A 144,179-nucleotide genomic window follows, 5' to 3' on the forward strand; every position below is an offset into this window, starting at 1 on the left:
TGGTTGCCAATATTTTCCCAAACTTCTTTCAGTCCCAACATCATTGAATGTATTATATTTTATGGCTGACTTAACAGTGAGAACAGGGTAATGCAATTTCCTCAATGAGCAGGATACATCAAAAGCTTGAAGGCTTTACTTGAAGTTCTTGTGGCTATTTGACACTATCATGGTGACTGATGCAATCAGAGTGGATCACTGTGACCATAATTCCACAGAAGGTTAGTGCTGGTGACCTGCTGCAATATGATCCTGTTTATGGGTGGAATATTGCAGCAATATTACTCTCCAGGGTCTTATTAGATGGGCTGTGATTAAAAACAAAGCTTTGATATGTGCAAAGTGAGAGGCACAGCTTAGAATTCCAATTGCTGTTTTATGTGAATTTTATGCTGTATTTGATTTTTCTAACTATGGTGCCTCATAGATCATAGTTAATATTTAGCCTCATAGTAAGGCAGTGTGAGAGGCTTATATTAATTCAGAGCATAGCTTCTTTCTGGGATTATAGTATCAAAATATTAATAATGGCAGCAGAGAACATGCAGAGACAGATAGTCTGGGATTAAAACCCTCTGATCCTTCTAAATCCAAACTCTTCAGATGAGCGGGACCCCTCAGCTCAACAGCTTGATGTCCCGCAGGTTTTATAGGTTTTCTCAAAAATAGTGGCTATTGGAAAAAATCCAGGTTCCAGACCCTTGTGGATAGAGTCTTGCAACTGCAAATATGTAAGATTCCACATAAGGCAGCTTACAAACAAACATTTACATTTACATTTGCGGCATTTAGCAGACGCCCGTGTCCTGAACGACTTACAAAAGTGCTTTGAGTGTCTATCAAGAATAAATCTACACTGGTACGCTAGATTATAATTTAAGATAAATCAGCCTAAAACTTTAAGAGATTTTTTTTAACAAAGCAAACTTGGAAAGTGTAATTTTAAGTGTTTCAGGAAGAGGTAGGTCTTCACCCCTCGATTAAATATAGCCAGGGACTCCGCTGTACGGACATCTAGGGGAAGTTCATTAGATCACCTCGGTGCCAGAACAGAGAAGAGCCTTGAAGTATACGCACCTCTTATCATGAGAGAAGGTAGTACCGGTAGAGCAGGGCTAGAAGATCTCCAACAGAGTGATGCAGTGTAAGGTGTGATGAGGTCTCTGAGGTAAAAGTGTTCTGGTCCATTTTTGGCCTTGTAGACAAGCATCAGTGTTTTAATTCTGATACATGCAGCTACTGGAAACCAGTGAAGGGAGCACAGCAGTGGGGTGGTGTGGGAGAACTTAGGCAGGTTAAACACAAGTCATGCAGCAGCATTTTGGATCATTTGCAGTGGACGAATAGCATTCAGAAGAAGACCTGCCAGCAGAGAGCTGCAGTAGTCCATTCTCGAAATGACAAGAGACTAAACAAGCACCTGGGCAGCCTGTGTCAACAGAAATGGTTGAATCCTTCCAATGTTGTAGAGAAGAAATAGACAAGAACGAGCCACAATAGCAACATGTGAGGAGAATGATCCATAGTTACCCCAAGGTTGCGAGCAGTGGCTGAAACATGTCCATTAGAGCCTAAAAGTTTGTAGGTTAAATAAGTGCATTCTGTATGTACTTTTACAAGCAATTTTTAGCGGTCAGTTTGAACAAGGTTGCGATTAAAAGTACAATTGTACATTGGAATTACAGTAAAATTAAAAACCTTGAGTTTAGTAAATATGATAGTAAAATTCATGTATAAGTATGTTAGGCAATATGTTTCGGAAGACTATTGACTAAATTCATTGTTATTATTTTTTATTGGTTATGGTCGTGTCGAAAAATGTTCAGCTAAGTATGTATAGCTTTACATTTAATTAAGCTTTAATTCTTATACATAACTGCATTTGTTTGTATTTGTGTTCAGTTTGACAAAAGCCTGATGAATGGGGCTGGGAAAAATACACACATTCTTCAGAAGTACAAATTACCTATGTTTTAAAGGACTCTGGTAAAAGTTAAAGTACTGACTATACTTTTTTTTATTTAGGTCTTTTGATTAAAAGATTTAATCACGATTAATCACACGATTGTCATGAGTTAACTCGTGATGAATCGCAACTCAATCGCACATTTAATTGTATCTTCAAAATGTACCTTAAATTAAAACTTTTCAAGTTTTAAATATTATAATCAACATGTTCATAGACAAATATTGATGCTTTATGCAAATGAAGCATGAAGACAATATTCTTGTAAAAAATGTAAAAAATTATGGTGTAAATTATGTAAATCATCAGGACATTAAATGGAACTTTTGCTATGTTTCCACATGGGCGGTTAATGAGGTGATACCGGAGAAACTGTACCTCTTCTAATGTTCATAATCATTGATTACATAATCAGAGATAATTTTTTATCTATTACATTTTGAGCTTTCTATTCATATATTTATTATGTCTGTGAGGCAAGTATTCACTGAGATTCAGGTTGTTTTATTTATGTGTCTGTGAAAAGGGATGACAGAGACAGCAGACAGCGCCCCATGTCTGTTTTCTTAATTTTACAAAAACACAGCATTTTGTTGTTATAATGAGTGTATACAAATAGAAGTAGACCCTTTACAGATTTGAATGATGTATTGCTCTTATCTGTACGATCAAAAAAAGACAGATTCCTTTTTTTTGTTGTTTTTAAGTTTGTTTCCTAGTTATAAGTAAGGAAAAAAACGCATTTGTTAAATGTGTATGTTGTTGTGGGTTAAATGTGCGCATCATTATGGATTTTGGTGTTTGATTTGAGACTTGGCGCATCAGTAAAACAAATGTTTAGCAAACAAAAGTTATTTTTAGTGGAGTTTATTTATTCATTTTTTATATATATATATGAGTGAAGGACGTCGAGAATAGATTTGTGTTGTGTTGAAGGTTTTAGTCTTGCCTCTTTTATATTTATTTATTTATATTTTTAATAAAAATGGTCAATGAGAAATGTAAGCTGCATTAATTGCGCGTTGATAAAAATAGTGCTGCTAAAATGAATTTGCGTTAACACGTCATTAACGCGTTAATTTTGACAGCCTTAATTAATAGCTTAATACAAAAGGGAATTCAAATTTTGTTACCTAATGAATGTATCCATTCGCACAGTCCCTTGCTTGGGAGTGGAGCATGCTCAGTCGGCTCTCAAGGGAGCCAGCTGCTCACATTGCTGCCGCATGCTCATGTTCTCATAGGGTGCCTGTGCACCTTGTGGTTCTGGACTGGCATCCGACATGGTGAAGCGGCAACTGAGGTCATGGGGCTCGCAGTCGGATCTGACAAAGGGGTTTGAAGGTGAGTCTGTCCCTTTCTTCTGCCTCACCTGTTAGATCCAGTGCTTTCTCCCAGGGTTTGGGAAATCATGCTTTTCAGCTTTTTCTTCTCCCTGTAAGGAGATCGTCACGCTCCACCTCTTTTTCTCCAAGGAGGGGGAGGGTATGGACGCCAGCGATTCTGTTGGGGATATGCCCCCACAGCCAGTTCATCTCAAGGAGCTGTTGGAGGTAGTGACTTGGGCTGAAGCCAAGCCAAGCGGCTGCCTGCACACCATGGCTGTGTTAGAGGCTTATCAGGCTGGCCTGCTGCAAGAGCTGGATGAGGGAATGCCTACAGGCAGCGATGGGGTCTAAGATCTGTGTCGTTCAACAGACCTGGCTTTTGGGGCTGGTTTCTCCCTCGCTGCTCTGGGTCGCTGGGCAGGCGCAACCCTAACCCAGTGCCGTGCATCGTGAAATTCAGAGACAGAGTGTCGCTACTCACACTCCCCCAGAAACTAGGGACCCTGTGTGGCTCCCAAAATCCGAGGCCCTAGGAGCTGACGAATCTGAGGACTGTCATCTTCAATAGAAGACCTTCAGCCAAAAGATCCTGATAGCCAGGAGTTTTTGGGGTCTCCACCAGGGGGATCCTTCTGCCGAGTACCTGGAGGGGTCCCAGCATGGCGCCCTCAGGGGTGCCCTCAAGAGTGTTTCAGGGCACAGCCATCTCCAGTGTGTACTCCCCTCGGCTTCCTCCCAAGAACTTAGCGAAGGTGGGGCTTGCCGGCCCTAGAGCTGCTGCAGTGCATAGCTCTGACTCTAGGCAAACCAGGGGTCAATTTTCAAAAGAAGGATTTCCTTAAAAGACTATCTAGCAGTCTGGAAAAGAGAGGCTATACAATTAAGTTCGGGTCCTTAGACATGTGAAGAGATCCCGGGTTCCTGTTACAGGGCCCCGTTTTGGGGGCTTCTTGTCATCGCATACCATTAACAATGGATGCATCCCTCACGGGTTTCGGGGGCAGGCATGGCTCATCCTCTATGGTCCCGCGACCAGTCATGCTCCAAGCATTCTTTCCTCCTCCTTCTCAGGCCCCCAACCGGGAGAAGCTTTGCCGGGCGTCCACACGCAGTTCTGTAGCAGCAAGGCAGCAAACATTGCAGCAAACAGTAAATTCTTACTTTCTACTGAGAACATTTCATCGATAAATTAACATGATGACTCAATTTAATACTTGTTTGGCAAGAATATTGGTGAGTGTATTACATGGTGTTAATTAGTATGCAAATGTATTATTTTACGATCACCTTCTTCAAGCTTTGCTGCTATGGTCCGTATAAAAATAAATGTTTTCTGTCAACAAGCAGACCCTTAGTCTCCTTTCGGGGTCAGAGCACACTCCATGAGTATGAGTATGGCCTTGTTCTTTGGAGTATCTATTCAAGACATTTGCAACACTGCAGGCTGATCCACCTCGCTGACATTCGTCAGGTCTTACAGCCCTGACATTAGAGCCACTCCTGGAAGCATTCCCAAAGTGTTGTTGACACAGCGTCTCATTCCTTCAGGGAACCAGGGTTACATATGTAACCTAGAGAAATTGTCAGTAATGTTTAAATAGAATTCTTTTTGCCTTTTGCCATGCTCATTGTTAGCCTTGTGAACTAGCCTACATTTGTGGTGTTTGTGAAAGCCAGGAAATGATAAATCAGTGGTAGATTGAAAAAGCAGGAAACAGGTTGATAGGCTGAAAACAGCAAACAATGAGAAGAAAAAAATATAACATTTCACAAAATAGATTAAAACTAAAGTAACAAGCCTGTTTTGTAAATGTAAGACGAAGAAAGTACAGATATTTGTCTAACAAAAATTTAATGAGTGAAAGTATAAAGTTGTCTGAAGTTGTACTTGTACTTATAAATCTGAGGTACATGCAAATGAAGAGTTAAGAGTTTAAGTTTATTTTTTTTCATTACCTTTTGGTGAACAACTTGACTTCACTATAATTAGTTCTAATATATAATGAGATATCCTGCATCTGTATCAGAATTTGAAGAAATGGGACAGATGCTACTTATATATGCAACTGTCCCTTCTGTTGTTGAATTTGCTCTAATTGATAATGTCTACAGTGTACTGTTTAATATGTCTGTAGTAGCAAATATGTATGACATTAATAGGCAATGCATTTGAAATGAACAGAGTGCTATAAATTACTGCATATCTTTACACAGTAGACACAGGTTCAGTCTCTCTGTTACTTAGCAGATAAATAGAGAGATTAAACATAATGAAGAAGGTGATCGTAAAATAATACATTTGCATACTAATTAACACCATGTAATACACTCACCAATATTCTTGCCAAACAAGTATTAAATTGAGTCATCATGTTAATTTATCGATGAAATGTTCTCAGTAGAAAGTAAGAATTTAGGATTTAGTGAATATAAATGTTACATGTGCTTAGCTAAACACTTTTGGAAATGGAATGACAAGGAATTTAATAAAGAGTCCTCCAAACTTCGGAGAACTAGATTTTATAGCTGACTTAACGTCACAAGGTTACGTAGGTAACCTTAGTTTCCTGAGGGAATGACGTCTCACATTTGCAATGCCTCGCGTTGTTCATGTTTTGAATCTCATGTAAAATCTGGCCAATAGGCAGTCATGACATCATTGGTGGGCAACGTCGGGCAAACCAGGAAGCTACAAAATGGAAGCATGATGGGAGCGACATCAGCTTCTGGAAAGGAGAAGGTAAGCACTGCAGGGATCAGCTTAACAATGTTGAGAAGTGTGTTAGACAGTGGATGCTTGATAACTTCTTCTTCTGCTCAACTCAGATAAGTTGAGCTCAAACTTTCCGATTACGTAGCATCTCTGGACGGTGTTTCTGTTTCAGCATGTACGGCTGTCAAAGACCTTGGTGTTATTATTGACCCTAGTCTTTCCTTTGAGGCTCACATGAATAATATCACCAGGATCTTCTTTCACCTTAGAAATATTGCTAAAATTAGAAATATGTCATTACAGGATGCAGAAAAACTAGTTCATGCTTTTGTTACTTCTAGATTAGATTACTGTAACGCTTTACTGTCTGGGTGTGCAAACAAGTGCATAAATACCGCAGTATCTGAGTGAACTTCTGTACCAGTATGATCCTCCATGCCTACTTAGATCAAAAGGTGCTGGCTATCTGTTGGTTCCTCAAATAATGAAGACTACAGCAGGGGGCAGATCTTTCTCTTATAAAGCCCCACAGTTATGGAACAGCCTTCCAATCAGTGTTCGGGACTCAGACACAGTCTCAGTGTTCAAGTTGAGGTTGAAAACATATTTATTCAGTCAAGCCTTTGATCAGTAGATTTTTTTCTTAGGTAAAGACTCAGATCTGGAGGTGGATATAGAGTGTTTGGTGAACTGGGATATTTGTATGCTGTTGTCCCCTCACATTCACACGTTCACTCAGGTTTGTTGACGGTGGTGTGGTGGGTCGTCTCTTATCCCAGAGATCCCTCATGTCTGTATTACCTTCTGGTTCTCCCTTTTAGTTATGCTGTCATAGAGAGTCTTGCCGGAGTCCAAACTGCACAGTGACATTAACTTTCATACAACAATAAGGACACTTAATAATCCATATCCTTCTCTTCCTGTCACCCTCTTCTCTCTCTCTCTCTCTCTCTCTCTCTCTCTCTCTCTCTCTCGGTCGAGTTAAACTTGCTCCTGAGGCTCCAGTGACAATTGTTCCTGCCCCTCTCCCCTCCTTGGGGTCTTCCCACTTCGTCCAGGCCTGCCTCTGGATAGTGTTATCTTTGACTGGGGGCCACTCTGTGCAGCTTGGGACGGTTTCTCATCAACGCCTTGGGTGGTTCCATGAAATTCCGGAGTAAGAACGGGCGCTTTGAGGATGGATTGGACTGTAGTTAATGTCAACAGTCTTCTACACTGACTCAGGACTACAGTTTGCTTCTGATCATCATCACTGTACCCCGCAACATTGTATATCTGCTTCAAATGGACATTCGGTGCAACCCAGATCAGGATGTGTTCCCTCTTGAGTCTGGCTCTTCTCAAGGTTTCTTCCTTATGCCATCTCGGGGAGTTTTTCCTTGCCACAGTTGCTCATCAGGGACAAACTTATTTACATATTTACTTTTAATCACCACATTATCTGTGTAAAGCTGCTTTAAGACAATGAAGGGATGCAGGGAGTATGGCACGTTGACGCAGCTCTCGTTCCCTCAGGGAACTAGGGTTACCTACATAACCTAGAGACATTTCCTTTCAGGAACTTGAGCTGCATTGAAAATGCTTTGGGAACGAGTGTCCAATCACGCCATACTGACCAGTCCCTGCCTAGTGTGTCTGAGCACAACCTGTATGCAGGACAGAGTGGGAGTGGCTCTGATGTCAAGGTCGTAGAACCTGACAAAGGTCAGCGGGGTGGACCAACCTGCAGCATTACAAATGTCCTGGAGGGACACTCCTGTGCACAGTTGATTTAGCTTTTTCTGGTTAGGGGCTAGGAAAGGAGCAGGGCAGAATGCCTGCAAAATGACAGGTCGCGAGGGAGCCACAGGCACCTTAGGAACATACCCCAGTTTGGGGTATTGAATAGCACTGGCTGCGCCCACCTAGCAGCCCCAAAAAAACCCTGTCTCTGTCAGGAATTTCTGGCTACTAAGGCTGACATGGAGCGATCGATGGGCAGCACCATTTCCTTGGTGGCTCTAAGGGTTAGGTCAACAGCCCCAGAGTTAAATCCCTCGTCCAAATCATAGGTTGGAGAGGACTCATCTGTCTCCATGCCTTCTGCTAGGTTGGCCTGCGAGCCCCACTACCTTTGGTGCCGCTTCGCCTCGGCGAGAGCGGGGCCTGAGCTGCAAGGGAGATAATGGTCCTCAAAGAGTGATCTCCAGGAGCGGAGCATGCGAATAACCATACGGCTACAGCACAGACTATCGTCTTTCTCAAGAGCCGATTAAGCATGTTCCACTCCCAAACAAACAACACAAAGCTCATGTGTGTGTCCCGTAATGAAACGGGGGCAAGGAGGGACACGCATGTGATAGTTTTTTGATTCTTAGCCATGCTGCACAGATTCACACAAAAAGTGCTTACCTGAACAACAGAAGCTGATGTCGCTTCCATCGCGATCCGATTTTGCCTGCCTGCCAATGACGCCATGACTGCCTATTGGACAGATTTTACACATGATACAGAACATGAACAACACGAGGCATTCCCAAAGCGTTTTCGACACAGCTCAAGTTCCTGAAAGGGAACTGGATAAGTTGACATTTTGCTTTTGTCTATAATTCCAAACAAAGTTTTAATCCCAACCTTGATTCAATTGAGCAGTGATAACTGCATGGCAAACCAGTGGTGTGCTGTGCATTTCACATCTAGGCTGTGCATTTCACATCTAGGCTCTTGCAGTACTTAAATCTATACACCTCTTAATATCAAAATGATGCCACAGCTATAGAAACCATCAAAATTATACAGAAACTCAGTATAACAGAGCACTGCATCACAGACAATTAACAATTATCACAATTCAACAAGTCTCCTTTCCCCACAGTCACAGCTACGCTGCCCACATACATCATCTCCAGCACAAGCATCAATATTAACCTCATAAAATGACCCCAGGTTTTCCATGCATTTTTTCTGTGCATTACAGTTTTCCAGAGAATTTGCAATTAAGGCAAATTGTGTGTTTTTGTAAAAATATTACAGTAAATGCAAAAGTATAAATGTTCTTGAAAAAGCTTAAGAATTGTTTTGAACTGTTTTGTCTGACCTTTCTTCACTATGTCTAGCTATTTGTTTTTTTAAAGTCTTATTAGAAAATGACCTTGTAAGGATAAGATAAGATAAGATAAGATAAGATAAGATAAGATAAGATAAGATAAGATAAGATAAGATAAGATAAATACAGTACGGTATATAAATACGAAAGTAAATACACACAATATAGTAGTTGCACTATCAAACAATGTAATACAGCATAGTTTAAAATGTTGTGTCACAGTTGTTTTTGCACAAACAGTTAAAAAAATAATATTAACAATGTGTATTATGGTGACTGGTTCACTCAGGGCAGCTCTGATTATAAAGTCTAATAGCAGCAGGAAGAAAAGACCTTTGGACTCGCTCCTTCAGACAGTTTTTTTTCACTAAAGGAGCTGCTCAGAGATTTACCGGTTTCAAACAGGGGGTGAGAGTCATTTTCCAGCAATGATGAAAGCTTAGCTACTATCTTCCTTTCTCCCACCTCCTGTACAGTGTCCAGGGGCATCCCCTTGACTGAGCTGGCTTTCCTGATCAACTTGTCCAGTCTCTTCCTGTCTGCAGTAGAGATGCGGCTGCACCAGCAAAAACATTAGAAAGTTTTGAGTTTTGCTTGAAAAATTAATTTGTCTATAATATTCTCTACTTACTAACACATTCTTCTTGTGCCCAATGAATGAATTTGAGAGCAATGCATATTTCACTTTTATTTTCTCCTAATACGATTTGTCATTAAAGCTTAGAAATAAGGGTTTTCTTTTTCTGTAACAGATGCGTCTGTCTTAAGCAACCTTTAAAATCTTCTCTGATCTTCTCTAAAGAATACATCTGCTCTGGCCCTCAGTCTCTCTCTCTCTCTTTCTCTCTCTCTCTCTCTCTCTCTCTCTCTCTCTCTCTCTCTCTCTCTCTGCAGTAATATGTCTGCACTAGCACCCTCCTCGCACCACAAGGTTAAACCTCACCACAGCAATATGTAATTAAATGCAAGGACCATATTTTTAATCCTAAAAGCTATTAGAGTTTCACTGGGGGGTGGAGGGGGTGACGCATTGTCTGAGCCTACAATAGCATTAAAAAAACCCTGGTGCTTATGTGAGAACTGTAACCCATATATGTCCTTAAATGGACCGATAAAGCATAAATATGGAAGCACTTGCACAATTGACTAATCCCTGTTTTTTTGGGGGTTTAAAAATGTGGGTTATCTCTGATCACTCATTCCTAATACGAGGCATCAATTTCTATCATGAAAAATTACTTAATATATGAACCATGTTACAAGGAACAATAATAGAGGAATGAAACTATAATTACACTGCATTCATTTTGTACCCCTGATGTATTAAAGTGCCGAAAATGTTTAATTATTCGATTTAAGTTTTCTACCTTTGAGTAGAGCTGATTAAACCTGAACTATCCCTCAGACATAATGCTTTGAAATTCTGCAAATACTCAACTTAATTGGTACTTGTATCTTAAGCCCCCATTGTTCTAATGCCCTGGGTGTGTGTAGACTAAGAGCAAGGACATGACACACACTCTGACAGAAAGAATGCTTTTTTTTTATAGTATCGTGCTAAGCAGTTGGACACGTTGTCCTTCTCTGTCACACCACAAGCAGGACAATCATCTGGGTCTGGACTCAATGTTAATGCATTCTCCCTTATTTGACTTTTTAATAGGCTTTCACCTAATTATCATCACATGGATCAGAACAAGGGCCGAGCGAGTGCAGAAACAAAAGGAGGTCATCTTGCGTTTTTGCTGGCAAGCGGCCTGCTCTTGAGCACCCACCGTCCCACCATCCTGTGCTAAATTTTTTCCCCTTGAACACGATGTCAATATGTTGATGTGCCTGCCTTTATTAAGACACCATCCAACTGATAACAAGTCCTGCTGTGTGTTACCAACATAAATAATTAGTGCGGAGACCAAGGAACGGCAGGTGGCTTTTGGCACAAAGAAATAATCATACTTGATGTGGAAAATAAAGTAAAAGGAGCCATCTGTTCCCGGCAGGGAGACAGGATGGGAAAAAAACACGTTAGCATATTGTCACTAACGTTATGAAATACACAGTTAATAATTTAGTCATGGCTTCAGACTCTGGCCACTTATTTAACAGAGAGAAAGTGAGCGATGGCGGCCATGTTGATGCTTAAATTAACTTCACCGTGTATCGCTTCTGCTGCCTCTACTGGTGATTTTTTAAGCAGCGTGCCAATATTTGCTTAAAAGGTGGGGAAAAAGAGACTCTTATTAGGTTAGAATGCACATATACATCATATGTAATTTGTTATCAGCTACTGGCTAAATCCAAAGTTACAGTAGAGGAGGTGAACCATCTGTAATAAAAAAAAATACAATATGTATTGGGGATGCACCTCTGGTTTGCAATTTTGCACAATATTGATAGAACCTACAGGAAACTGGTTAGATATTGCTGTCAACACATTCTCAAATTACTCGACTCTCATCCACATTCGTATTTAACTGTAGCACAATATTTTTATATATTGTAAAAATTTCTCGCATGATCCAGTCAAAGTGTTAAGACAAAAATATTGGGACCCCTGAGTAAACCTGACTTTCAGCCATATGTGAATTGTCCCCAATCTGTTACAACAAAGTTAGAGACACAAAATTGAATAAGATGTCTTTGGAAAATGTAGCATTAAACTTGAACTTTATTTGAACTAGGAGACCCAAACCTGTTCCAGCATAAAAATGCCCCTGTGCACAATGCAAGCTCCATGAAGATATAGTCTACATGCGTTAGAGTGGAAGATCTTGAGTGGCCTGCTAAAGCACACTGACCTTAACCCTATTAAACACATTTAAGATGAATTAGAACGCTGACTGCATGCCAGGCCTCAAAATCAGTACCTGAATTTACCTGAAAGCTCTTATGGCTAAATAAGCATGAATTTAGTGGAGAATCTTCCAAGAAGAGTGGAGGTCATTTTGACAGAAAATGGGGACTAAATGAGGAATGGGATGTTTGAAATACATATATGAATCTGGTCATATTCCCAGAAATTTCTGTCTATATAGTGTACATCAAAAGTTTAATGTACCTAAGTCATTGTTTTAGCTTTAAGTGGCTGATATTAAGCAAAATGGGCTTACGTTGCTAAAGATCCAGGGACAGGGTTTATACTCTTTGCTCTGTGCAGTCCTTTAATTAAATATCTGAATAGTGGTTTCCTAAATAATATGCATTACAGTGTTCCCTGGAATTTATGGTGAGTCTTGGAATGTTGAATTTTGGACGATCCCCCACAGACTCTATGGTACCTTGGTGAATTCATCTAGACATTAAGTCACTTTAATACAATAATGCATTTAAATTTTTTTTAATGAAATTTGTTAGTGAACACAGTTTAAATTTTTATTCCTAACGTTCCTGAACATTCGGTCCCGCTGCGGATTCCCACACATTTTTTAATAATCCACAACTTGCTGTTAGTTAGGTTCTAACTGATAACCCGCAAATTTTTTGAGCTGCGAGTTGCAAACCTTGAATTATCGGGGGCTGACTGTACATGCTTATGCCAGGCTTTATAGGGCAACGAGAACGCTATCATGTTTTTTATTTGCATACACTGTACATCACAGTGCTGTTCAATTCCCAAATATGACTGATGAGAAGATGTTATTAAATGTTTTGTAACAGTCGCTCAAATAGAAGTTCCAGCTTTTAGACGAATGACAGATTTTTAGGTATTAACGCTTACAGTATGATACACGAAATCCATACATTTTTTAAAAGGAAAACCTACAAAGAGACTTGTATAGCAGACATTCATCAGATTTTAAGCTTAATAATCAGATTAATTTAGATAAAAAAAAGGTTGCTGTTATGGTTAAAATTTTATATTTATAGAAGGGGTCAGGGGTAAAGTCATTTCTTTCCTTTTTTTTTTTTTATATCTAAAAATGAAAGGCTTTGTGGCTTCTCTCTGTTTTTTTGTCATAATAACGAAAAATTGTCTTGCTTTAATGCTCCAAAACATTTAATGTAACTAGAAATGGATAAAAACAACCACAGCTGCAAATCCCTGGTAGAAGACTTCATTCTGCAACAAAGCTTTAACAAATACTGTAGGTCCTTGGAGGCTTTCAAGAGGAAACACTCGTTTGCCCAGAAGCAAAGAAGCCATTACAGCCTGTAGTGGAAGATTTAATAGGTGTCATAATTTATCATGTAAACCCAAAAAGTGTTTCTTAATTAAGTGCGTGTGCTAATGAATTTTTTAATTTGATCCCTGTAAGTACTTGGCTATGCTAATTGCAATATTCCACACATTAGTTATCAGCTATTGCCCTTGGCTATTTGCTGCACTTGGAGAGAGACTTTTTTTTTTTTTTTACTCCACAGCTAATCTAAAGTTCATTAACTCATCAAAATCCAGTATTTGAAATTTAAGGACTAGGGTGTCTTTCAGAAGTTTTTTTTTATTAAGTTCAGTTTCCATTTTGACTCTTGGAACGCCTAAAGAAATGAGAAAGTGATATAATAACTCTAATTTATTTTACCTGCCACTAATATGATTTGCTAACACTTTCATTCTTAATAGTGTTAATAGTCAATAGGTCCAAAACATTTCATAGGTTAGTACTCTGAAGATGCACATATTTATGATAATTCAACCATATTAACTATCATTTAAAGAAGCATATTTCTACATTAATTTAAGTGCACTCCACAGTTCTGTTCAAATAAAGCATTGGTTACAAATCCATGAATCAGTGACTTTACATAAAATACATGTTTTAAAACCTAATTGTTTTTAAATTCTTAATAAATATCTAAGTTTTATACTTATTTATAGCTTATAATCAATTATAACATTTAAGTGCAGTAGACCACATGCAGTTAAAGTGAACAGTGAAACTTATGTTACAATATTCAATACAGTACCTCAGGCTCCATCAGGGATGATACAAATAACTAAGCAAATGATAACTAAGTGAACTTAACTAAACTTGATATATGCTTTAAACATTACAACAAACTCTAATAATTTATAAAGTTATATATTTACATTTAGTTCCTATTTATATTTTCAATAAATTCCCACTCTTCTGGGAAGATGTTCCACTAGAGGTTGGAGTGTAGTTGTGAACATTTTACTCATTTTGCCCCTACAAAGTCAACTACTCATTTAAGACGAGGAGGCCTGGGGTGCAGTCAGTGTTCCAATTCATCCTAAAGGTCAGTGATGTATAGCAGGCTATTTAAGGTCTTCCACTTCAACCCATGCAAATCATTTGCCTGGAGCTGTGCACAGGGGCATTGTTGTGCTGGGAAAAAAAATGGGGCTCCTAGAGTAAAGTGAAGGAAAAATTCAATGCTACCACATCTAATGACATCCTATACTATTGTGTACTTCCAACTTTGTGGGAACAGTTTGGGCAAGAACCACATATGGCTGGAAAAGACAGGTGTACCAATACTTTTGTCCATACAGAGTACCTCATTTTGGAAAAATAAATGTTTACCTTGTAATGGTGCTGACAACATTGTTGGCCACACATGATGCATATAGACAATGTTCTCAGCAGGATGAAATGTAATTCCATTGCAGAATATAATCCCCTGACAGCAGGTTAGCATTACTGGTTTTAACTATTCTTTACTTAATGGTACCATAATGCTCAGTTTTTGGAATTACACTTAATCTTTTGTTAAGCTCAAAGCAGAAGGTACAGTACACTTCAGAGCTTACAACCTCTTCGGCTGCTGTCACTTTGAATAGACATAATATGCAGATGAGGTATTTATTTATTTGTTTTTACTTACTCACTAACTTCTGTACTTAGCTTTTAATACTTATGCGAAGTTCTGGAGTCAGAAGAGAACCGGGGGAAATTCAAATAACCTCTGATATGATTGAAATGCAAGAATAAACGCGTTTACAAACCAGAATTTAGAAGTACACTTTTGGTGCGTGAGAATCAATAGACAAAAGGTTTTGGGAATGTGTGAGATTGAGTCTGATCAATGCTGCAGCCATTCACAGCCAGGAATCCAAAGGAGCAAAAAAAAACAAACAAAACCAAGATAATCCAAAATAAAAAGATGCATAATATATTGTGATGCATTTCAGAAATTTCTTATACTTTATTAATGATAGCAAATATAATAATTATTGTTATCATTCTAAGTTAAACTTTCTTTTGGCTTCTCCCGTTAGGGGTCGCCACAGGGGATCCTCCGCATGTTTGATTTGGCACATGTTTTTAGGCTGGATGCCCTTCCTAACGCAACCCTCCCCATTTATCCGGGCTTGGGACCGGCACTAAGAGTGGCTGGGGATGGTTCCGTATTAGCACGTATAATCACTCAAAAAATATCCTCAATAGTTTAATAATGAGATTATGCCCTAAACCAAGTACCATTTATGATTGTATTGTCTACAGTACATTATAAACTACACCCCATTGCTCTTAGGAAAAATGAGCTTACTAACATAATTCTTTTATGATCTGTGACACATCGGATTGCTGAGATTGACTGATATGACTGAGATAGAATGGTCTTTATATTTATTAGCATATGTTTTTCTATTCTTTTAGTAAGTAAAGTGATAATTTGTATTCATGGTATTTGTCATTCTTGATGAACAGTGGTGTGTTAGTTTAAATACATTTCATTACTGATAAAGCATTACTGCTTGAATGCAAAATCAGAACTGCTGAATAAAACTATAGCTAAATCTAGATATTTGAGGATAACGTATGCTATCAACGATTCTCTCGTGGTCCATCCAGTGACCTCATGTAGTCATGTTTTCATACAAAAAGCAGCTCTCAGCAAGCCTGGTGTGCCTGATCAAGCTGTTCAAACAACTGGAAGACATCACAAGTTAAACACTCATTATTTTAATTTGATGCTAATCATGTGTTAATGAGACTAATCCTTGCAATGATTCAGGTAATTTGCTTAATGGCTGCCCAGAGTACAGATTACAGCAATCAGTCACGTTTGATAAGACGTCTGTTGTGCTGTTGGGGAAGATAGAAAGGGGTTTCTTAGGTAGTAAAGGAAGAGAAGCAGAACGTAAAGGGAACAGGATCTTTTTTGTGTATTTTTAAGACTTGCCATTTGTCCTTTCTTTCCAGTCAACTGTAGTACTGTATACTATTAATTAGCAACCCTGTCACTGTTTTCTTTAAATTTCTTAGCATTTCAGATAGATAATTTTTATCAAACAAATACGCTTATATACACTTTAATTGACCTGTATGGGTTTATTTTTTTTTGTTTGTTTGTTTTTTTTTACAGAAACTGATATAAATGTTTGGATATATTGTAGTTATAGGTATTCGGTTGGAATAAGGCTGTGCATTTTTTAAAAGTCATGAACTTGATAGTTTATCTGTCAGAAAATCTGACTACAATGCTGACTTCTAGCAGTTTAAGTTACGTATACAATGATATATTAACTACTAAGAAGAACTCAAAAAGCTGATGGAAAGCCAGTGTCATGATCTTCAACTTCTGAAAAGCCGGGAAGAAAATGATTTTGTGTTGACAAATGACTGTAGGATAATTACCCATATGCACTAACAAATACAAATGGGTTTTGCTTACAGTTAAGCACCATCTAAACAAATGCCCATTAGTGTATTATGAGGAATAGTTTGAATAATGCATACATCTTGATTAACTCATCACAAAAGGAAATTGATCACAATAAATATTTCCTTGATGCTTTGTTTTCCTCTTCATTTTTGACTTTCAGCATTGGCTTACAACTTAATAATGCACAAGACAACAAAGTGCACTCGTTCACCAAGGACATATGCAAATTTTTTGGCAAATAATCTGAAACAGACCTTGCATCAGTGTTGGTGTGAAGAGAAATAAAAAGAAGACGTCTATTGTGAAAAAGGGAGACTGCAGGGCTTATCACGGGATAACCTATATTTCCCGCTCTTAATCTTGTCCGAAACATGTAAAATACCCATGCAGGGTTTAAGGCATCCTCTTTAAATGGATATCCGTTTTTAATTCTCATGCATTGTGCTGGGCTTATTCTTGTTTAGCATGCTGAGTGACAATGGACTTATGTGGCTTTTCTATCTGCCAAAGGAGCTTTGGCACCACAGATTGCCACCCAGCTTTCAGCTTGCATATCTCACCCAGTCCAATCTGCTTTAACACTGCTCTGTTCAGGGCTAAATCATCCATTTTATAAAGTCATATTTATGGCATACTGATTATGCTCTGGTCAGTTTGTCCTTGAGGTGTTAAAAAAGACATCATCCAAGACAAAAAAGGTGATTTTAGTCCCTGTCAAATCACCTCAAATTAGCTTTTTCTTCCTATGTGTGCATGTAGACCCTGAGATAGGGTCAGGTGGTTCCTCTCTTATACTATATTAGATATTTTTCTATTTAATTATTCATGAACAGACTTACATGACTTTTTTTCCAGCCAATCTATGTAACACACATGACATATTACACAGCATAAGGTGTCTTCAGAAATCTCTTTAGGAAGCTATGACTCTTCAAATTCTGCGGGAACTCTTTTTTCCTCCCTAGGAGGCTAAGGGGGAGTGGTAGCTCAGTGGTTAAGGTGCTGGGTTACTGATTGTAGGTCGGGGGTTCAAGCCCATGTATCACTAAGCTGCCACTCCTAGGCCCCTGAGCATGGCCCTTACCACTCCTTGCTCCAGAGGCACTGTATGACTGACCCTGCGCTCTGTCTCCAGACTATGAGCAAGTGGGATATGTGAAGAACAAATTTCACTGTGCTGTAATGTATGTGTGACAAATAAAGACTGTTCTATCATCAGCCTATTGGAGACATATCCAGCAAATTACATTTGGATAGCCATGTGACCCCTAATGACTTCTCACTGAAAAATAGACAAACCATTTACACTCATAAGAATAGAGATTATAAATGTGATGCAATCTTAGTTTTAATTTACATTATTTTGCAATGACAGAATCACTATTTACTGGATTACACTGAGGCTATGTCCATTTGATTAGTGACTGCAATTTGGAATATTAAAGATTTCAGAGAAAAGCTGGAGGCAGTGAGCTCCATCTAAATATATAAGATTACATTATAAGCCACAGGACGCAAGTTAAAATACATGTAGTTAAAATATACAGCCTTGAATCTAAGTATAAATTGACTATTCCAACTAATGTGTTTTATTTTTGTATTTAGAATGATCAGAAATACATTTCTATTGTGGTATAGAGGCATGTTTTCAGCAATCCCAAGGATTTTAAATCAAACTGTAATTGAAACAAAATACAACATATGAACAAAAGTGGACAACTGATTATCACACCCATATGTGGTTCTTGCAAAGTTGGAATCCTACAATTGTACAGAATGTCTTTGGATATTGAAGCATTATAAGTTACTTACACTGGTACTAACAAAATTTTAGCAACATCAACAATGCAAGGCCCATAAAGACATGGTTTGCTGAGGTCAGTGTGAACAACTCAAGTGATATACACAGAGAAATAAGGATGAACAGCATCAGAATGAACTGGAACACCAACTGCAATCCAGGCCCTCTATGACTTACTAACATCAATAATGCTCTTATGGCAGAATGAACACAAATCCAAACAGCTATACACCAACATCTAGAGGAAAACCTTTCCAAAAGAGAGTAAAGGTTAGTACAAGAGTATATGGGGGACTTAATCTGGAATGGTATGCTCAATACCCACAAATTAGTGGTATGGTCGGGTGTCTGCATATTTTATGGCTATAATAAAACATGATTATTGCCTAATCTTAAACATAAATAGAAGAAAACCTGTCTCCAATATATGTAAGGTACAGTATCTCACAAAAGTAAATACACTTTGTGAGATGGCCTAAGTTATAGAAAGATTTGTAGCACCCTGAAACTGAGTTACAGTACAGTGGCCAGGGACATACAGAGCTTTACCAAGACAGTTTACACTTGAAACATGCCTCATGAGGGTCGATCAAAGTAGTTGAGCCCCTGTGCTGTGCATCAGATGCAGAAGATGGCTTAAAAAACAGAACATGTGTGCGGCCAGCGTTGCTTTAGAGGGTACCGACGTGGAAGTTTTGCTTATCAGTGCTCAGACCATACGGCGCACACTGCAACAAGTCGGTTTACTTCTGAAACTGGCTCACAAAAAACCTGCAAACAGTTTGCTGAAGACAACCTGTTCAAGAGCATGAATTACTGGAAGGTGGTCTGATGAGACAAACTTAAACAAGATAAACTTGATTGGCTCAGATGGTGTCCAGCATGTGTGTTGACACCCTGGTGAAGAGTACCAAGAAAATTGTGTCTTGCTTACAATTAAACATGGTGGTGGTAGCATCATAGTCTGTGGCTGCATGAGTGCTTCTGGTACCGGGGAGCTGCGGAAACATGTAGTGCGGCATTCTAGAGCAGAACATGTTGCCCTTCTTTCAGAAACTGGGCCAAACAGCAGTTTTCCAACATAATACAGTATGGTGATGAAGTGGCCAAGTATGTCTCCACATCTGAACCCTGTTGAGCACCTGTGGGGCATCCTCGAGTGAAATAAGAAGTGCCATGTGTCAAACATCCAGCTGCTCCGTGATCTCATTATGGAGGATCACAGCAACAACCTGTGCAGCTCTGGTGAATTCCATTCCCAGAAGGATTAAGGCAGTGCTTGATAGCAATGGTGCTCAAACAAAATATTGAAACTTTGGACACAGGTTTGACATGTTCACTTAGGGTGTACTCACTTTTGTTGTGTTATTAAGACAATAATAGCTGTAGTTATTTTCAGAGGACAGTAACTCTGTACTGATATACAAGCTGCACACTGACTACATTAATATATATCCAAGTATTATTTCTATAGTATTGTCTCTCGAGAAAATATACTAAAATGGTTGCTGAAATGTGAGGGGTGCACTTACTTTTGTGAGATCTTGTAAATAACGTTTAGAATTCCAGCAAGAACGGAGTTATATGCTACTACACTTAATACTAAATACCCTAGTTTTATCCAGCCATTCAGAGATTGTTTGAGTATAGACAGGTTCTGCTCAATTATGAATGGCACCTAAGCCTAAGCAATTTTTTTTATACAAGACCCATTCCTTAGTAAATCATGCCAATCACATTGATGTTTAAATGTTCAGCTGAAAAAACCTGGATAATTTTCTGCTGGTTTTTTTTAATCTACATATTATGTTCAAATATTTGTCTGGTATATACAACCATTTAAAATAGATGGATATGCATATCGATCACCGATACAATACAAGTTGTGTTTGAGTGAAAAGTACTGCCTGGGATCACTGCCAAGATGAGTCTGAGTCAGACTTTACTTGAATTGATTTGGTATTATTTAGTTACTGCATACTATTTTAACAAGTAACTGCTGTAAAACAAAAAGGTTTAGAGTTGTTTGAATGGGAAAGGTAAGTCTAAAACTTCTTACTGGTCATTAGAGTTGAACTCATTAATGAAGGCTGATTCAGGGATATAAATAGAGCATGCATAAGACCATACACAACGAAGGTGACAGGATATAGATTTATCGTGCATATTATGTGCCAATGTGGATATTAAAGCAAGACTTAGGAAATGGATTACTATTCAATTCGTTTTTTTTTATTTATCTGGTATAATATAAAGATGTTTTAACATAATCAAAAGCAAATTGGGTTTGGTTGAATTTAAACAAACAATGTCAAAAAAAGCTTAAGGTAACAATTTATACTTAGAGCTATGTTAATAATATACATCTTTTTTTTTTTTTTTTTGGCAGTGTTTCCAATGTCATTATTTATAAGCCAGTAATTTTTGGGCACGAACCCAAAACAGCACATGCTGCAACTTTTCATTCTAGCATGAAACCATGAATGCATAAATGGCTCATGTCTGATATCTAGCAGCTGTTTCTGCCTCAAACAGCACCCAGAAGGTGAAAGAGCCCTCTACTGGTTGGAGTCAATATTTTCTGGCTCACACTTAAGACAGCAGAACAGGATCTCATATTTGTCCAATCAATCCGTTACTTATAGTGATAAAAGCAGCAGGTTTGTTAAATCAGCAACATATGGCAAAAAAGTCACAAATTTGAAGAGACATCCTTAAAGCTGCTTGCATACTGCAGTTGTGCAAGTACTATATTGAGGTAAGGAAGCAATGACAGTATATGAACTATAAGTGTCACTAAGTATCTGAAATAGTACAAAATAACTGTGGAGAATATATGATTTGAAAGCTACATATTTACAAGCGATTAAACTCTGCCATGTTTTATTATATACTTATCTTAAATTTGGGGGAACTATTATCTTAAATTTGGAGGAACACACTTGTATAGGATGTTTCTGGATGTGGTAGCATTAAATTGTCCCTTTTCTTGAACTAGGAGACCCAAACATGTTCCAGGTTGCCAGTGCCTCTGTGCACAAAGCAAGCTTGATGAAGATGTGCTTTACATGGACTGGAGTAGTAGGTCTTGAGTGGCCTGCTATAGAGCTCTGACCTCAACCTATTAGAAACTTTGGGTTGAATTGGACCACTGACTTCACTCCATTTCCACAACCACATATAAAATTCTTGTGGAATTTCTTCCCAGACGAGTGGTGGTTAATATAACAGCAAATGAAAACTAAATGTGGAATGAGATTTTCAAAAATTACATACAAATCTTATGGTCAGGTGTCCACAAACTTGTCAATATAAAATATATACACAGTATATTTATGAATTTTATTCTAGTGATATAAATACGTGATTTTCTTCTTCATTCTATTATCTATTGCTTGTTGACTACTAAGTTTCCCCTCATGATCATTTCAAACATGATAAATATTAAAGCTAAAGAACTATTTAAATGTTTTAAATGAGCAATCTTTTAAGCATAGTGAATGAGCTCAATGACAGCACATGGAAACTCTAATACACAGAGCATGATTTATTCACTGCATTTCCAGACAAAGGGTTGTGCAGTTAACCTGCGATAGATAGGGACTTTTAGGTGTAGCATGCAGAGGAAACCCTGATTGAATATGAATGTGTCAAAGAAGAAATTGGAAACTGTATTTGTTAACAAAACCCTGGAGCATCAGCAGATGCTGAAGTGCTACATATATGTAACAAAAATCCCAATGATCACAGTGCAACACCTGACTGATTTAAATGAACACTTCTGCATGTTGTAATGTATCTTTTATGCCCTAGTTGGTGTTCCCAAGATCATTTATTTCTGTTGGTTAAGACTGTAGCCCATCAGAAATGGGATGTGCATAGAGAAAAAGCCTCAGGGAAAAATTGGAGTCTGTTTGTCAGATAAAGTACCAGAGCTTCAACCTGCGTCACTTTACATTCCTGCACAATCCACATGATCCTCCCTGGTCCTGACTAGCCTAGAGACAAAATCGTGCAATAGCACTGACAATGATTGATTCCTTCCTAATTCTTTCAAATAAGATGTGCAGAGATGAAGCAGGGCAGAGAGAATGGGCTGAAGAGGAGAGTGATTAACTGTGCCACCCAGGATCAGGTAAAGTCTCGCTTTGGAGGTTAACAGGGCATGTCAGTGTGGTTTTACTCTCAGTTTAGGACTGTGGTGTTTAAAATAAAGCGCACTCATCATCAATCGCAAACGAGTACAATATATTAGCATTTTATTTTATGTTATCTGAAAAAAAGGATCAATAAAAAAGAGAAGTGTTGGGTGAGATCTTTATATATATATATATATATATATATATATATATATATATATATATATATATATATATATATATATATATATATATTTAGATCACTTTTGCAGTGTGATTAATTTCCAATAAGATACAAAACAACAAATATGGTTAACAAACACAAACATGGAATTGGGAAAACATTATCTCATAATTTTATCATTTAGGTGCTAAGTAAACATGAAAAAGGAGGCACTTTTGCATTTTTGAGGTGAATCAGGTCAGAACAAACAATAGGTTCACAGTCAGTCTTCACCAGTTATTTGCTGAAATCCATTGGTTTTGTATGAAAACTTAAAAAAAAAAAATGTATTATGTAAATCAAGTTTCATCTAATGAAGTATGCATAAATTTGCATACTTAATGAATGTTGCTAAATTCAAAATATTTATTTGACTGTGAGGATGCTTTTATGAGAACGACATCTAAGGAAACGTTTGTTGAGATCTAATTTCTTTTATGTTTACTCAAAAAACTGTTTTATATATACATATATACATTGCCATTGGACGGTGTTCAATAGAATACTTTTGATAAAAAAAAAAATACAACAACTAAATACAGAAGCAACAACAACAAACACATTTTACAACTGCAGGTCATCTAGATGTATAATATATATATATATATATATATATATATATATATATATATATATATATATATATATATATATATATATTATGCTGTTTAAGATTTAATTATCTATTATAAATGAGAAAAACTATTGACATGATCATTTTAATTTCTACTTTCATTGTCTTGTTCACAAAATATAAAATATAAAGATATAAAAAATATAAATATAAAGAAATCATTTCAATATCTGAATAGCTAAACTTAATAGCTATTCTAAGTTGTCATTTTTAACAAATTACATACATAATTTTTTATATACTATACGTTTATTGTTTATAAAAGAAATTGCCCACTGACATATCTAAAGGTAGTTATTTAAACCAATAAAAGCCCATAAAAGAACCTATATGCAGAACAGAGGCTCCTCATTGTGCCCCAATCCCCACTTGCTTATCAACGCTAATGAGTTCATTAATGTGCTAAAGCAACACGAAGGACAAGAGGACAATAGCTAGCATTAGAGCCAGACCACTTCATCTGAGCTGGAGCTGGAAAGCTTACATGCCATGGTTTTAACAGGCATCCCACACAACACATGACTGGAACTCTGATTTTCACACTTCTGTTAAACGTCATTTGCTTGGTTTTGTTAAGTGATTATTTTTTGGTCCTCATGGAGAGAGGAATATAATTTTTAGAAAACACAACCGTAGGATGTAGAAATAATGGATGAAATTACAAACAAAAAGCAAAAATTTGAATTCAAGTTTCTATACAGTTCATTATTCTTATATATTGAATATATTGTCAAAGCCAAACAAAAGCTTTTAATTTTGAAAGCACAGATAAACACTAAACATTTCAAAATTTTGTAGCTCAATTTCAACCTAGAGCCAAGGTCAATGTCACTCAAATTCAAGGCCCCGCCCACTTTACCATCCCATTTTCACCTTCACCTAACGAGTGTCTCCTCCAGTAAACCACACTTGGTGTTTACAAATTAACACAATTTAGGTAGTGCCAGGTCCAATTCATCGTCTTCGGCAATATTTCTGAATCAGTTAAGTATTCAGTCATTCCGGTGGAACGAGGTGAAGGCGCAAGCTAATAGTTCATTTCTGGAGTCTCTTAGCAGGGAAGCCAGAAGCTGGGCAAACAGCAGATGTGATGGACCGGTTTCAAATTGCAGATGATAGATGCAAATTGCCGGCTTTGATCGCTTTCCAGTGTCCAATCTGAGTGTGAGAGAGGTCTTGATTTTCTTCCTCTACGTATTGTATAAGCTCATTTTCTCACGGTGTGACACTGCCTAAGCATTTCACATGGTTTTAAGAAGCACTCAATTTATTATTGTTTTGCTGTCATTAGGCAAAACTTTGAGCTCAGCTTAAGCTCCTCCCTCTATGATCCTAATTTTAAAGGTGTTCTTCCTTTAAATACTGGGATTTGTTGTAGAATTATTGCATATATATATATATATATATATATATATATATATATATATATATATATATATATATATGCTGTATGTTATTTTGCTGTATGAAAGATTACCATATATATATATATATATATATATATATATATATATATATATATATATATATATATATATATACATATATATATATGGTATGTCTGTGTGTGTGTGTGTGTGTGTGTGTGTGTGTGTGGGTGTGGGTAGGGTGTATAGATGTGTAGATATATATTGATATGAATATCATTTTAAAATACACCTGCCCATGATGATTGGTAAAAAACTAACCAGGCAATAAAGCTATATTTTATTAGGTATAGTAAAGTATAAACCATGACAGTGTGTAAACTTAAAAAGAATGATCCAGGTTATACTCAGATATTAATCAGAGATACTGCAACCACCTCAAAGTAGTTTGTACTTTTTAACTACAGCAATTTACTAACACTTACAATTGAAACTGATTAATGGTCATCATACTTTACACACATTTATAGTTCAATTTAATGTTGTGGCCTGTTTTCAAGACAAGTACGTTCCTCACACTGTAGCAGCTATAAACCATTGTTTTTCTTCTTCAATCCCTCTTTTTAATCTCTTCATGTCAAAACGACAAAAGACACAGCCTGTCATATTACAGTGAAACAAAAAAATAAGCAATGACATCGGCGACTTCTTCCATAACTTTGTATATAGCTTTATGTTTATTGACTGTGTCTAACAATAAAGCTGTATGAATAAAGAACAGTTAAAATGCTGAACTCGGTTAAAAAAAAGGTCTCAGGACCAATGGACTCAACAAAATCTGTGTAGTATTGCATATGATGATAAATTTAGTGCAGGTCAAACTGGAATTGCGACAGACACTCCAGTAAACCCATATTATTCGCTTACATTCTCAACCTTAGATTTGGCAAAAGTATTCTATGTGTTTTAGAAAATGGAAAATTTGTAATGGGTTTATTCAATATAAAGAACTCATGCTGGCCTGTTGCCACAGTTGACATAAGGCACAATGCTAACTCTCGTTCATGCAATCTTGGATGGTGAAACTCCATGACTACATCACAGACGGAAAGCAGATACAAGCAGAAACTCCTACTCAACACACTATTGCATCCCATAAGTGTAACGGTATGGAATGAAAATAAAAACAGCTTCAGTACAGAACTGTAGGACACAAACAATATATGAGTCAGACGCTGCCATTTCATTGTAAAATAATGGTTCATATTATTCAATCAATGACAAACAATTGAATAATTTTTACAGCAAATAATTGTTGAGGCAACGATTACTCACCTATTCTAATTATATTTATAAATAATTTCAGTTTCATGCACCACTAAAGGTTTGCTGGAAAGGTAGAAAAGTTTTTTAGCTGACTTGTAGGGCAGGTAAAGAAGTCAGTTTAAGATACGTTTAAACTCCCAGATTAAAGACCAGCCTATGATCACATAACACTCTTTTCAACAGCAAATGGACAGTAGCATGCAATGGGGAGTGATGTTATAAAAAGCAATAAGTGTAATTACTCCTGTTGCTAATTGGTCTTGTAAAATTGATGCACTCCTCTTCATTAGCAAGCCGTGCGCCACACTAGCCCGCTCCCGATCAATTATTCAGGCCCATTTGCCTTTGAATCTGTCACTGACACTTAGTGAGCGGGAAGCTTGTAGTGCCACCTGGAGACACCGTGGGGGTCGGCCCCTGGGATCCAGTCACTCTCAGCAAGTCTGTTTCGAGTGTGTTCTTTTAATATGTCACTAAAATTACAGCAGACATTTTATTTACGTCCAGGATTTCCCCCTTGTCTTAAATAAATGAGCGTATTCCTTAAGGGGTTCGTGTTCATGGCTGGAGGTCTTTTCAAAGCACAGTTTGTATTTCTTATTGCTGGATTGTGAAGCGGGAAAGAAACACTAGTACTGTTTGTTGGAATACTGACCACAGAGAATTAAACCTATCAAATGCACTAGTATGTGAATTCCTTGTGTTTAATTTGTATAAAAGAAGTGCATCGGGAAAGTATTTACAGCGATTCACTTTTTCCACATTTTGTTATGTTACAGCCTTACAAAATGGATTAAATTTTACCTCTAAATTCTACAAACAATACCCCATAATGAATTATTAAAATGTATTAAAAATGCAGACTGTATGATGCTACAAGCTTGGCACACCTATTTTGGATCTCTTGAGAGATGTTCAATAGGGGTCTCTGTACATTGCTGCTTTCATCTTTTCCTCTATCCTGACTAGTCTCCCAGTTCCTGCTGCTAAAAAACATCCCCACAGCATGATGCTGCCACCCCCATGCTTCACTGTAGGGGTCGTATTGGCCAGGTGATGAGCGGCGCCTGGTTCCTCCGGAGGTCTACAGACAATTCCTTGGACTTCATGGCTTGGTTTGTGCTCTGACATTCACTGTTAACTGTGGGACCTCATATAGACAGGTGTGTGCCTTTCCAAATCATGTCCAATCAACTGGATTTCCCACAGGTGGACTCCAATCAAGTTTTAGAAACATCTCAAGGATGACCAGTAAAAACAGGATGCCCCTGAGCTCAATTTTGAGTGTCATGGCAAAGTCTGTGAAAACTTATGTACATGTGATTTTTTATTTTATTTAATTTTTTCATAAATTTGCAAAGATTTCAAACCAACTTCTTTTACATTGTCATTATGGGGCATTGTTTGTGGATTTTTTTTTTAAATAATGAATTTAATACATTTTGGAATAAGGCTGTAAAATAAAATGTGGAAAAGTAAAGCGCTGTTCATAATTTCAGGATGCAGTGTATTTTTAAAGCATAAGGTGAAAAACAATAAAAATAAAATATGTAATTTGCTGCAAATCGCTTTAAAACCTGCAGTGATCAAAGTTAAATAAAGACTAGAGAACAGTTATAGAGAGGTCAGGATGGCTTTGGCTAACAGTTATATAAAGTTATATTCCTAGACTTGGCAACCCATTTTATTAACACTTTTAAGTAAACTGGTTTCATTTGCATGCGTATGTAACAGTTAAGTTTAATAAATTATAATTTAAATAATTTTAGTTTAATTAATGATTGTGTGATGGCCACTGGTTACACAGTCTAGCTGACTTCTTGTAAATTTGGAAAACTACTAAAGACAAATTATACAACTTTACTCAAACAAATGCCTGAAGCTAATAGCAAGTTAGGTAACATTAAGCTCTGTATAATGCACTGCCTGGAAACAAAACAAGATGAAACAAAATAAAACTAAACTAAAAATTTGAGTCTGATAATTATCCAATGAAATCTTGAGATTTTATATGCAAAATGTTTTACGAAACCTTTCATTCAATGGAATTGTATTCGTATGAAGCATTTAACATTGGATATTGAAACGAGGCACCATTACAGAAACCCGGATGTAAATTTAGATTCCTAATGAGCAAGCCAGGGGCAACAGTGATGAGGGAAAAACTCCCTGAAACGTCTCCTCTCCTGTGTAGGGGCTGCGTTAGATGAGCAAAGCCCAGATTTTATGATTACAGCATCAGATCTTTGATACAACAGTTCTACAATGTTAAGGGGAGATTATGCACTGACGCAAGGGATAAACTTAATAAAATAAATTGGTTTTTGGAAAGTGCACGTGGGACCGTTCACAGTGGCAGAAAAGATTGAGGCCATTCTTTAAGGTGAATCAGTGCCAGTACAGCTGAATCCAGAGTTGTTTTCAACAAGCCAATGGAGATGATTTTCGAATATTCATGCTGGGAAAAGAACAAGGTCAGTGTGTGTGTGTGTGTGTGTGTGTGTGTGTGTGTGTGTGTGTGTGTGTGTGACAGCACTAGATCCATGGCAGCTGTTTTGTTCAATGTTTCATACTCTCAGTCCCAGCTGTTTCGAATGAGAATTAATATTGCAGGGGGCCTTCCACTCAGGACGGACACTGTCACATACGCTGAGAATCAGCCCTTCTTCCTGTGACACGAGTGGAAAGGGCACTTTTTACATTCTTTCACTCTCTCACTCTCTTCCTTTACCTCCCGGAGACAGTCCACAGGACTGCCTGTCCTATCCTATCTGGTATTAAGAACAGTGCAAAGCAGTGAAAATGGTGTCCTCCAATGGAACAAAAAGAAGTCTTCGAAAATCTCCAGACTGCTGAGATAGGCTTCTTTGAGAGTGTTGGCATGATCGCAAAATGTTCCCTGTGGCTGACAAGTGCGTCTCTCTCTGTCTCTCTCTCTCTCTCTCTCTCTCTCTCTCTCTCTCACACACACACACACACACACACACACACACACACACACACACACAGAGCTGTGGCAGACAGAATAGTGTGGATATGTAATGGCAAACAGGGGAAAGATTGTTATTGTTTGAGAAACGCTGAGCAGTTTAAGGATGAAACTGAAATAATTGTGGTGCTCACCAGAATCTGTGTGATTCAGGTAGTTTGTGATTTACTCTGTGCCCTAAACACAGTCTAATATTTGGCATTTGGGAAACTGAGGGGGAAAAAGCAACCTCTAAAACGCTTACAAAAACCTTCACCTTACAAAAACATTTCACTATATTACATAATGTTTGTGATGTGACAAATAAACAACTTTGAACTTTGAACTAATTAACAATCTATGGGTATTATTATTGCTATAGACATGTCTGCATGATGCCTGATGATGGTGTTATACCATCTTTGTTTGTCTATGAAAAGGATCTACAGGGTGCACATGCTCTGCTATGCTATCTAAATTGGTTCAGCTGTATAAGCGAAGCAGCTGCTGAACTGTCCCAGGTGCCTTGTGTGTCTCCTGAGATCTATCACAGCCAAAACAGAGTCATCTAAGCCTGGAGAGTGACTATAGAGACTCTTGTACAAAGACATCAAGATGCAAGGTGGCACAGCACATAACCCCCTTAGACACACACACACACACACACACACACACACACACACACACACACACACACACACACACACACACTATGTGAATTAATGTATTATTATTATTTTATTTTTTAATATAAAATTTGAATAATAATAAAAAACAGATTTCAAGTAATCACTTTTTCATAGGAAATATAACTGTATTTGTTAAAGGCAATGAAAGTGCAATAGATAGATTTACATTTTAATAAGTAAAACAAATACAAGGTTAATAGAAAAGATAGGACAATAGAAAATATACTATAATAGAAAACATGGATCTTACAGGTCTATTTGAGCCATGGAAAATAAATACCATAAATTACAACTTTGCAGGGGTGTGGATCTGTGCTGGTTTGTGAATGAAAGGTTGAGTCAAAAAAGTGTACCTGTGGTGCACCTGTGGGTCATTTTCTTAATGAGTATTTTGATGGAAAAAGGGGAGATACAAGAACCATGAGTGAGTAAGTGAGTGATAAGTGTAAGTGAGTGAGAGAGTAAATGGGTGAGTGATTGATGAGAGTGAGTGAGCGAGTGAGTGACTGAGTGAGTCAGTAAGTGAGTGAGTGAGTGAGTGAGAGATTGATGAGTGAGTGATTGATGAGAGTGTGATTAAGTGAGTGGGAGAGTGAGTGATTGATAAATGTAAGTGAGTGGTTGATAAGTGTGAGTGAGTGAGAGATTGAGTGAGTGAGTGATTGATGAGAGTGAGTGAGCGAGTGAGTGACTGAGTGAGTAGTGATTGAGTAAATGAGTGGATAAGTGAGAGTGATTGATGAGAGTGAGTGAGTGAGTGTGTGATTTATGAGTGTATGTGAGTAAATGAGTGAGTGAGTAAGTGAGTGAGTGAGTGATTTGAGTGTGTGAGTAAATGAGTGAGTGAGTGAGTGAGTGGATAAGAGAGTAAGAGATTGATGAGAGCGAGTGAGTGAGTGATTGAGTGAGTTAGTGAGAGATTGATGAGACTGAGTGAGCAAATGAGTGAGTGAGTAGTGATTGAGTAAATGAGCGGATAAGTGAGTGAGTGATGAGAGTAAGTGATTGAGTAAATGAGAGGATAAGTGAGAGTGACTGATAAGAGTGAGTAAATGAGTGAGTGAGTGAGTGATGAGAGTGTATGTAAGTGAGTGCGTGAGTGAGTGAGTGAGTGAGTGAGTGAGTGAGTGAGTGAGTGAGTGAGTGGAGAAGTGAGTGAGTGATTGATGAGATGAAGTGAGTGAGCAGATGAAGGAGTAAGCAAGTGGATAAATGAGTGAGTGAATAAAAGAGTAAGTGATTGAATGGTTCAGTGCATAAGTGAGCAAGTAAATGAGTGAGTGACCGAGTAAACGAGCGAGTGAACGAGTGATACAGAACTGTACTATCAGTGGACAATTTTCTGCAACTAGAACCAAATGTGAAAATTCATTATGAAAACAAAGGAGAGCTCACAAAAAGTCTTTAAATACCCCATCATCATCATCATCATCATCATCATCATCAAGAAAAAAAGAAAATTATAGCTGCCTTTAATGGAAAACCACATATGGTTATAAAGAAATAATCTATGAAGTTATTATATTAGGAATGGTAAATTCTTTGGTGTAATATGTTGAATTTGATAAGAATCTAATGCTTCTTACACATGAATCTTATACATGAAAATGCACCCATGTTTATTACATTTAACATAAAGGGAATATTGGAGAAGTGGTACAAAAATATCATTGGTAAGATTTTGTTAAAAAGAACTTTAAGAAGCTTTAGAACTTCCAATGTGCAAGAAAGTGTAACAACATTGCCATGTCCTGCAGTGAAGCAACCCAAGCTAAAGGTTGTTTAGGGAGGAAAAAGCATGTAGATAAATCTGATGTGTCTGAGGTATATTTATGTTGCATATGTATCTTAAATGTATATATACTGGGGGCACAAGATTAGAAATAGCAAATACAATTCAAAAACTAGGAGCTTCTTGTCTGGGAGTTTTTTTTTTTAACAAAGAATACTATGTATTTTAATTGTTTGGCATTATATAATGGTGCCACTGAATTCTTTAATCAGATTAGTCAGAATGTGTTGACTAATTTTCACAGTGGTGCTGACTGCAAAACAAACCGCTGGTTTATAGAAATGCACTGCTCCAATAGGCAATTTTTGCTAAAATAAAAAAAAAAAATACACAGGGACTTGTGTATGGCAGACGTTCTAAACATGGTGTTATTTTAGTCTTCAGGAAAGAGAAAACAATTTTTTTAAAGGAAAGACTATAGTTGTGTAAGTGACATCTTACAGACTGCTACAACATTAACAATTGCAACTATATCTGATAATATTTTATGTGTCTTGGGAATGTTCTGGTAGAAAGGCAGAAAACACATATAGACATTATTACACAGATCAAATATTTACCCACTTATTCATATTTTTTGGTTTCGTGTCAATTTTAGTTTCTGTTTTCTGTTGTTGTAGTACATTTACAGAACTACAATAAAAAATGTGATAAACAGCATGTCCTTTGCATGGTGGATTTGACAGTGCTGAAGTTGATTTATGGCTTCTTGAGGGCGAGCAAGCGAGCAGTGGGCTTTACCATAGTGCCTCAGTCAGAATTAATAACAGCGGCGTCCTTTAAATGCTGGATGCAAAGCAGACAGTTAATTATAAGCCAGCCTTCGGATTGAGAGTTAATGAATTTCAAAGTACATCAATTATGAGCTAATTGGGTTACATGCCGGGATCCGGAGAAGTGCCCATTAAATGGTACAGGCTTCAATGTTTTTGTCTTTTATTCATTATCTTTTTAGTAATTTGGGCCGCAAGAAGTGTACGTTGTATTTTGTATTAAAAATGAATAAATAATCAAAAACAAATAAATAAATAAAATAAAATATTATCAGTTCTAATACAGTTTGATGTACTAGTAAGAAATATAGCATTTTTGTAATGCTCTTTCTGTATGTAATTGAAATATGAAAATAATATAAATATACAGTAAATTAACACATTGGAAGAGTGAGCCTCTCGAATGAAGACTATTTCATAATATTTCATTATGATTTATAAAGACAAGATTTATCTTGTAATACCATTTTGTAAGTTCAGTTTGCTGTTTCATGATACACTTACGTCATTTTCCGTTGTTTTTGTTCATCACGCTACTGTTTACTCCATTTGACAATCAAGTGGTGTCAGGCAGATTGACCAGAACAGCATCTACATGCCATCATGCTCAGTTCATATGAAAAAGATGACCTTCAGATAATGAGAGCTGCCTTTAGGGCCCTCTCGCCCCCCACAGTTGCAAGTCTCTTTCACTTTCTTCTTTTCTCTCTCGTGCTTTTTTTTTCATTCTGTCTTTCACCTGGTCTGCCCCAGGGTTGAGGTGAGAGCTAGTGTGAGTCCAGTTCACCCCCATGTCTATCTCATCTGCTACATCATACAGAAATAAAAGAAAGTGGCAGTAAATGTAATGTGATAAAAACATAATCCGTTATATATTATGTATATTCTGACATACTGACTATGTTTCGTTTGTTTGTTTTGTTTAGATTTATGTGATATTCTCTGGCAGCAGCATAGAAACATGACAGAATAAAATCATATTGTAATATACTGTAGAGGATATATATATAAAAAAAAAACATAACACCAGAGCATACTGACACAGACAGACAGTCATTGCAGTTTAATCTACAATTATAACAATTATAATTTTACAGACAGGATCAATAACTGCATAAATCTGAACTTAACTGAAAACTGTTAAAGAAGAGTATATGGGCCTGAATCTTGGGAAGAAAATAACACTTTGTTTTGAAATGTAATTCATTGCAAAGACATTAACTAAAAGAGAGAGAGAGAGAGAGAGAGAGAGAGAGAGAGAGAGAGAGCAAGGGACTGATGCAAGAAAACAAAAACTAAACCAGATAGATCTAATATTTCCCTGAACATACAGGATATACACAAAAGTACTGGGACACCTGACAAACCGTTACCACAAAGTTGGAGCACACAATTGAGAACCAAACCTGTTCCAACACTACAATGCACATTTGTAAAAGAACCAAAAAACAAAAACAAAAAGTGAGCTCCAAGATATACACTATATTGCCAAAAGTATTGGGTCACCTAGTCATATATATCACATTCTACATTTGGCCCCATTTTTGCTCTTATAATTTCCTCCACTCTTCTTGTTCCACTAGATTTTGGACTGTGCTTGTGGAGATTTTTGCACATTCAGACACAAGGGTGAAAGTAAAATCAGTTTTTGTTCATCACGCTACTGTTTACTCCATTTGACAATCAAGTGGTGTCTGGCAGATTGACCAGGACAGCATCTATATGCCTTACTGTACTTTAATTTTTTACACTCATAATAACAACAAATCTCTCTCTGTCTTCTCTGTTCACAGAAACATAAATTTAACAACCTGAATCTTAGTGAATATTTGCCTCACAACAGTGGCGCAGCTATGGGTGGGCATTTGAATTGTGGAAAAGTATGCGATTTTCCGAATTATCTTCTTCTTCTTCTTCTTTCTCCCATTAGGGGTCGCCACAGGGGTCATCCATCTCCATACTACTCTGTCCTCTACATCTGCCTCTTTTAAAACAACTACCTGCATGTCTTCTCTCACCACATCCATAAACCTCCTCCTTGGCCTTCCTCCTTTCCTCCTTCATGACGGCTCTATCCTCAGCATTCTTCTACCGATATACCCCATGTTCCTCCTCTGCAAATATTCAAACCATCTCAATCAGGTCTCTTTCGCTTTGTCTCCAAAACATCCTACATGTGCTGTCCCTCTTATAAACTCATTTCTAATCTTCTCCATCGTCGTCACTCCCAATGAAAATCTCAGCATTTTCAGCTTTGCTACCTCCAGCTCCACCTCCTGTCTTTTACTCAATGCCACTGTCTCTAAACCATACAACATAGCAAGTCTCACCACAGTCCTATAAACTTTCCCTTTAACTCTTGCAGATACCCTACTATCACAAATCACTCCTTTCACTCTTCTCCACCCACTCCACCCTGCCTGCACACTTTTCTTCAATTCTCAACCCACTCTTCATTAATTTGCACTGTTGACCCCCAGGTACCTAAACTCCTTCACTTTCACCACCTCTTCTCCCTGCAACCACACCCCTCTACTGTCCTCCCTCTCAATCAAACACATGTATTTTGTTTTACTCCTACTGACTTTCATTCCCCTTCTCTTCAGCACGTACCTCCAGCTCTTCAGGCTTTTCTCAACCTGCTCCCCACTTTTACCACAAATCACAATATCATCCGCAAACATCATAGTCCACGGAGACTCCTGTCTGACCTCGTCCATCAATCTGTCCATCACCAATGCAAACAGGAAAGGGTTTAGAGCCGACCCTTGATGCAGTAAAACCTCCACCTTGAACCAGTCTGTTGTTCCTACTGCACACTTCACTGCTGTCACACTGTCCTCATACATGTCCTGCATGACCCTCACATACTTCTCTGACACACCTGACTTCTTAATACAATACCACATCTCCTCTCTCGGCACCCTGTAGTACACTTTCTCTAAATCCACAAACACACAGTGCAACTCTTTTTGACCTTCTCTATACTTCTCCATCAACATTCTTAAAGCAAATAATGCGTCTGTGGTGCTCTTCACTGGCATGAAACTATACAGATGGTCACCTCTTCTCTCAGCCTGGCTTCCACTACTCTTTCCTATAACTTCAGTTTTCTTTTACTGCTGCTGGTTGTCCTGTACGCCATTTTGCAAGGGGCAGTGTTCTCCTGCCATCACACTAAGCTGTGACTTGAGCAGCCCAACTAATCGATAACAGCATTTGTGTCAACAACTTTCATTATCGATTATTATCGATTTTTTTTCAGATGTTGCAGCCCTAGAATTTAACATAAATTATAAATTAATTTACAATGAATAAACTGTTAGTATTAAGATGGGCCTCACAGTGGTTCTCTAAACACATTTCTATGTTGTTTGTTCAGTGTCTGTAGGATCTTTACGATGAGAGTATGTAAGGTACATGAATGTCTTTATCTGGGCTTACACATCTCTGGTTACTATGTCTTCTTAGCCAATCAGAACAGTTTTAGCTTAGTTTTTTTCCAGTGTATATATATACTTGTCTGTTATCTGCATTAAACTAAAGAAGAACATATGCGCCATTCTGTGTGCTGTGTGATTCTTTCCTGATCAGAAAAGGCAACACGTGCATCGTAGGTCGCATGGGAAACCTCTCCAAGAACTAAGTTTTGTTTATATATGTATGTGTATATATATATATATATATATATATATATATATATATATATATATATATATATATATATATATATATAGGCAGCTTTTTAAGGAAGCCGAAATTACAGTAGCAACTGGATTTCTAATTGATTATATGATATATTTTGGACCCTGAACACAGCTACATCGATTTTTTTTGGGAAACGTATGAATTCAAACAAACATGTAACTCACGTCAGAGGAGTTCAAAAGGACAAGATTACAGCTGAGTATTCATTCAAAATTGATTTTGAAACCCTCCTTCAATCAAATAATTTAAAAACTGTTTAAACTTCACACTCATCTCTATGATTTATATTTCACCAAATAATTACCTTATTAATGAACTTTTAGTTGGAATGTGCTTCATTTAAAGAGAGTTCATGCCTTGCTCACTTCTATCCATAACTTGGAGTGTATGAAGCTACATAATATTGATGGATGAAGGAAGATTGCAAGCATTTCTTAGCAATGAAAGTGATTGAATTACAGCACCCTAAGCATTAAAACAGCTTCGGATCATAAAATGTAAAAGTAAAGGCAGTTTTAGTCTTACTTTATTAAAATGAGGAAGGTACGTCCCATCCTACTAGCTCTAAAAGGATAAGTTATGGGCTCTAACAGGAATATTATGTGCTGAAGAGTAGAGGAGTGTTTAACACAAAGATGATAATGCCATTGAACAGTGACAGGTCAATTCTTATACCTCTATGAGCCATTGTGAAGGTTTAATAAATGAGGGACAGAGCCATTTAAAATAATGTGAAAAGAACACCTTTTAGTTCTACCATTAATTGCAATAGTAATGGTAAACATAGACATTGATCAAAGTTGATCATAGTGATAATGCAAAAATTATAAAGGACTGGAAGGAATGGAAATAACTAATCACTAAAAACTTTGCCACGTTATAATGAAAATAAAAAAGTTTTCTAAAGATGCACTTGAAGAGTCTAAGAAGCCTCAGAAGAGGTATTATTATCCTGTCAATATAATATTATATACTGTTAAATTCAGTCCAATCATCAGTTGCTTCCAACCACATTATCCATCAGTAACTGGTTTGCTTTTGAAAATGTCTGCATCCTTTTGGTCTGGAGTGTGCATTTGATCAGAATTAAAAAACGGTTATATTGATTGTTGGTAAGTGTAGTTAAGGTAGGAAAACTGTTGTCTTACAGGTACAAGTAAACCTCTGTGTACAGAATAATCACATAACATGGCACAGCTGGTTACAGTTATAGATTATAAGGGAAGGTCATGTTAGCTGGGGAATTTGTATGCTTGGACGTTTTTAAAGCTGCATGGAAGTAAACAAACCTTTCTGCAAAAAAAAAACATGTTTTTGTGTTTTATAGAGAGGGACAATGGATTTCTTTCTGCCTACATTTTGGGAATTTGTACCATTACAAGAGATATAGAAATTTGGAATAAATGCATACAGATTGATTGAGCAATTGAAGTCAGAAATAGGAATGACCCATACATTTCACACACATTCTTAAAAATCTCTTTTATTCTAAAAATCTTTTCTCATTGATAGAAAAGCTTTTCTCAGGGTTCCTTAACTTCCAAAATAGATTGTACTTGGAGCCTGAAAGAGAAATGCTCTGTTTTAAGTTTCTACAGTTTAGTGGTTTCTACATAGGGATGCAACTCTTAGTTGAAACTGTGGCTCGCTTTGTTCTCCCCATGGTTCTTGCATTTGTTTCTGATTACTGTTATTGTTATTGTCAACTTCTAGCACTATGGTTGAACACAGTCTCAATTGTTAGGCACATAAACATGTTAACTAAAACAATACACATAAATGTAAGTGCAAATGCATTCTGCTGTTAAATCTCCAGGTTGTTTGTGCTGCTGTTCTCCTGCTTACCAACTTTGGGAAATGATTACAAGTGAAAACCATGAAGAAAAAATCCCAAGCTTAAATGTGAAATCACAGTGAATATATATTTTTATTTAATCTCATCCATTTTAGATAAGAACATGACAGTTAATCTAAAGGATTTTAAGGATTTGAATTTCTCTTGTGTTTTCAACTCAGTTCACAAGCATATTTAACTGGGCTACACTTCTTAAAAACATATATCCTTTTGTAAATACTTTACATTTTCATTTAACCTATTTTTGTATCCAGGCAGATATTAATCCAATCCAAATATAATCATTTTTTAATCAAAATATGTATTATAATCAGCTTTTCTTAGTTGTTTGTGTTTGAATGTTTGGGATCACACATTTTGCAGCATTTCTATGTTGTATGTGATGTCCGGATCTGTTTGATTTTCGCAATAGAAATATGTTATTTCCCCTGAGATATAAATTCCCCAAAAGCATCATGATAGATCATTGTTAAATGGTTCAGTGTCACATCTAACATGCTTAGTCCCATTCAAGATCTTACATTTACAATGCTTTTGAGAAACCTGTGCAGACTGATCTAATGGTCAGCTTTTTATTGGCAATCTGCATTCTTCAATCTCAGAGCTTTCACTGACTCATAAAAGGCCATTCAAATCAAGCTAGTGAGATACCAATGATACAAATACAGAAAATGCTAGAATATGTATTGTTAGTCAATTCCCTGGTGGTCTAGTGGTTAGGATGCAGCGCTCTCACCACTGCGGCCCGGGTTCGATCCCCGGTCAGGGAACCATCCCCAGCCATTAGGTTTGCACAAGCCTTAGTGCAGGTCCCAAGCCCGGACAAATGGGGAAGGTTGTGTTAGGAAGGGCATCCAGCATAAAAACGTGCCAAATCAAACATGCGGATGGTCCGCTGTGGTGACCCCTAATGGGAGAAGCTGAAAGAAAGGTTTTTTTTATGTATTGTTAATCAATTAACATTGGTTTTCAACCTTGCCTAACAAATTTTAACACATTTTACACACCTCAATTTACTTGAACATTTTGGTTAGGGAAGTATCAGCATTCATTATTTTTAAAAGATTAATATAAATAATAATAATAATCTGTTTATTATTATTATTTATATTAATAATAATAATAATAATAATAATAATTATTATTATTATTAATATAAATAATAATAATAAACAGATTATTGTGTGCTTCAAGCTTTATGGTAAACCTTTGGGAAAGGTAGACATATACAGGGTAGATATATACAGTGTATGCTCACTGATTGTTTTTGGTTTAGTGTTGATTACATTGTAAAACGCTCTATAATTGATGATTGTTATTGTAATTTTGCATAGAAACTGATGGTAAAATCCATGAAACTAGGTCAAAATAAATCTGTAAACAAGGCATATATAAAATACATTTTTGTAGATTCGATTTGTTTTATTACCTGCTGACCCATGCTAGAATCCGTATGAAGCTGGGTCTGTCCAACCTTGTCCTTTATTCATATTCACTAAGGATAAAGTATTTATAATCACTGGATTTTATATCCACCAAAACAGCTTGGGCCCATCAGCAAATTGCGATGGCATATGGTATAGGTTTATGATTCATCTGGCACTCGCATAGCAATGAGGGCCCATCATCCATCGGCAAACACAGAGAAAATATCGTAATGTTCAATGATGCCAGCGACAGGGAAGAGGTGCGTGGGAAGGCTGTTTGCTTGAGAACTTGGAGCAGCTGAGGTAGTAAAGCACGTTGTCTTGGCCCCACTCTCCCGTGGCCAGGTTGGATTAAAGTTGGCGTTTGCTCGAGACAGCCTTAGCTGGACATCTGGAGATGGGTGATCTGCCATGATGTGACTTTTTAGGAACAAGCAAAAAAAAAAGAAAAACAAGCAAAAGATGATTACATATGTGATCTTTGTTGCTTTCTCAAAAAAAGAGATGATTTTAAGAATGAATACATTTTAAAATGAATGTTGTTTAAAGACTTCAAAAAAGAAATGGAGGTGAGCCCATTTCATTTTAAGAAATTATAGATGCGATTCATACTCCTCTAGTGTTTTTTTGGTGTTCAACATTTGCATTCTATTTCATCTGTTTGTTTTATTTTATTACAACTTTATTTTTCATCCTGAATGGGCTCAGAAAAGAGAGAACGTCAAAGTGGAAAGCCTTTAAACCTTTTGAAGAAACCCAAGATGTAGACTCCTGACAAAGAGTGCACTAGTTAGAGCTTGCAACCTGCATCTGTAGCAAACCACACAAGCTCAAATATATTTTGCGGATGAATTAGCTGTTTTTTTTTTATTCCACAATGACTGACAGAGGAGAAGAAATTGATTTGGCCACAGATATACTTACAAGGACATTTACAAGACAGACTTTTCAGGAAAAGCTGGACATAGTAAGAAAAGGTCAGTCAAAATAATTCAAAACTGTTGTAAGCTTTTTTGTGACCCTTTAATACAAACATACAATTTGCCTTTATTTTAAATCCCCAGAAAAACCGTAATGCACAGAAAAATGTTTAAAAATGTTACAGAAATACCCAGAAAGCCTAAGGTCATTCTATGAAGTTAATATTGATGCTTGCTCAAGAGATGACGTATGCAGCTGGCACCGCTGCTGGTGCAGTGAAACTAAACTTGTGGAATTGTGTTAATTTGTTTTTTTTGCTTTAGCAATGCCATTCATTCTCACTGTCTGTGAAGCAGTGCTTAGTTATAGTGCATCTCTGTGTAATATTGATGGTTTTGATAGCTGTAGCATCATAATGATGGTATTAAGAGGTGGAATGATTTAGGTAGAACACTGCTAAAGGCCTAGGTGTGAAATCCACAACTTACCACAGCTGATATGTCAGAAAGGAGAGCTGTGGGAGCTTGGTATGATGGGAATCGTGTATGCATGCATGTTAGCACAATCCAGTTCATTTCAAAATCTCACTGATAAAGACAGTAGGGTAAAAGCAGACCACTCAACCACTTATGTTCATGTACTCACAGACAGATAGCAGTAATTGACATGAGTTAACACTCATGTATAAAGAATGTCTCTAGGTTACGTATGTAACCCTAGTTCCTTGAGGAAACGAGACGCTGCGTCGAAACGCTTTGGGAACCTCACCCGTGACGTCACGACCAGGAGTATAAAGCGCATATGAGCGAGGGCAGCGTCAGCTTCTGTAAGGGAGAAGGAAGCGCTGCAGGGACGCCAGAGGTGTGGCATAGAGACGCAGCGTCTCGTTCCCTCAGGGAACTAGGGTTACATATGTAACCTAGAGACGTTCCCTTTCAGGAACTCAAACAAGCGTCCAATCATGCCAGACTGCCCAGTCCCTGCCCAGTCCCTGCCCAGTGTGTGTCTGTCAACACAGCTAGACGAGGACCGAGGGGCTAGGAGTGGCACTGTGGTGTAGGTTATAAAACGGCATAAATGTCAGCGGGGCAGACTAACCCGCAGCAGCACATATGTCTTGGAGGGGAACTCCAGAGGACCAAGATTTTAGAGACAGCCACACTCCGGGTGGAGTGAGCTCTGACCCCGAAGGGAGCGGGGAGACCAGAGGACTCATAAGATGACGTGATAGCGTCAACAATCCACCTGCTCAGAGTCTGCTTATTAGCAGGAGGGCCTCTCTTGGTCGTAGCAGACGAGCCGGACAGAGTTGGTTCAGTTTCTCCTGGTCTGGGGCCTGGAATGGAGGAGGATAGAATGCCTGTAATCTTATGGGTCGTGGGATGACCAGAGGCACTTTGGAAGGCACCAGCCATACCTGGGGTAAACTCCAGGAAGGAGGGGGCCACAGATGGGCCTGCAGGTCCCCTACTCTTTTGATAGAGCAGATGGCCAACAAGAACGTGGTCTTGATTGAAAGGTGCCTCCAAGAGGCTCGAAGAGGGGCTCAGAAAGAGCCCCCAAGACAATGGCCAGGTCCCACCCAGGCACTCTAGGTCGTACTGGGGGCCTCAGCCTCCAGGTGGCGTGAAGAAAATGCTTTACTATCAGGTCTCTGCCCAGAGATTGCCAGGCCACAGGGGCATGATAGGCCGAAATGGCAGATGCGTAGACCTTTAGGGTGGATGGAGCCAACCTCTTGGTGAACTGTCCCTGGAGGAAATCCATCACTAAACCAACCGGGCAGTGGACTGGATCCAGCTAGTGGTGCTCACCCCATGAGCAGAACAGATGCCACCTGGCAGCAAAGAGTGAAAAATGGTCTGTACCACCTCGGTGGAGAGACCAGAACCTTAGAGCTGTGCCCCTCAGGGGCCACAGCCACAGCCTCCACAGCTTCGGACGGGGGTGAAATATAGCACCCACAAGCTGGAAAAGAAGATTGCTCTTCAGAGGAATCTCTGAGACCACGGCAGTATAATCCATACGGACCAACATGTGGTGACCTCTGAGGTCCGAAAGGAAATGCTTTAGTGCCAGAAGCATGGCCGGCAACTCTAGGCAGTTGATGTGCCAGCGTAGATGGGGCCCTTTCCACAGACCTCGGGCAGAGCGACCACTCACGATTGCTCCCAACCCTGTGAGGGACGCATCCATCGTTAGCATTAAGCAATGACCAGCACGGGGCCTAGAGATAGGAACCGGGGATCTCTCTAAATATCTCAGGCACGTAGGCCTTGCCACATGATGTTGATCGTGCGGAGGGGGTTGCCCTTCCATGAGAACCCACAGGTCCTGAGCCATCACTGAAAGGGGTCTCTTGTGCAGCAGGCCAAGTGGAATCACACTGGATGCAGCTGCTATAATCCCAAGCAGTTTCTAGAAATGCTTGAAGGTGAGAGGCTGCCCTTCTCTTACATTCCTGACAACCGTAAGGATGGCCACAATGCAGGCAGGGCAAAGCTGCACACACAAAGTAGTCGAATCCCATATAACAGAATGCTGCTTTGAGACAATGTCTGTTGTGAAAAGCGCTATACAAATAAACTTGACTTGATAACACCGAGATACTGTACATGTAACATGTAGCATGGATACTGTAAATTAAAGAATAACCCACCTTATGATCTTTATATTTTTTGTATGATGGTTGCCATGCTTGCTGTTACTTATCTCAGAATGAGAGGTGAGTATACTTCAAGGCTCTTCTCTGATCTGGCACCGAGGTGGTGGAATGAACTTTCCCTAGATGTCCGTACAGCGGAGTCCCTGGCTCTCTTCAAGCGACAGTTGAAGACCTACCTCTTCCTGAAACACTTAAATTAGCCACTCTCCAAGTTTGCTTCTTAGAATTCAAGAGTTATATTTATATTAAGTTTGTAATCTTGCATACCAGTGTAGATTTATTTAATGCTAGAGACTCAAAGCACTTTTGTACGTCGCTCTGGATAAGGTCTTCTGCTAAATGCCGCAAATGTAAATGTAAATGTATGTTTATGTTAAGCCATTAGTGTATGCCACCTAACATTTACAATTACACTACAATTACACGTTAGACACATCTTTAAGATTTAACTTTCCGTTATACTATACTGACTCTACAATCCAAAAAAAGCAACGTTAAAATATATATCTTTTTTTTATTATTATTATTATCACTTACTAAAGTTAAGAAGTCCACAACAGTTAGTGAAGTGCAGCCTCACAAGTGCATTAATGCCCACCCACTTCAACAGGTATAGGAGTAGTTTTCTCATTCGTTTTTTTTTTTTATCTTGATTAAAGTGTTTTAAACCATTAACCAAACCAACGCAAGATTGCAAGATTACACACTTTCAACTAAAGAAAAAATATTTAAAAAAATAGCAAAAAGGCACAAGAATGATATTAAGTGTGTAACACTACAATGAAGTAAAAACTGCAAACCCATGAACCACTGCACTTTAGGCATGCTTTTCTAGTTGCAACCTGACTGAAAGATTTTTCCAATTAATTTTTTTTTTTTAGCTATAATAGGACTTTTTTTTTTTTTTAGAGATAAGACATCTGTTGTGCTCTATTGTAAATCGCTTTGGATAAAAGCATTTGCCAAATTATTAAAACATTAAATTTAAAGCTTATGGTATTTTATAATTAAAATGATTTGTTTGATGAAACCTTGTTGATAGAGAGCATTGAACCTATTTTGCAAACAGAAAACGGAATAACAGCTGTGTGTATGGAAATATTATCACCTTACTATCTAAAATATCTGAAAAGGAAGCACTCGTAGGGACCCAGAGAGTGTGGCACCAACCCCGTAGCGTCTCATTCCCTAAGGGTACCAAGGTTACTACATAACCTAGAGATGTTCCCCTGAGAGTACAACAGTGCCATACTGACAAATCCCTTCCTAGTGTACATGGGCACAGCTAGGTCAAAGAACTGAGGGGACGGGAGTGGCGCTAAGGTCAAGCTATAAGACCTGATGAAGGTCAAAGAGGTTAACCAGCCCATAGTTGCAAATGTTTTGGAGAGAAACCACAGAGGAAAAGGCCGTAGAGGCCGATTTACTACGGGTTGAGTGAGCTTTGACCCCAAACGGAGCAGGGAGATCAAGGGACTCTTAAGAGGATAAGATAGCATCCACAATCCACCTGCTGAGGGTATGCTTGTCCACAGGAAGACCCTTCTCATACAGACCATAGCACAAAAACAGCTGGTTTGACTTGCTCCACAGGGCCATCCTGTGAGCAAGACGCACCCGATTAAGCTTCTCCTGGTCGTGGGCTAGAAAGAGAGGAGGATAGAATACCTGTAGCACAGCTGGTGTGGGGCAAAAGAGGGCAACTTTGTGACATACCCCGGCCTGGGGTAGAGAAAGGTTAAACTCTAGAAAAGAGGGGGCTACAAAAAGGGCCTGAAGGTCCCCAATTCTCTATAGAGACGAAATGGCCAGGAGAGAAACTGTCTTGACTGCAAGAAATCTCAAGGGCACCTCATGCAAAGGCTCGAAGTGGGGGCTTGGACAGGGTCTTCAGAACTATGGCCAGATCCCACGAAGACAATCTAGGTTACACCTGAGGCCTCAACCTCCGGGTACCATGAAGGAAAAGTGTCACTAACGGGTTTTTCCCAAGTGATTGCTAAGCAAGTGGAGCATGATATGCAGCAATAGCAGCCAGGTAAACCTGTAGGGTGGAATGAGACGACCCTTTAGGCAACTGTTCCTGAAGAAATTCTAGCACTGGTACAACAGGGCAGATAACTGATCTAACTGATGGTTCTTACACCATATAGTGAACAGGCACTATTTTGCGGTATATGACCTCCTTGTGATGGGAGCTCTGGACTGGAAAATGGTCTCTACAACCTCGGCTGAGAGACCAGAGGCTAAAAGCTGTGCTCCCACAGAAGACACAGCCATAGCTGTGGGCAGGGGTGAAATCCTGCCTAAGAGTAATTTCCCAGAGAGGGTATTTAAAAAAGTGCTACCAGGTTTCCCAACCATTGTCGGTCCGGCCAGCAAGGGGCTACAAGAACTCATAGGAGCAGCACAACCGGGAGGAAGTGTACAGGTGCAGCTTCAGCCTCGCCTGCACCATGGGGTCCAGTCCGAATGGAGTTGGGTGAGTGAGGGTAAACCAGAGGGGACAGTGCGAGGTCTTGTGCTCTGTAAAACTTGCTACTTCTGCATGGAGCCTCCATTCCCCTGGCCTATGCCCTTGCCTCAAAAGTTTAGATGCTCCCTAGTTTAGATGCCCTGGGATATATACTGCTCTCAGTGAGAGCAGCTTCCTTTGGGCCCACAGGAGGATCTGTCAAGCCAGCTTATAAAGAAGGCAAGAACTGAGATGGGGCCCTTTCCAGAGACCTTGAGTGGAGTGGCCCCCCAGCCGGTGAGGAAGGCATCCGTCATTAACATTACTCCCAACGCAGGGAGCTGTGACAAGAACCCAGGTCATGTGCATGACCACATTGAATGCAACTGCCATTAGATCCAACAGTCTTCAAAACTTCTTCACAGTGAGTGGCCTTCTGGTCTTCTTTCTCTCTCTTGATGGCTGTGAGGATGGACTCGATCCGAGCAGGAGACAAATGTGCCTGCATTGTAGTCGAATCCTACACTATGCCTAGATAGGTGGTCCTCTGTAATGGAGAAAGCACACTGTTCTTGCCGTTTAGTCTTAACCCCAACTTTATGTGTGCGAAAACTAAATCTCGACATCTCTGTCTCTGGACCTTAGATGTGAACTTATAATTGGTAAGGGCTGCACCTGCTGAGCAGCCCTGTGAGAGTGGCAAGGGAGGAAACTGACTTTTGGCCTCCTGGAACCTTTCAATGACAGCATTAACAGCTGCGCCGAACAGGCCAGTTGGTACGACAGAGACGTCCAGGAGAAAGGCTCTGTATCTATCACTGAAATCAGAGTGTGTCAGCCACAAGTGCCTTTTGATGGCCACCAGGGTTCAAAGAGACAGGTCTGTGGCTGGGCGCAACTCTAGGATGTAGTCATTTTTAATGTCTTCTTTACGGTGGCCAAGAAGTGCAAAACACATTAACAAATCAAAAAACAAATGAACAAATTAGAAAACACTAACAAATCCAAAAACAAAATAATTTCAAAAACAAAATAACAAATCCGAAAACACATTAACAAATCCAACAACCCAACGACAATTTACAAACCGTTCACAAACCGGAAAAGGTAGGTATAGTTTGTGAATAGAAAACTTATCGATCATTGTACGAGACAAGATGAAATCTTATAATTTTCTTGTACATGTGTAAAGTTCTCCGTTACTTTAAACTATTTTTTATCTTGATTAGTGCACCTTTGAATATAATAAAATAACAGAAGTAAGTAGAAGTTGTTCCTGAAGTGGATGCAGGGTTTCAGGAGATCTGACTGCCCTGTTAATACTATTTAGTTAATGTTTTAGTGTGTTTACTATTATGATTATTAAAGTTGGTATTTGTACTTTTATTGGCACCACTTTTAGTTTATACAGTGAGGAAAATAAGTAATTAAACACCCTGCTATTTTGCAAGTTCTCCCACTTAGAAATCATGGAGGGGTCTGAAATTGTCATCGTAGGTGCATGTCCACTGTGAGAGACATAATCTAAAAAAAAAAAAAATCCAGAAATCACAATATATGATTTTTAAACTATTTATTTGTTTAAAAACAGCTGCAAATAAGTATTTGAACACCTGTCTATCAGCTAGAATTCTGACCCTCAAAGACCTGTTAGTCTGCCTTTAAAATGTCCACCTCCACTACATTTATTATCCTAAATTAGATGCACCTGTTTGAGGTTGTTAGCTGCATAAAAACACCTGTCCACCCCATACAATCAGTAAGAATCCAACTACTAAAATGGCCAAGACCAAAGAGCTGTCCAAAGACACTAGAGACAAAATTGTACACCTCCAAAAGGCTGGAAAGGGCTACGGGGAAATTGGTAAGCGGCTGGGTGAAAAAAGGTCCACTGTTGGAGCAATCATTAGAAAATGAAAGAAAGTTAAACATGACTGTCAATCTCCCTCAGACTGGGGCTCCATGCAAGATCTTACCTCGTGGGGTCTCAATGATCCTAAGGAAGGTGAGAAATCAGCCCAGAACTACACAGGAGGAGCTGGTCAATGACCTGAAAAGAGCTGGGACCACCGTTTCCAAGGTTACTGTTGGTAATACACTAAGACGTCATGGTTTGAAATCATGCATGGCACGGAAGGTTCCCCTGCTTAAACCAGCACATGTCCAGGCACGTCTTAAGTTTGCCAATGACCATTTGGATGATCCAGAGGAGTCATGGGAGAAAGTCATGTGGTCAGATGAGACCAAAATAGAACTTTTGGGTCATAATTCCACTAAACGTGTTTGGAGGAAGAAGAATGATGAGTACCATCCCAAGAACACCATCCCTACTGTGAAACATAGGGGTGGTAACATCATGCTTTGGGGGTGTTTTTCTGCACATGGGACAGGGCGACTGCACTGTATTAAGGAGAGGATGACCGGGGCCATGTATTGCGAGATTTTGGGGAACAACCTCCTTCCCTCAGTTAGAGCATTGAAGATGGGTCGAGGCTGGGTCTTCCAACATGACAATGACCCGAAGCACACAGCCAGGATAACCAAGAAGTGGCTCTGTAAGAAGCATATTAAGGTTCTGGTGTGGCCTAGCCAGTCTCCAGACCTAAACCCAATAGAGAATCTTTGGAGGGAGCTTAAACTCCGTGTTTCTCAGCGACAGGCCAGAAACCTGACTGATCTAGAGAAGATCTGTGTGGAGGAGTGGGCCAAAATCCCTCCTGCAGTGTGTGCAAACCTGGTGAAAAACTACAGGAAACGTTTGACCTCTGTAATTGCAAACAAATGCTACTGTACCAAATATCAACTTTGACTTTCTCAGGTGTTCAAAAAATGTATTTGCAGCTGTATCATACAAATAAATAGTTACAAAATCATATATTGTGATTTCTGGAATTTTTTTTTTAGATTATGCACCTACGATGACAATTTCAGGCCCCTCCATGATTTCTAAGTGGGAGAACTTGCAAGGAAAATAGCAGGGTGTTCAAATACTTTTTTTCCTCACTGTATATTACTATTGTTTTTATATAATATTTAATGTATATATATATATATATATATATATATATATATATATATATATATATATATATATATATATATATATGTATAATTTAAATAGGTTCTCTTGTTGTTGCTGTTCTTATGCATCATGCAATGCACTGAACTAAACTAAATTAAACTGAATCTTGGGACAAAAACACACACCAGTCAATGATCTAACAAAAGCTGGTCAAAATGTCACCTCACAGGTTGTGAAATGAGATGTGTGATTTTAAACATTAGCACAAATTTCCATAACATCTGCTCTCGCAAATTTTTAAATCTGTTTAAACTTCTTTTAATGCTGGGTTTTAAAATGTAATGTCAGGACGACCACCTCTAGCCATCTCCCCTATCCATGTTCATTAAATGAACTTTCCTGACCAGCAGCAAGGTGACTCTGTGTGCAGTGTTAGAGGCAAATAAACGTTCCTCGTTTTGGATTGACTGCAGGGCTCTTCGGTCATTTTCAGTGCCCGGTTGAGTTGAACTAAAGGCTGCCTGCACAATATTTCTACCTTCATCCAGGGGCTTTTAGTGAACCGACACTTGTATGTTGGGTTTTTAGCATTAACAGACGGAGCTCTGGCCCTCCAGCACTGAGGTGAGTGTGTTGGAGTTTGAGTCAGCGAATGCCTGCTGGTAGTTCACTATACATATTGTCTTTTTTTTCCTTTATTCGGCAGTCTGGTTTTCTAGTAGTTGATGTTAATATTCAGGTACCACCACAAAAATCTGCTTTATTGGTGGTTATGCTAAATAATTATGTTTAATCAAAAGTACTGTGCTTAAAATTTTCATTGTCATATTGCAGTGTCTGATATAATGCTATTAGCATGTTCCATAAAGTAAAAGTGAATATCTTCTTCTTCTTTCGGCTTCTCCCATTAGGAGTCGCCACAGAGGATCATCCATCTCCATACCTTCCTATCCTCTACATCTTCTTCTTTCAAACCAACAACCTGCATGTGTTCCTTTACCACATCTATAAACCTCCTCTAAATACCCCATGTCGCTCCTCTCCACATGACCGAACCATCTCAATCTCGCCTCCCTCACCTTATCTTCAAAATATCCTACATGCTCTGTCCCTTTAATAAACTCACTTCTAATCCTGTCCATCATTGTCACTTCCAACGAAAACCTCAACATCTTTAGCTCTGCTACCTCCAGCTCCACCTCCTGTCTTTTAGTCAATGCCACTGTCTCTAAACCATACAACATAGCAGGTCTCACCACAGTCCTGTAAACGTTCCCTTCCATTACAAATCACTTCTGCCACTCTTCTCCACCCACTCCACCCTGTCTGCATATTTTTCTTCATTTCTCTAACACACTCTCCATTACTTTGCACTGTTGACCCCAGGTACCTAAAATCCTCCACCTTCTCCACTTCTTCTCACTGCAACTGCACCACTCCACTGACTCTCATTCACACATATGTACTCTGTCTTTATCCTACTGATTTTCATTCCCCTCCTCTCCAGCGCAAACCTCTAATTCTCCAGGCTCTTCTCAACCTGCTCCCTACTCTCACCAAAAATAACAATATCATCCACAAACATCATAGTCCACGGAGACTCCTGTCTGACCTCCTCCACCAACCTGTCCATCAACACTGCAAACAGGAAAGGGCTCAAAACCGATCCTTGATGCAGTCCAACTTCCACCTTGAACCAGTCTGTCATTCCTACTGCACAATTTACTGCTGTCACAGTCCTCATACATGTCCTGCACCACCCTCACATACTTTACTTCCTTATTCAGTACCACAACTCCTCTCTCCACCCTGTTGTATGCTTTCTCTAAATCCACAAACACACAATGCAACTTCTTCTGACCTTCTCTATACTTCTCTATTAACATTCTCAAAGCAAATAATGCATCTGTGGTGCTCTTCCTCTGCGTTAATCTTCCTCGGCCTGAATTGAACTGAATTGAAGTAATAAATACAGTAATAAACACAGGGGTAAAATACCCTCACAACACATTTAGTTAATGCTTTAGTTGTTATAAATTTAGGTAAACAAATTTACATATTCCGCACAGTGAGAAGAACAACAAAGGATTTTATTTTTTGTCAAAGAGAGAAGAAACTAGCTATCCCATTTTGGATATACAATTTCACAAACTCGTGTTGAGTTTCTGGTATATGTTCCACATAAACCACTACCATGACCAGAACAAAGTGATTACTGAAGTTGAATGTCCATAAAAGTAATTTAATTTTAATCATACAGATCAGTTCAACTATTCACCAAGATCTGCTTATTATAGCCTTATTGCCAAAATGTTAAGCAAAAAAAGACATAAAAGTATAATCCTACACCTGTATAATCCTTAAGTCTAAAAACAACTAAATATTTTACAGTATGAGAAGGATTAGGTTTTATGTTCTTTCAAATATAAGTGTGAAGGTAATCTTGCAGTCATATGATCCCAAAGATTCTGTAAAAACTGTGCCAACTGAAGCTCAAGAAGCAAACAGCTGCAAAAAACAGTCATTTCATTTAACACCAACCACAGGAAGTGCAGTTTTGTTTCATTACTGCCATTAAATCAGTTGTATGTCAGTCAGCCAACATTTGTCCACATATGACTTTATAAAGTGTAAATGTAAAAAGGGGGGGTGGGGGGGTTTGACTTGCCACATGTCCATTACAGCACAATTATTTTTTCACATATCCGAGTGATGTTAGGAAGCTAGAGTCAAAGCACAGGGTCAGCCATGATACAGTCCACCCAGAGCATAGAGTGTTAAGGTCCTGGCTCCAGGGCCCAAGAGTGGCAGCTTGGCAGTACTGGGGCTTGAACCCCTGACCTTTTGGTCGGTAACCTAGAGCCTTAACCACTGAGCTACTACTTCTCCCAGTATGGCATTAATGAATAAAAAATGAATATTTGTGGTATATACTTATTTTATCTACGTGCAAGTCTATTATAAGGTGTCAAACACAGATGGAATCTACAAGAAATGCTCTGTAGCCTATAAACCTATAAATAAACTTATAAATAAATAAAAAAAAATTTAAATAATAATCTTAAAATTACAAAATATTACACTTTTTTTCTTAACAATTAATCATTAGTCAGGGAAATAGCAAGAAAATAACAGATAAAGTAAAATCTAAAGTGGAATTCTTTTAACAGAATGAAGAATCAGTCACATTAAATGCTGATGAACTTCAAACTAATTTGTAAACTTAAATGTGTGCTGAATATTGCATCAGTTTACTCATTATCATAGTTTTACCTTTGTGTAAAATAAATAAATAAATACATTTATTTCAATGTTTTTAACATTTCCCCGTGTAACAGAAGTTTTAGAGCTTTGCTCCCTTTTTGGCCAGAAGGTTTGATCTTTCAATTTTTTATAATAAGATGTATGTACACATTGTTTACTTTTTTGTATAAAGCTTTATTGTGTCGTACCCATACAAGCACATTTGTTTCCTGAGATATCCAGGGCACCACTTTTTAGCATCCATTTATCTTTTATCATTTTAATGTCACCATTTCTAAATTGGAAGATAAAACTGCTTCATCAAGCAACTGCAAAAATGAAGTTATTCATTTAAAACCATGTAATTCAACATTTCCACCTCATAAGCGGATCATCCGACTGTGTGAACGCTGTAATAACGAGCCTTCCACTGCTACTAATTCTTACAACTTCCCCAGTGCAGCCAGGGCTTTTTTCCCCCTTTGATTTTTCATTGGATAGTAAGTTGTTTTACTGCAAAAAGCGGCTTCATGAAACTTCAATCACACTTCATTTAAGACTGCTATGGCCTTGAAAGGTGTGAGATGGAGTTAGTCATGCATTGTAATGATACAAGATGCAGCTGGAGTGCAAGACTGAACATAAAGATCTGCAGAATGGAGCAGGAAAAGGGTAAGTAATAAAGTCTAAAGGGCAAGTATTGATTCTGTTGATAAATGATTGAGTATATAAAGCAAATTTAACATTACAGCCATTGGACTCTAACCATAATACGATAAAATGAGGCTGAGATAAGTGGACATCTTCTAAAGCTCTTCTTATAGGGTTTTTTCCTTTTTAATCAATATTTATTTAACATGGTACTAAAAGCAATTCCTGTTATTTAATCCTAAAGAGCTTCTCCAATCACTGTGAATTATTTCATTATGAATTAATTATTAATTATCAGTTTTAACCATGAAAGAATAAAAATTTTAAGTTTGTCAAGTGCATTTACCAAAAGTCTCATGCATATATTTGGATAAAAAAGCATGCCTGCCACAACCAACTGCTTCGAGACTGCTAAAAGTAGTGAGGTTTGTGTAAGCAGCTGCTCTTTTCACTGCAGAGGAAATGTCAAAATGATTATTTTGTGGTAATCACACATGTGCTACAGATGTGGTAGGTAAAGATCAGGTTGAAAAATGTCCCAGTCATTCAAGCTGAAGCTGGAAATAGCGTTCAACCTGCAGATTCAGGCAAGAGTACTCTGCAGTTGAGTGACAAGCATTTAATACTTTTATTTTACATTCTTCATGTTATCCTGTTTAGGTTCATGGTGGATCCAGAGAGTACCCTGGGAATGCTAGGAATGCTTTCATGGAATGCCAGTCTCATTGCACGTCTCCATGCAGAATTCACACATTCACAATTAATCTTATCCGGGGCAATTCTGCGTAACTAATCCACATTTTCTTAGAAGGTGGGACACATGGAAAACCCATGGAAAACTCCACACAGACAGGAACCTGAGCTCAACATTGACCTGTGGACCTTAGAGCTACAGCATTATGTAGCCGGTATTTATTTCATGCAAAAAAGTATATAAACATATATGTACACTGTGTGCACAATTATTAGGCAAGTGATTATTTTGACCATATCATCATTCTATCCATAATTTTTCAAGTCCAAGCTGAATAAACTTGAATGCTTATTGGATTTAATGCATATCAGGTGATGTGTATTTGTGTTATGATGAAGGGTGTGGCCTAAGGAGATCAACACCCTATATCAAGGTGTGCATAATTATTAGGCAGATTCTTCTCCTCAGGAAAAATGGGCCAAAACAGAGATTTAACTGACTCTGAAAAGTCAAAAATGTTAAAAAGTCTTTCACGGGGATGCAGCACTCTTGAAATATCTAAGATATTGGGGCGTGATCACAGACCCATCAAACGTTTTGTAGCAAATAGTCAACAGGGTCGCAAGAAAAGAACAAGAAAAGACTCAAATTAACCGCCAAAGATTTAAGAAGAATCAAACATGAAGCTACCAGGAACCCATTATCCTCCAGTGCTGCCATATGCGACAACTGCAACCTACCTGGAGTGTCAAGAAGTACGAGGTGTTCAGTTCTCAGAGACATGGCCAAGGCAAGAAAGGCTGAAACCCGACCACCTCTGAACAAGACACATAAGTTGAAACGTCAAGAATGGGCCAAGAAATATCTAAAGATTTTTCAAAGGTTTTGTGGACTGATGAGATGAAAGTGACTCTTGGCGGACCAGATGGATGGGCCGGTGTTTGGATCAGTAACGGACACAGAGCTCCACTTCGACTCTGACACTTCGATGCCAGCAAGGTGGAGGTGGGGTACTGGTATGGGCAGGTATTATTAAAGATAAGCTAGTTAGACCTTTTCAGGTTGAAAATGGACTCAAAATCAACTCTCAGACCTACTGCCAATTTTTAGAAGACACTTTCTTCAAGCAGTGATACAGGAAAAAGTCTGCATCTTTCAAGAAGACTTTGCAAGACAACGCTCCATCACATGCATTAAAGTTCTCCACTGTGTGGCCAGTAAAGGACTTAAAGATAAAAAAACTAATGACATGACCCCCTTCTTCACCTGACTTCAACCCTATTGAGAACCTTTGGGCCCTTTTTTAAGCAGGAAATGTACAGTGAAGGTAAACAGTACACCTCTCTGAACAGTGTCTGGGAGGCTGTGGTTGCTGCTGCACACACAGTTGATTCTGAGCAGATTAAGAAACTGACTGACTGCGTGAATGGAAGGCTTGTGACTGTTATGGAAAAGAAGGGTGGCTATATTGGTCACTGAGGTTTTCTTTTTGAAATTTCACAGATGTTTATTTGTAAATTTTGAGTTTGTTTATTATTCTCACTTTAACAGGTGAAAATAAACAAGTGAGATGGGAAAATCTTTGTTTTTCATTTAGTTGCGTAATAATTCTGCACACTAATAGTTGCCTAATAATGTTGTACATGTAGATATTCTCTTAAAAAAAGACAAAACTTCACTTTTACTACTTAAATGTTCAGGTTTGAGGGTTTGTTTACATTTTGGATTGACCAAGAGCACTATAGTTGTACAATAACAAAATTTATTCTCAAAAATTCAACTTGCCTAATAATTGTGCACACAGTGTATATACAGAATATATACAAATAATATTAATTCATGATAAAATATAAATTATAGAATGAAATAAATCAATAATGAGCTACAATGTTTTAAAATCTACGAATACAATGAAAAATATATTGTCCTAAATTGTATATATTTCTACAGTATATTTGATGAAAGATTTTTTTTATCAAATGTATTTAAGTGTTATTAATATTTAATTTTCAGTACAAATGACATTTGTAGAATAATACAGTGTCCTGAGCTGGTTCTAAAATTTATTTGAATAAATAACCTCACAGCAGTGAAGTAATTATCATATATTTTCACAGTTTGTTTCCCCTTAATGCACTGAAGCTATAATAATAATAATAATAATAATGATAATAATAATTCAAGAAAAAATTGATGTAAAGAACGATTTTGTTTAGATGTTTGTAGTGTGTTGTTGGTATGCTGGAGTAATGTTAAGTAAAGTAAAGTTTTTCAGATTTTTTTCTTTAAAACACTCAGAATTAAAAGCATATGAAAATACAGGTTCGAATCTTAGAATGTTTTGCAGACGTGTTTTAAGCTGCACAAAATGCTCAGCTGAGCGTTAATCTGCTTATGTGTGTGGCTGATGAATCTGTTAGTGTTCAGTGATACCATCTGGGTGCTTATGCAGAGTGACCACAGTTCTACTTGGCAAAATATAGCTACATTTATTTCATACAAATGGACAGAACAATAATGCAAATAAAATGTTGCAGCAAAGCTCCACTAAAATGGATTTCACTCAGAATGCACAGCGATCTGTTGTCAATACAAGACATTTGAGCACAAGTGAAACATAGTACTATATCTGTGAATACAGTTGCAATGTGTAAACTTGTGTCTGTGTAGTCACATGGAAAGAATGCACGCTTTGAGGCATCACTCAGCGCTTATTTTCACTCAGTCTTCACATTTTTGAATATGCATATGAACAATATTAGCAATACTGAATATGAATTAGAATGACAGGAATATTGAAAAAAGGAAATCAATGGACCATAATGTAAGTTGAAGCAGATCTACATGAACCTGTGTTTTATTATTAAATAAATTATTTTAAAAAATATATAAACTTTTGTTTTTCTTTGCCAATTAAATTACACATTAAATTTTTCAAATCACAGCATCATAATAGATTTCATAAAAAAAAAATAATAATAATGGTAATAACAGAATAGTGCATTTTGAATGTTGAATTCCTAAAAAATAAAGCATTTTTTAATAATTGACATTTTTCTTGAAAAAAAAAATGTTTATTAATTTATTTTTTGTAATTCATGATAACATTTAATTTTATCCATGTGCTGTGCATGGCACTTTGAAATGAATGATTTGAACTGAATATAAAATAACTTTAAATAATAATAATAATAATAATAATAATAATAATAATAATAATAATAATAATAACAACAATAATAATAACAGTAAACCGACAAATCTTCATGCTGAACTATTCATACTCTTTTTTTAAGCCACTAATTCCGGTAAAAGTACATTTTTGTGCACAAATAATAACCGACAATCATTGTGATGATTATAAAACACATAAATATAAGATGCATTTGAAATATAAACAGTAATAAAAGTATTATATATATATATAAAAAATACATTTATAAAATAAATTGCTATGTGCAAAAAAAAAAAAAAAACCTTCAATATCTCCACAACAGTGCACTGCAGAGACCAAGGCTGAATTGTGCTGCTAATTTTTATTTGCTGAGATAGTATATTAAAAAGCTGTGTAACGCTATGTAAATGTGATTAGAATGAATAACTGTTCATGAAAAAAAGAAAAAAAAAAGAAATACAATTTTTGTACATGTTGTCCAAAATCTAACAGACATTTTCAAATATACAAAAAAAATCTTTCCTTTTTTTTTTTTTTTTTTTTATTTCAATACTTTTTTGTTTTGTGGCCTGAGGAGTAAATCACGGCTTTTACAATTCAAATGAAGACAACAAAGGAATAATTAGAGTGGCGTGTTTCGGCAGTGCCCCTACTGTCTACGAGCTCGTGCCTGTACACCAAATAGGAGCGTCTGCACCCCTTTTCCTTTCCCCCCTCAAACTTGATGGTTGTTGAACTTATTTTTAGTGTCATTTGATAAGCTTCCCTGCTTGCACTGAGACATCCCACTGACCCAGCCACTGGTCATTGTCTATACCGCTTCCCATCAAAGCTGGCGCGCTTTGTCAGATTTCCACTCGAATATCCATTCTGCATCTGAAGTAGCGCATCCAAAGTGACTGGATCGTTCGAGCCTTTTTTTTCCCCTCAGCTGCTGCCCTCTTTCCCTGCCGATGGCATTTCTATCTGCACTGGCATCATTTCCTGAATGGCGACGTGACAGCGCGTCGGACGAACGCACAAATAATATATATTGCTTGCGTGGTGTGTGTGAGATGATAATTATGATGATGATTCTGGAAATGAACAATACTCGTTTGTCTGACACCCTTTCACAATTCGCACTTTTGCATTTTGCATGAGGTGTCTTAATTCCAATTGATGCGGATTGAGTAACGGGTCATTCAGTGTCAAAAGGCATAAAGGCACATGCTTCGCAGGCTGCTGCTTGCTCTTGCTTTTAATTATTTTAATTAAGTTTGATACACTGAAGGGAGAGATTTCAATGATCTGCAGTGGCTACAGATTACTTTATCTATATTTATATATATTAAGTAAAGGTGCATTTGTACATCTTTAAAGTGAATGTATTACTCATAAAAAAAAGCACAGAGCTCTTTATGTGTCCCATAAGCTTTAGTCATGTGATGTCTCTTTTAATTTCTTTGTTCCCGAGTGCACAATGATAGAAAGGTGTCTCCTCAAAACTAAAGGGCAAAGTCCTAGCGCATCCAGGACCTTAGGGCGTTCTGTCTACAGTTTGTCATGCGTGTGCACTTCTCAGTGTTAAAATGACAGGATCTGCATTCAGAGAGGTCCCGCTAGGCACTGTGCAATACTACAGAGGCTTTGTGGTGAGACACTGCCAAGAGGCGCTGGACTTTCGGCACTCTGCAAGCCTACCGGGATTACTGACTCCAACGGCAAACAGACTTCCTCTTTTTATTTTCCCCTCTAAAGTCCTCTCTGTCTGTGTCCTTAAAATTTGCTTATTTTTCCCTTTTGCTCCACATAAGGCACAATATGGTCAGAATATGTTAAGACCTTAGTGAGGATAAAAATAGTATCTAAATCTGGCTCGGATAGTTGTATTTAAGTAATCAGAAAGTTCAAACCATTGGGAAAAATCACAATTTCAACCGTTAGAAAGGGAAACCATTATAAATGCAATGAAATGGCCAATTCAATTAAAAAAAAAATGATTAACCCAAAACAAAATATAAGGATCTTGTCTCCAAAAAAAACACCAGTATTTGTTTTTCCTCTGATCAATCCATACATTTTGGTGAAGTCTGCCTATTGATGAGGGACTCGACTGAAATTCATGCAGCGACCCTGAAAACAAAAAAAGACATCCATTATAAAGTTAATTTGCTTCTTATACATTTCTTATATTGCTTTAATAATGATAGGCACAATTTATTTTTTTTAATTATCTAAATCTAAATATATCTGCTTTTTTCCAATTGGGTTTTAATTAAAATTTAATTTTGCTCACATAGAAAAACTAACAATTATAATCATTCGAAAATATAAATATATTGTTTCTATAAAAATATACATATATAAAAAAAATATTTATTAAAAATATGAGAGGCAAAGATGAAATATTAAAAGATAAGATCTCTGAGATATAAAGTGTGCCAGAAAGATATGAGCACAGCCGATATGTTAGTGTGTATGTATGCTCTCTATTTCCCTCAGTGGCAAAGTGTAAATAGTTTAATGGATTCAGTGCACGCATCAGACCACTGGAGACACTTAAACAACTGGCAAAAAGAGGGAGCTCTCGTACAGCTTATTCCTTCACACACACACACACACACACACACACACACACACACACACACACACACACACACACACACACACACATCACTGGTCACTGTTAGGCTGCGCTTGCTTTCTAATATGTTACTAATGTTGATGTTACTTCATGGCCTGTACTGTAAATAGTATTAAATAATTCATAATCCAGGACTTTTCCTCATTTGGCAACTACATTCAATGCAATAGGTTTTTGCAAGTTAACTCAGTGGTAGGAGTGGTTGAATCAATGTAAGGTATTTGAGTTAGTTGTGGTGCTTCAGTGCTTTAGGCTTCAAGTTACAGATGAAAAAGTCTCAGATTAAATCCTACAACTGCCATTGGCTGGGTTCTAGAGCAAGACCGTAAATCTTTAGCTCAGTCACACCAAATGTGTGTGTGTGTGTGTGTATGTGTTTATGATTTTTTAAACACCGGCCAATCGAACAGTTGATTATGTGGTATTTTACACTATATAGACACTACACTGTATTGTGATTTTATCAGCCAACTTGTATATACAGTATATACAGTATACAAATCAAAATGGAATCACTAGCTGACACTTCATGCTATCATTAGACAAAACCTTTTTTTATGTTAACTCTGTTCCTCCTTCATAAAAATCTATTACCATGCCTTCCCCTTTTGGTTAAACATACTCCACTGCCACCAGGACCGTAAATAAACTCTTTAAATTGCCGTCATTTGGCCTACTTTTGCAAGTGCTAATGCACGTTGGATGAAACCCGGCAGTGCCATATACTCTCCACGAATGGAAGGCTTCTCCTGTAAGCCGTGTGAGGCAGACCCTCTGTGCTAGATCTCGTTCTGTCAACAAATAAGGCACATCAGATGCTGTTTTGGCCATGGCCGACTGTGCCGTTAAGTTCACTGGATTTCAAGAGCTTTGACGCAGGAGCTCCGAAAAGCTGCCCTGCTCTGCACACAATGGCCCAGAGAGCTGACCAGGTGTGGTACAATACGGTCAGTCCCATTCTAAAACACTCGCTCCAACTCAGCAGCAGGCTGAGGTTTGGCACTTGCTACTGCTATCTGTTCCATAGTGGCCTGAGGTGGGCAAGACCCAACCATGACAATGCCAAGAGAATAGAAGGATAGAGAGCTGGATGTCAGTAGTCATGGTATCAGATAGATGGATTGTTATGATTAAAGAGTATAGGAATAATATCTGCAAAAATTCAGTGAAGGCTTTAACAAAAGACTTTTTTATCTTTATTATTAATATAATTTATTACAAAATCACTGCGTTGTCTATACTTTTTTTATACAGTTAGGCTTAAATAAAATCACAACAAAAAATTTCTGCAGTCTATGGACCCGCTTCAAACATCTCAAAAGAAAAAAGGAAGGCAAAAAAGTGTGACCATTTCTGAGAACACAGATCCTATGAATACCTTCCAAACCTTTCACAGTTTGAATTCACTCTATCTTAAATAAAAGCCTTCATCTCATCAAAAGACGACCCTCCTTTGTTTTAAAACATATGTACCACCTATAGTGATTGGCCAAACTCAAATGACATCATCTCCTTTTTCTGTTCTTATGCTTGAAACCATTTTCAAAGCACACAGTGTTGATAGCGTCAGGCTTCAGAGAGCGTGCCATGTGCTGATTGTGCAGTGTGTTGGGGCACCAGGCCAATGGACAAGTCCATCTGCAAGTTTGCATCTCATCTTCTACCAAACCCGCTCTCTGGAACAGCTTGATTCCCCTGATTTTAGAACTCTCTGACGAGCTGTTTCCCAATTCCATGTTCTCTAAAACTGAGATTCAGTGCAGACTAGATCTGTGTGATTAAACGATGACTTTTCCCCTATTCATAACCTGTTATTTTCCAATGTCTAATTTAGAAAATTTACATTTACATTTGCGGCGTTTAGCAGACGCCCTTATCCAGAGCGACGTACAAAAGTGCTTTGAGTCTCTAGTAATAAATACATCTACACTGGTATGCCAGATTACAAACTTAATATAAATATAACTCTTGAATTCTACAAAATCATTCTAGAAAATCAATATGTAAACAAATTACACATTTACATATCCATCAAGGATGGCTCCTGTCTATGGTAATTAATTAATTAATTAAAAAAATAAATATTAACAATATAAAACTAAAAACTCTACAGTGATACAATACAGCTGGCTCCTCCCAGATACATCAACTCCCACTTAACAGATTGAACAAATTAAAAGTCCAGCATAGGACAAGAGCTACAGCTGCAAACAGGCCGATATTTAGTCTCAGATGAAGCATTAAATATTCACAAGTCAATATCCCATTCAGAATGAAGTTCGTATTAAATGTTTAGAGCATGTGGTCTATTCAATGCATACGAAATTGTGTGCATCAAATCTCGGACAGTTGATGATACAGTTCAACACTGCAATCATTGAATCTGTCCTGTGCATATCCATCACCATCTGATTTGGAGCAGCAACAAAACAGGACAGGAAAAGACTCCAGCAAACAGTTAAAACAGCAGAAATAATCATTGGTGCTCCCCTCCTACTCTTCATTAACTTTATAATATAAGAACCAGGAAACAGGCAGAAAATATCACTACTGATCCTTCGCACCCTGGACACAACCTCTTCCAACTACCCCCTTCTGGCAGGCGGTACAGAACTTCGTTTACCAAAACTGACAGACGCAGGAACAGTTTCTTTCCCCAGGCAATCACCCTCATCAACAACTGACAGTGATTTTATGCCCTGCTTATATCTATAAGTACTGCATTATCAGAACAGTCAGTAATCACATCATTCCCATATGTTACACACACTATTGCTGCTGAATATTGTACAAAATCCTAAATTAACCTGTTTATTTTACATGACCCACAAAACTGCTATTTGCACTATTACTAACAGCTGGAACCAAATTCCTTCTGTGTCAACACACTTGGCCAATAAACCTAATTCTGAACTACAGACTTAAATACCATTCAGTGTTGTGTGACAATTATGCAGCCAGATTTCAATTAATTAAAAGAAAGTGAGCCTCAGTAATCAAGGACTTATCATGTATCATGGGACCTGCCCCTGAGGGAAGCCCCCAGAAGACGCTCTATCCAGTGGCAGTCTGCCTGAAGTCTCTTAGAATCCTTTGCTACCACCCGACCTTCCTCTGTCCTCGTCTCATTGGTTCCCTCCACCAGACGCTCACTACCCGCCAGGCCCCACCTCTTCTGTCCAGTGACTCCTACACCACAGACAATGCCTGCTCTGGTTCCTGTTCCCAACCCCTGTTTCTGATCTCTGTTCTGGCCCGGTTTCTGGTTTGGTGTTTGTACTGTCTGTTGGTTGTGTTCTTGCTCTGCCCTATATTGCTCTGTTTGGCGTGCCTGATTTTGGAACTGCTTTTGGATTTGATTCTGTCTCCCCTATGTTGTTCTGTTTACCTGTGTTCAGAGCCTGTAGGAGTGTTCATAAGTTTCAGAACAGTCTGTATTTTCTCTTCTTGCTACTTCCATTAAAGAATGTTTAATTACATACTTTCCAGTCACAATCATTGACAAGCACACCTTTAACCCAAGCAAGCTTGCAGGAGGAGTATGCTGTATACCATTCCAATAACAAACCAAAAGGCCTTCAGTGCTGTAATTTACAAGTGTATATAAAATAGTACCTCTTGCTAAGATAATATTTATCTCAGAATGCTTTCAAAAAAGAGGAAATATTGTGACATATGATTCGCAATCTAAATCTGACCAGTTCCGCATTAAACCAGAAGACACGAAGGGAAGTGATGCTTTTTAATCTTGAGCTGATCATAAAAAACTCTTATGCTAGCATCCAGTGTCATAACATTTGCATATATTTTATCACCTATCACATATTTGCAATGATGACAGAGGCAGAGTTGAGGGTAAACACAATAACTCTCAGCCACCTGGCCTATATTGGCCACCTATCTCTTCATTTGATTGATTTATTGTTTGATTATTTAGAAGGTTGGATGGTTTGGATGATTTTCTGAGTGCACTGACAAGAGCATTTAACAGAAGGGCTCAGAAGCAGAACATAGCAACTGAGTTTGTCCTTTGATACAGTGGCTAGAAGGATCAATTTGTTGGGTCTACTAAAAAAGTAGCCACAATTGAATAGGAAATCATTATAGTTTTTGTTAGTGTAGAAGTGATGATTAGACCAAAATATTATCATATTATTGTGAACTACTGTAATATGATTACTGACAAAATGATCTGCAAAATTTGTTTAAATTGAGCAAGATCTCTAAACCAGAAAGGGTTGGATATACAGTATAAAAATCACAAAGCTGATTTGTTTGAGATCAGCATTAAGAAAAAGAATGGATTGATACAAGAGCCATAGGGAGCGACATGTATAGCTAGATCACTATTTATCCAATAAAGAGATTCACACAACTAGCTTTGCAATGGCAAAAATAATGAACGTTCCTTTTCACGAAAATATTTAGTAAATAATTTATTCATAAATAAAGAAAAACCTGAGCTTTATCTGACTAGAAATAAAAGTGTGCATCATGACTCTATGCTGGGACTAAAGACTAAAGTGCAACTGGATTTTTGGTTTCAATTCACAGGTGAATTGAAAAGATGCTGATTCAGTCTCATAAAGCTGTTACTTGTTGTAACCACTATTTCAACATTTGGGAAATGTCATATTACTCACAAAGCTACACTGCACTACATCACTGTAATAGAGATCCAATTGGTTTTCCATTGATAACTACCAAAAACACAGCTGTAACAAATAAAGTCAAAGCTTAAAACAGGGATGTTTTTAGTCAGCTTTGGTATACTTTCATGACTTTTCTTATGGTATTTTCTCTTTATGTAAAAAAAAAAACATTTTTCACTCAAACACCAGCAGCTAGTAAACAGATCAGCACAGAAGGCTTTTTCCCATAAAGAATTGCACAGGCAATGTCACAGAAAGCGTGCAGATGTTTCCTAATCGCTACACTTCCCTCTTACTCCAGAATATTTTTGTCAGGGTAAGGGTACATCATTGCCAGCTAACAGCTCTGGGCATCATCCCCTGGTTGTTTGAGAGAAAATGCCAGTCGTTTTGGCGGAGCGCGGACACTCACAGACGGCACAGCCGGGCACAGATGGCACTAATGGACAAGTGAAATCCAACAGAGGGAGCAGGCCCGAGCCGCAGAGGAAGCGTCATTCCAAATAGCTGCGGTGAAAGCCAGGCCTCTATACCATCTTCCAGTGGGGCTACTGCTGCAGTGTTCAAGCATAAAGAATTTAAATTGATAAAATAATCATGATGAAGGGACTGATGCTGTTTGGAAAAGAATCAGTTGGATCAGACGGAAAAGCAATAGATTTTTTTTGTAGTTAAATAAATGTACTAAAGTAAACAAACAAATGTTTTGAAACTCTGAATACACACTGTTTTGTGTGTATGTGGGGTTCTGTTATGTGGGTATCTTATCAATAGGATTTTTTCATTTAGAGGAATTTGTGATGAAGGGGTTAAACGCTGCTCTTATTCATGGACATTTCGTAGAAACAGGGGCACAGAATGATGCAAGAAGCAACCTGCTTCATTAAACTGCTGTATAACAATATTTCAGGTACTTCAGCTACATGGACACAGGATTTAATTTACATTAAACAGGCTACCCAAGATCTTAACTGTAGCTGGAGAAAGAAAGAGCTGTACACAGAAAGACATTGAAGTCCAACTCCAAAAAAGATTAGTTTATATTCAAAAAGTAAGTTTTGTCCAAGATTATTAAAAATATGGAGTTAGTTTAAGGTATTAATCATGTAGAAAGTTAACCACCGGATAAAATAAAATGAATGCAATATATGGACAAAGGTTTGTGGACACCTGACTATAGGATCCCATTTCACATTTAGTCCCTTTTTGTATCTAGGAAGGTGTTTCATTAGATGTTGGTGTGTGCTTGTGAAGAATGTGCCCATTCAGCAACAATTTTTAGAGAAGTCAGGTACTGATTAGTGTAGGCCTGGGGTGCAGTCAGCGTAGTCCAATTCATCCCGAAGGTGTTCAAGTCAAGTCAAGTAGGCTTTAATTGTCAATCCAACCATATACAGTGCAGTACATAGTTAAATAACCTTTTCCCCCAGGACAAAGGTGATACATAAGACAACATAAATTAACAAAAAGTAGCACAGACCTACACAAAACTAACTAGGACACTAATCTTAGGCCAATAAATAAAGTGCACAGGTGCAATATCTATTGCAAAAACAGGACAATATAAGACAGAGAGACAGTAAACACAATGAGTGTCAACACAGTGAACACAGCAACACTGTAGCAGCAACCACTACAGTACAGAAGGTTGGTATTCGTGCAGATGGATGTGTCTTTATAAAATTTAATACTGTAAATGTAAACATTAAAAGATTTTACAACCCGGAGCAATACAGCGAGCAACTCAAGATCTTCCACTGCACCCCATGTTAACCAGATCTTCATAGAGTTTACAATGTCTACAGCTGTATTGTTATGCTGGAACAGGTTTGGGTCTTCTAGTTCAAGTTGAAAAGTATCCACATATATCTGGAAATATCAGGTGTTCCAATACTTTTTTCCTTATAATGGATTTATTTAAAAAAAAAATGTGTATTTAAAGGTGAAATAAAAAAAATCTGAATTAATTAGTAGTGTGTTCAAAACAGTAGTTCCTACATAGTTGAAAGGTCAATTTTATAATACAAACAAGTTGAAAGTATAATACTGTAGTGTTCTTTCAAATGTTGAATGATGAAATATGACAAAATATTGACAATAGCATATAGTCTCAATATATTAAATATATTGAGTTGAGATAATGTTCCATGTATCTTCTGCCATCAAAAATCACTTCTTTGCTAAAATGCAGTTACAGGAAAGTGACCAACAGGCAATAGTGTACTGATGTTTTAACCAGTAACTTCATCTCTCATTATCAGAGTAAGTAAACACATCTGCTTCAGCCTTCTCAGCGTGTCTGCCTGCTTCTCAAGATTTCCTATGGGCAGGCTGCAGACGCTGCAAATGAGCATCCCAAAAAAAGCCTATGAGCTCATCCATACTCTTTACTGTCTGGAAATGAAGGTCAGAAACACATAGTGTACGTATTTTAAAAAAAATCTGCCTTTTTCAACATTGTTCTTTTTTTTTCACATTATATCAGTTATTCAATGTTATCTAATAAGTGGGTCATAACCTAGGTACATGCAATATTAATGATGCAATGAGCTCACTAATCACTTGTAATTTATGTAAAAGTAAGCGTGTTTGTGTGTGTGTGTGTGTGTGTGTGTGTGTATGTGTGTGTGTGTGTGTGTGTGTGTGTGTGTGTGTGTGTGTGTGTGTATGTGTGTGTTCACGTGTGTGGGTGGGTGCACACTCCCCGGTTTGCTCTGCCTTCCACCAGCGCAGTGGTGGTCAGGGGTCGCATACGATCTTAGCAAGGGGGAAGAGCGAGTCATGCGACAAGGGCAGCGATAATTGGAGGGAGCTGTCAGGATGGAGCAGCGGTGAGTGTGTGCAAGAGTCCTGCCATTTGGACACATCGGTGCACATGTGCCAGGAAGCCCGCCCTCCCATGGGGTGGCACACATTAAAGCCTGTGATGAGGCTAATGCGGGCAGAAATGGCCTTGGCGCTCAGCCCATGTGTGTTCCATGCCTTGACCTATAGAGCAGCCTTAACATAAAGACAAATATACCGCTATTGTTACACCTAATGTAAAGAAATTTTCCCAGTGTAATGTATATGGTTTATATTATATTCCCAGCTTTCATTAGTCCACATGTCTTTGTAGTTATATTTTTGAGACTGTAGTAGAGAAATAATTAGAAATGCCATCTTAAACATTGGTAGGTGTGAAGTTCTATCACCTATTACAAAGTGTAACAAAGAAGCTATAAGCCAAAACTATTCAATAACTCGATATATAATAAGTAAATATATATATATATATATATATACACGCCTCATAAATCAAGTGTTGCTATTGCTTTTTTTTTTTTTTTTTTGCAGACTATACCTTCAGATTCCTGTTTTCTTTATCTGCCTTATGAATAAATGTGTTGTTCATTTTAAGTTGCTTTTCTGCTCACCATGTTTAAAAAGAGTAGTTATTTGAGATATTGTAGCCTTCTGAACTGGTCAAACCATTCTCCTCTCACCTCTAACAAAGCATTTCTGCCCACAAGATGTCTACTGACACATGCGTGGTGTTTTTTGCACCATTCTGTGTGAACTCTAGAGACTGTTGTGTGTGAAAATCCTAGAAGTTTCTAAAATACTCATACCAGCCCGTCTGGCATTAATAACCATGTTACAGTTACAGTTACTGAGATTTTAATGGTTGATGTGAATTAACTGAAGCGCTTCAACTGTATCTGCATTATTATCAGGTTTCCAGCTGTTCCTTGTAAAGTTGGTGTATATGCCAAATAAGTGCATATACCAATAGATTTTTTTTTCTGTCAAATGATTGTAATACATTTTTGTACAAAAAAAAATTCAAAACTAACATTTAAATTAATATTTGTTAAGTTCTGAAAAAAGTATAACAGTATATAATTTAAGAGTGTTGATAACTCATCTCCCTTGTTTAGTTAAACCAAATAACCATGCAAATCTATCTTTAATTTATAACTCCGGGTTGTCTTAAGACGTTAATTCATTCAGTTCCCTTGCCAAAGTTTTTACCTCTAAATTACGACACAAAAAAGTTGTTTGTTATTTACTACCACAAAAGCACAGGAGTATGAAATACACCCAGGCTGCTCGAGCTGCTATGCTCAGTGGAAAGCTCAGATGATAAAGCATCTTGTTGTGTCTACTAAGGAAAATATGCTTATCAAGCCGCATGGTAATGTAAGCAGTAAATAACACAATTGCTGCATGGCCACAGAGAAAAACGTAGCAGTGCGGAGCCGCTCGGGGCTAGGCGGGATTATAGAGGAGGCATCAGGCCGTTTGAATTGGGTTAATGTGACCTGAGCTGCTCAGACAACTCACTGGTCAGAGTGTACAAAGTGCTCCCACATGTACGCACATTATTGTAGGAGTTTATGACGAGATAAAGACACCAGGCGAGTAAACAAGTGTACAAGCTGTGGGATACAACGACGCTAAATCACCTACTTGTGTATTTTAATTTATATAGAGGCTCATATTCACAGAGTTGTTAGTCTGACTAGTTATACCAAAAAACTACTGTACATATGGTCCAAACCCACCTACTAGTACATGTAACTAATTCTGACACTGGCACTTCCAGTTAAACCTGAAGCTGCCTCATTTGCACAATCTGAGGCTCTACTGGTTATAGTGATGTGTGCACCACTGCTTCTTTTGTACACCTCTTGACACAAAGATGTGCCGCGACCTTTATTACAGAAGCTGCACTGACCTTCTGGAAAATAATATGCACGACAGACTACACATTAGTTGTGGCATAACACTTTCCACCTCCACTCTTCTTCAGTCCTCTGTCTCTTTCCTCCCATCTGCTTCTTTTCAATCTCTTACAGCTTGTCAGCCATCTTATTCATTCTGTATAGGTATTTTACTAAGAATCCAGTTGTTCTCAGACTCCTATTTGTTTGAGTTGGAATATAAAATTGGATACGTAATGCATATACATTGTGGAGACATGCGACTTAAACAGTGTAACTAAAAAAAAATGGTAAACTGAATCTCACTAAATTAGAGCACATATTGAGGACATTCTACTGACAGCCTTAAAACGAGCTTATCATGCCCAGTGACATTCCCTTGAGACCATATTCTGTATTTCCAGAGTTGCTTGTATGACTTGTTTCTGACTACTGATGTAGGTTACTATAATCTGTCCCTTGCTAACTTCTGAGTGAGCTGAAAGACTCAAAGCCGCTGTTGTTCAAGAACTCCATTTAACTACTATCACTATACCCAGTATAATAGGTAAAGAAATTCCAAATGATTGTAAATGGAATGAAGAAATAGAATTTTTTATTGTAAAGAATCACTTAATCAGGTGTCACCTAGAAGACTGAGTAAAAAAACCAACAAATAGTTTTGGCTCCATTTAGGTCCATGCTGCTTAAATAAAATGAAGAAAAAAATGGAAGACCCCAGATACTAAACAACAGCTAGAATACGCACATGAAGTGAAAAATGCTGAGGAGGTGCAACAAAGGATAAAAAAGGAGTTACCTGTAGGTGGTGCCAAACAGCACCTTCGCTGTACCTCCAGAATTCAAAACGTCAAGATCCTGCCACGAATCTATTGGATCTAGTGTGGTCAGCAGGTGAACGTATTGCTGTGGTGAGCAGTACAGCTAGATGTAAAGTTACACACTCTTGTACAGTAAACTATATTACTATATTATTCTCAAAAGAGTTTTAGGCAGATGTTATCTTAAGTCTGTAACCTAGTGAACCAATGTTGATCATTGATATTGACTCAAAGCACTTTTGTACGTCGCTCTGGATAAGGACATCTGCTCAGAGGTGGCAAAAGTATACACATCGTTTACTTAAGTAGAAGTACAGATACTCATATTTGTATAATGCACAGGGGCATTGCCATGCAGGTTTGGGTTTCCAAGTGTGCACAATTTATTTGTCTACATATATGTTAGTTTGCCAGTATTTTAGTGTTTTCCCTGAAAAGGATTTTGGCCCAAAGTATAAAGAAAATATATACTATATAGAGAAAAGAAATGGGACACCTGACTTTTCCAGCCATATTTGGTTCTTCCAACTGTTGATGGCACACAATTATATAGGATATTAGGATTGGATATAACAGGATATTTGATGCTACCACATCCAAAGACATTCCTTAATTTCCTTTAAATAAGAGACCCACTTGTTCATTCAGCATTACAATGTCTCTGTGCACAAAGCAAAAGCAAACCCTTGAATTCACCCCAGGCCTCCTGAGCCTACATCAATACCTGATATTATAAATGCCCTTGTGGCTAACTGACCACAAATCTCCATAACCACACTCCAAAATCTAGTGTATAATAACTAGTAATATCTAGTATATAATGGCAAATGGGGACTTAATGTGGAATTGGACATTCAAAGAGCATATAAATCTTCTGGTCAGGTTTCCATAAACTTTTGTCCATATAGTGTAAACAGACAGTAAGCTTGTTCATCAACTTGTGTCAAAATATTTTTTTTATTACTAGGAAACAGAAAGCATTCAGGAAATCCTCATGCTTCCTAGCAAATACATATCCAAACTAAAGAACACGAGTGATTAGGAAATACACTATGACATCATTGGGTGGTTAAATTTGAAATTATAATGATTACTCTCTTTTACTGACACTATTACAGCACAATTCCTTTGCATAATATGTTGACATGTATGGGTGTTATGTTAATGCTCACAGATAAGCATTTACAACACTGTTCAAATATTTCATAGAAAGTTCAAACCTGAAATCCCCATAGCTACACCTTAGCTTTGCAGCACACTGCAGACCAGAGCTACATGCCAGCGTCCACACAAGCTCCGAAGGCACTGAGTCTGCATTCAGATATGCAGATGTCATGATAATGAGATGCCTCCTCAGACTTGCCTTTCTAGAACTGCAAATGTCTCTATCTGCAAGTGTGTGTGTTTGTGTGTGTGCGTGTGTGTGTGTGTGTGCATGCCAGTTTGTTTACCCCTTGAACTAAATACAGGTGGCAGCTTCGCCCTATCTCTCATTCACTCGCTTTAAATGGAATTTGCAATGGGAAAATGCTATTTATTTTGCTAAGGGCAAATGACAAACAGGGCAAGGGCATTTGCTCAATGTTTTAATGCCACCATTCACCAACAGCGGGTGTCTAACTGCGGGTGTGTATGCGCCTGTGTGTGTTTGCAAACGAGGTTGAGAGCGACTGCATGAATGTGAGAGTGTGTGTGAACAGGGGGGAGGGGCGCCTATTAAATGGAGGATGACAGGGAGTAATTATTCTAATGCGCTACATGGCAGACTAAAGCGGAAGGCCTGTGCTGAGGTGTCAGCTGTGAGTCATTATGGCTGACACGCACTGGATTTTGCCGAGGCAGCTGTCTCTCTCCCAGGTGGGCTGACAGAGGCCACCGACAGGGCCACCGCTAGAACTACTTAGCGTGAGTCTTGTAGGTGACGCATGCCGGGTAACGGACAATGAGTCGAAGGGCACGTGCTAATACTTTGTAATACGGTATCCTGTCTGTGGACACTGTGAACATTAAGAAATTCTCAGCTTAATTCTGGGTCTCTGATGTTCACTGGATAAGAGACAGGAACACAGGACATGCTTAACCCAAGTCTAATTCGTGGCTTCTACTGTCTAATGGACACACTATTAACTCTAAACATATAAACCATTAAATGTGACTAAATTGTTATATAAAAACATTTTTGCACATATTAATGCTGCATCATTATGAATGTACTGGAATGTCTAAAATTGGTTTGACTATGTACTAGAATGGAAATTATTATATATATGCCATATACTGCTACGATTAATCATACCAAGAATAAATATCCTGGGTCCACTTTAAATAACAAAATGTTATCATTATTTCTCTAATAGATTTTTCTTTTTTATGCAAAAAAATCCCTAACATTTTTTAGTTAACTGTTGGAATTGTCTGGGCTTGACTTTAAGCAGAAAATCTTCTTGGTATTTTTAGAGTAACATATTTTAGAATGTCTTACTTACATCTTATTGCAAGTGCGGAAGCTGCACAGTGACTCAGTTGAGAAGGTGCTGTTTTCTGTTTCTATTTTTTTCTCACACCGACCACAGATGCTTCCTCTCTGATCAGCTGGCAACAAACCAACTTCCCTGAATTTAATATAAATGACATAAAACCTGACACCATCACAACAGTTGTCTAGTTGTGAGCACTAGATTGGCTTTATTTTGTCTAGAACTTTATCTAACAGCTATAAAATGGCAATGAAAAGTGTTTATTAGTATATTTAATATTAGTGTATTTATTTATTTATTTATTTATACATTTTTTTGTAATAGTTGCAAAGAATTTTATATTTTAAAACCAATTACTCAATTAAATAAAATAATGTAAATGATGTTAAATGCCAATTGTGCATAAAACACATAGGATAGGTATATTATATTCTCTAAAATGCATATTTAAGCTTCTCTTCATACAAGATGATACATGATGGCAAAATAGGACATCAGTACGAATGGTATTCACTCTATTTTAATGCAAGAGATACATCCTGCATCTGATGCTAATCATTAAGATTCATTAAGGGGAGCAAAAGTGCATGTACACACGCACACACACAAACACACACAAACACACACTCATACACACACACACACACACACACACACACACACACACACACACACACACACAGATAGCACAAGGTGTCACAGTCCCCTTACTCCCTTCTCCTGCATTAATGGTAGTTTGCATCAGACTGAGTGAAAACATCAAATGTCATCAGAAGCCTCATCCTTTATCGCTTTCTTCAGTATACACAGAGTAACCTTCAGAAACCTGCTGACCACCATTTTATGTCTTAATTAGGGCCTGTGTCAGTCATGGATAGTTTCTCTCATCTTAATTTAAAAAGACATAGAGGTGGGAATTCTAGGTGGAAGACAGAGAGGTGGTGATTTTACTTCGAAAAGTGTGGTCATTGTGTCCAGATGTGCACTTCAATCATTAGAAAGAAATTTCCAAACGTCAGTGTTTTTATACTGGTTTGATATTTAAGATAAATATATAAATATTAAATAATATTGTCAGTTTAATGACTATATAACTATTTATACTGTTTATATATGACTATATTTAACACAAAAGACCACAAAAGCACATCTGCATTTGTGCAAAGAAGGAGCGGGAATCAGGATTACTCACACATACATTTGTTTTGAGACTTGATGACTGGCTTACAACAGAGAAGAAACAACACAGCTCTTTTTGTATCTCTCTCTTTTGTACAAACAGATCTGAAAGTCCATGAAACTGAGCTGTTCATTTGGTAATGATATATGGGACAAGATGACCTATAACTCATGAAGACATCATCATTAAGGTTAGATTATAAACTGTTACCATTAGCATCATAGCCATCTATAATGATGATAAATGCCACATTGATTGGAATCTATGCCTCTTTTCTGCCACATTGTAATATTCCAGTTCAACGAGTAGGAGATCTGGAAGGGCAGTGAGGAGTTTTGATTTTGTGGGAACTTTTCTCAAGATCGCAGAAAAAAAAAAGCTTCTTAAACGGTTCGTTTTCTAGGTGTATAATGCTGTGAAGAATATATAAACTCTATGGTACTTTTCCATTGAATTTTCAAAGAACTTTCCACAGAAGGTTCATTGTAGTGGAAAAGGAAGGTTCTTCACACACACTAATCTTAAAGGTGTTCCTTTATAATCTTATATAAATCAGTTTACTAAACAAGACTGGAAATGCTGGAACAGAACTGTTTTTATGAGTTTAAATTAAAGTTAAGTAAATTAAATTAAGTTTATATAAATTAATAATATATATATTTTTATATTAATCTATGTTAATAATCCATATCTCAAGTGCAAAATATTTAGCATGCAAAATTTGTCAAAAATTTTAATGTAAATGAATACTTCTATTTATTGCAAATGTGAATTATATTTAGGTTCGAACATAATTATGACCCGAATGATGGCATACTTTAAAAAAAAGAAAGCTTATCCTTGAAATTGCACTCAAAGGTTCCTTTGGGACCCAACAATGGTTCTTCTATGACATTACTCTAAAAAAAAAACCTTGTTTTTTCCTGGCACCTTTATTTTTAAGAGTGTATGAAGTAATCAGCATGCAGTACCAGAAATATATTATATAGCAACTTCAATTATCAATGCAGAAAATGTTCTGATAATCCAAAATTCTTGACAGGATGTCTGCCTGAATCTGATTAAGATTCTAGTCAAGAAAAAACGTATTTAGATTTAATAAAAATATATATTTTTGAAGAGAACTAAGCTGTCTAACATTTAAAAGATAATATTCTCAATGTGCTGAATGGTCTATACATAAAGCTGGAAAAGTAGATAATGTGATGCTGTAAACTGATTTTTTTTTTTTAAATATTACTACCATATTTGGTTGTAACTGAAAACAACAATAAGCATTTATTTAATTATTTTAGTGACACAATTATCTCACCGTTCTAGTCAATATCTATATAATAATGATGTAAATGTTTACATTCTGTAGATGCCAAATATTTTTTCCAATTATATAAAATGATTGTTTTTATTACTAAATAAATTGAGCAATGAAAAAATAATTACCTATAGTTTTTACTACCCTATTCTGTATTTGTTTAATTGCTCGTTATGCTGTAATTATTGCGCAAAACGATACTTGAAGCAACGCATATTAAAGTTCGTTATATCTAAATGTACAAACATATTTCCCGTTTCATCACATTCAAATTGAGATTAATCAGTGAAGAGCAGAAGGCATTATAATACATTACTGATTCCCTGCATGATTTCTGTGTAAGTCTGACACATACAGACATAAATCTGTGCAGAAAACCGGGCCCAGAAAAAAAGAGAAACTGACATTAACAGTAACGCAAGATAATTGCAATTGTGTTTCACAGTCTTATTGCTGCTAATAGGCAATATAATAAAAAAGAAATTCTAAACATACATCAGATCTGACTGGGTAAAGCAGAGCACACAAGGGAAATCACAAAAATAATTACGATAAGTCAAAAAATACACCAGCAAATAAAAAGTTAAATATGGAATTTATGAAAATAGCAGGAACAATTAAGAAAGTAAATATTTTGTTGAATTTTCACTAAACCAAATCAGCTAAAAATTAATCTTTCACAAAAATAACTCTGAATTGTTCAAACAAAAAAAAAAATTCTAAATGAGTAAATAAACTACAAAATAACAATTTTATTTATAATGATATTTGTAGTAATTATCTTCTTATTAGAATATTTTTGAGTAAAATAGTAATAAAAAAGTATGTCTCTACAAATCATTACACAAATATTCCAAAACAACAATTAAAATTTTTTTTTTGTGTAAGAAGTCAATATCAGCAGTTTCAATCTTTCTTCCCTGTAGCTCAGACCATCTTATTCTCTATTTGCTTTCCTCAATCCCTTCTTCCTAGTGCCACATTTCCAAAAACTGACGTGGGCTCACTGGGGTCCCCCATCTAATCTTGTTACCAGCAGGCCTGGCTGCGTGGGGAGCCTTGCAGCTTAACATGGCGCACATTACCAAATTTACAACCAGCCGCCCGGACATCTGCCCTACTTTTCCGTAGTTCGTGTGCCGAAATATTTCGAATAGAAAAGAAATGGTGGGGGGTAGATCTAATCTGGTTGAAAGACCGAGGGGCCATTTTGTTGGAATTGGCAAGCCCCTGTCACCGTTAAAGCTGTCACTTCTCTTCTGGGGCTGGAGCGGCTGAATGAAAGTGTCAGCCTTCGACATGCCGCTTGTTAGTAGGAACCCACTGATAACGCTAATGAGGAGGCTGAACATACCTATTGTTCCCTCAACGTGGCCCCCATACGCACCCAAACACAATTCTCCCATTATAGCATTTTCACACCAGCTACTTAAAGGCAATAAAAGGCCAAGGAGGCTGAACGAAGGTGCTTCGGAGAAAGACGGAGGTGGAGGAGTCGAACTTCTGTAATTGTGTTTGCGCTCCATGAGCCGCTTTAACTCTTCTTGTGTGCAAACGTCGGCTTCTTTTTCGAACCACTTCATTATTTGTGATGCTCTGGTTTAATTCCAATTACCCTGTTAATTAGAAATCTCATGCTCTCTGATCTAGGGTACTTAACACCATTTGCATTTTTTTTTCGCAACAACAGCGCTTTCAGTTCATCACTGAGTCAGTTCGTTATATTTAATACAGCGTGCCATTTAGTATAGTGCTTGTCAGGAAATAATGCCCGGTTTATATATTCATTTATGTATTTACAAAGTTATTAGTCTATGTTGTTAGATGTTTTCCTATTTAGCTGTCTCCCTGTTTTTTTTTTTCTTTTGCTTTATTTTGATGTAAATACCTAGCGCATCGTCCAATTTAATCAGTAAATGAATGCTAATTAATTTGCATAACAAAGGCTGTAATGGAATACTGAATGCAGTAATTCAGGGAGAAAATCAGGATTTAATTGAGCAGTTTCATTAAATTCTAGGGTAACATGAAAGACCAAACATTTCTACACCAAGGATGTGGAAAGCCATACCTCTTATATACGGAGACAGCCTTATAAATTCAAACCGTATTTACAGTACTGAGCCACGGCGCATGACTCTGCTGATTAAGCGACTCCTCGCTCAAACTGCCAGGTTTCAGTTCATACTGCTCGGGCTAGTTCATTAGGACCTGAGTTCTCTCACTCGTCTGGGCACAGCACAAACAGTCCAGTATTGTCTGTGAGCGCTCAAGCCCCAATCCAAGCTCTTACACAGTGCCATTGCTAAATCTGGCCATGTGTGTTAAAATCTCAATCTGGCCATGTGTGTCTGAGACCTAAGGGACTCGGCCTGCCAGCCCAGCGACTTAATCTCTTGCTTTTTCTCACTCGCTGCTCCCCTCCTCCGCCAAAATGCTCTTTGCCCATGCCAGTGCTTCTACCCTTGCATCTTCGAGGCCCATCCACCCCCTCCTCTAATGGCATTCTTCAAGAACTGGGCTGCATCTCGTTGCCCGCTCGCAGTCACTTAATTAAAATGCTCCTGGCACACTGTTTATGTGACCGATGGCTGTTAAATTAAGACACTGTCACAGTGGGCTGCTTTTTAACCCCCGCTCTTTGGAAGATCGTGAGTCTCGAAATCACGATTTGCTTTTGTCCGCAGTTAAAATTTCTACCATTTAAAAAAAAACAACAACAACCCGCCTCGTTAAAAGTGCTGCCATTAGGAGGCTACATGTCAGTTTGTGCTAATAAGGTATTTGTTATGTGCAGAATGATTTTAATAGGGTTACGGGTGACATAAAATTGACATATTTTATTATATTACATATATATATATATATATATATATATATATATATATATATATATATATATATATATATATATATATTACTGTATGCATTCAACATAAAGGTGGTTTGCAGTTTGATAGGGAGAAAGAAATCATGCTAATTTCTCTTTATATTTGTAGATATTAGTGAGACACCAGATGAGTCATTTGTTTCCTTAAATTTCTGAGAACAGAAACTATTACTACAGACAATAATAACTACAATATATAGAACTGTAACAAGAGTGGAAAGCCTCACAGAATTAGACTGAGCTGTTTCTGGGAAATGTACCTTCAATGCAATCTGGCTCAGCTTTTTTCCCTCCATAAGCCACAGGGAATTAAAATGCACAAATCTTAAAACTCACAGCCTCATATAAGCAGTTTTTTCCTTCTAGTTTGTGTGTGGTGACTTTGCCTTTCTGCGACAGATCGCCAGGGTTAATGTATGTTAATGTATCATTTATAAAGGAGCTTGTTAGAGGCTTTTTTGTAGGCTGCTGCTTTGTAAAACAATAGCAAGCCAGTCGGATTGGAGGGGTGCAAGAAAGCCAGGCGGCCGTTCAAAAGGTGCTGACGCTTTCCTCTACCTGCTGTCCCCGGCCACTCTTTTCCGGAAAAACTCAGCGGCAGATGTTACGGCGCTAAGTTGGCTCTGAAGTGCCTCCCTGGCTCCCAGATCTCACCAACAACACAGTCAAAGTGCATTAGATCTCTTTATTTGTGCCCCGGGCAAGTGCAGCAGTGCAGCTGTGTCCATCTCCCGCTCTACCTTTGGTGTTGGAGCCCCTCAGGCGGTAAAATGGGAGACCAGTAAGTACTTGGACTGCTTATAAAACCTACAGCTGCTGAGAATCCTGCAGTCTGGCTACAGGCAGAGAATGTGTGTGTGTGGGTTTGTGCATGCATGTGCATGTGTGTGTTGGTGTGGGGGTTGAGTTAGAAACAAGGGAATGGTTGGAGGGACCCCAGGGTCCAGGAGCTGAACAGATGTCTGTGACAACCTGCTTCCTTACACCTGTATGAGTCCTTGTAACCCGGCGATCCAGCACTGAAAAATTCATGACCCCGGAGGGTTCCTGTCGGCCATCAAAGCCCCCACTCTCTCTCTCCTCAGGCAGAGGACTTCTCCAGCTTTGATAATGCTCGCCTGGGCACAGCGCACCTGATGAATTGCTTTAAAGTCAGTACGCTCTCAAACTGTGGCCTCGAAAAAGCGTGCCAGAGACCTGCTCAGAGTCTTCCAATGGCTCTGAACGCTCCCTAGGGCTGAGCTTGCTTAGAGTTGTGGAGTTTTTAGGGTTTTGTTTAGAAAAGGTCATGAAGAGTAGCTCAAGCTCGAGCTGTGTGCTGGACTTTTTTTTTGATCCTGTGCCCACTTCGGTGTTTTCACAGACACTCTTTTGTACTAGAGTTAACTACAGAACAAAAACAACTTCATTCAAGTGCAAGGTTTAATATACTACCATGCTAACATGCTAACGTTATCTAGCAAACATGCCTGAACAAAACAATAATGCATCTGGTAATTGAGAAACAATGCTTAATTCATTTTGTGTCAAGTTAAACCATACAACCTTGCTGAGAAAAACACCCAGAAAATTCAGGAAACAGACATATTCCGCAAAACAGAAACAGAACTCAACAAAAACAAAACAAATATTTAGACTGTATATTCCTAGACCAAGGAGTTATTTGAATGCACTTTAAGAGTTGGATAAATAAGATTGTGAAAAACAGTTATTGTATAAGTTGCACTAGAGTTTTTAGCTTCCAGACGGAGCTCTTTAAAAAGCATTAAATTATAAAGCATACCTAAATTCTATAAAAGGGTTTTTTTTTGAGGGTTCATTTGAAAATAGGTTATTAATATTAATAATTAATATTCATTTTTTAAACTTCAGAATTACTAATCACACACACACACACACACACACACACACACACACACACACACATACCACCACGCTCATAAATAAGGTATCGCCCCTTCCTACATGATATTATGTTTGACTAAAACAGGACACTGATTAAGCTATTGTGTATTCATCAGCATAATTAGTATTGTATCCCTGATGACATGTTGAGAGTTACCATAATGAAACTCTACATACTTATAAATTTGTTATTTATAAGCTTTAACAACCAGATATGATGGTTGCATTCATTTTACACATCAATCTGATTCGTGCCTGTGTTTTTTGCAGCTTTGCTGAATTGCTAGTGCGGTACGAGTGAAAGAACTCCCTACAGCGGTTTACCATATTTGGGTGTGAATGTCATCCTGCTCTAAGTGTTTGCAGCTGTTGCTATGCGTGATGCAACACGTACAAACACACGCACACACAAATCTGTGTGCAAAAAATCAGTTTTCTGTTATACAATTTTCCTGCCTTTTATTTCTGTATCTCAAACAAAATCAGACTTCTGTCTTAGTCCATTTTCATGATTTTCATTGTTTTCGTCATGACATCTGTTTTCAAGTTTGTAAATGTTAACCTAATGCAAAGGGCATTAGGGCAAACCATACTTGGTTTCGGTGGCCTACCTTATCTGCAGTAGTGGGTCTCATGAGGGAAACTCGGTCGTACTGTCTCCGCAGTAATGCCCATAGTGCATCCAGGCGACCCTGTAGTAAAAACATAATTAAATACATAACAATTTTCAATATAAAGTGATATATTTTACTATATAAGGTAAAGTAAAGACAATTTACTATAAGGAACAGTATTGATAAAAAATATTCAATAACTTAGAACTGAATGATTCACTATTAGTTGTTAAGACCTAGCAATAATTAACAGAGATGGTGCTAAAACTGTATCCAATACAATATTGAGGTGAAAATAGTAAACTATATTTCAAAGTATTTTAAGATATGAAATTTAGATTGATTTACAACTCAAATTTAAATGTATTATTTTATGTTTGGTAATTTCAATAGAATTTAATTATAAAGTACACAGGCGGTATGACAGACTTTTTGCATTTTATGTTTACAGGCATTTTTTGTCGATCTTGATCAAACAAGTTAAAGCTGATTTTAAAGGTGCAGCTACTTATTTGTAACTCTTGTAAATTTACTGTTTACTTGTAAAATAACTGTAAACATAATAGATGAATAATTACTACCCCGAGTTATTATATATTGCAAAGCACGGTTGTAAACTGAGAAAATCTTTATTCTTTCAATTATATACAGGTAATTATATGCTGTTACATCAAAGTTAGCTAAGCCTTTAACACTGTACTTTTGCAACAACTATTACATAACCCAGTTAAAAAGCTTTAATAATTTTATTAAAAATAAATACATTATTATATATTCCAAAATTATGTTTGGAATCTTAAATATCAGCTGTTGACTCTATACCAGTTCAAAAAAACCTGGTAACATCCTGTGTATTATCGCTGTATTTGTATACCTCTTTATTTATGTCTAGCAATGTCTGTGTCTTCTATGCGTGTTGCCCAATTTATATAAACTCAGAATATTTAGACTTAGTGGCAGGGTCTCAGATTACTAAAAATAAATCTTGATTCAGTGTATTAATGAAATAAAACATTTAATGAAATTAAAATATTGCATGTCTTATGGAAAGAAAGTGAATGATTATGTATACAAATTAATGGCAATGTCATGTATACTGTATGATCAACTCACCTTGATTGGAGTGTACCATTTAGTTTCAGACTGATGATAGGCAGGTGCAGATGGTTTAGATTTTTTGGTCATCGGCTGTTCCACATCTTCTGGTACTGAAACCACTGCGTTCTTGGCTTTCTCCAATCTCGCCCCCTCCTCTGTCGAGCCCTTCTCCCCCCAGCGAACCTAGAAATATAGTTATCTAAGTTATCTCATTTAAAACGTAATTCAGCTCTTCCCAAAACAGAATTTTTGATCAATGTTAAATGCTTTTATGTCTTTAATACTTTAATTCATCACATCTGTCATGGTGGTTAAATCCTCCATCGTGCATACTGTGTATGTAGATGGATGGGCCACACAGTAGGTTAAGCCAGTACAATGTGGAACAGCTTTTTAGTATCACCTCTGGATAGACTGAAAAGTTTCAAGGAAAAAAATGTAAAAATAAAAGAAGCTCTCCTAATGAATTAAATATTCCCTGTGCCACATGTCTCCCTAGCTGCTTTACGTTTAAAGAAAGAAGACAGATTGATCTTAGGCACACCTCTCCCCAGGTCCACAGAAGTGTTTCAGAAATGGAGATGGGGCTGTCTAGATGAATAAAGGCTTTGTGCATTAAAGGAACAAGGAAAAAAATGGTGGTGCCCAGGACGCTGTAAGTCTGGCGCTCTCTCCCTCAGACTCCTGGGAAAAACTTTCCGAAGCTTTTGGAGGGAAATCACAGAGACGCCACCTCTTTATGGGGCTATGGAGAAAGAGTAGCAGAGCATGGCAAGCACCTCTTAAAATGCCACTTCCTTTTAAAAAGGAGACAGCAGTGAGGAGAGCATTATGGCTGAACAACAGGGACTGACAAGATGGGCGTCTGTGAGATGAATTTATTAAGCTAGCACAGCGGATCTTGATCCTTTATCATCAACATAAGTTAAGGGAACAGGACGTGGCAGAAGCCGAACTGGCAGGAGTCTGTCATCTTAAAGGCATCAGTCAAGGTGTCCTAGATCTAAACAGACTTCTATTGAAAACTTCAGGTCTCTGGTTCTTTTATATGAGCCAAATTATAAAAAAAGGTTTATATGTTTTACAGACTAAAAGAGAAGGTCAGTATCATCTTAGAGCAATTGCATGTATGCTTTTCACACATAATGTATGTCATTTAGGGAGGTGGTAGCTCAGTGACTTTGGATTGGAAGGTCACAAGTTCAAATCCCACCACCACCAAGCTGCCACTGCTGGGCCTTTGAGCAAAGCCCTTAACCCTCCCCTGATCAGTTGTAAGTCGCTCTGGATAAGGGTGTCTGCCAAATGCTGTAAATTTAAGGTTCTATCCTATTCATTTAAGCTTAGTTTTGTGAACTATTTCTGAGGATAATATGCTATTTTATGGCCAAAGGTATAAAACTGTTTGAGTCAGTTTTTAAGCAGAATTTGGTCACAGTCTGCATGAACCTAAACCTGCAGAATTTGACCAAAATAACAAACACATTCAGGCACCATGCACAAGCAACATGCAGTATGCTTTGTTTCCTCATGCATAATTATTTTAGAGAAGAAAAAGTGGGAAGTTAAAGTAAGTAAAAGGTGAAGAAATGGGTAGTGAAAATGCTACTTATTCAGTTTAAGCAGTGGTGGTTGGTGCAAAACGTGTTATTTAAAACAGTACAAATTAAACATACATATGTACATACATGTACATACATGCATACACATGATTATTCAGATGATTTTAGGACCTTTGTAAAAGAACAACTACATATTTTTTTACTTATACTTGCAATTCAGGAATTTGCTACACAGCTCTGCCATTGCATCCCCTCGCACTCATCAGGAATACATCCATCAATTTTCCCCAATTAAAAGAAAATTCAACGAATGATATAGAACAATGCTAATTTTTATGATTTTACAAAAAATGTAGTGCATACACATTTATTTCTTATTCATACATATTTTCATTAAAATAGATAAAAATCAAATGGTATTAGACATTTACTTGTCCTGAGTTTTTACTTAATCACAACTTCATATATTAGCACAAAGAGTTGGGAAGTAATGAAGTACAAATACTTTGTTACTGTACTTAGTTAGATTTTTCTGTTATCAGTACTTTACTTCTGTATTTATCGTTAGAACTGTTTAGTTTCACTCACCAAACCAGGCTTGTTACTTTAGTTTTGATCTATTTGGTGACATGATCAATATTTTTTCTTCTTATTGAGCACCGTTTTCAGCCCATCAACCTATTTCTTGTTATTGCTTTTTCAACCTACCACTGGTGTATCATGTACTACTACCACGCACCACAGGCATAGGGTAGCCTACGAAGCTTACAATGAGCAAGGCAGAAGGCAACAAGTAAGGCTAATGTGGATGAGACAGAGGAAGTCAGCGATGTAAACATGACTGAGAACAGAGACATTCCTGATCACCTGATCATCATCATCTTTGCTCTGCATGTGTTTTATATAACAGTTGTTGAACCTGGATATATTCATTAGCTAAAGAAATTTGAAAATGATTTGTATGAAGTAAGGTCCAGTTACCAGCATAACATTATAACAGGTAGTAGTAATAGCTACTTTTTACTTAAATGCATGTCAGAGCTCAAACGCCTTTACTTTAATGTGTGTGAAAAAGGTTTTTTTTAAACATAAGTATATGCACTTCTACTTGAGTGAAGGATGTGTGTACTTTTGACATCTCTGTTAACACAACTTCTTCAACACTGGATCTGCAGTTCCTCTTTAATTTTTTTACAGCTTTAAAGTTGATCAAACAATCAGTCTTGCATAAGCTAACCCTTAGTATACTGACCCATAATTTCAGATTTACATCAAACACAAAGTTTTGCATCTTTCTGATGTTCATACAACTAGTCCTAAAAAGATACACAATTAAAGAGTATGTGGTTTATATTTTTCTTACCTCCATGCGTTTGATTCCCCCTGCTCCTCTGCCTCCATAATAGGAAGCATCCACAGTTGGCCATTTCTTCTTGGGAAGTGGACTTTCCTCTGGAAGCTTGAAAAAGACCGGATAAACAATTGAACAATAATTAAACATCAGTAAATACTACAAATTACAGAAATATTAAATGAAAAAATTAATTAAATTGAATGAGAGAAATATTTTTTTTCTACTAACAGGTGGTGGAGGAGGAGGATTTTGAGGAGGTGGGTCTTTGATAACCTAGAGTGAAACAAACAACAGTTACTTTTTTTTCAAGTAGCACACACGGTCTGAAATAAGAAAATAAAATAAAAAACATCCGGCCTAATAGATGCAATGCAGAAACATTGCTCTTAGATTCTCGCACAGATTTAGTTGAACAACTGGAGCCTAGCGCCTCCCTGTACATTTGATTACATGGATGGGCTTGTAAACCAACACTGTGGGCCCCTGGTGCAAAATAAAGAAAAGCTCAAAATCAACTTGTTGACAAGGGAGTCTTTGGGGTGAGCATGGCAGCCCGTTTATCTTTTAATTAATTGGATGAGGTTCAGCGCTCCACAGCAATCCCCCAATCATAAAGTCCTAAGGAGTTAATTAGCTCCAATGATATGCAGAAGGGAGGCTCAGGCTGCACTCCAGACCCTGTCTGGTAGAAGAGTGCTTTGTCCCCAGTGAAAGGAAGAAGCACGTGTGCACACATACACACTTGCGCAAACAGATGAACACACATCCTGTCAGAATGAACCGGAAAACATCTTTGTATAGTTATGTTGTGACATTATATCAAAATCTGCCATGGCCAAAGCTAGTTCAAGCACAAAAGGTTTTAAGTGTTTGAAAGCACCATTATGTAGTCATAGTTCAGTCAAAGTTCATTCAATTTACAACTAAAACTTCCAGCAAACATCATACATATCGTGGCAGATATTTTTCAACAACTTTTAGCTCTTTACTTTATGCACATGTCCTCTAAACTGAGACTCAGTTCTTACTCATGAAAGATAGATTGGCTACCATGTTGAGGTTATGCATTTAGGAAATTGGTTTTCAAAGGGGGGAAAAATCCTCATTTTTATTATCACAAATCATAAGTCAAACAGATGTTTCATTCCCATTAAAGCCTGCTGATACCATTACACCAATGTTGTCATTATATTAATGGAAAACGATCAATTAGACTTAATTAATTGCACTTTGACTGTTGGCAAATCAAGGAAAATATCAATAATTGCCATACTTTTAGGGTGAACCTTTGGCTATATGGATTAACACTTGATTGAGTAATTAAACAGAAGATTTATATTTCCCCCAGCATATTGTGGGATAAATAAGGCATTATAAAAATCACACCCTGGGCTGTTTGGTTGTCAAATACCTGATGGACAGATGTGCAACAGACAAAACCCACAGAAAAGCAGCGTTGTAATTAAATTCCAGAATCACTAAATACTAAGCCATCTGACTCTTGCCAGAGTGACTACAAGCCTCTACTGAAAAATCAACCAATCAGGTGTCACCCAGGCAACAGCCCCATATGGGTTTGGGATAATTGTCCAATTGAAGTTTATAATCTGTTTGTTTCTCTTCTGTACACATCATGCTTTTGTCAAGCTGTTTCCTGGCTTCAATTAATCACAGATGCAATAGCTAGCAATTTCCAAATACCATGAACCTATTTGTGAGAAAATTGTATTTTAATAATATCAGAAGGCTTGCATTTTAATGTAGCGAGCAAAAACTTTAAATGTTATATTGATGTATAGACTGAAATCTGTCACACTACAAATGTTAAAACATAATTTGGCCTTGCATATGCCTTCAAGTCCAAAAAATCAAGGCTAACTCACTACACCCACACTCAAACTGACCTCCAATCTGGCAGCGCAGAGTATCCCACGAAAAAAAAAATGGGAAAAGGAGGGAGGGGGGGGGAGGATGGCTTGATGCTTCTGAGCATATCTGACTGCTGAAAATCTGGCAGGGCTGAGTTTAAATATTAACAAAGCACACATGGCCCTTCTCTTCTGCCGGAGGTCCCTGATGGAGGGGAGCAGCAGCTCTTCGCCTAAGACAAGCAGAGCCTGGTCCAGACATGCTGCAGGGGGTTTACATTTTAATGCCTTTGTTGGTTTTCCAAAATATGCTTCCATCTCATTCTGGACGAGCTCCCACCAGGTTCTCAAAGAGAGGTGGCGCATATCATTTTGAGCTGCCGCTGTGATGCCGATTGCTATAGTTCCACAGTGTGCCATCTGTATAGTTGCTTGGTTAAGCCTCAGAAGTGTTGCTGATTTCTTTCTTTTAGATATGAGTTTTGAACCTTCTATGAGGTTTGAATTTATAATTCACTCTATTACATATCTTAGAACAGTATTTCTGGATTTGGTTAGAATAACATCCTACAGCAAAGCTGAATTCACAACTGTGATTGGTGGGAAGATGTTGATTATTTTTGATAACAGAGCAGATCTCTAGTGTTGGCTGTATAGTAAATTACAGGTTTTTAATAAAAAAGTAATCCACTGGACATCATCCACATATTCCTAATGTATTCCTAATAATAAACACAATAAAAAAAATCATATATAAGAATTATTTTTATACAGTTATTCAGTTTTCTACCATGTGAATTTTGTTTAGAATTTTGTTTCTCTGAAGAAAGCTGCATAATATTATGTGTTGAATGCTTAAAAGCAAATGAGGGAAATTAAACTTATTTTTTTCACAAATTCCACAACATTTAATAAAAGAACACCCGCCTACTAAAAGCTCTTTCACATTTAATTCCTGACATACCTACCACACATTAACTTAACCAAAAAGGCGTTTCATTTTTAGTGAAACATCACCACAAACGGTTCTTCCTGTTCTTTGTCTTAGAAAACAAACCTAAACTCCTCCCTATGAAACAATTACATCAAAGAGAAAAACAGGATGTGGGCAGGTTTATACCCATGTGGTGCCACTCCTCCCTATCATTGCAGTTTAACTGTGGCAACATTTTTACCACACAAAAACCGTATATTAGCCCACAGAACGTCAACCAGAGCCGCGGGTTACAATGTTGGCCAAAGATATTCTTTTACCTTATGACAAAGAACCAGCAGACAAACACTCATTGCTGTGCTATTACTTTATAAGAATGATGACATTATATTAAATACTTTAATAATATTTTACAAAGAGAAGACTAACAGGAGGCCATATAGTAAATAAAGAAACAATAATAATTGTTTAATAAATCCACTGTGAAAATCCATAGTTCAAAGCATTATTAGGAAAAGTATTAGTAGGGCTCAGAAGAATGATAGCATTATGAAATTTTTACACTCACCATGGTGCAGCAGAGAGGCCAGAACCACCACATCAGAGCCAAAGCAACAAGGATCAACAGCACCAGGATTATAATGGCCACAATGGTTCCATCCGACTGATAAAAGAATACATTTATTTGGTTTCAGATTTCAGGAAATGCATATATCTATACATTTTATGTTTTGACTCATTAAATATAAAATGATAAATATTTTCTCTCTCCTTGTATGACTCCCATGAAATCATTTATTTTTTTCTTTTCTTAGTTAACAACCTTTAAAATAAAACTTACGCAAGTCGAAGCAGTGATGGTTAAGGGACTTGTAACGAAGGACTTTCCCCCATTAAAGCTGATGAGAACTTCCATTTTTCTATGAAAATGCAAAACAAGCGTCAAGGTCCTCCGAATAAGTTCGTACTTTTTACTTTACATTGAAGAAAAATCTTCACTGCAGTAATATGCCAAAAAACAGGTAAGACATCATGTACAACACATAGAGAAGTCAAATTTAAGTTATTTTATCATTTAAGGCAAACAATTGACTACTCTGGGTTTTTTTTAATAAAATTTCACCTATTAGAGACAAAGCTAACAGGTTCATGCTATTGATTTCCATATGTCTTATGCAAGAGAGTTTTCATAGAACTAATGAAAATGAAAAACTGCTAGGTCAACTGATGGAATGTCGGTGATCCCTTCCAAAATAAGGAAATATAAAAAAGAGTAGTCCAGATTCCTAATTCTGTGATATGGATTTGTGTGATCCATCAATCTGTGCTGAAAATACAACGCTATTGTCTAAAATATATCATAATCTTCCTAAGATACAATAATACAGGGTAAAACAGATTGTGTACTTGATGCATTTCAACTTCCTTTAACTTTTTATGACATGGTAATTTATAAACACCATTTACTTCAAATTTTGGTTTTAATGCAGCATTTAAACATTGTTGAGTTGGCTGGCTTTATTACGGCTGTAAATTGCTTCAGTGGTTTGCCGAGAATCCTTTAAAAGGTTCGTGCATGTTAACTAGATGCGTTTACTGAATGGAACCGAGGAGAGGCTAATTTAGCTGACATACTCGATACATGCAAATTTTTGGCAGATTGTTAATCAGGCTGGATATGTGGACACTGAATGGGAGAGTAGCTCCAAATGTGTCCAATCAAATCCATGAAGATGGAATCTTCTGGCAAATATCTGTCTCTGATTTTTAGTTTAGGGTGGCATTTAGTTAAGGTTGGCATGTCTCCAGATGTGTAAGAGGTTGAGTGCATCAATGATGTGGGTAGAAAAAGCAGGACCGTAGTTTATTATGTTTTGCTAGTTTTAAAGTAGTCTAAAAAACACTACAATTAAAGCAAATTAAATTAATTGCATTCAACAAATTCCTAATAGGCCACAGCAAACACAGAGAAAATGTAAGGATCATAGAATGTAAAGATTATGTAAGTTATATTGGCTGCATTGTAGATACTGTCCTTTAATATGTAAACTGCGAATTTCTTTGTCACACAAAGACAAAAAGAGTTCCTTAATGGTTTAATTTTAGGTCTTTTCTATCGTTTTTGGGATGCATTTGGGTTGGAAAGACCTGGCAACCCTGATTGTGAAACTACTGCCAGACTCACTGCCAGTTTCTCATCCTCTCAGTCCTCCACTACAAAGGCCCTAAGAACTGCATGAGACCCTAGCTATACAGCGCTTTATCAACAGTCTGTCATAGTTTGTTTGAGTTCAAGATACAGTTCATATAAACATGTTTAATTGTTTAACAGAAAAAAAATTAAAGTTCTATTTCAGTCTATATGAACCAAAACCATTTTTAAATATTCAAATTGTAGATGGAGGGGGGCTAGCAAAAGTCATGGAAAGAGAGAGAGAGAGAGAGAGAGAGAGAGAGAGAGAGAGAGAGAGCTCCTATACTTGAAGATGCAGGTGGTACGTGAATACGCTTGTCAGGGCATGGTGAATTATTTAAATTGGAGCATAGAAAAGGGAATCGCTGCATCTGTCGCACATCCTTTTAAAGCCCTCTGCCAGATGTGTTTACTCGCCGCCCATAGCAGCTAACTACTTAATGGGGCATGGTCACAAGCTGAGAGTTAATTAAGCAAACCCTTTAAACAGTGATCACATACAGAGGTTTCAGTGTTATAACATGCTGCATTATAGGCACAAGTCTCAGCATAAGCTCAAAGGCTTAGTTCTACAACATGGGACTCCTATTCACTGTCAGGTGGTATAATAGCAGAGAAAACAAATATTTAATTAGCAATATGTAACTTTCTTCTGCATTCAAGATTCTAGACAGGTCATTTGTCATCCCCTATTGAATACTCACTGTCCAGCATACTGAAGCATTGGCGCAGGACACAGTACATAGTCATCTCGCACTGTGGTTGATTTCTCATCTGGAAAAAAGTAAAGAAAATGTATTATCAGCTAAGGAAAACTCAATCCAATATGTATTATTTTACGCTATTTGTCAGTGCCGTGAGCGGTGCAGTCCAGAGAGCAGTGGAAGGATATGTGTGGGATTTTTCTGTAAAAGTCATTTTTATACATAGTTTAAAACAGAATTGTGTGAAGTTTTCCACATCAAATGAGCACTGTATTGAGAGACATCCATTCAATATAAAAATAACAGGTGTAGAAATCACTCTACTTTCCACTGACTCTAATTTATTCTTTGGCATGTTAAAATGTTGAATTTGCAGGTAAGTGGGGGGAAAAAAAGAAAAAACTGAACAAATCTGTCATATGACACTTCTGCCAGAACAACACACACAATGTGTCACTTTGCAGATATCAAGAAAAAAATTATGATGCTAGCTATACTATACTATAAAAATTAAATATTTTGCTGAGGTCACAAATACACTGTGTACAGGAATATGACTACTTTACTTTACTATATCTTAATATCTTAGTCTGTGTTGAATAGCTGGTCATATTTTACTAGAATAATTTTGCTTCTCTAAGGCAAAAATCATTGGATTGGGCAACACACTCGAGTTTTGAATCTGCTAAACTAGCTGACAGATTTATGACTATTGTCTGCTATTGCATGATCTGTTCAGATCACAGAGGCACACAATTAAGTCATTCATTTGTTTATTAGGGTATTAGAGGTCAGTCTAACACACAGCTCTAACATAAAATCCATGCAGATTTTTGGGCCTTTTAAGGGTTTGTTGAATTTAGCTGTGAAATAAGTAATAATTCTACAGTGACTAATTAATATTGACCATGTTCAGCACATCTTAATCTCTGACTGAGAATGCTTCATGTTGCACTCGTTAATTTTTTTTAATGTTGTGATAAATATGGATTATGGATTGTCTGCACTTACTGTAAGTTTGACCATCCACCAGAAAGCTGCAAAGGACCCCATCCTGGACTCTGCCCTGCATAAATCCATTCCCCCGGAGGACCATGTCAAAAGACTCTGTGGTATGTTAACCAGATAAGAACATAATTAGAAGCACACCTGATAGCTGACCTCACAAAATGGTTATGCGCACTCAAATCAACACATGCACGCATCAGCAAAATTAGGGAGTCTCAAGATACTCACGGTTCACACAGACACTGGACGGCTCCACTGTTAAGATCTCCGTGCATGACTGCTTTAGGATCTGCAAGCAAAAAGTTCATCATCTACCATCAGTGGAAATATCGGTGTCAATTTATTCTGCACTGTGTTTTCTCCCCTCACCACTGCGCATCTGATAAGGCTTCAGCATTGCTCATGCTAAGCACTATATGGATCAATGAAAAGACTGTCACATACACTGCAGCAAAGAAAGAACTATGTCGGCTGTTATGGAAAAATGATCTGCCACCACTGGCCATCTTCAGCTCTATTAGAGTCTCCAGGCTGACATTACCATATAAAAAGGCCTGTATGATCCTACAGTCACCTCTCCTATCATCTATATAAATCAACGGAGGACAAACTATGCAAATCTCCAGACAGGACCAGCAAAAAGACAATTTTAACCAAAATATATGGTGTTTGGAATGAGCGGTACTGGAGATGAGGCTTCAGTCTGAAGTGCTGGGTGAGTATAAAAAGAGCTGATTAAATATGACATATGATAAACAATCCCATCATTAGAGGAGGGAAGTAAACATCATCTATTCTTGACGGCGGATCCTAAAGATACCGCAGTTACTCTATTATCTACAACTCTCTGGTGCGATATCAGAGGGGTTGTTGAGTTCATTTCTCGAGTTTGACATGTATACAAGTTTAGATGTTGATGAAAGAATTAAGCTGTTCTCACTGCCTGAGGAAAGGCCTGAAAACAAGATGATGGCTCAAATGGAAGTGCATCTAAATAGGCACAGATAGGTATGATAGGCTGTTATTTTAGGTGAGGTCATATTTACTGCCTGTAATGAAACCACAGTGCTCACACAGCAAGCTCTCTCATTGTTAAAATAAAAGCAGATGACTCCTATCAGTGAAACAAGCTGAGTCTGCAAAAGCAAAGTAACAATCCTAGCCAATTACACTAAAACGATGCACTGAAGCATTTCATATTTACTACTACATTTATATAGTAAAACAGTTCCTTCCATATAATGTTCATTATGCAAATAAAGATATACTGTTCAACTGGACATTGGAATAAAAATATTAGAACTGCAGCAACATTATTTAAATTCATGCGTGGAACAAACATTAAATTCTTTTTTGCAGAAATCAAAGCTAAATCTACTTTAGGCTCTCACAGCAATGCTGCACAGATGATCTCAAATCCTAAAAATCTGAGCAGCTAGTATCATGAGAACAAATAGCCCAGCCTCCTGGATTACTAATCACTGGAGAATGCCTGTTTTCCAAGGCTCATTTATTCCTCTGCCCAAGTAGGCTTAGCTGGTAGTTGATAGAACATGATAGAAGTAGTTTTTAAGAACAAATATGTAATCAATTATAACAAACATAATCATTATGAATAATTATTACGAATAATTATGAAAGCATAACTATGGTAAATAGATGCATATGATGATGACAGTTTATAATAACATACTTACATATAATTGTAAATTCACTTATACACAATCTCATGTAAGTGTTGCATTAGGTTTTCTGTTAGCATAACAGCACATCATTTTTTCTACCAGTACAATACTGCCAACGTAATATTGTAACGTAATATTGCCAACGTACAATATTCCCAAGCCAACATAAAACCAATTTGTCAGAGTTTACTTAACTGTAGATATTTTGGAATAAATAAGCAGGTTATATTAATTAAATGTACAGTGCCTTGCATAACTATTTATCCCATTGGCCTTTCACAATTTATATTAATATAAATTATATATATATATATATATATATATATATATATATATATATATATATATATATATATATATATAATAACCTAGAATTGAAATTGAAACCTATAAGTATGAAAAACAAAATCTAAACTTGAAATGCAGGAAAATCCATATACTGCAGATACAGAATCACCTATTCAATCAATAGTTTTTGATTATCAATAACCACTGTGACTCAACCTGTTAATAAAATTTATATTAGTTTCTGGTTGTAACGTTACAAAATGTGGGAAACTTAAATTACGGTGTTATGGGGAAACATCAAATTATGCAAAGACTGTAATTGTTAGAAATGCATTATGTAAACAGTGAGTCAGGGTCATTGCAGTCTGGTTAAACAGATCACTAAATGTCATGCAACAGCATTTATAGACAATTTGGAGACAAGACCTGAATTTTATTTAAAGAATTATTATTTGTTCCAGTCAGTTTGTTCAAAAGACAATTGCACTTGATATGTGATATACCACACACAATAATATACATTTACTGTAGTGGATTATTTGGTAACTCAAATCAAAAAGAGCAAAATTTAATCTTTAAAACCTTCATACAAATTGCATACAAAGAACAAAGTAACTTACCGAATTAACAATTCCTTTGAGAGCCTTAAATCCATCTTTCACTGGAAAGACTTGATTTACACTATCAGCCACGTCAGACAGCTGTAGACAGAAACATTGAAACAAGTTCAACGGTGACCAGAAATGAATTTTCATGAACTTGTGCTTGTGGCTAAGTGTTTCCTCTCCAAAATCTGTCTTTCATCTCTTATCCACACAGGAAGAAACATTAGAGGTTGTCTAAGTACAAACTGAACAAAAGTTGGTACTCAGCAAAATAACCATATTCAAATGTGAAAGAACAAAGAAATTATTGTAATAAAAATTACAACAAAACTATCTTTTCATTTTCAATTGTTTATAGCAGTGCTACATTTTCCAGAAGGGCATTTTTCATCAACTTTGGTGCATTCAAAATCATATTAATAATTTAAAAAAAAAAGCTTTATTTACCTGATCTTTGTCATAGTCCTTAACACCAACACAATATACACGAGCTCCGTACTGCCTTGCTACATCTGCCTGCAAGAACAGACACAGGAAAAAGGTATAACATTCCACTGCAGCACCACACTCAGCTATATAAAAAGTCACAGCATATAAATGACTGTACCTCTTTTACAGTAAGTTCATGGACATATACAGCAAGCTTCCCATCTGTCAAAGCAACTATGATGCTTGATGACTTTTTGGTTTGTCCTTTCATCTGCTCAGTTGCCTGAAGAAAACATTGGTGTGAGAATGTGTGTGTGTGTGTGTATATATATATATATATATATATATATATATATATATATATACACACACATACATATACATACATACTGAACGTTTAATTAATTTATAATATGCATTCAGGCAAAAGTAACAAGGAACAAAGTGTTGAGGGTTCAGGGCAAGGATATTGAATGATGTCCCGAAAAAGACAAACACTTAATTCTTATCACTTATGTGATTGAAACCAGTTTACCTTAAACTCTAAACATGCCACTGTAAAATCATCTATTAAATCAAGTCAAAATACATATAATATGTAAACATACATATTGCTCATTTATAATTTGGGGATAACAGTAAAAGGGAGAATATAATGTAAACATTCTGTCCAGTAAAATGAGCTTACTCGATATGTGAAGTATGTTATGCAAACTGTGCATTGAATTAGATACAGTTAAACACATGTGAGATGTGCAGTCTTTTTCCAGTCCAATATCCTAAATACCTTCACAAGTCTAGAGGGTAAAAATTCTTGTTCACCTTTTTAATTCCTTCATGCATGTACGTCTCACCTGCAGGTGTAACTTTACTCAGTTTCTGTAAGCCTTCCTCTATCATTGTTCTGAAATACATTAGCATATTAAGGCAGTGGTGCATTTAATGTATGAACATAATCTAACAAAGGTCATAGATGCTCAGAGATACTGTCATTTTCAATTCTATAAAAAATTTATAGCAGGTTTTGCTTCTTAAGTTTATAAAGCATATACAATAAAAAAGTCTGCAGCCGGTAGAAAGCATTATAAAACAGTCAATCGAACGCAACTGTACCTGTCTCCAGTGATAGGCAAAATAACTTCTGCACTTGATGAGAAAACAATAAATGAAACCTTCATATTGGGGCTGAAAAGAAAATACACAACATTTATACATATGTTATTTGGGCATATAGTATTTCAAATTAACAGTATTATGAAATAATAATAGAATTATTCAAGTACATTAACTATCATTGTGGACATTTAACTATAAATAAATAAATTAATACTTATTCTTTTAATATCGTTCCACTTCAAAGTGCAGACAAGACCGAATGGTTCAAATGATTATAAGAAATCTATTCCTATACATTTAGTTCCTACACATAATTGCACCTTAAGAAAAAATGTCCTCTGCCATATCAAGACATAATACAGCTTTAGATTCTGTGAGTCTCAGCGGACTTATGCTATGAATAAGATGTCTCTGTGACAATCTAATAAAAGGATGTGACATAGTTGTAAAAATTCCTTCAAGAGGAAGTAAATGATTAATCCGACAACATGCTGAGTGACTCACCCTGCACATCCACGAATGATTTTTTTTATATTTATATAAACCCACAACTTCAAGTGCCATCATTCTGGTCTCTTATATGTTCCTTGAATAATTTTTACATGTGATTTATTCCCCCGTATAAAAACTAGACACGGATAAACAATGAAATCTTTGGACATAAACTACTGATTATTGACCGGGCTCATCAAGCAGTTGGGCTTTCTCTCAACCTTCTGTCACTGAAGCTAATACAGCACTGAAACATGTTGGGTTTCAGACCTCACAGCTAGTCAGGTCTCAGGACTCATGAGCATAAGGAGAGGTGCCGCTTTTTCGCACTTCGTTGACACATTCAACCTGCAATCATCCCCCACATGAGATTATTCATGAAAACAGAGCCAATATGCTCAACTAGGCAACCTCTACTGACAAGAAACATCAATCATCATTTTCAATATTTTAGAGCATGATTAATTCACAGACACACAAGAATGGCTGGCGAGTGTGCTGTTAAGTTAAGCAAGTTTAAGGTTGTGTCAATGAGTTCAAACTTTAAATCCACTCTCACGGCAGAACTGTTGAGTCTTCTATCGTACAATACTGAGGCGACTAGGGATCTCCTAGCAAATCCTCTTTGGACTAATGATTTAATTAACGTTTGATACAGCTGGTCTATCTAACACTGAACAAAGAAACAACAAGAGAGAGACAGAGAGATTGAGAGAATGAGCAAGAGAGAGAGCGAGAGAAAGGGAGAGAGAGCAAGAACAGGAAAAGGGCCAGCAGATTCCACATGGTGCAACAGAAGAGTGTCAAAGTCAAGAGCAGTCTGTGCTGGTCTACTCTCGCGCGCCATTCCTTAAAGTACATTCTCTGCCTCTCCTACCGTTATGTGTGAGGGATAAGTGTGGCGTTGGAAGGTTTTGGTGCAAATGGCCATTCTCACAGCCCAGAAGACTGAGCCTCCCTGCCACCCACTCCCACCTGCTCCCTTTGCTATTTTCTCAAGCAGACTGCTTTCTTCTGGCTAGGTCGCTACCGTCTGTACTGGCACATACATTGAGTCAACGTTACGTAAGTTCAACATTCATCAGGCCTTTTTTTTTGTTTATTCCATATCTCAAATCCCCCCCTGAAAATCCTTTCCAAGTCGGATGTGTGGTAAGATGAGTTAAATTGTGCACTCGGTTTCACAGTATAAGACACTATAATTCATTTATCTTGCCTATATTTTCAAATGTTCTTAGGGAAAAGGGCCTCTTACCTCACAAATCGTTCTACAAGATTTCTCACAAACTCATAGATCTGGACCCAATCAGTCGAGACACTTCCCGACCTGTAATAAAGAGGATAAAAACAGTCAGTGAGGATCATCGAAATATTGGTTTAAATAAATGTATAGGTAATGTGTTTGGTACATCTTACATAAATTCTGAAAATCTCTGGTGCACAAGAAATTATAACTTGCCTGTATATTTAAGTAACATTTCATGTGCCTTTGCAGAAGTACTTAAAATGACAATACATGAGTCTTGACAAAAACTGAGGCTCTCATTAGTGTTATGGGGAAGCCTTATAAGGAGTTCTAGAAATAGATTCAGAGAGATAATAACAAAAAAGTATATATCTTCACTCCATATGTACAGCAAAGATTGATTTCAAGCCTTCATCTTGGAATTTCCTTAGTATCAGGGTGTTGGTCAACCATCCCTTTATTAAGAGATAAGAAAATTAAGATAAGCATGCACCTAAACAGGCAAGATAAAGAATAAATATAAGAATTTTCCTTCTTCCTCATTTCCTCTCGTTAAGTTTCTACAGACTGTTCATGTAGAGCTGGGAGGAAAAGTAGTTTAAGCCAACTGGACTCATGCCATAATTTCAAACACTACTTGACAAAGGCATTTGGATTTTCTTCTCTTACTTGACATTTTGAATAACCTATAGGCAGGAAACTTCAAAACCTTAATAATCAGCATATTTTTCTCTTTCAGAGCAGTTTTGTACACTGGGGTTAAAACAGCTACAGCTTGCAATTGGCCAATAATTATACATTAATAATTCATACACACAAATGGCCTATAGGGAGAAATGAAAAAGCTGTTGCATCTGTGCAAACTTAGAATCAGGATGATCTTAGTGAGGACAATGATTCAAGGAGTAAAACTGGATTTGTATTACATCAGTTGGATAGGTTTCTTATGATTAGTCATACCTATACTAGAGTCAGGATAATGCAGAGATATATTTCTCTCTTAAAAGTAAGCAACAATCCTGCTTCAAAACTTCTCAGCAAATATGGAGGTGTCTCTATAGGTAGTCATTTGTGTTGTAAGGCAAAGGATTTCAAGGTGATGTCCATAAAGCAAAACTGAGAAGTTGCTTATTTTTGTTTATTTCAATTGTGAAAATCAACACTGGTTGTTATCAAATGCTATTATATTTATTACTGAGTTCTTTCAGGCTTAGACTGATCATTTAAGTGTTTTTATTAGTTAAAATGGCACGGTCCCCTGGTGGTCTAGTGGTTAGGATGCAGCGCTCTCACCACTGCAGCCCGGGTTCAATCCCTGGTCTGGAAACCGACCCCAGCCACTCTTAGTGCCGGTCCCAAGCCCGGGGATAAATTGGGAGGGTTGCATTAAGGAAGTGCACAAAAACATGTGCCAAATCAAACATGCGGATGATCCGCTGTGGCGACCCCTAATGGGAGAAGCTGAAAGAAGGGGTTTTTTTTATTAGTTAAAATGGTCCTGTAATCAAAGAGCTTGAGAACCACTCACCAAAGGCCTTTACACATTATGCCCAAGTCTCACCCTTGCATCAGTTTACAATCTCAGACTCGTTCCTAAGAACTGCTGCTGTGGACACAAAAATTGCCCCCTGCTCATCTCAGGACTCTCATGAATATCCTTCTTCAACACTAACTACAGTTTGACTTTACAGGAAAACAACTAAGAAGAGTAATTTATAATCGTACTATCCGGTTTTACCCATGAGATGGTGATTACCCTTGGTTTCTCCCAAGATTGCTTCCTGTCCTCGCAAAAGTTTTTCTTTGCTCATGTTGCCTTGCTTATTATGAGCCCGAACGTAGATCTACACCCAGATTTGTGTAAAGCTGTATACTTTGTGAACGTGTCTTGGTTAAAAAATCCAACTGATGTGTAAACATTTAGGATAAGATCATAGGACTAGTTTGGAAGCATCTGTACGAAAGGTGTTATCTGATAAAGCAGGACTATGAGGTGTGCAGAAGTCGTTCACTAACCTGTCCAACACGAAGTAGAGGTCGTAAGCTCCATGACAAGATGGAGCAGTATCTGCTCTGAAAGACGGAATGAACCCGAGCAGCAGAAGTGCTGTGACTGCCACACTCCAATTCTTCTCCATACACAAAATCTTCTTCATGGTTTCTGCTCAGATTTGCTCAGTAGCGATAACACACATATATTAATAAGTCAATATTAAAAAAATCCACCAAACCGTGTCGTGTTGTCAGTGCAGTCCCAGGAGTGACAAATGAAGTAGGAGAACAATAGCGGCTCGCTTGCATACCCCACTCTGGCGCAACATGGCCCAGATGTTTTGCAATGATCTATAATGTCCTACAATCCTTCCTGTAGATGAATAAACATTGTGACGACATTACCGCGATTGCTTCATCCTGTTGCGTTTATCCTACATTTAACTGGTAGAAAAACCTTAGGGGTTGACAAGTTGTAGACTTTTGGTCAGTTTGCAAAACTTTTTCGACAGAGGAAAGGCAACGACGTAATGCGCATGCGCAGACAGATGTTGCGGGGAAGAACCGGGGTGGTGCATCCAACAGCTGAAGGGTGTGGGTGGAGAGAAACCTTTCTCGATTCGAGAAACCGTTATAAAGGACGTTATGAATTAGTTTACATTTGGTAATAGTTTATAAGAATATTAGTTCAACCCCAAAAATGAATAAAGTAGGTCACTAATAATATTCATGCTGACGTAAGTCTTGTGCTGTCAGGAAATTCTGGGTTTGAAAAAAAAAAAAAGGGAAGACTGAGTCATTATATCAAGTTGATGTTGACATTTTATTATATATGTAATCATTTGAAACAATAGAAACCTGAAGGTGTTCAGGAAGTTGTTTGCTTAAAGAGAATAAAAAAGTGGTGCTTCTGTGGACTAACTACATGATCTAATAAATATTGTTTTAGTCAAACATAAGTTTGAAATAAACAACAAACAATCCATGTTCTACCTTCATTTCTAATTTATATATATATATATATATATATATATATATATATATATATATATATATATATATATATATATATATATATATATTTTTTTTTTTTTGTTCACATTTCTGCTCTTGTCTACTTTGTCTTTATGTACATTTATTAGATTTATTTACTTCCTTTTTTTTGTTTTTGATTTGTGTACAGCTGGCGCATTTATTTTTGTCCGGTTCATTATTATGCATGATGTGGTACACTTGGATGGGTTTATTTTATTATTTCATTATGTAATTGAGTTTAGATTTAGTTTAGTTTATATTTATTTATTTAACTTTAGTATTTGGTTTATCCTGGCCACGGTTGTAGTTGATCCCAAAGCCTATATATCATCACAGATTTGGGTATACACCATGACAGGAAAACCAGATCATTACACACACACACACACACACACACACACACACACACACACACACACACACACACACACACACACACACACACGGTTGTAGTGGATCCCAAAGCCTATATATCATCACAGATTTGGGTATACACCATGACAGGAAAACCAGATCATCTCACACACACACACACACACACACACACACACACACACACACACACACACACACACACACACACACAAACATAGATGAAATTATTGTAGCCCATCTGCTTACTGCCATGTTTTTGGGAGGTGGAAGGAAACCAAAGAATCTGATGGAAATGCATGTGTACACAGAGAAAACATGTGAAACTCCATAAAAACCAAGATCAGGATTGAACAAGTGATGGTGTGGCTGTAAGACAGCTATGTTCCTTGTGTCACCATGTTGTTCTTATCAGCTTTATGAGTGTACACACTTAAACACATTAAGGGTGTAAACCTAAATCCTGAAGGATTCTTGAAAACGTAACCTTGATTTAACTGACACTTGTTAAATGTTAGAGTTGCACATGTAGGTATTCGTATTGTATTGGTCTTATTGGATATCTTTTGAAATACTTCACTTACTTGCATCCTCATAGAAATATGACATTTAACCAAATTGCTTCAGATCAAAAAATCCCCCACACATTCAAATCCAAACCAGAAATTGTGTCACTATGGACCATATGCAGTTAAACATTCCACTGGGATATTCCATGATTACTTGCAGACTTCCTTTGATTGCAGACATGTATGCACTTGATAGTGCTTCCTGTCCACGTAGACATAAGCACAAAGAACTAACTAAGCACAAAGTGTTTACACAGCCTCAGGGTATGCTATTTTACTAACTATTCATATCTGGAATTCCACTGTATATAATTTATGTTGAACTCCGTTTACATGTTATTAACATAAGCCAAAGTTCATGACAGCTAGATCACATACATGGACAGAAAGAAATCAGCTGATTCTGTTAGTGTTCGGCACTACTATATTAATAAATAAATTCCAAAGTCAAGTATATAAAATCACTTCCATGGTTACCGGTGTGTAAAATCAAGCACCTGGGCATGCAGACCGCTTCTACAAACATTTGTGAAAGAATGTTAGTAGTATTATAACAAAGTAAAGGTGATTGGAAACAACAGCAACTCAGCCACGAAGTGTTAGGCAACATAGGGTCAGCAGATGCCGAGGCACATAGTGCACAGAGGTTCCCAACTTTTTGCAAGGTCAATAACTACAGACCTCTAAACTTCATGTGGCCTTCGGATCAGCTAAAGAACAGTGCGTAGAGAGCTTCATGGAATGGGTTTCCATGGTCAAGCAGCTGCTTCCAAGCCTTACATCACCAAGTGCAATGTAAAGCATTGGATGCAGTGGTGTAAAGCACGCCTCTGGACTCTAGAGCAGTGGAGATGTGTTCTCTGGAGAGACAAATCACGCTTCAATGTCTGGAAATCAGATGGACGAGTCTGGGTTTGGCGGTTGCCAGGAAAGCGATACTTGTCTGACTGCATTGTGCCGAGTGTAAAGTGTGGTGGAGGGGGATTATGGTGTGGGGTTGTTTTTTAGGAGTTGAGCTTTGGTCCCTTAGTTCCAGTGAAAGGAACTCTTAATGCTTCAGCATACCAAGACATTTTAGACAATTTCATGTTTTCAACTTTGTGGGAACAGTTTGGGGACGGCCTGTTCCTGTTCCAGCATGACTGCGCACCAGTGCACAAAGCAAGATCCATAAACACATGGTTGAGTGAGTTTGGTGTGGAAGAACTTGACTGGCCTGCACAGAGTCCTGACCTCGACCCAATAGAACACCTTTGGGATGAATTAGAGTGGAGACTGTGATCCAGACCTTCTCGTCCAACATCAGTGTCTGACCTCACAAATGCGCTTTTGGAAAAATGGTTACAAATTCCCATTAACACACCCCTAAACCTTGTGAAAAGCCTTCCCAAAAAATTTGAAGCTGTTAAAGCTGCAAAGGGTGGGCCAACATCATATTCAACCCTATGGATTAAGAATCGGATGTTACTCGCAGACAAGTGAATACTTTTGGCAATATAGTGTACTGTATATATTCTTCAAATATCTAATATATCTAATATTTAGGTGTATTGCTGGGTTATATATATAATCCTGAATATGCCTACTTTGTCTCAGTTACCAAAAAGTTTTTTAGCTAAATAAATTTTGATGTAATCAATTCAGTAATTTATTTATTTCCATTATGTGGACACGTTTTGTTAAGATGGTCACACGTACACACACCCTCACACCCCCCCCCGAACTTTGCTATATCTTCTCTTAAGACTTATCCACACTGTGAATAAATAGTCACCATTTTTTAAAAATCGTATTATATCATGTATTTCATGTCATTTGAAGTATTTGATGTCACTGTTTGTCACACTTTTTCCCTTCCTTTTTCTTTCCTGTTTAAATCTACTGCTCGAATTAATTTGATCTGATTAGCTGACTTATCATAAGTGAAAACTTGAAGATGCATTCTGATTAATACAATGACGGATTACAGAATGTCACACTTTAAGCCATGAAATGCATTTTTAATGAAAGTAAGAATTAAACACAATCAAATCTTTTTAATTGCCATACACTGTTACACCCATAATTGTCACATTTGGTATATTCATTTGACGCCTCTTAAAGGGTTTGGGCATACAGAGTATGTGTATCCCACACTTGATTATGTTGATGTGTTTGGAAATATATCATCCTCATAGTTTAGTTTAAGTTTTATTTCACTTCTTTTGTCATGGACATTACAGTGGTATGAATAATCAGAAGTGACAAGGAAAACAATTGAACTAATTGCAAGATTCATTGAGGTGTTAAAACTCATTAAGAGTAAAGTTCCATGAAAAGGATAAAGGTGTAGGATTAATTTCATGCTAAAAGTGCTGTGCCTTGAAGAGAGTAAACAGTAAGTTTACTGAAGTCCTTAACCAAGGCCTTGTTTTTTTGTATTAATTTTATTCCCATGCAAACCAAAGTCTTACATTTTCTTCTTCAGAAAATCTTACCTGGATACTATATGTTTGTTCTGAGAACTGGAGGACTGTCATTTTTAAACTTTCATACACTATATGTTTATTCTGAACTTCTTTTTAAGACATTTGGTATACTTATTCTGTAGTATACAATTGTGAAAAAAGGAACAGAATTAATTCAACTATTCTGTGTCTCACTTTTGAGTACGTTTTGTTTTGTGTTGTCTCAGGTAGTTCACGAGATATCTAATGATTTAAAAGATTTCTGTAAAGCAATTTTTTTGACAATGTCTATTGTTAAAATGCTACAAAAATAAAATAAAATTCACTGAAAGATTTCCAGCCACCAAAAATGCAAAAAAAAAGTAACAAAACCAAATAAAGTGTTTCTGGTGTTTTTTTCTGTCTTCACTTCACTCTACTGAAATTATTTCACATGGATAGCATTTTTGCACTGATGGATATTTTAAGATATTGCTAGTCCAAAACAATAGCTAATCCAGAACAAGAACTTTACATGCACTCTAAAAGCAGCATTTCTGAGATCTTATTAGTGGTTTTTATAAAGAACTATTGAGACGCCATTTACACACAAAGCAAAGCAGCAGATTATACATACTTTAATTAGACACACAATGACTTTCAAGATAAAATGAGTGTGCAAAATGTTAAAATGTACATTTGCATCTTCACAACCACCCACAAGAAAAAAGGCGAAATGCCCTCTGCCTGCTTTTTTTCTGCCAGTCATGTTGCAATAATTAGACACAGTCTGTCTTGGTAGCAGGAATCAATATACAATCTATTAGTAAATATAATCCAAATTAATTTTACAGATTTGGATCTGTAATTAGAAAGACAGAGGTAACAGTAGCAAGTGAATTCAATAAATTAGGATTAGGGAAGATTATGTTGAGAGGAACCAGACCCAAAAGGACATTTGTTAGTATGTATATTGTTAATTATTGTTATTGGTTGAGCACTGGATAATTATTATTATTTCAACACAAGTTTTTAGTCCAATTGTACAATATCCTGATGAGATTATCAGTGGAAAAATGGTGAGACCGGTATAAACTGTTTTTACAACATCCATGTGAGACCATCCAGCAGCATAAGGTCAGTGTAGGCCAGAAACGAATAATGATGTACAAACAGTGAAATATGGATTAGTGGCAAAATTAGTGGCAATGAAACAAAAAATTAATTCTGCTGTGCAGACTCAACGGAAATGTCTGTGCTGCTGGACACTTTGCAGACAGACGTCCATCACTGATTTTCTGAACACGGCTGGCTGTGCACTGACACAGTTCCAGTCAAAATCAGGCACCCACCCTCCTTGTGTCTCCTCTCATCCGTCTTATCTGGCAGCACGATGCATTTTGCGAGAATGGAGTTAATGGGTGCTTCGACTGGGCCCGTCAGCCTAATGAGGGGATTCTGCAGAGTGCCTGCACATTCCTGATCACTTCTGCACTGGGAATGAGGGGAAATCAAAGGAGACAGGGCTGCTGAAGTGAAGATTGACCTGTAAAGAAGACTCAATCAGTGCAGTTAATGGGCGTTGGTGGTAGAAAGAGTGTAGCGGGGGGGATTGCAGAAAAGTAAGCTGACCAGCATGAGTCTGAAACGTCACCAAAGATAAAATAAAATGTGCTTAATGCGGTGTTGCGACACAGTAAGACCTTGCTCATAGTCTGATTCTAAAAGAACATACTGCTAAAGCCGACTTGGATGCAATTAACCTAAAATATAACATTCAGGATATTTTGCCATTAATGTTGTTTTTTATATTTATTTGTATTTGTTCATTTTTTGTCACATTTTTAACTGCTTTTTTTTTTTTTTTTTGCTCATGGCCATTAATGATCCAGAGCCTTTCCTTGTAATGCTAGGCATGAAGTGAAAATTCACCCATGGTGTGATTACAGAGGGCATGTACTAGAGTACTGAATATTACTGTAGAACACTAGCAATTAAAATTAACCATAAATACAAATTGATTTTTGAAATCAATCCCTAAAACCGGAAGGGACAATGTCCAATATTCTATAAGAAAATAACCAATTATTATAACCTACTGTATAAAAATGTAAAACAAAGCAAAATAAGCCTGAATACACCACAAAAATAAAATGTTCTATAAAATCCAAATACATTTCTTTCATATTAAATGTCTTTTATCAGCCAAACACTTTTTTATGTGAAACCTTTCAAATCTGCAATTGTGAGGCTATGAATTGCTATATAATTTGAATATACACAACGTTCCTGAGCCACTCCCTTAATAGCATTTGCAACATTTTCATTGATTCCATTATTTTTGTCTCCATTACCATCAGCCAAAACCATTTTGGAGGCAGCGAAATGAAATTCCTTCTCCACTACAATTCGAATTTCTCTCTCGCTCGCTTTCCCTCTCTGTCTTTCTCTTTCTCTCTCTCGCTCCTTTTCATCTCTCTATTTACCATCATGACAAGCATCCTCGTGCTGGCAGCTTTGTCCATCAAATGACACCTGCTCCCGCTGATTGTTTGCTCAACTTCCTGCCTGAAGCTGTACGGCTTCATGTCAGCAATGCTTTGTTTCCCCTTCTGAGTCAATACCTTGTATGTCTTTTATTTCCCACAAGCTTTTGTTGTGAGAAAATAGCCATAGTGTCACAGCAGGCCTAAGTATGGTCAAAAATGTCACAGGCTAATTTGTTCTGAATTGTGCAACCCGCTTACATGAACAAACATAGACTTTGCTGCGTCAAAGGAAATGCAACTAATTTTGCTTCCTTTTATTTCTCGTCATAATCAAAATTCGAAACAAAGTGCAAACCACACACACTCATGAGCAAGTTCTTTTGAGGAACTCAGTGTCACTTGAGAAGTCTCAGTCACAACAAGTATTGCCACACTTGTACTGGAAAAGCTTCACAGTTTTAGTAATTGTTCTCTGCAAGGGAAAGTATGCTTGCAAGGACATCTGTCATTACATTACACTAAATAATACAGTAAAGTAATTTACAATATAATTCATTTCTAATATTTTTTATGCTAACAAATATATTCTTCTTGGAAATTGTTCACATTTTTTAAAATATAATCATATACCCTGACAAACAACAATAAACATTTGACAGCAAATTATGTGGATGCAGTTATTTACATGTATTTTATTGCTACTTACATATTTTTAATGTTTTGATATAAATAATCCAATCCATTTCATTAATGATTTTGTCTCTCAAAACATTTACTAAAATGACATGCATGAAGAATATTTAAAATAATCAAAGGTATAATCAAAGATGCTTTTCATCCTAAAGCTGATATTTAAAAAATATTTTTTTAAATATATTTTATATTTTTTTAAATGCATCTGTCCAGGATCTGAGTAAATATTCTCAAATTTTTGCTTTGTATTATTCAACATATTCTGGTACACATTAAAGGAAGGAGTAAATTATAAATAAGCCATCTTAACCGCATGAATTATATATTTATTTCTAGGAGCTTTTCTTTCTTTGGAGCAACAAATTCAGATTGGCAAATTTGATTGGACAGTTTGGGTATTTTTGCTATTTTTCCTGCGAAGTTGCCTAAAAAGGAACTTCATGTAATGTATTTACCTAGGTGTTCACGCATGCCTTCCCATTTGGAGGGACGAAAATGCTCTGTATTCACTAAGATAAGAATGCCGTCCCAAATCTCCATTTTGGCCATTGAAGTATCTACAGCATGTGACAAAGTGCTCAGACAGCGAGGGCCTTCACTCGCTCACTTCCCCGTCAACTCGCATGACAGCTGCCATTTTCAGTGGCTCATCACCCTTGCCGCCTGTAGTCACTTTTCCATGTTTGTTATCTTCTTATCTCGGCTTTCTCGCATTGGAGTTTTCACCAGCTCAGAAAAGTGTTGTGTCACTGATGATTAACCCAAAAGTGGCAGAGAATCTTTTGAAAGCTCAAAAGATGAGACTTTATTTTGGGTGAGGTTTTCAAGGACATTCTCTGTTTGGATGTGCATAATTATTTCACGGGTTGTCTTTTCCATTTTTCTTTTTTTTATGTAAAAAAAAAACCAGATAAAATAATTGTGAGTTCGCTTGGACAGAGCACAAAAAGTCAAAATCAAAAGTTATCAAACCGAGCCGCCAAATCCCTAATGTGAATGCCCCACTGGAAATTAGAGCGAGTTACACTTGATCTGCCATTATTTCTCGATTATTTCTTTCTGTTGCTCAGCGATGGCCGTGCCAGTGCGTATCTCGAAAGATTATATCAGTCATTTCAGCCAAGCATAACACAAACGGCTAAAGCAAGTGAGATGCAGTCACATCTGCAGTGGCCACTGTTCTGATATGGTTTCCACGTCTAAAGGCTGGACCAACACCAACACAGCACATTTTCCAGACAGATGGACACACACACCTTTTGCATTGCCTTTTCGAGATGCCAATCATTTAGAAGAGCGGCTGGTCACATTAGCATGCGCAAACATCCAGTGGGTGGCATCCATAAGCTGAAATCAAGGCCTGTATTGTGTATAGACCTTGAGGAAGAGTTGAACTATTGCCATCAATCATAAAGCTTTGTTGAACGCTTGCCTAGTTTCCTGTGAAGATCAAATCACAACAACTTTTCTTGAACCCTTCAGCTCTCATTCTTTTTCACAAATATTGATTTAGTTTTTTTCATCCAAGTAGAAACCTCATGCGGCAAAATAGGCAAAACAAACCATAAGCATGCTTCATTTGTTGTAAATGTCTCCCCCATTGTTATTTCTCTGAAATGTGGGTTGTTAGGAAATGCCATATTTTCTCTTCAGAGCTGTATACAAATGTGTTTGTGTCACATTGTTATGAAAGCAACACATGGTTGCATGTTTAAATCAGATGGCAAAGTGTATGACTTTCCCGGATATGTTTAAATATTTAAAAATAACTTCTGGTCAAATGTGGTCATGTGTTTATCATCCCTCAAATGAAGAACAATAAAGTTTGTGTCAGTGAATGAAAATTGAGAATGCTGTATTTGGAAGTAAGTTACAAAGTTACACAATTTTTTATATGAACCCTATGGACACTGGCAGCTTGTCCATAAATTTCAATTTGACAGAAATAAGCCAATGTTCCACTGATTTGCCTTTTTAGATGTTACACAATCATGAATTACTTCACTATTTAGGCTCAGAGAGGAGACATGGAGGAGGAACAGCAAGCAGAGCATTGGTAATGGTAGGGCATACAAGAGCTACACCCACTTATGTAAGGGTTACACTTAATTATGTAAGTTATGTAATAAAATACCAGGCGACAGCAGATATCTTGTTTTGTAGCAACATTTCTAGCAAGACTATCTGCAGACAATGTGCCCATGACACACTGAATCTTTTTTATTGTAAGATGCATTGCAAAGATCAACAGAGGGTAAAGGGGATTATAGATTGGATCACATTTACATGTATGGCCTTTAGCAGACACCCTTATCCAGAGTGGCTTACAATTATCTTATTTATACCACTGAGCATTTAAGGGTTAGGAGTCTTGCTCAACTTGGTGGAGCTGGGATTTGAATTCATGACCTTCTGTTCAAGAGTTCAAAATCCTAACTACTGAGCTACCACTATCCTCTATAATGTCAATTCATTAGAAATGCATGCACACCATGGTGACTTTGCTTTCCATGCATATGAAAAGATGTGTCCCCCTTTTTCCAGTGCCAGAATTTTCTTTTGAGATGAAGTTAGGCTAAACATTTTGAAACCTGAGAACCTTGGTTAATAGATGTACGCCCCCCATATAAAACAATTCAACAAATGTTTCAAATTGCTCAAAACCAGCTGCTTGACTGTTTATGGGATAATTTCCTCTTATGGTTTACTCTAAACATATTATAGATTGAGTTTGCATTCTGTTGCAAGTTCTGTTATTATTTATGTCATTCTGCCCCACCAGAATCTATGATCAAGAGCTGCTTTTGATTATGGATATCCACAGTCGAAAATATACCGCGGACTAAATGAGAACAAATGAAACTGCTTATGAAACTGGTAAACTTTTGCCAATCTATGCAATATTTCACTGAGCTGCAGAGCTGTACTCTTGACTAATGTTAAATCAATGTGAAGTGACAAGATTTACCTTAGATAGAGGAAAGGACACTGTGCTTAGGCAGAATTTTCACTCAGCTGTGTTTCATTGCAGGCAACATTCTCAGTGCTTTTCCTTGAGGCAAAATGTATGGGAGTGATTAGAGGAGAAGAAAAGGCAAGCACTGCCATCAGTTCTGGCCAGCTTCCAAAGAACACGTCTCCCATTTTTGCTTCAAAGGGGCTGGTCCTGTCACGGTTCCCCAAACTTTTAACAAAACAGACACACACACACACACACACACACACACACACACACACACACACACACACACACACAGGATCATGAAGAGATTAAATTAAAACGTTTTGTGAAAGAACTAAAAACAATCCACTGAGAGAGTAAAAATGTGCCTTTTGCCTTTCAGGTCGAATTGATTAAGGGTGTGATGGAATGTTGATGAAGTGCATATAACTTGGATGCTGTTTTGTTGTGTTGTATTAATAAAAGTACAAATCTTACATCTTTATTAAATAGGAATGTAGAATAGTAAATGAAAGTTGGATCCTCTTGTAAGGACCTGCTTGATTTCTCTTGTGATATATTGGCCTTTAATTTGCCCAGTGCTTATTTATTGTAATCAGCTATGATAAAGCCATCTAATCATAACATGTCAGTTTTCTCTCCCCCCTTTATCTGGTGAAGCTTAAACTTTGATGAACTTTTTGCTGAGTGCTTTAGCCTGGATCCCACTGCTGTGAGGCAAAGAGCAAAGTTGCACATAGCATGGAGACAGCACGCTGCAGATGTGCACTCAAGTTTCCTCAAAAACTCTGTCGACTTTAGGCCTGGCCCTTAGAGCCTGGACAAAAAGAGTGTTGTCTGCTGACTTTGATTCATGCTGCCACAAGCGGCTCATGCAGTCAGAGTTTTCAGAGGTAGCTGGCTGTGCTGACAGCCCTTCCTCAAGGCATTTGCTGAAAGGGAGAACCAAAAAAATAAAAAAATTTTGAAAAACAGTGCATGCCCACGAGAGCATATCTAGCGTACAGCTGGATTTTGCTTATGGCCACAAACATCATTTGGCCTGAGGCATAGTCATAGGTGCAAGTTCAATGAGATTGCTATAATGTCTATTTCCTAGTGGGGAACATTTCTATATCAAAAAGTTGTATAAAATATTCATTTAAAAACAATCACAGTTTCATAGCTCTGCTGGTAACATAACTGATGTTTAAACAGTATGTTTTTTATGCATTATGCTTTATAAAATCTTGTGCACTACAAACAACTGCACATTTGCAACAACCGGTGGAGCTCTGGTGAATTTCATACACAGGAGAATTAAGGCAGTGGTAGATAACAGTTGTGCTCACACAAAATATTGACACTTTGGACCTAGTTTTTATATGCTCACTTAGGGTGTACTCACTTTTGTTGGCAGTTATTTTGACAATAATGAATGTTAAGTTATTTTTAGAGACAGTAAATCTGTACTGCTAGACAAGCTACACATTGACTACTTTAATATATATTAAATTTTTATTTCTCTAATTTTGTTACCTGGAAAAAAAAAAATTAAATTGTTGCTGAAATGTGAGGGATGTACTCACTTTTGTGATATATATATAATTATATAAAGATGCTCCCCACTTTACGAACTTTCGCGGATACAAACAAAAACGTCCTCATGGTGAAATTTGTTTGGAATTGAAAACATTTAAAACGGAGGAGAGCTGCGGCGAGCTAGTCGTCGACGTGGCGAGACTGTATGATGCGTACAGGACTAGGGCGAATGTATTTTTTAAAGTAAATTTTCTGTTTATTATAAATTTTTATAATTAATTAATTAATACAAAATATTGTATACAGTACTTTGTTTATTTCGATTTGTTTTAGTATATGTTATTGTTTATTTAATAATATTTATAGCTCTTACATCATTAGGATATATGCATAGTCAATAACAAATACAGTAACAATTTATGAACAAATTCTTGCTACGGATGGTCATTCGGAACGTAACTCGTTCATAAGGTGGATGCATGCATCTTCCTTATCTATGTTTTTTCTCTTTTCCGTCCATTCCATGTGTTTCTTGGCCCAAGCAAGTCTCTTTTGCTTGTTGTTCTTCCAAAGTAATCTGAGGTCAGCATTTCACACTAGTTCAGTGGGTTTGAGGTCAAAGCTCTGTTCAGACCTGTCAGGTTCTTACACTCCCATCTTGCCAAACCATTTGTTCATGGAGTTCATTTTAAATATATTGTCGTTCTGGAATATGTTTGAGGCCCTTTATCAACTGCAATGAAGGGGAATCTTAATGCTACAGCAAACAAAGACATCCTATACATTTCTGTGCTTCAAAATGTGTAGCAAACGTTTGGGGAAGAACCAGGCGTTGGTGTGATGATCTGGTTTTCACATGCAGTGCATTTAGAAAGTATTCACTGCGCTTCACTTTTTCCACATTTTGTTATGAACAGTTAAAAGTACATGTCAGAGCACAAACCAAGCCATGAAATCCAAGGAATTGTCCAAAGACCTCCGAGACAAAATTGTATCGAGGCACAGATCTGGGGAAGGGTACAGAAAAATTTCTGCAGCATTGAAGGTCCCAATAAGCACAGTGGCCTCTATCATCTGTAAATGGAAGTTTGGAACCACCAGGACTCTTTCTAGAGCCGACCGCCCGGCCAAACTAAGCGATCAGGGGAGAAGGGCCTTAGTCAGGGAGGTCATCAAGAACACTATGGTCACTCTGAAAGAGCTCCAGCGTTTCTCTGTGGGTTGAGAAGAACCATCCAGAAGAACAACTATTTTGTAACTGAATTACAGAAGCTGCACTCATTGTTAGCCAGCTAATTTACTGCAGTGTGTTTGAACTGTTCTGCATTGAAGTATCCATCAGTAAACAGCACACCTCAACAATGAAAAAAAATTTTGATTGTACATTAGGTGACACTCAGGTGATGGGTTCTCTTTAAGTTCCTCTAAAGGTTTCTTCCTCTGTCGTCACTGGCTTTCTCATTAGGAATAAACTATAAGGCATAAACTAACTTCTAAATTTAAACTTTATAAACTCTTTTTCTCTGCTTTGGAACAATGGTAATTGTTAAAAGAGCTTCACAAAAAAAAAACCTGAACTGAATAATACATTCAAGCAAGTAAATGTATCATTCAGCTGTTTGTTTCCTTTGTGTAGTCTCTATTTTTTATTGTATAATGTTTTTAGTTTGTTTAAATGTTTTTTTTTTATTAAGTAATTGAAAAACTAATGCACACAAACGTTTTTCTTTTTCGGGAATTACTTTGCCATTGTATAATCACCTAATCTACATTATGCTGTGGTTATATTAGGGAATTACTTAAATGCCAATATCTTTATTTGGAGATAGAAATTAAATTGGCACGACCTAAAAATGTTACTTTTATTTATTAACATTCCGACATTTCACTATTAGGTTACATGTCTATTTTACACAATTTTGTTAATTTTTACTCATAACCATAGGTGGTGCTATTGTCGAAAGTAAAAATAAATAAATAAATAAATAAATAAATAAATAAATACTTCAAGACGTTAAATTGTTAAAATATTGTAGATTTAACAATTACTTATTTATATCCATGCCTTTCTTGAAAAAGAGGTCAGGCCTAGCCTTGCTATCCCACTCATACCAGCTCACCCTACATTAGAAATATATTAATAATGACATGAGTGCTAATGCACAACACTAGCAACACAGTTTTTCCAATTTTAAAGATTGGTGATTACAGTTATTACAAAATATATTTACAAGGATCATATACCTGAAAGGCCTATAATTTGCAATGTATTTTCTGCAAGCTTTCATTTACTCAGTTACTTACTACTTACACAGTAAATAAAGATGGACTTGGAGGAGCTGTTGAGTTTGTTGCCCATGCCAGAAATTAGTAATGAGGGAGATTTTATACTCTCGGGCTGATAAAGGGTAAAATATTAATCTTAAACGATGAAATGCTACTACAGAGGTTTTTAATAAGACGGTCCTAGAACAATAATAACTTTATATATATTATTATTCTTATTAACAAGCTGCAGTATTGTATTTTCATAATGCTGATAGGTCATTTAAATTATCCTTAAAATCCTTTAACATTTTTTAATTGTCCTATATTCACAATACACACATTCAAAGGGAAACTCTGATGTGTGCCCTGTTATTAATTTTAAGTAGGCAAAACATTAGAGTTCTGTGATCTTTCTGGTATAAAATTTAGTAAGATCCTAAAATCTTGCAATATCTTTTTTTTTTTTATATATCACAGTGTTGTTGAGTTCTTAATTTTGATTGGTCAGAATGTAATCATTAATTTGCCATAACAGCAGCTCTTTTGTGAAAGGAGCCTCAACTTTCAGTGCATGGTAAAAGTCATTTTTCATCTTCAGGAAAATTTCCAAACACAATGGGGTTAGCTCTTACTGGTTCCTTGGAAAATCAAGCTGTATCTATTTTTATTGGCTTGTGTTAAGTGAGAGACAAAAACAGATCCTGATGAGGTAATTTTACAGGTGCTACTGTGTAAGTGATGAGAGGAATTTGAACTATAAACTGTATGTATTCTAATATATGGTCTATAGGTGGGACCCAGAGCTGGGTTCTGGCAGAATTCACTGATAGCCAGATGAGAGGTCTTCTCTAACTGACAGGGGGCAAGCATATGCCCTGGGGCAATCCTGGACCTATTTTTGCTACAGTGGTACAGCTCAGATGAAAACCTGGCTCTCTCCAGATTTTTCCCTTCCTTTCTTGTATAGTGCACAATATGGATAGAGTTTACATTAGAAATTGGATTGACTTTACTTGAGGACATTTACAGGGTGAAAACAAGAAAAATAATTGTAGGCATCAGTACAATGTCCAAAAGAAAGAAGCACATTGAGGTGTCATTTTAATTCCACACAAAAGAAGCTGTGTGAGATTACCTGATTGAAATTATAATGCTAATGATGACATTCTGGAATTAAAAAGTCAAGCCAGTACTGGCTTCTGTGAATCCACATCAAGTTTACCTCTGCTTTACAGCCAGGTGGACTGAGAACCAAGGTTCCTGCAGCACCAAGCAGGCAGATGAAAAAGGAGAAAAAGATGGTTGAAGCCCACAAAAAACCCAAAGGGAGCTTCTTTCCTAAAGGAGCCAAAATCTTTGTTCCATCATTTGATAATTTACTCCTGATTATACAGTGGGAACTGCACAGGGACATCGGTGCTCTTGTCTGAAGCACTGAAGCATTTAGCTTTCACTCTCTCTCTCTTTCTCTCTCTCTCTCTCTCTCTCTCTCTCTCTCTCTCTCGCTCTCTCTCTCTCGCTCTCTGTGCACAGCCCTCGCTGTGTTTTTGGCAGTTACAACTGACCATCATGTGCCATGGTGCCAAATTTTGTGAAAACTGGCACATATGGCAGCTGAAGTGCCATATGCCATAACAGAATATTTTTGGCTGTTTCCACCATTTGTATAATCGCTGGATCCGGTATAAAAGTGTTTTTTTATTAATTTATTTTCCCCCCTTTTGTTGCCGTCCAGATGAAGCATTTAATGTGAATCTGTCCGAGAGAGTTCATTTAAGGTGCATTGTATAAGAAACAGCACTTGGTGACCTGGGGTAGTGACAGGGGGACAGTGTGCGATGTGAGAATATAAGGTAAAGAAGGAGTCTGTGTGTGTGTGTGTGTGTGTGTGTGTGTGTGTGTGTGTGTGTGTGTGTGTGTGAGAGAGAGAGAGAGAGAGAGAGAGAGAGAGAGAGAGAGAATGGCCTCTTTACCCTCCTCTTAAGAGACACATGCTACACTTGGAACTTCTTCACTGCTGTCTTCCCTTTCCTCTTCTGCCCTCCATTGGAAAAAGTATGGAAGGCCGTCACTAAATGGACTTTTCTCTCATGTGTTGTTTCTCATTTCACTTTAACGCATGATTCATGAAAACCCTTCAATGTCTCATTGAACTTCTTCTTAGTTCTTCATGCCAATCATTATAAATCAACAGAAGAACACACACAATTCTGTAGTTACACACATATACTGTCACAGTGCAACAGTCTTTTAATGTATCTATATCACAGAGTGAGAGCATCATTTACCAGATTTATTCGTTCTTCTTCAATATCACTTCATCCTGAACAGAGTTGCTTTAGATCAAGAATTTATCAGAGGAATATAGGGAGTGAGATACGAATACACTTTTGATGAGCCAACAGTCCAACACACATCTCCCTGCACACACATTCACCCTAAGGAGCAGTTAAACATAGTCATTTGGGAGGTGGGAGAAAAGTACACAACCCTGAGGAAACCTGCAATGACCTGCAAATGGAAAGAACATGTGAAACTTCATACATATAGTAACATGAGCTCATCACACCGGAAACGCTGGAGCTGTGAGGCTTATTACTAACTTGTCAAATGAAATTATTTAAGGTTTTAAATATATTTGTGTAGTTTAGCAACTAACATCAATAATAAAACATTATTCGCTAACATTTCTCCCAAACCCCAAAAAATGCATGGCACAAATTATTTATCACATGTTCTCTTGCCATTCTTATTTATTAATTAATAAATGTATATGCTGAGACTGAGAGTCCACAAATTTATGTAAGAAATCAGAAAAATCTGTAAATGATCTACAATATAAGATTTTCATATTTCAATTATACAAATAGAGCAAGAGCTTGTTGGCATGAAAATGTTTAATTAAATTGTGCAAAAGGACATTTGTCACATTACCATCCATTATAGGCAGAAATATGGTGAAGTCTGTAAGTAAGCAGACAAGCAGACAATTTTTTGTTGTGTTGACTTTCCCCACATGCTGACTTCAACGTTTTTCTTCCCATTCCTTAATTACGACTGCAGAATAAGTAACTGACAAATTTCCCGGTCATAAAAGCTGCAACATTGCTAATGTCCCTCTGGAGTTGGTTAGTGTAGATTTTACAGGAGGAGTCTATTGCTGAAGTGACTCAACTTGATAACTAAGAAAGAATGAATACCAGTACTGAGGCTTTTGTGTGGCTGAAAATCAAAAGCGAACAATATGTTAGAACAGAGCGAATATTTGGAATTCACAAGTAATACGTTAGCTGATTCACCACAAAAAGTCAAACAGGTTAACGAATAAAACGGAAGCTTCAAAATCTTGCAATAATAAACAATATCATTGTAAAAAAAAATGATCAGGATGTTGATGATAAGGATTATGATGAGTAATATTAGTGTTATTAGTGGTATTCATATTAATATACTTTTTTGTTTGTTCTGCTGTAATCTGTTCAGGGTCGCAGTGGTTCCAGGAAACAGTGGATATCATCGAAACATATAAAACTTTGCACATACAGTAACCCAAGCTTAGATTTAAGTCAGGGAATCTGGAGCTGTGAGGCAGGAATGGTCTACTCAACCACCTCCACCTCCACCACCACCACCTGCAACAATAATAGCAATAAAAATAAATAAATTGAAGAATAGTGATAATAATAATGTATTGTAATGTTTTTAATAATAATAATAATAATAATAATAATAATTATTATTATTATTATTATTATTATTATTTGTGTTATTATTCATGTTATTATTATTATTATTATTATTATTATTATTATTATTATTATTATTATTATTATTATTATTCCATTGATTTGCTTCTAATGAATAGAAAAAAAAGTAAGCAGATCATGTGGATTGTTGCTCATCCACCTTAACAGATGAGTCCTGAAATTAACTAAATAATTTTATCATTAATCATCCAGCAGAAATTCTCACAGCTCAAGATACCACAAATCTGGTGATGTCTCTCTGTCACTGGTTATTACTTAAAAAATTATTAAATTTGCAACACTCAATAAAAAAGAAGAATATATGTTCACCTAATAACAAACAGAAATATTTACAGCTATACACTTTAAAGATTTCACGAGTGGAAGAGTATTTATCTTCTTTAAAACTGAAAAAACATCTAATATGGAAGAATGCTGTTATCCTAGATCTCATTGAAGAGCTCTTATTACAAGTCAAAGCAAACCAGGATATAAAAAACTTGGGTTTATTAACTGCAGAATTTAATGAATATACATTTAGTAATAATTTTAAAGTCCACCTACTTTCAAATTGCTTTTGAAGACTACTAGCCAGCATTGTATATAACACATAATGAATGTGCTCTTAATCTGTCAGTATCTTCCATTTCCAATTTTGGAATACAAAGCAAAAGATAACATATGTCCAATATCAACCTGGTATTAACATGGTAGGTTATGCTGGTGAGATGAGGGGAGCTTCGCTGTGCATTCAGCCCGTGACCATAAACTGCTGAAGCAGATGGCTACTGATTGTGGCATTAATTCAGATCTTTGTATGGGAAAATGATCCTTATTATGCCATACTAGCGACAGAGGAACGGGGCAGGATTTATAGCTCTGAATGCATAAATAATTACAGATTTAAAGCAAACCCTTTCAGTAAAAACATCAATATCTAAAAGAATAAAATCTTAAATCAGTTTAAAAGCCTTACTTTGCTTACACTGGACAGGCATGTGATTCCCCCGCCTGAAGATAGAGATAAAAAAGAAAAAAGATAAAGAAAAAAAACGTTATGAAGTAAGTAACTAATTTCGATTACCTGTAGGAGATTTATCCTCAGTTCCATTTTAATGCACAGTTAACAGTGCAACTGATTATAATATAATTTACCATGAAGATCTCCTAAATTGGGAATTAAAAGTTTAAACAACAGAAAGTATTTATTTATTTATGTTTTATGTTTTACTATTGTCCAAAAGATATTATTGGTTTGAAATAGACAATCAGATGTGAATTCATTTTCAGCAACAGGGTCCCAGGCACACTGGGTGTGAAGTAGGAGTACACCACAGACACACACACACACACACACACACACACACACACACACACACACACACACACACACACACACACACACACACACATATTTTAGAGTAGCCCAGCGTGTTTTGGGAAAATTGGAGGAAACCAGAGACCACAGAAGAAACAAGTGGAGACACAGAAAGAATTTGAGCATTGTTAAATGGATATACAGTATATATATATATATATATATATATATATATATATATATATATATATATATATATATATATATATAATTTAAAAACATTTTATTTACAATAAACATTTGACAAGAGTCAAACAACAACTGGTATAGAAAATTAAAATGCTTATTTATATGTCTCATTCTTGATATATATATATATATATATATATATATATATATATATATATATATATATATATATATATATATATATATATATATTTGTATAGATATCTCCCAAATTCAGTTCCTGGCTCTATTAGATTTCAAAAATTCACAACTAAATAATATTGCCATATTGTTTGGTTACCTGAGACTTTTTTTCAAAACCATATAAGCCTAAGCTTCACCTGACTTTACGCATACACACATCAATACGATTCTTAAGCATTGATCACATACTTTCTAACAAAAAGTTGCGTGCATATAGGATGCGTTATAGTCTCATTCAGCTAGAAGTCTTTTCTTTCAATTAAACACTGTTCAGGTTGATGATGCAAGAGATATATCATTTTTATTCGCTTTATGTATTTGCATAACTAGTCTGAGTTTCTATATATAGAGAATAAATGGTGTGTTAGTGCGAGATCTCTGTGTAGAAGTAGTACAGCTTCTTTACCATACAGCACTTACCTTATCTCACTTACTGTATTACCCGAGAACCCAATCCTCACCCATATACTGTAACTCCTAGCATTTACCAGGTTCATGCAAGAAACCGATCATTAATCCGGATCTTCATGCTCACTCCAATCAGAGGCGCTGGGATCCCTGCGCGTGCGGGTCGGACCCAGAACCCAGACAGCGTTCAGCTCGAGTTAACAGTCACGAGTGCTCAGGGTTCGAGCCTGGTTCGGTGCAACGACGTCAAAAATGTAAGAAGCAGCTCTTACTTTTATTCTTTTCAAATTCCTACGGACTCTGGGCTGAGGTCAGGACTTTCCTCCTCAGCGCGCGCGACGGACAGCGCGCACCACTGCGCGCGCGCGTTCTCGCAGTCAACGCAGAGAAGCGAGCGCGCGCCGGGATACCCAAAGAGAAAGCAGGTTGTGCACATGGCTGATGGGTGATAGCGAACAAAACACACTACTCAGTAAACTGCACTATGATGGTGAGCCATATGTTTAACCATAATATACCTTAGCCATGGCATGTGACCATATGTGATCCAAGCAGTGCATTTTTCTGATACTGAAGAAAAGACGTGATAGTTGTATATAGTAACTAAAATATGTAAAACTACTCATGCAACTAAGAGTTGATGCCTAGTGTGCAAGTTGTATTTTTACTGTCTTGTTATGAACTTTAATCTCATGAGGGATGATGTATTCCTAATAGTCCTCCTAGTAGAAGTAGCTGATCTACTATTAGTAGTAAATTTAGTATACAGTTCGATTTATTTAGTTTTTTTAGTGATGCTAGGGTTATTTGAGATATAAAGATACATTTTAAGGTTTCTTTAAGGTTTCAGAGACAGGAAGTGAAGCACAAAAAGACATTTTTGTTTTTCTGATACTACTAAATCTACTGATATTATACTTTATTATAATATTAATAATAATTATTATATAAAAATAATAATAATCGTAGTATATGAACCAAACATTGTCATTATTGCATTATTGCTTTAGCTGACATTTGTAATACATTTGTGCCACTTTCCTATTTCAGCATTTTGCCCATTTTCAGCATTTTAAGACATTTTGTTGCTTTTGTTTGTTTTTATATGCCTATTCTAAAGCAAAGTGCCTGCATCTTGGCCTCGGCTAGTGAAGAGTTAAAGGGAGGAGACGGAGAGTGACACGCCTCATTGGGCAGATTATGCGCCAGCAAACAAAAAGTGTGTGTGTGAGGAGTGTGTGTGTCAGTCAGTCGCTGCTCCACGGCTCCATCTGCGCTCGCGCCCGCCGGCACTCTCACCTTAAACCGGATCGGGGAAATGTACTGAGCGCGCGGACTTCACGGCTCGGCGACGCAAACGATTCCCACCCCGTTCTTGCAAGCCTTGTGGATTATTTTGCTTCTTTTTTTTTTTCTTTCCATCTTTTGCGAATCGGTGAGTATGACGAGCTGAATTCAGAGCAGCCTTCAATGCCAAAGCATCCTTTCGGCAGCGCGCACAGCAGAACCCCCTCAGTGCTGAATGAACATCCATGTAGGAACTTATAGATGTGGCCATTGCATTTGATCCGCTTGAAGTTAGATGCAGAGTGTGTGTTTAACAGAAAGATGTTTTAGGCAGATGTTTAGTGCAGAGATGACGCACTGACTTACAATATATTTACATTCACTGAACGATGCAAACGAATGTGGTCGTCATTGCGCCGTCGTAAATCGGAACAATAAGAAAGGGTTATAAATTTCACCGTGAAGTCGGAGGTCAGGGGGTTCATGGGCTGTGTTTTTGGAAATGCCCAGGCTCTGTTGTGGGGTTTAGAGAAGAGATGCATATTCAACGGGCTCTTTGTGTGGCTTTGCCCGATCGACCCGAACAGCTACAAAAGACCTCAATACTTAAACTACTGAATAACAAAAGAGCAGATATGCACATATAAAACTCTAGATACAATCCTTAGTGCAAATGTAAACTTTTTAAAGCATTAGCTATAGATAAGTAAATTACAAATAATACAAATAATAGGAACCGCACCCTGGTTTACACAACTGTCGGGTGAAGTCGGATAGTCGGATGTTCACTTTGGGCTTCGTCGTACGTTTTCGGCATGTTAATGCGCTTTTGGATGGTCGTCTGGACTCTACAGAGTGTCTACAGAGTGTACAAACAGAAAAGCAAAAACAGAAAGAGTGGGTTATGGGTACATTGGAAAATAAATATCAGTTAGTTATAAAACTATATATATATATATATATATATATATATATATATATATATAGAGAGAGAGAGAGAGAGAGAGAGATAGAGAGAGAGAGAGAGAGAGAGAGAGAGAGAGTGTGTGTTTGTATTATTATAATGTAGGTTATCAATACTATAAACATTTTGATTTCAGCTCTACCAGAAGTTTAATTTAAAAGAAACTACCAGGTTCACTCAATTTCCTGCAAAACAATCCATATGCTTCTAAAAGTAATAAATATTTGAACAGTTCATGAAAACAGTAGTTATTCTCGATACAAATGTCTTCATCCTTCTAATGCAACTTAAAATGAATTTTATTATAAACTATACAAAAAATAAATAAATAAAATAAAATAAACGAATCCTTCGTAAATTTGGATTTGGGGTTCAGAAAAAAAACCCTTTCTTTCATTTAATGGTTTAATGAAAGTCTTTGCATGAAAGTGGTGGATTATGTTAATGAACGCACATACGTTAGGTCGGTGTAGAATAGCACTAAAGCCTTCTGCACACGAAATCAGCGACTTTGACAGCGCACTTGAAATCCATTCGACATGCTCCTGCGACTCTAAACGCCGCTAATTTCCCTCTGTATTAGGGGCAGGAAAAACGTGCAAAATAGCCTGATGCCACTGGGGACATGTAGACTGCTGAGGTACCTGGGATACATAGAATAAATGCATTTGAATACATAATAATAATAATAATAATAATAATAATAATAATAATAATAATAATAATAACGATTCATTGTTGATGTTTTACTAATAATAATACGATTTAATAAAACATTTTATTTGAAAGGAAAGCAATAATAATAATAATAATAATAATAATAATAATAATAATAATAATATCGCTGTTAGAAACGCTATACAAAATAAAACTGAATTATATTAGGATTATATATTTACGTTGCTGCTAAATCCATTGCCACGTGTCTTAAACTTATTTATGTATAATAATCTGACTGTTATTTATTATATAATGCAGTTATAAAGTAACGTATAGTCAGCCTTTTTTTTTTGTGCATAGCCTTTATAGATAAACAGACCGTATTTTGCGTGTTGTTTTGTTCACGTGTCGGCTCATTCTGCCCTGTGTTTCGGTTCGAAGCTCGTGATGGAGGAGTCCAGCTCGCAGAAGTTGGTGTGGGACGGAGACGCGAAGGCCATGCAGCAGTGTTTAACGGACATTTTCACGAGTGTGTACACCACTTGCGACATCCCCGAAAACGCTATCTTCGGGCCGTGCGTGCTCAGTCACACTTCCCTGTACGACAGCATCGCCTTCATCGCCCTGAAATCCACAGACAAGAGGACGGCGCCGTACATCTTTAGGGTACGAGTCATGCTTCATGGCTGCAACATTCACGTGATGGTTTTGAGTCGCACTTGAGCAGACTCGAGGTCACATATGAGCTCTAATATCATTTGAAAATCTGTTTGACAGGGAGCTATTAATAACACATAAGAAGTCCACAACGAACATAAATACATATGTAAAGTATTTAGAGTTTAACACCATGATTAAAAGATATTAGGTTTTCATGTAATGAGCTCATTTGCTATATTGTTTCTACAAAATGCTTGTTGCATTTTTATTTGCAGTGTCAATTTTTACAATCCCTGTTGTTTTAGTTTGTTAAGACATCTGATGATGCGCTATGTTTATAAATATATATATACTAAATCATTTGCATGTGATGATAGGTGGACACATCAGCGGCAGGAAGTTCTGCAGAAGGTCTAATGTGGTTGAGGTTGGTCCAATCTGCAAGAGACAGGGATGAACAGAACCTGGAGGCCTACGTGAAGAACGGACAGCTTTTCTATAGGTCACTAAGAAGAATTGAGAAGGATGAAGAACTTTTGGTGTGGTATGGGAAGGACCTGATCGAGCTACTGTTACTCGGCTCCAGCAGAAACAATGTCAAAAGCAAAGGTAAAGTTCAAGGGAATAGGTTAAAGTTCTGACTTTGTTTATTTTTCGCACAACAGGAAAAAACGTTTTAAATCTGTGATTATATGCATATGGTAATGCATAGAATGAATGCATTTGCATAAATGGATCTTCATTACTCTACAGCAAGATGCTTTATAAAACATACATGTAATTGTAAAAAGGTTTTAACATAACACCAATGTTACCAATGATTTTTCTTTTTAAACATTACAAAACAGTATAATACAGTCTCCTCGATACCATTCAGATAGTGATTTGTTAACCTTACCACAGCAAATTACTCTTTGCTCTTACTTAATAAATATTTGTACGCACAAATTAAAAATAATTGATTAATTTGTTTTCGTTTTGTTTTGATTTTTTTGCACAGGATCGCCACCGTATCTGTGTCCTGACTGCAGTCAGCGTTTCCAGTTTGAGTTCCCCCTCCTGGCCCACCTGAGATTCCGATGCACCAAGAGACTGCAAATGATGTCTGGTGGTGAAGACGATGCTAAGGACACTAGAGAACCAGCCAGCATACCCACTTCCAGTTCAAGCCCCAAATTGCGCCGTTCAGAAGGTTTCTCTAGCCCCCAGGATGGAAAGCCATCAACAGACTTCCACAATCTTGCAAGAGACTTGGAGAACAACAGGACAAGTCCTGCCACTGACAAGGAGGCAGAGATTCTGAGTGAAAGCTCAGGAAAGCGCAAATTTTCTGAACTAGAGGACCATAGCCGGGTCATGGGCTCAACCCCAAAGTCTAAGGAAGAACTGGCTAATTCGGCCCAGCAGTACCGTGGAGCGTATGGCCTAGAGGATAATAGGCGACCATTCTCAACCTCTGAGGGCCCAGAAACAAAACGCAGCGCTTTTACTGAAGTCAAAAAGTCACCACAGGGCTTAAAGCATAGTGCCAAAAACGGTGGTTTCAACTCAGAAAATAAGACCGAGGCAGTGAGGCCTGGCAATGAAAAGCATCCTAGCATTAGGCAAGTGCTGAGCGAGACACAGCCGCCTCAGTCACGGATCGAGAGCTCAGCTGTAGCGAGTGCTTTCACTTCAGTATCCCAGGATTCCGGAGGCTCAGAGCGCAAGAGTGCCTTCAGCCAGCCGTCACGTTCTTTCTCGCAGCTTTCACCACTCATCATGACGCCTAAACTGATGCCTGGTGTAGACTGCCACCCTCCTGTAGGTGACACCGTCAGTTCCAGTAGACTCTACCAGGCAGATCATCTGGGAGCCAAGCTGCAAGGTTCTGAACTGGGCACCAATTGTCCTGTACCAGGTGGCATGTCAAAGCAGAACCCATTTCTCTACGCAACAACTTTCTGGCCTAAATCATCAAGCGCCATCCAGCTGCAAATGCCATCCGCCCTCACACTTTTGCCTCCGTCTTTCACCTCTCTATGCCTGCCAGCACAGAACTGGTGCGCAAAGTGTAATGCCTCTTTCCGCATGACCTCTGACCTGGTGTACCACATGCGTTCGCACCACAAAAAGGAATATTCCATGGAGCCACTGGTCAAGAGGCGACGTGAAGAAAAGCTCAAGTGCCCCATTTGCAATGAATCGTTCAGAGAGAGGCATCACCTCTCACGTCACATGACCTCTCATAACTGACTTTTTGGGGCACTACACATTTTAAACAACATTATTATTCTTTTTTTTTCCTTTTGGAAGGGGAGTACTGTCAATCTTGTCAAATTGGAGATTTTACATTCATAAGGACATTTCTGTTTGGATTGTATCTTTCAACATGTCATGCTTTTGTGTATGCAAAAAAAACCCTTAAAACCCAAAAATGTTAAAAAATCTATTTGAAAAAAAAAAATCTATCATATGAAGCACTTATTATTTGTGTGGGAGGGGGAATAATAAAGTGTACATGTAATTTGTATTTTGTATATATCAATGTATTGTATAATGTATAGAAATGAATTGAAAAGTAGTTCCGTTGCAAGAAGAAAAATTGCTTTTCATGTCTATAGGCCTAATTAAAATCATTCGGAATATGATGGTGAACTATATTTAAGAATGCATGTAAATTAGAGTTATCTGTTTAAGATACAGTCTATTTACAACAGTGTAAATATTTGTTTGAATACAACAAAGGTGTACGAATCTGTGTCTGTGAGGAATAGATTATGTGTCTCATCCTTTTTGCTGAAATTCACTATTTGATAGTTTATCTAACCATGTTGAATGCTTTGACAATAAAATAGCTTTATTTTCATGTTTACCTTCTTATTCATTCCTTTACAATAAATATTAGAAGCCGAGTTTAAGCTTTTTCCACTGGCAAACATTACATTACGTTGCATGTTTAAGAAGTGATTTATTTACATATATGTTTGTTTTTACTTCGCCGTTTGACCTTTTTCTTTATATAATTCATGCAATGCCTATAACACACTCACAGTGCCAGCAGAGCTACATGCTGCACTTACTCTTGACTGCGTGGCACAGGGTCACAGCGCAGAAAACGAGGCTCGCGCGAGATTGTTCTCGCACCCAACGCAGTGTAAATCCCCGAACAGCGCGCGTGCGTATTTAGAGCCGCATTTAAAAGGAATTCATGTACAAATATCAGACCAATATTAGATTTTAGTTAATGAGCCAACAAATATAGCAGTATAATAATAATAATAATAATAATAATAATAATAATAATCCATCGTTTACGTAATATCGTATTATTATTATAATAATAATAATAATAATAATAATAATTATTATTATTATTATTATTATTATTACTACTATTATTATTATTATTAATAATAACAATAATCACTGTCTTGTTAGTGTTGTCTCAGTATTACTACTTGAAAGTCTATTATATCTGGTTTGCCAGTTGAATTCGTAATAAATGTTTCAATTATTATATTTTATTTTTAACGGTTCATATAATTATTCATTATCTTATTATTATTATTATTATTATTATTATTATTATTATTATTATTATTATTATTATATTTATTATTATTATTATTATTAGTAGTAGTAGTAGTAGTAGTAATCGCAACAACAGCAAGAATAAAAATTAAAACCCCATATATAATAATAATAATAATAATAATAATAATAATAATTATTATTATTATTATTATTATTATTATTATTATTATCATTAGGTTGATTGATTGATTGATTGATTGATTGATTGATTGATTGATTGATTGATCGATTTGTTGAACACTTTTGTTGAACACTTTAAAAAAAATAATTAATAATAAAATAAAATTGTGCTGTTTGCTCATGAGCACATGTGATTTCAGTGATCAGCTGGCTTTACCTTTGTCATTAATGGTTATAGTGATGGGAAAAGAGTCACAAGTGTTCTAACGAGCATCATTTACCTCCAACTACAATGAAGATCCTATATCATGGGTGTCTACGGAAAAGGGGGGGTTATAACCTCAGCTGTGGAATAGCCACAAGCAAGGGGCAACTATAATTTACAGTTGTCGTAATAATCAATAACTACTACCATATGATTGTTTTCTTTGCGTTTTATTACATTCGTATGTCCCTTTCAGGAGGAAATGCAAATCCTTATTTAGCCTATAGCCTATTATGGGAGGATGGGGTGGGATGTGGTGGGGTGGAGTGGAGTGCTCGTGTGGGGGCTGCTGGTGGTGTAATCGCTCTGAAAATAGCTCAACAGGGACACCAAGCTTTCATTGTAAGAAACGCACTTTGATCGTTTTTCCTTTACCATATACTATACACAGAAGTGGAATACTAGAATGCTGGAATACTACAATCAATACATCAATAAAAATCAAATAAAAACCAACTATACTCCACTATATTATTCTCAGTAAATTTCTATCATTAACTATATTATATTGCAATACTTAGGGCTGATTAAAAACCATCATTTAAATGACACACCATTTTGCTTAGTTGAACCAACTTCTGCATATCAAATAGTTCATCATACGTCTAATAACTTTAAAATGGTAGACCATCATGGCTAATTTAACTCCTGAGTAATAAATAGTAGTGCCTTTGCTAAAAGAAAGAGTAAGCATGTTAAAAAAAAAAAGAAAATCTTGTTTAATACCATAGGATTCAAAATGTGTTAGTTTTTTATTGTTAACATTGTTACTGCCCATAGTTACTGCTCATCCAAGAACCTTTTTTATTGTATTGGGCAAGCGTGATCACTAACAAAACCTGTACATTTGGAATTTTTGTTAAAATAATGGGTTATGGATAAATCTGCTTATTGCTCATTGCAGTTTCACACTTAAGAAGCCTTTTTCACGACAGTATCACACCATAGTTGAGCAAATGTTTGAGCCTGCCCACTTAGGATGTCTAAATAGACAATAAACACATTTTTCTTTAATAGAATAATTATGTGTTCATATTATTTATATGGATGAATTTATACTTTGTATTCATACTCTTCCAGACCATCCAAAGGCTTAGTTATAAGCAATCCAATATATAGCACAATTTATTTGCCTTTTCTCTTATATATAAAAATGGAACCAATATAACCAACTTCCTTTTCGGTCATAATTGATGGATTTGGATTGAAATGAAACATAAATGATATACACTGAAATATAATCCAAGTGCAGTAACAAATGTCTTGGAATTACAGAACAGCAATAGCAATTATGTAAACATTAACCTTTATCAGATAATCATATATTTCAGGTTTTCAGGAGAAAGACAATACAAAATACAAACTGCTAATTTGTTATTTACACTATAAAACACAAACTAAAAATATGGCATTACTCCCCTCTAAGGGTGAATCAAGGACTAGCATGCTCAAATTATTCCCTTCAATTAAACTTTACAGACTCAAGCACAATTCCAGTGCTCTGTGTTCAAATTTAACACCAGTTGTTGCAAATGCAGTTATTGCATGTTCTCTCTGATACAGTAGATAATGGACCCAGTTTGGGGACTCTGACTAACTTTTAGAGCTGTGTACACCTCTGTTTACCAGAGATATTTATTGCCCTACCCTTCTTTAAGCCTGGAGTCCCTGCCCACCCCTTTTTCTAAGCTCCGGTTACATTTGTCAGTCTAACACTCAGCACCTCCCGGTCAACTCTTCCTGCATGCCCTCACCCTTGGCCAACCTATCTGCTCTGCTTCTCATAGATAACATGTGATTTTGTCCTGTAGTGAACTCCACACCTCTTCACCATCGCTCCATCTGTTCCTTCCGTTCGTTCGCCTGTTGTTCTGTAACCTCTGGCAACTTGGCTCACTTACATCAAAATAGGTCTGGGGAAGAGCAGCAAACTGGAATGGTGTACTGTTGAAGTTTAGTAATAATAGATTCTTCACACAACTAACTACTTTGGATACCTGAGATGATAGAAAAATGGATGGAAAAGCCAAAGTGTGATTTAGACCCACTGATTTATGATCACTATAGAAACATAATTAAAAATATACTCTGAGGTATATATAGTAAGGTATTCAACAGAGCAGGGCAGGCTGTTATAGAAAAGGAGTCAATTACTTTTTCTGTGTTGGAAAAAAGTTTCAGTTTGGCTTTAGACTGTTGCTGATGCTGAAGTCTTCTTCCCAAATAAACTGCTGAAAGAAAAGGCAAGGCAATTTATAGATGGTCATAGAAATTCTGTAAGTTGTGCCTACATATTTCTAAACAAAACTTTTATTAACAAACCACACTCTCTATTTGGTTTATTGCTGACAGGTACAAATTTACCCAGTGCATGTGCTTTAAAGGCACTCCCACTGTCTTTATAGGCATACGTCGGTTCCTGGATCACTGCTTCTACTTTCTATATGCATGCGTGCCTTTTAGATTCTTAACACTACCAAAAAGGATTGATACAGGAAAGCTGTTGGGCTTACACCTGTTTCTCCATCTCTAACATATACAGTGTGGAAAATAAGTATTTGAACACCCTGCTATTTTGCAAGTTCTCCCACTTAGAAATCATGGAGGGGTCTGAAATTGTCATCGTAGGTGCATGTCCACTGTGAGAGACATAATCTAAAAAAAAAAAAACAGAAATCACAATATATGATTTTTAAACTATTTATTTGTATGATACAGCTGCAAATAAGTATTTGAACACCTGAGAAAGTCAATGTTAATATTTGGTACAGAAGCCTTTGTTTGCAATTACAGAGGTCAAACATTTCCTGTAGTTCACCAGGTTTGCACACGCTGCAGGAGGGATTTTGGCCCAATCCTCCACACAGATCTTCTCTAGATCAGTCAGGTTTCTGGCCTGTCGCTGAGAAACACAGAGTTTGAGCTCCCTCAAAAGATTCTCTATTGGGTTTAGGTCTGGAGACTGGCTAGGCCACGCCAGAACCTTGATATGCTTCTTACAGAGCCACTCCTTGGTTATCCTGGCTGTGTGCTTCGGGTCATTGTCATGTTGGAAGAAAAACACCCCAAAGCATGATGCTACCACCCCCATGCTTCACAGTAGGGATGGTGTTCTTGGGATGGTACTCATCATTCTTCTTCCTCTAAACACGTTTAGTGGAATTATGACCCAAAAGTTCTATTTTGGTCTCATCTGGCCACATGACTTTCTCCCATGACTCCTCTGGATCATCCAAATGGTCATTGGCAAACTTAAGACGTGCCTGGACATGTGCTGGTTTAAGCAGGGGAACCTTCCGTACCATGCATGATTTCAAACCATGACGTCTTAGTGTATTACCAACAGTAACCTTGGAAAGTTCTGGGCTGATTTCTCACCTTCCTTAGGATCATTGAGACCCCACGAGGTGAGATCTTGCATGGAGCCCCAGTCCGAGGGAGATTGACAGTCATGTTTAGCTTCTTCCATTTTCTAATGATTGCTCCAACAGTGGACCTTTTTTCACCAAGCTGCTTGGCAATTTCCCCGTAGCCCTTTCCAGCCTTGTGGAGGTGTACAATTTTGTCTCTAGTGTCTTTGGACAGCTCTTTGGTCTTGGTCATGTTAGTAGTTGGATTCTTACTGATTGTATGGGGTGGACAGGTGTCTTTATGCAGCTAACGACCTCAAACAGGTGCATCTAATTTAGGATAATAAATGTAGTGGAGGTGGACATTTTAAAGGCAGACTAACAGGTCTTTTAGGGTCAGAATTCTAGCCGATAGACAGGTGTTCAAATACTTATTTGCAGCTGTATCATACAAATAAATAGTTTAAAAATCATATATTGTGATTTCTGTTTTTTTTTTTTTAGATTATGTCTCTCACAGTGGACATGCACCTACGATGACAATTTCAGACCCCTCCATGATTTCTAAGTGGGAGAACTTGCAAAATAGCAGGGTGTTCAAATACTTATTTTCCTCACTGTATCTTTCATGAACTGTGTGTTAAATCCTAGTAATGTATTAAGTTCCACATGCAGTACAATACTTGGTTCATTCTTAATCTAAAAGTTAAAGCTACTGTCCTTAAACACTTCAAATTCAGTTTGCTTACCTGTAATTGAGTATGCTGACATTTATAATCAACTATAGAATTTCTGCTACCTTTCAAGAGAACATACAAAATTTATGATCGCAAATACTTCCAAGCTGGCTGTATTCTTGCATTTGTGGTAACACAGACGTCGGAGGATTGATTCTAGATTCATCATGTCAGTGACCAGAATAAAATGCTTATTGAAAATGAACAAACAGGAGTTGGATAACCTGTTCACCTTTTCACTAATACACAGTTCCCAGGAACACTATTATTCTTTTGAACATAAAGGCATAATTATGGGGCTAAATACTGCACAAATTAAGTAACAGGGTTATAATTATATAATAAAAAAGAATACATAATTTCATTAACCATTATCACAGCCATAATAAAGTAAACAGAATCAATCATTACATTGCCTGAGGTTGCATTTACTTTTAAGAATTAATTACTTTCCTACTCCTTCAGAATGAGAAGCACGGTTCACATAATTTCATAATTGAATCTTTAAAAAAGTATCAATTTAATAATATCATGCTGCTGTGAAGGTTTGCAATAAGAAAGCTCTTCCTTTAGGCAAACAAAGTTCAGCATCTAAACTTTAAGAATCAATAGATCTACAACTGGTATTATGTCTTGTGTTCAGATCAGAACAAAACTGATTTACAGTACAAACCTTCTGCATGTTTCGGAAGAAATAGGAAGTGCATACAAAGAAAATTCCCCACATACCTCATAAAATAATTTATAATAGGTGCTTTGGGGCTGTTTTGTGTCTGGTGGTCAAGGGGCACCAGATGGCATCAATCCGATTCAGATGGCATCATGAATGCAGCTAAATACCAGGATAATTTATGTCCCAAAACTGGTTTTCTCTGCAAGTTATAAAAAAAAAAACTTGAAATGCTTTCCTTGATGGGGCCAGAAATGAGAAAATTCCCAGCCAGGTAATTTCCAAAATGTCCAGAATTGTGGCAAACACATTTAGCATGGTGTGTATGCATTTTTATTTTGGAGCATGACCTATTTTATTACCTAGTATCACCATTATCCACTGGTGGATATTACATATCACATATATTTACACTAATATTTTTTCTATATTCCCTAAAATATTTTCAGAATATTTATTGGACCATAAATCCAATAAATATACTGAAAATTATTTGTATTTTAATCTGGTATTCTGAGCAGTCACATGCTTCTTGTTGACTTAAGAGGATGACACTCTCATTACAGTACAGTCTTCACCTTATGAAAGCATGCTTATCTTTTTTTAGCGTATAGATCAGCCACTGGCAGGCATTTGCACTCAAAGCAAATACCTCCGGTACACATAGCAGAGATGCACAGTTATACTGAACATGTCAGTGTCAACAGTTCAATCGCTAACAATGCCACGCACAGCTGTTGTGATCCTACTGGGTGCTACTTAGCAAAACCACAGAGGAACATAAATTGTCGAAGCTCAAAAGATGCACCAATCTTTGACACGTCACTATTAATATGGATGCTATTAATATACATAGATGGTCATGTTGTCTTTGCTGCACTGTTAGTGAAGGGGAATAAGACTAGTGGACATAAACATCTTAGATGGGTTGTTTGTTTTGTATTTTTCTTGATTATATAAAAGCATACTTTATGCACTATGGTGGTGCTGTTTTAAGGTTTCTGTCCATTGACTAAACCTTCAGTCCATTGGAATTCTAGTGTAAAAGTATCAAAAGATTTACAGGACTCTGCTTTAGACCAGTAAAACCAGACAGGGATTGATGCTCCATTTATGAGGTTTGGAAAGCCAATAGCATAATTTGAATATCCATCAAAAAATCCTAGATATTATATACAGTATATATATATAATTTACTGTATGGCTGGCATTGGTTTTCTAATTAGTGACTATTACCAGGTTCTGGGTTAAGAATGGTCATAATATAAAAGTCCCTTAATATCAGTGAACAGAGCTACATAAGAAAGTATATTTGCTGTGACTCAAATCTAGCAAACAAAAAACAATATCTTTGTCAACAAACTATTATTGAAATGAAGGTACTGTATGTAATACACATATCACATATCTGGATAAGTACTCATACATAGTATGATTGAATGAAAAAAACAACGATAAAGCAAGTAAATATTTGCATTTGCAAAATATTAGTTACTTATAATATTTAGAACTCATAAACACATATAATCTTGAAAAGAAATTATCACAATTTAAAACACTCTTAGAGCTAAACTAAATTATGTAGGGAAACCACATGTGATATGTGTCCAAATTACTGATTCATTGGACATAATTCTTTTTGATCTAAAGATTAATTTAGTAATCTAAACATCCCTCTTTGGACAAGTCTTAAATCCATTAAGAAAGCTTTAAAAGAGCTGCTCCTAACTATATTATTTTACCCCAATACTAACCACATTGCAAATACTTACAACTTTAAAGCATTTCTCTTGACACAGTTTGTAAGAAAAGTATATGGTTATGATTAACAACAGGGTCCGGGTTTATATATACCCTTATAGGATTAAAAACTGTATTTTTGTAAACTAAACTTGTCTTTCAATTGTTACTGATAGTAATAGCTCATGCACATACACATTACCATTGATATAATATATACACAGCATCTCACTACAGTGAGTGCACCCCTCACATTTCAGCAAACATTTTATTATTTTATTTGTCTGCCAATTTAATTTATTTTTCCATCTTTTATTTTCTCAAAAGGCAATACTATAGAAATAAAACTTTGATATATTTAAGAGTAGTCAATGTGCAACATGTAGAGCAGTACAGATTTACTGTCCACTAAAAATAACTCAACATGCAGCCATTAATGTCTAAAGAACTGACAACAAAAGTGAGTACACCCCGAGTGATCATGTCAAAACTGTGTTTCAAAACAGTTTCAATATTTTGTGTGAGCACTATCGTTATTCAACACTGCCTTAATCCTCCTGGGCATGGAATTTACCAGCGCTGCACAGGATGTTGTTGGGATCATCTTTCGCTCGTCTTTCAATGACATCATGGTGCTACTGGATGTTAGATTAATGGCACTTCTCCACCTTCTGCTTGAGGATGCCCCACAGGTGCTCAATAGGGTTTAGGTCTGGAGACATACTTAGTTCCTCCATCACTTCCACCTTCAGCTTCCTCAGTAAGGCAGTTGTAATCTCGGCATTGTATTTGGGGTCATGCTGGAAAATTGCCGCTTGGCCCAGTTTCTCAAGGGAGGGCATCATGTAGTGTGACATTCTGAAGCAGAACATGTTGGAATCCATGTTTCCCTCAATGAACTGCAGCTCCCCATTACAGTGGGTGAAATAATTATTTGATCCTCAGCTGATTTTGTATATTTACTCAGTTACACAGAAATGAACAGTTTAGAATTTTATGGTAGATTTATTTTAAGAATATCAAAAACATTTAGAAAATAAATTATTTTGTATTTGAACAAGTGAAATAGGAATTTGATCCCCCTTTCACCCAGCAAGAATTCCACACACCCAAATTAGTCCTGTCCCTTTAAAAAAGTTTTCCTAATACCAACTTATTATGTGTATAAAAGACACCAGTCACAGAATCAAACTCTTCCATTCAAACCTCTCTACCACCATTGCCAAGACCAAAGAGCTGTCAAAGGACGTCAGGGACAAGTTTGTAGACCTGCACAAGGCTGGAGTGGGCTACAAGACCATCAGCAAGAAGCTTGGTGAAAAAGACCACTGTTGGTGCGATAATTCAAAAATGGAAGAAATACAATAAACATAAGTCAATCGCACTCGCTATGAAGCTCCATACAAAATTTCACCTCATGGGATGAGGATGATTCTGAGAAAGGTGAAGTTTCAGCCAAGAATTACATGAGAGCAGCTTGTTAATTATCTCAATGGAACTGGCACCACAGTCACCAAGAAAACCATTGGTAACACACCAAGTTCTCTCTGCTCAAGAATGCACATGAACAGACCCATCTGAAGTATGCCAATGAACACCTGAATGATTCAGAGAAGGCTTGGGAGAATGTGATGAGGTCAGATGAGACCAAAATGGAGCCTTTTGGCATCAGCTTGAATCACCATGTTTGAAGGCAGAGAATGAATGAGAAATGCTGAATATGACCCCAAGAACACCATCCCCAATGTCAAACATGGAGGAGAAAACATTCTGCTTTTGGGGCTGTTTGTTTTCTAAGGGTACAGGAAGACTTCACCACATGAACAGGGACATGCACTGTAGAATCTTGGATGAGAACCTTCTGGCCTCAAGGCAACAATCTGATGGTCTTGTAGCCCATTTAAGCCTTCAAACTTGTCCCTGACGTCCGTTGACAGCTCTTTGGTCTCGCCCATGTTGGTGGAGAGGTTTGAATGGAAGAGGTTGATTCTGTGACTGGTGTCTCTTATACACATAACAATTCAATATTAGGAGAACTTTCTTAAAGGGACAGGACTAATTTGAGTCTGTGCGAGTCAGAATTTTTGCTAATTTGGTACAGAATCGAATGCTTATTTCACTCGATTAAATATAAATGAATTTTCTTTAAAGTGTTTTTATGGATTTTTTCCATTATTCTCTCTCTTTCTTTTTTAAATAAACCTACCATAAACATTCTAGACTGTTCATTTCTTTGTAAGGGGGTAAATATGTAAAATTAGCATGGGATCAAATAATTATCTCCCCCACTGTAGAGAATTGTAAATGTTTTAAAATAATTATGGTGTTTCAAATTACATTAATCATCAGGACAGCAAACGGAACGTTTCTACACGGACGGTTTAAATTGCCAGATGTGTGCTTACTGGCGGATTTTGGTGGTTCAGTTAAAACTTGGTGAATCGGTAAAACAAATGGTTAGCGATTAGAGGGTTTTTTTTTTTTGTATATGAGTAAAGCAAAGACGTCGCGAAGAAATGTTTGTTGTGTTAAAGGTTTGAATTTTGCCTCTTTTATATTTATTTTTTTATTTTTTTATTAATAATGGTCAAACAGAAAGGCGTGCTTCATTAATAGCGCGCCATTAAAATTAATTTGCGTTAACACAAATATATATATATATATATATATATATATATATACAATTATAAGCTAGTTTATTATGTAGGTAATAAGAGAACCAAACCTCTCCTGCACATGTTCACCAAAATGTGCAATTACAAATAAATAAAAGATACAGCCTGTGAATTAATATAAATTCATATTTGCAAATTGTTGTTTATTGTTAAGAGTGGTTTTAGTTTAATGAAATACTTTGGGACCGGCTGCTATTGGAACATCATGACTAATAACTAATGACTACTAATCATCCCATGCAAAAGTTCCCATCCTGACAGGTTCTCATCACTGGCAAAGGCCTGATTTCGACAGGTGCCGCTGTCTGTAATGAACAAACAGGTGCTTCTTTATTCTTGATCAAATATACCAGGCTGTAGTCAAAGCAGCACAGTCATTCCCACACATTAATGGACCGGCACTTTTGTCCCATGCACAAGTAGAGATCTTTTGCACTGATTAAATGCTCGGCTGAGCCGCAGACTGTTTTGACACAATGCAGTGGAACTGAGTGGCTCTCTTCGAGTCTCTCTGGCATTGCTCTGGCATTTTTGGGATAGAGGGGGGAGCAGGGTGAGAGTGCTTTGACCCCTAAAGCTCAAAAATATGTCTGTGGGTTGAAAGGGAGAAGGGGATCGGACGCAGAATCCCACTCTCCTGTTCCGCTTTGCCAAGGGGGAATGTTCCAGTTGACGGAGGCTATGTTCACAGAGCCAGGAGTGTTGAGGAGCATTTCTGAGAATTGTAATTGTATACACCAGTCGAGTGTTGTGTCATAGGGCATCATTAATGCAATCTATAGCACAAAATTAAAAACACTGAGTACTAAATGACAGTTTAGAAATTGTTGTTGGTTTCACAACCATCAGAAACACATTTATTAGAAAAGCAGCATTTCTGGTAATTTAAATAAAAAAAGTTTTATAAAACTATATATATATATATATATATATATATATATATATATATATATATATATATATATATATATATAAAAACATCTAAAATATTTACTTTTACCACTAAAAGTTGACAGTACAGTGTACAGAATATTTTGTGGAAAACATAGCTATTGTTTTTGCACTGTACAGTGGGTATATTGTACATGTGAACACAGCTACATAATATAGGTTTCTGTTAAAGACAAACCTTTTGGCTTTAGTTTAGAGCAGAGGTCCATAACCACCAGGTAGCAAACCGGTAATGGGCAATGGATCAGGTGCTACTGGGCTGCATGAAGATTCTGGGAAAAGTGTCTATGAACATGACAATATTTTATATATTGTGATTTTTGCACTTGAGGAACCTCAGTCCAAATTTACATATGAGATTAGACATGCTAATCCAACTGGTTGGATTACTATAAGAACAATTATAATTATATAATCATATAATTATAATGGTTTTACTATATTTATTAGACTTTTACTTTTCTTGCTGTACACACTACTCCTTCAACATTTTTTCTAAATGTCAAGACTTTGTTGACAGGCTAATTAATTGTGTTAGACATTTCTACACGGATGTTTTAGAACATTCTGTAGCCCAATCAGGACAGAACCTAGATAATGATACCTGCTATTGAATTTCACAGAAATGTATTCATGAGAAATTAGATCCTTTTGCTTCATTTATCAAATGTGGTGTTCAACACCTGGGAGTAATTTTAGATTCTCAGCAGGTTTAGCACTTATTTATATAATCGCCAATGTTGAGTTCTATAATTTAGAGAGCATCAAAGAAAGAAAAAGCTAGAGAGAGAGAGAGAGAGAGAGAGAGAGAGAGAGAGAGAGAGAGAGAGGGGATGAGCACTAAGAATGAGCTGCATGTGCTACCTGCATCTGCAAGGATATGTTTAATTTATTTTATTTTTTTCTTAAATTTTGTTGTAAAGAAGCCTTGTTGCTCACCCCCTAAAAACACCTTTCATAAAATGACAAAAGTGGAGAGACTTCTTTTTATGGAATTAAATACCACTTATTATAAGGCTGGCAAACTTCAGTTATTCATTTATTTAAGATTAACATTTAAGTGAAAAGCTTCCTCTGTCACAATTACATTATTATTTGCTTATTATTTACATTATTTTGTAATATTTTTGTAATAATTTTTATTATCACTTGATATCATTGTGTGTGTGTGTGTGTGTGTGTGTGTGTGTGTGTGTGTGTGTGTGTGTGTGTGTGTGTGTGTGTGTGTGTTTATACATCTGTGAGAAAATGTATTTTGTTGATAGAATGATGTATGTGCAAATATAAGATCCATTAGGATGATGCTTTCGTGTAGCAACATAAAAACGCTGTTACTTTGCATTACTGCAATCTTACCGGCTATACGATATCAACTCTCCAAAACACTTACTATAATGGAGCATTCATCTTAAGGAACATCAGACAATGGCTTTAACACTGTTCAGACCCCATTAAGTGCAATGGTGTCCTCAAACCCTTCTCTGCCTATTTGCTTTTGGTGGTGTGTAGATAATGATCAGTCATGCCAAAGTTTTTTTAGGGGACACGAGAGTCCATCATAAAGCCTCTGAGAAAGCTAAAAGCCACGAGTTTTGATGAATCAGTAGACTAGTGGTTGTTTATACACATCTGGTGGATTACCTCATTCAAGTCACTGGAGGATCTAACAGGAACAAATGACTTTTACAATTTAGGAAGTAAACAGTCTCACACTGTTAACATTAGAGTCATCAATCAAGACGTCTGTAACATTCGAAACAAAATGGCATCAGCTTCTTAGTCATCCAGAGACTAAAACAGGAATGTTTTTTTATGACTCATTACTTGAAAAATGCCAGTCACTCTGATACATTGAGCCATTATGGACATCTTGGGCTTGCTTAAATAACATAAGGATTATCCTTAACAAGATAATACTCTTAAATTACAAATGCAGTGGCATCAAATATAATAAATCTTACACAAATATTATGATTTGGGTCGAGTTAAATCCTATTTTAGCACTCTAACGTTCCATTAGATTAAATCTGTATTTCTTTTTAACATAATATATGGCATATCGCCTTACTAGAAGTTCATTGATTTCCATATCAAGTCGGTGACTTACCATAAAAACACACTCTTGTGAAAATTTGTGTCAATCCATTTTCACAGTTGGTCTCAAATTATAGTTTTCATAGCATTGCAAAGAACAGATTTATATACATTAATGATCTAATGCATTATAATTTTTATAGTAATAAGTTACTCTGAAACTTATATGAACACTCCAAATGAATAGATTAATAAGTGCATTAAAATTTGTAAAAATATGAGACTTAATTTGCATTCCTGAAAGAGGTTTTCAGTGTCTGTGTTTTATACCAAAGGAAAGTGGTTTTAATGATTGATTATTTATCTACAACAGCATGCTTAGTCTTATGTTGAATAAAACAAGTTAGCATATAATGTTTGCATAAAAATCAGATATAATAATTATATGGATTATTTATGTAAGGCTTTTGTAGGTTTAAAATAAGTGACCATTCAGAGCTAATATACCTATGCATATAAATAGATATATCAGGTGTAAGGCATTATGGTACTGAGATCACATTATTTTTCCCATCCTGATGATTGGTGTGAACATGAACTAAAGATATTAATTTGTATATGTATGGTTTTATGCATTTCACTTTGACATCATTGGCCAATTGTAAAATTGCTTAAAGGACCAGGTCTTTAAGTATTTCTTATTAAAGTGCCAGGCGAGTGTATGTGTTAACATCTTTTTTATTTTATTAATTGTTCTGCTGTATTCATGCTGAATGCGATGCAACAAAGTGTTTAGCAACATATGCAAATGACAGGAAATAATAAATCATTTTGCAACACATTATGATTTCAAAGGTTTTCTATGCAGCCCTTGAAATTTCCAGCACTCATAGAAGGAACTTGCTGTCCAAAGCAGTTGGCCTCCCATAGCTCTGACTGCATGGGGTGGAACATCACGGTCATGAACACGGCTCTGTCGGTGCAATTATCAGGGCTGATAATTGTTTTATTTCATTAATAACAATGCACATTTTCATGGGTAGGTAAATGATTATGCACACTGAAGCAGTTCACAAGGTACAAATATATTAAATACAATAAAAACTGGCATACAATAATACAGTTAATGTTAAATAATGGCGACTGTTTTACCTGTCACCCAAACAGAGACATAGAGGTAGAATTAGATACCAGGTGCAGGTAAGGTATTTATAATATATATTATATATACAGTACAGACCAAAAGTTTGGACACACCTTCTCATTCAAAGAGTTTTCTTTATTTTTATGACTATGAAAATTGTAGATTCACACTGAAGGCACCAAAACTATGAATTAACACATGTGGAATTATATATGGAATTATATACATAACAAAAAAGTATGAAACAACTGAAAAATGTCATATTCTAGGTTCTTCAATGTAGCCACCGTTTGCTTTGATTACTGCTTTGCACACTCTTGGCATTCTCTTGATGAGCTTCAAGAGGTAGTCACCTGAAATGGTCTTCCAACAGTCTTGAAGGAGTTCCCCGAGAGATGCTTGGCACTTGTTGGCCCTTTTGCCTTCACTCTGCGGTCCAGCTCACCCCTAAACCATCTCGATTGGGTTCAGGTCCGGTGACTGTGGAGGCCAGGTCATCTGGCGCAGCACCCCATCACTCTCCTTCTTGGTCAAATAGCCCTTGATGCCTTCAGTGTGACTCTACAATTTTCATAGTCATAAAAATAAAGAAAACTCTTTGAATGAGAAGGTGTGTCCAAACTTTTGGTCTGTACTGTACCTTAAAACAGCATTTATAGTATGTGTGATGTGTTTAAATGTCTGATTTTAATGCATTTGAATGCTGTGTTGTGTTTAAGATAAATCCTTCATAATCCATGTATGTAGGTTTAGGACAGTTGTATGATTGGCTTATGTGGGTGGATTTCATGCTGTCTTATGAATTTTATAATACTAATGGGGTGCAAAAGTATGAAGTTAGAGAGCCTCGCAAGCTACTGGTTTGTATTCAGCTAACTACTAAAAACTACTGAAAAGATTTTTTTCATTTTAATATTATTAACATGGTTAATTTGATTCTCTGTTTAAATAAGTATATCTGTGGTAAAAAAAAAAAACTGTTATTTTTTGCCGTAGTCCATAATACATAAATAGTATGCTTTTCAGGAAATTAAGTGGATTTTTTTAAAACATGTGACATTGTATGGGAAACTGTAAAAATGTGCATGAACTCTAGCACATATGACATTGCTGCACAAACAAATATGGCTGCATAACTTTTAGAAGTTAAGAGTTTTGCTATAAGGTAAAGATTTAGTTGTGCATGTGGCAATATGAATGCTGGAAGGAAATATGGGTGAACTAAAGGTTAAGGGGGGCATGGAAGCACAGTGGGTACAACTGCTGCTTCACAGCTTCAGAGTTTCAGGTTCAATACCGTGTTTGCTATATGTGAGTGTGGAGTGGTGCATGTTCTCTCTATATCATGTGCCTTTCATCATGGATCTCCGGTTTCGTCCTACCTATCAAAAACATGCCTGTAAGAGGATGATGTATGTTGCTCTGTTGATGGCAAAGAGTAGTTGCATGGTGCCCTGCAAAAAGTTTGTATTTTTTAGCTCACTCTATGGATGTATGAGGTTATGTATTTGTGTGTGAGTGTGTGTGTGTGTGTGTGTGTGTGTGTGTGTGTGTGTGTGTGTGTGTGTGTGTGAATAATGCCCTATGATCGATTGTGTCCCAATTGTGGGTGTTTACTAAGGACCAATTCGGGATTCCCTTTAACCCTGGCCAGGACAATGCCCTTATCAAAGTTGAATGAAAGAATCAATGTAGAAATCAGGTTCAGCTTCATTGAGCACATAAAAGACACCAACTATTGCCACCAAAAAGCTCACCAGTTCTTAAAAATACGATTAACACATTGTACAGGCTTGAATAAGGAAATGCAGTAAAGTAGCTCTTAACAACAGTTCTGGTGTTTTAATCTGTGTTGCTTTCAGACCTGACAAAAAGAAAAAATGCATTCAATATTGAGCAAGAATATTGATGCATGCACAACAACAAAAAGTGCTGATGCAACATCCAGTAGCATTCAAAATGTTGCTTGTGAGTTATATTTATATTAAGTTTGTAATCTAGCGTACCAGTGTAGATTTATTCATTGCTAGAGAGCATGTAGCTCTGGACAAGAACGTCTGCTAAATGCACCAAATGTAAATGTAATATAAATGTTGCGTCTTGTGATGCGCAGCGGTCAGTGTGCAGCGGCAATGATCCAGGACGCTCGCAGTGTCTATTTTAAACTTTCTCTCGAGCTCGTAATGTGTCAAAGCTTAGGTCCTGGAGAAAGTTCAGCCCAATAAGAAACCCCCCCCTGTAAGACGTGCCGCCGTGCGTCTCGTCGGTCTGTATTTACACGCGCGCGCCCTCGCGCCGTGCGCGTCGCGAACAAAACAAGCGCGCACGTGCGTAAAAGTGGTAGATTTGGGGTAGGACTGGGGGCGTATTTGGTTTGACGATCAAAGTTGGTTGTGCAGAAAGAGAGAGAGAGTGGGAGAGAGAGATTGAGAGAGAGAGAGATAGAGAGAGAGAGCGTCCTTCAAAACTCAAGCACGCGTATCCTGGTGAGATCATTGGTGATATAAATATCTTCATACCCTCGGATCTACAGTGCTCCAGCTCCTGGCTATCAGCCATCTGAACTGCGTGGGAAAAAAAGACGCACAAAATGCAGGATATGACTTAAGTGGTGCAAAGAGGGAGAAAAGAAAAGAAAAAGAAAGCGAGAGCTGTTTTGGGGAAGAATGCATGTTGCTCTCCTGCTCGCGCTTGTAGCTCAGCTGATTGGCACCGAGGCTGTTTGGTTGGAGGATCACCTGGTGGTCTCGGGTCGCCGCACTGGCACTCTGTACTGCAGGGTGGGCATCGGCTTCCACCTCCAGATCCATCCTAACGGCAGAGTGAACGGGAGTCACGAGACAAATCACCTTAGTAAGTACCTGATTGTGGACTTAATGCGCTTTAACGCAAAATCTGGAGAGATAATTTGCAATGTATCAGACGTCAATAAGTATTGAATTATTGCTGTAAAATGCACAAGACTGCAAAATGCATTTTCCCTTTATATTCAACGAGTATACTAAATTAGCCTACAACCAACACAATACTCAAAACAGTCTCCATTAGTCAAATGTTCAATTTTTTTATTAATATAATTATATAAACACATGTGCGACACTTTATTTAGGTTTTGTTGAACTTTCTCTAATCTAACAATCTGTATTATATCAGCAGTGGAAAGAAAATTAATTCAAAAAAATATATAATAATGTTTGCTATTATGCAATACAATAATTTATCTATATGTATATCAAGCAATTCATTTTATTAAGACTTTTGTGGACAATATAAATAAAATGTAATAACCATGTAATAGGTTTAGCTTGTAGGTAAATTATTAGTAAGTATAATGCTCATAATGACAAACAAATTATTATTTTATTCAAAATTATTATAGCCTTTTGAATGAACTATATACCTTTACACCTTTATAGAAATTATTTCCTAAAAAAAGGCAGAAGAACATGTCCCAGGATCCCCCAGTGTAAATGGCACCTACGGTGCTAAGCATAGCAACATTGTGATGTCATTTAAATATGTCATTTTGCCTAATTTATTATTGTGAGCTTTTATAGTACATTGTATAAAATCTATCAAAACTATATAATATTAATAGGCTGGAATAGTATGTGGTGTGTTTAAACAACCTGTAATCACAGTTTTACTATATCTATGTTGTATTGCAGCAGTCTTATTGCACAGCATTTAGATTTTATTTAAAAAAAAATCAGCATTTTTACAAAGCAAATATGGTTTTCTCCAATGTTTCCAATCCTTACAAAAAATCAGGCCACACTACCTGACCATTTTCTTGGCATTAGCCAGCTCAGTATATCACATAATGTTACATGTACCTATTTTAACTATTTTAGAAACACCTATGAAAATATATAATCAGTATCTATTGTAGAATCATACAGTTAGTTAAGAGGTTAATAAGGTTTGAGATTTGCCACGGTTATTGATGACAGACTATAATGCATTGCTTATTTATTTATTGAGCCAGTTTTGCAGTATACATTGAATAGGATTACACATTCGAACTAAGTTTATGTTTTAGCACTTAGTGATACATTACCACCAAATTAAAATAACATTTTTATTCACCTTTATGACGATAATTTGACACCACATTTTTTTTTATCTATTTAAAGTAAAATTTAAGAATGTGGAACGTTTTGGAAACTTGAAAACTAGTTGGTTATTGTGATTTCTTATTAACATTATTAAAATTAAGATTTTTTTTTTCCAATTACTCTTTTTAACCTTCTTTTGAATTTTGTCAACTATCAAGCCGCACTTGAAGAGAAAATCAGAATGTGTTTTTCATGTACTTAAAAGTAATATATCATCTGGCTTGATTTGCACATGTGATTAACTTATTAGGCCATTCCAATGTGTACTACTGTTCATGTTGCATTACTTGTGTCTGTTTGTTTATTGGGAAATGGGTCTATGCGAACAGCTGCAATGACTCGCATGAGAATGTTATTTGGTCGAGAACCAGAACGGCGTGCTCTGAATTGCTGTTAATGGTTCTGTGTTCGAGGCGCATGCCGTTGTATTAAGTCTCTTTGGACGCCCAATATGTGCCGGATCAAAGGTAAATAAAATTTGCAGTAAAAAACCCTGAAAAAGACAAATGGTTATTTAACAAAACACCAAACTGAGTGATAAAACTAAACCTGAAAGATTAAGAACCTTCTGAAATATTGAATTTGACCTTCTGATAAAACCAGACAACTCTGGCCCTACAGAACCAAAACAGTTCAATAAATTTACTCACTTTTATGATGAACAGATTTATCTTCCATATGGGATGTACATTAAAAAGGCTAAGGTAATAGATTTAGCATATGGGACCACATTACACTGTTGCTTCAGTATAAATGACCGTCTGTATATTCATTGGTTAAGGTTATATCCAATACCATGCTACTATAAGTCTCTCTTTCTCAGATCGCTTATCACTCATCACTCACATATAAAACCCATTTGTGATGGTTTGCAGGTCTGCTGGAACTGTTTTCCATATCACAAGGAGTTATAGGAATCCGAGGAGTCTTTAGCAACCGATTTCTAGCCATGAATAAGAGAGGATGGCTTCATGCTACAGTGAGTCAATACTTATATGTTACAACCACATATCAACCTATAGCATCAAACTATTTATTT

The 144,179-nt window shown here is 37.1% G+C and overlaps 3 protein-coding genes and 1 long non-coding RNA gene across 4 annotated transcripts in view; 2 read left to right on the top strand and 2 right to left on the bottom strand.

The window, feature by feature from the left end:
- Window positions 1-55,490: 55,490 nt before the first annotated feature.
- Window positions 55,491-98,487, bottom strand: antxr2a (ANTXR cell adhesion molecule 2a). Its single transcript, XM_046841628.1, has 17 exons — window positions 97,975-98,487; window positions 95,968-96,039; window positions 94,218-94,289; window positions 93,927-94,008; window positions 93,283-93,387; window positions 93,123-93,191; window positions 92,691-92,771; window positions 90,326-90,386; window positions 90,101-90,196; window positions 89,090-89,159; window positions 87,033-87,111; window positions 86,760-86,855; window positions 83,618-83,662; window positions 83,399-83,494; window positions 80,489-80,656; window positions 79,373-79,453; window positions 55,491-58,307 (listed from the first exon to the last, which is right to left on the bottom strand). Exons 1-17 carry the CDS (start codon window positions 98,112-98,114, stop codon window positions 58,269-58,271), a joined length of 1,452 nt encoding a protein of 483 aa, XP_046697584.1. The 5' UTR covers window positions 98,115-98,487; the 3' UTR covers window positions 55,491-58,268.
- A 16,052-nt stretch (window positions 98,488-114,539) lies between these two features.
- On the bottom strand, window positions 114,540-118,663 carry LOC124380781. Its single transcript, XR_006924729.1, has 3 exons — window positions 118,202-118,663; window positions 117,008-117,042; window positions 114,540-115,917 (listed from the first exon to the last, which is right to left on the bottom strand). It is a non-coding gene; the product is annotated as an uncharacterized LOC124380781 (long non-coding RNA).
- Window positions 118,664-119,415: 752 nt separating this feature from the next.
- prdm8b (PR domain containing 8b) lies at window positions 119,416-124,612 on the top strand. Its single transcript, XM_046841226.1, has 4 exons — window positions 119,416-119,624; window positions 121,542-121,766; window positions 122,138-122,369; window positions 122,761-124,612. The coding sequence occupies exons 2-4, from the start codon at window positions 121,548-121,550 to the stop codon at window positions 123,993-123,995; spliced, it is 1,686 nt and encodes a 561-aa protein (XP_046697182.1). The 5' UTR covers window positions 119,416-119,624; window positions 121,542-121,547; the 3' UTR covers window positions 123,996-124,612.
- A 17,009-nt stretch (window positions 124,613-141,621) lies between these two features.
- Window positions 141,622-144,179, top strand: part of fgf5 (fibroblast growth factor 5) — a 13,394-nt gene continuing 10,836 nt past the window's right edge. Inside the window, exons 1-2 of the mRNA XM_046842148.1 lie at window positions 141,622-141,875; window positions 144,016-144,119. Of these exons, the coding sequence (XP_046698104.1) occupies window positions 141,689-141,875; window positions 144,016-144,119 (291 nt within the window). The 5' untranslated portion in view covers window positions 141,622-141,688. The remainder of the gene's footprint in view (window positions 141,876-144,015; window positions 144,120-144,179) is intronic.

The sequence above is a fragment of the Silurus meridionalis genome, chromosome 27 (genome assembly GCF_014805685.1).
Source record: "Silurus meridionalis isolate SWU-2019-XX chromosome 27, ASM1480568v1, whole genome shotgun sequence".
Classification (NCBI taxonomy): Eukaryota; Metazoa; Chordata; class Actinopteri; order Siluriformes; family Siluridae; genus Silurus; species Silurus meridionalis.

Bases quoted from the DNA above. Each gene is read 5' to 3' on its own strand.
- antxr2a (XM_046841628.1), bottom strand. From the start codon at position 98,114: ATGAAGAAGATTTTGTGTATGGAGAAGAATTGGAGTGTGGCAGTCACA. The intron at 96,040-97,974 runs GTTAGTGAACGA...TCTTTATTACAG, and splicing joins CTCTACTTCGTGTTGGACAG to GTCGGGAAGTGTCTCGACTG. The intron at 83,495-83,617 runs GTTAGTAGAAAA...GTCTTTTTCAAG, and splicing joins ATCCTCCTCCTCCACCACCT to CTTCCAGAGGAAAGTCCACT.
- prdm8b (XM_046841226.1), top strand. From the start codon at position 121,548: ATGGAGGAGTCCAGCTCGCAGAAGTTGGTGTGGGACGGAGACGCGAAG. The intron at 121,767-122,137 runs GTACGAGTCATG...ATGTGATGATAG, and splicing joins CGGCGCCGTACATCTTTAGG to GTGGACACATCAGCGGCAGG. The intron at 122,370-122,760 runs GTAAAGTTCAAG...TTTTTTGCACAG, and splicing joins AAACAATGTCAAAAGCAAAG to GATCGCCACCGTATCTGTGT.